Source organism: Ictidomys tridecemlineatus, unplaced genomic scaffold (genome assembly GCF_052094955.1).
Source record: "Ictidomys tridecemlineatus isolate mIctTri1 unplaced genomic scaffold, mIctTri1.hap1 Scaffold_187, whole genome shotgun sequence".
Lineage (NCBI taxonomy): Eukaryota > Metazoa > Chordata > Mammalia > Rodentia > Sciuridae > Ictidomys > Ictidomys tridecemlineatus.
Genome location: NW_027521609.1, coordinates 185,239 through 329,417, shown reverse-complemented (window position 1 = coordinate 329,417; position 144,179 = coordinate 185,239). Strand labels below are relative to the sequence as shown.

The window sequence follows — 144,179 nt, the reverse complement described above, 5'->3', positions numbered from 1 at the left end:
AAATAAACCTCTACCTCTCACCCTGCACAAAACTCAAAGTGGATCAAGACCTAGGGATTAGTCCAGAGACCCTGTGCCTAATAGAGGAAAAAGTGGGCCCCAATCTCTATCATGTAGGATTAGGCCCTGACTTCCTTAACAAGACTCCTAAAGCACAAGAAATACAATCACATGGGTTTGGTATGTTGGGTTTCCATTTCTAGTTACCTCAAGGAATTTTTAACTTTTCCTTCTGACCTCTTTAATTATAACCCATTTATTCCAAAGTGTATTTGCTCAGTCTCTAATTTTTTTCAGTCTCCATTTATCTGAATAATTTCTAAAGTTTCTCTTGCTGTTGCTTTCTAGTTTCATTCCATTTTGATATGAAAAGAAATGTGATAGAATTCTATTGCCATTTTTTTTTTTGGAAATCCTAAAGACTAGTTTTGTGGACTGCTGTTGTTCTGTTCTGGAGGAAGTTCCATGTGCTGAGGGGACTGTGTATCCCGCAGCTATTGGATGAATGTCCTGTGAGTGACTCTTATGGCCATTTGATCTATGGTCCATTTAATGGTTACTGATTTTTTATTTGGGTGATCTATTCACTGAAGAGAATGGGGTACTGAGATCCCCAACTATGATTGTATTGGGGTCTGCCTTTACCTTTAGGTCGAACAGTGGTTTTTTGTTTATAAACAATTGGATGCTCCATTATTAGGTGCCTATGGTTTATAGCCATTATATCTTCCTGATGAATAGCCTTGATCCTTACATAGTGCCACTTCTGACTCCCTGTTTGTCTTACGGCTACTTTGTCAGGTGCAGGTACAGCAGAGTACTCCTTCTTGTTCTCAGAGTGTGTTTTCCTGGAATATCATTTATATTCTTCTCTTTTAGTCTCTATGTCTTCACTGGTAAGTTTTTGCAGGCAGCATATTATTGGGTCTTGTTTTTTGGTCCATTCAGCCGGTCTGTGTCTTTTAACTGGAGAATTAGGACTCCATACACTCAGAGTTGTTCTTAATGAAAGGTCTGGGATTGACCTGTGATTCTTGTTGGTTTCTTCTAGTGTCTTGGACATCTTTGTTCACGTCCTCTTCACTTCTCTGTCTTTGTGAATTGGTGTTTTGCTGTACTGATAATGTTTTATTATTCTTTTTCATTTTTGCACCTACTCTTCTAGTGGATTTCTATATTTACATGCTATCACAATGAGAGTTATCTCTCGTTCATCTCCTAATGTAAGCCTTACTTAAGCATCTTTTGTAAAGTTGGCTTGATAGTCATGAATTCTCTTAGTGTTTGTTTATCTGGAGGGCATTTGTTTCTTTTTTGTTCCTGAGGGACAGATGCGATGGGTGTGATCATCTTGATCTGCAGTCACTTTCAGGACTTAAAACGTATCATTTCATGTTCTTCTTCCTATTTGGTTTCTGCTGAGAAACCCGGTGTCAGTCCATGGGGCTGCCCTTAAATATGACTTGGTGCTTTTCTCTTAGAGATTTTAATTTTTTCATTTGTCCTGCACTTTAACAGCTTGATTAAAGTCTTTTCTGCTTGTGTCTAATTGGGGTTGAATGGGCCTCCTATACCTGGGTGGCCATGTCTTCCCCAAGATCAGGGAAGTATTTTGCTGTTATTTCATTGAATAGGTTTTCTGTGCCATTGACCTTTATTTTTTCTCCTTTGGAGATGCTGATTATGTGGACTTTTGATTTTTTAAATGGTGTCCCAATGATCTTGTATGCTTTCTTCATTCTTTTTTTTCTTTAATTTCTGTCTGCATGTGAAATTTCAAAGGACCTGTCTGTAAGCGCTGGGATTAATTTTTCTACTTGACCTAGTCCTTACTGAGAATTTCAACTGAATTTTTATCTGATTTATAGAGTTTGAAAATGAAGACATTTCCAAGATTTCTGATTAGTTATTTTCAAAATTTCTACATCTTTATTGAGCTTTTTACTCATGTACTGCATTGTTTTCCAAATTTCATTTAACTGTTTATCTCTTGGATCTCATTGAGTTTTTGAAAAAAAATAACTTTTGAATTTTCTTAAAGAATTAATTAATTTTATCTATTCTATTTAGGTCTCTATGACAGCGGACTGCACTTTTGACTCATTGTACAGCACAACTTTTGCAGCACCACTTTTCATTTCTCTGGTTGTACACCATGTAGCTTTGTACCATATGTGCAGTCACACATGTGATAATATGTGGAGTAATATTGTCCATCTCATTCCACCTCTTTTGAATTCTTTATCAGGTATTTAGTCACTTTTATATCTTTGAAATCTGTTACTAGAGAGCTCTGAACTTTAGAAGGTGTTGTGTTACCTTCTTTTTCATATTTTTTGTATTACTATATTAAGATTTGCACATCTTGTTAAATGCATGTCTTACCACTTTTTTTCTTTCTTTCTGTTTTCTTTTCTTTCTTTCTTTTTTTTTGGTACTGGGGCACTCAAGCACTGAGCCCCTCCCCCAGCCATTTTGTGTATTTTATTTAGAGGCAGGTCTCACTGAGTTGCTTAGGGCCTCAGTAAGTTACTGAGGCTGGCTTTAAACTCATGATCCTCCTGCCTCAGCCTCCCAAGCTCCTAGGATTACAGGTATGCACCACCAGGCCTGGCCTTTACCACTTTTATGTGGTGGCCTTCTCAGTGACTTTGCTCTAAAGATGTGTCCTGAGGCAGCTGTTACATAATGTAATTTCCCGCTGAGTACCATAGTATAGTGTAAGCTCCCTGTGGGTTCTTTGGCTGTGATTAGTAATGTAGGCACAGCCTGTCACATATCAGAGTTGGAGAGACCTGGTTTCTCCATGGATAGCATTTCAGGTGGGTGGGCTGCAGATCACAGAAGGGGTTGCACCCTGTGTGGTCACTCACACAGGGGAGTGATGGCCCCTACTTGGTGAAGGGGGTTTCCTTAGTCAGTGTTGATATTTCTATGATACTTCAGTCAATCTCTGGTCCTGGGTGCTCCAGTCATGGGGAGGGGCCCAGTGTTTGTCCTCTGATTAGACGTGGGGGTAGGTCCAGGTACTTACTGGAGACCCAAGGGCAGGAATCACAGCACCTCGGTGTGGCACTGAGACACGGTCATATCACAGTGTGTGATCAGGCCAGGTGAAGGGAAGACCAGAGCAGGAAAGGTGGTCATTCCTGTCTGCTCTTCCTGTGGGTGAACTTACCAAGATGTGAGACCTGGAGACCCCCCACCAAAGCCAGGCACACCTCAGGGAAATGACCAGTGGTCTTTTCTCCTCCAGATACCTTTAGCGATAGTGCCTGCCAGGGATAAAGTACTCTGGGTTGCCCTGGAGCAGAGAAAAATTTCTCTTGCTGAGATACTTTCAGGTCAGAGAGAGTGTGGCATCTGCCCAACAGAACGCAGAAGTTTCTGACACTTAAATTATGATCCCTTCTCAAGAGGGATCTCAGAAAGAGAACCCAAGGGGTGGGGTCCCTAGGAGATGAAGTGAATTCCTTTCCAGAGCCACACTGCTCCACAGATTTCAGTACTCTTATCTGTTTAAACTGTAAGCCTGCAAGGTCCACGAGACTTCCCAAAAGCTGGGGTGGTCAGAGTTTGCTGCAACTCTCTTTCTCCTTTACCTCTGCAGAGAGGAGACGCCTCCCCACCACGGAACCTGGGTGATCAGTGTGGGGTGTTTGGGCTTTCTGGCTGGGCTTTACCAGGTCTCTGGGGTTTACTGGATGACTCTTTCTGTACTGTTGAATTTCGGTATGCTCCCATGGACACTTACCTCAATACACAGTGACCTGTTGCTTTGGTTCTTCTTGGTGGAGGAAAAGGTAAGTATTGGGTACCTCCATTCAGCTGCCTCACTTTCAGAACATTTTTAATCTGTACACTTTTCCTCCTAAAAATGTGAATCCTAGTCACATTTGGGCTTATGATTCTGAATACTATTCAAATAAGAGCTGCACGTCTTCATGTCAGTTCCTGTTCTAACGCCTGAGTTTTCTCATGATCTCACCGTCCTCACCAGTTACCTGTGGCACAGGGAGCTGGGGAGGAGCTCACACAACTCCCAGGAATGACGCATGGGAGAGTTGATAAGAAGAGGAGTATCTTGGAGGTGGGAGTCAGAAGAGATGAGAGGTATCTAGTCTACTAATTTAACTTAGAGGTGGGGAAACTGAGGTCCAGTGGTTTTCTCAGTCTAGACGGCTGGTGGTTCCACAGCCCAGAATCAGAATGTAGTCCTCTGTCCACCAGGCTCTGTCAAACATGAGATAACCATCAGGCATGTGTGGCAACATGGAGATATCTTCAAAAGTGCCCCAGAACCCACGACTCCACTGAAAAACTCTATTTAGACTTTAATGAAAATAATAATATTATTAAAATAATAAAAATATAAAATTACCTTCATCAATGAACTACTCTGTAAATGCTTAAATACCTTGTACCAACAAACTGTTTTTACTGAAGAAAAAGTCAGTAAGAGAGATTTAAAAAAACATTGAATACATGCGAGTCATCAGTAGACTTTATCAGATCCTCCTCCCAGGCCCAAGTTGCAGGTACTAAGAAGGAAGTGGGGTGGGATACAGGCCTCCCATCCATGAAGCAGTTCTTCAGCTATCTACTATACTTCAGAATTCTGCCAAAATGTCTTCAGTAAATAATTCATTGCTAGAAATAACATGTAAAGAACCACTCTGCACCACATGAAAACAAAACAATATGTCCCCCTAAAACTAAAGACACATACATAAATAAATATTTTAAAAATGAGCCACTTTGTTTTAGCGGAAGAGCCAGGCCCAGTTCTCAGTTGGGACTTTGCCGCAGAGGGTGTTCCGGAGGATTCCCTTGCAGCTCTATGCCCAGGGAGTCTCTGAGAGATTTTCCTCCCTGTTGAAAATGGGGGCTTTGTTTCAGAGGGTTTATTAGAAGTTCCCTCCTGGGTAGCTGTGCAGGTTCCCTGTACAGTTGATTCTGAGATCTCTTAGTCTTCTGGTTTTGCACTCTTGATCGATGTCGAGCCGTGGATAGCACCTGCAGTACAGTCCTCACAAGATGCCTTAGACCTCAGCCTGAAACGTGGTCAGCCTCTGTGAAGATCTTTATGGGATGTTGTTTACTGTGGTAAAACACGCACCACAAAAGGTACCATTTTAGTCACTTTAAGTGTTCAATTTAGGGTTGTGAAGCACACACATTCACAACGTAGTGCAGCCATCACCCTCATTTTTTTCTAGGACTTATAGGACTGTTCACCACCACCAACGTGAACCTGAATCATGAAACAGTACCTCCTCACCCCCTTCCTCTCAGCCCTACTTTGGTTTCTGTGAATTTGCCTCTTCTCTGTACTCATCTAAATGGAACAATACAATATTGTCCTTTGGGGTCGACGTGTTTCACTGAGCAAATCCTTTCGAGGCTGATCCTCATTGCAGTGGGTATTAGAGTTTTCCTCACCTGCACAGCTGAACAGTATTTATTTTCCAGGTTTTGCTAATCCTTTCAGTTGCTGATAGATAGTTGGATTGATTCTACGGTTCGGTTATTGTAAATAATATTATATGAATATGGGTGTACAAATATGTTTGAGTGTCTGCTTTCAATGTTTTGGGATATATATCCAGAATTTTTGGGAAATAGTAAAGGGAACTGCTGGATCATGTGTTATTGTTTGGATCTGAAATATCCCCCAATGTCCCGTGGGAAAGGCTCCATTGCTGTCTGGGGTGTTATTAGGAGTGGTACAGTCTTAGGAGGTGGGGCTCACTAGAGGAAGCAGGTCACTGGGGAGGACACGGGAGAGTCTATCTTACCTCCGCCCCTTCCCCACCCTCTGCCTGCCTGCCTCTGGCTACCCTAATATGAGCACCTTTGCTCCACCAGATGCTTCCCGCCATAGTGTTTTTCCTCACCCCAGGACCCAGAATCAATGGAGTCAAGTGACCATGGACTGAAGCTCCCCATAAGATGAGCCAAAGTAAATCTTCCACGCTTTAAGTTGGTCTTCTCAGGTATTTTTTCAAAGAGATGAAAAACTGGTAGAAAAAGTAGGGTCCCTGCTATGACTGTGCCTGACCATGTGGCTCAGGAGGCTTTACAACTAACTGGTTTGTGGGAGAGTTTTAAAAAGTTTTAAGTTTATTATACACAACACTTAAAATGCAATAAATGGAGCTTTGTAGATGATTCTGGTGGGAGCAGAAGACTAGGATGCAGACTGTAATGAGTGTGCTCCTGAGGTTTCAGCGGGGGAAATGAAGACCAAAGCCTTGATCCCCCTGACTAGCTTTCTCTACAGAAAGGAAACCTCAGTTTATACTCCCTGCAGCAAATTATGAGAATGCCTCTTTTCGCTAAAGAAAGTTCCTCTGATTTCAATGAGAGGGACTTGCAATTTCAAAATACTGAAGTGAAAATCCATAGAGTTTCAATGATTGAAGATAAGGGAGAGGGGGAGAGAGAGGGGTTGGGAGAGAGAAGGAGGAGGAAGAGGAGGAGGAGGAAGAGGAGGAGGAGGAAGAGGAGGAGGAGGACGAGGAGGAGGAGGAGAGGGGAGAGGAGAGAGAGAAGGACTTCATGGAACACAGTTTTAAGACAGACAAGAAGTGATCGAATGAAGGGCATAAGAGGAGGAATCCGCCTGACACAGAAGGAAGGCTGGAGTAGTCAGGCAGGTCACAGGCAGGGCAGGAAGACAGGGAACGTCTCATTAATAACTCTAGTTTCTCTTTGAAGTAGGAAGTAAGAGTTAGAAAGATTAATTACCCTTGAATCATGTTGTTAATGAGGGATTGAGGCAAAATTTTAGATCATCTCCAACTCATTGATACAGTAGATCAGTCTCATTAGAATTATATGTAAAATTTCACTTAAGGCACTTTTGTCTCATATAAAGATGATCGCGATTAATACACATGTATTCAGGAGAGGGGCAGTGATCCTCCAACATTTTTCTCATGAGGTAACATATAATTTTGAAAAATAACATCAATTGTATTTTTAAATAATACTTAAATTTTTCATCAGAACTTTAAAAGGGTGGAAGGCTGTAATTTCCAGAGTTATCATACCTACAGTCATGTTTAATCAAAATGGGTACATCACTCCTTTAAATATTTTTGTAGAACTGAAATAACAATTTGATTGCTACCATTGCTCAGTTTAAAAACTACATGAGCTGGGCTCAGTGGTACAGGTCTGTGATCACAGTGACTTAGGAGGCTGATACAGGAGGATTACAACTTCCAGGCCAACCTCAGCAACTCATTGAGGACCTAAGAAATTTAGTGAGGTTCAATCACAAAATAAAACATTTAAAATAGGGCCAGGGATGTAGCTCAGTGGTAAAATGTCTTTGGGTTCAATCCCCAGTACCAAAAAAAAAAAAGGGAAAACAAAAACAAAAACCTATAGGAGGGCTGGGAATACAGCTTCCTGGTAAGATACCTGCCTCGCAAGCCTGAGGCTCTAGGTCAATCACCAGTGCTGCAAAAAATGAAAACAAACAAGCATACCCAAAAAGCTATAGGAACCTGTTTTCTTTATAGTTGGGAACTACATTGTTTAGTTTTCATATTGAATTTACATTTTGTAAGAATTTTATCTAAATGTAACATGTTTTATGCTCTGATATATTGAAATTAAATATTTTAAGCTTTTCATTACCATAAAACTATAAGGATTAAATTTTCTCCTGGATTCAGTTTTTACACACACAATTACACAATTGATCAAAAACAATTCCGAACTTTTAAAAATGTTCCTTAACATAAATAAAATTTCACTGTAAATCAGCTTTAAAAAAATTTGGTTCATGTATTACATACTACTGATCGCTAGAAGAATATAGAGTTTAGCATTTATCCTACTTCAACTTTTTGTTTTCATGCCTTTCAGTGCTAAGTGGCCAAGCTCAGGTAAATAAACAGTTGGATATGAAAAGAGCTTGGCTATGCTGCTGTCACTCATGTTTTTAACTCTTTCTGAGCTATATGCAAAAATCACATAGATTTACATAATCAATAATATTAAAGTATATCACTAGCACCTACACTTTGTTGAAAGCAAAGAATTGGAAACAATCTGACATCCAAATTAGTTACCTAATCATTATAGTCCTTCATTTTCTCATTTTCTTGTAAGTATCCCTAAAAGACTTACCCAGACTCATCAAATCACTGTTAATAATGATAGTTACTGTACCTTCACTTAGAGGTACTTGCTTTACTCAGTAAACTCAGAAAGGTTCAAAAATCACTATTCATTTATATACATTTTGACAATGCAATCTTTTTATAAAATGCTTTTATTTTATTATATGCTTTCAACAGAATCTTGGATCTACAATTTGATACTCATCTTGATCAGTTTATAGTAAATATCAACTATGTAATCTAATTGACAAAGCCATATCTCACTGTCAGCCAAATCATAAAAATGTGACTTCATTTTTTATTTAAATAAACATATTACTGTGTATCCCCGTGACAGTCATCCAACTGCTGATTTTTATTCTAAGATAAGTAAATAGACAAATGCACAGTAGAGGATTTCTAACATCTAAGTAAGACTTGCCACCTCTGCTCTTTGTTTCTGGTGCCGTCCTGATTTTATTCTCACAGGATCATCCCTCAGGACAGATGTGTTTTTGGTCAAATAAATAGAAGACAGGAGATCATACTGAAGAAGAGTTGTCATTGTTTCTGTTACATCTACAGTATATCTGGATTTACAACCTTACATGGGTCAGAGTTACCCCATATAAAACATGAAACTTCTCCTGTAACAGAAACATGTGGAAGACTGGGGAACACAGTCACACAGAGGTGTGTTGATAATGAGGCTTTGGCTGAATCAATGCCACTCCTTTTGGTCCCCTGAAGAAATGAGTGAGGCATTTCACTTTGGGCGAGAGATGTGCCCCTCCCTGTAAAGTGGAAAAAGAGCAGATGTAAAAGTGGGGTAAAAAGGAAGAAACGATGGGAGGTTTCCAGCCCAGCACAGAGAAAGTCACTCCATGAAGTAGGACAGTTTGTTCTTTGGAAGAGCACATATGGTACATGATGGCTGGAGGCCGAGTTGCACTATTAATTGTCCTTTAGAACAAATTGACAGACCAAGATCTGAAACCCTGGAAAAGACCGTTCCAATAAGTACAAAAAATGGCTACCATTAACCAGATGGTTTCTGGGCTCAGTAAATACATAATCAGTGATTTCCCTAAACAAGCATTGAAATTAACTAATCAAGCAAATAAATGACAAATGAAAAAATGGCAGATGAATTTTTGATTAGTAGTTTCTGATTAGCATACTGGACTTCCCCCAAAATGTTTTAATTAAATCACTTCCAGCTCCTTAAAGGACAAATGAGAAAGAATGCAGAGAAACACTAATTATTTAGGAAAATATAATTTAAAACTCTATCACCATAAAAAGTCCAAAGAATTCCTCAAATAATGACTGTGGTGGTCATAGCTATCATCAGTTGAGCTCTTTAAATGAGTAAGAACTTAATTTTTCCCCACTTCCCCATATTCACAGGATCTGCCCATGTTCATTTATTCACTCCTGTACCTTTTTATTAGCGCATTCTGATTCTAGGTAGTGGGGGTTCCTTGTGACATACTCACATGCACAGAACATCATTTGCTCCACTTCATCCCTCAGCTCTTTCTTCCTCTCCTGATTCTCTTCCTCTACTGTTTGTCTTCCTTCTATTTATTTATTTTTTAATTGGAGCATTATAATTATACATAAAGTAGGATTCTGATACATTAACACATGCACATAAATTTTTTTTTAAAAGAAAGCAACTAAATGTTGCTAAGTTGTCAATGTGCCTTTTTATTTTATGTTTTTAACATCAGGTGCCGAGGATGAACCCAGTGCCTCACCCAGGCCAGGCAGGTGCTCTGCCTCTGAGCCCCAGCCCAGCCCCATTCAGTTGGTTCACTCTGAAGCTCTTCCTCCTCTTCCCTCCCACTTTATCCTCGTCCTCTATTCCCGTAGTCTCCCTTCAAGTTTCATGAGATCCCTCTTGTATTCCTTTTTTCCAACTTCTCCATATGGGCAAAAACAGAAGACCCCTGACCTCCTGAGCCTAGCTTACTTCACTTAGCATGACGTTCTCTGTTCCATCCATTTCCAGCACATGACACAACTTTTCTTTGTGGCTGAGCAGAACTTTGCTGTGTACACCTGCCCCATTTTCTTGGCCCATTCGCCTGTTGATGGACGCCTCATTTACTCTTGACATCTCATCTCTCTAACGTCTCCTCGATGCCGAGACATTGGAGGCTACCACTGGCTGGCTGAGGAAATGTCAGGCCCTGGGACTTTTCCCATTTATTTTCTTCTCCATTAAAATTTGCCTACAATTTCTCTAAGTCAGTTCTGACTATTAGTTTCATTTTCCACAAATATTTCAAGTGGAATGTGGATTACAGAACAATATTTTGATGTGGGGATGCAATGATTTTCATGCTCTGATGTTAGATGCTGAACCCATTAAATTTGGAAATTAGATCTCACCCTGAAATAAAAAGGTAAATTGGGGATAATGAGACTTAGAAAAGAAGAACAGGTTAAAGGATTTTTAAAATGTTTTTTAGCTGTAGTTGGACATAATACCTTACTTACTTACTTACTTACTTACTTACTTACTTACTTACTTATTTATTTATTTATTTATTTATTTGATGCTGAGATCAAACCCAGGGCCTCATACATGCGAGGCAAGCACTCTGCCACTGAGCCACAACCCCAGCCCTAGGTTAAAATTTTTAAACAATGAAGGATGTTGTCAGAATTTTGGAGGAAATTATGATATTCTTTGCTTTTCTGGTCCAGCTTTTGGATTTTTAACAGGTGTCTGAGATAAGATAAAAATAAGTCAAGCTCAATATCACAAATAGATATTGAGCCTTTAATGAAAAACGTGGGTAGGAGAAAGGTTGAGATGAAGAAATTCTGTTCTTCATATTATCTTCATCCAGTTCCATGCAGACACTTCTTTGCAAAGCCAGGCTGTGTCCCCTAACAACCTGCCTCAGGAAGCCTAAACGCTAATCAGTGGCAATTAAAAGTTTCATTGGGCACTATTAAACTTTCAAAGTCAATGAGTTGGAGTAGCAGTGGCAAATGAGTGGCAATGGGGATTGTTAAACAGTCACATTTGGAAGATACATCAGCCATAGGAGTCTGCAAATTAAAAGATTTCTCCTGCGACACCAAGTCACTGGGAAACTCATTTAATCACATCCCTAAATAATTAGAAGCTCTGTGCATTCATTAAGAACCAAAAATAAGTGCTTGCACCATGTGCAGGTAAATGACAGCAGGGACAAGCAAAAGTTGTTTTCTAGTTCAGACTCAGAAAAATGTGTCATTTTTTTGGTTGAATAAAAAAATTCCCTATAATAATTTTGTGATTATGCTCTCGTTAGGAGCCACGAGAGAGCTAAAGAAGCCCAGAGCTCTCATAAAGTATCCTGTTATTTCCATCTCCTCCTCAATAACAGTTTTATGGTAAAACTAACATAATGAGACTCAGTACTCTTTAGCCCTTTGCCTGGGGAGTCTCAGTGACATTACAGATATTAAGGTGAAGATGAGGCTCATACCAAAAATATCAGGTGGCTGGAGATCTACACAGTTTACATTGGATAGAGTTGTTCAAAGAAATTATGTTCAAATATCTTTGGAGGTTCGTTTGGAAAGAAGGAGTGCAGAGAGAATAAAGGAAATATGTCACCTTTTAGCCATCCTTGAATGAGAAGGAGTATGTTCACACAGCTACTGTGGCTGTTGTCTGGCAGCTAGGGGTCAGCTCTGTTGACTGGAACCTCTGAAACAGACGCCAGTTTGATGCCCTTGGCCACGGCTTCCTTGAGTGGAAGCAGGAAGAGGTCACTCATCCTTTTCACAGTTATATATTGAAGTCCTATTAGGCTCCAGACCCATTTAGGCACCATGGGGAATACAGTGTTGAGCCACTTGCAAACCCCAATTTCGAGAGTCTATGCCTGGATAGAAAAGAAGCAAGTTCCTTAACAGAAATAATGTAAGGTACAGAGAGGAAGACACGGGAGGGGCTTCAGAGATTTCTGGAAGACATTGTTGAAGTTGTTTGGAAAGGCAGCAGGGAACCAGCCACAGGACAGAGATTGATTTTAAAAAATAATGGTGGTTTTCATAGTTCTTACAATGCAACAGAAATCATTCCAGTATTTCATTTCTTAGTACATCTAGCTACCATATATTAGAAAATCATTTCTTCTTCTCTTAAAAATGTTTTACCCATAAATATATATATATATTTATGGGTAAAACATATATATATATATATATATATACACACATACAGAAGTGCACGGATTACAGATTAATAATCTACCATGAAGCAAACATTGTATGACCAAAATTTAGGTTAAAAATAGAACATTTCCAGACTTTCTGGGGCCCCCCTAGCTCACCACTCTCTCCTGTGGGTGCACAAGGCACTATCCAGCCTGAATTGCAGCAGCGGCTCAGCCTGTTCTCATGGCTCAGCCTGTGGGGGACGTGAACTCTGCAGTTTCCAAATATGATATACTTTCAAAAATCTGTGTCTTTGTTAATGTTCTTTCCCTCTCCCTTGAATGTCTTCTTAGCCTCTCCTTCCTACATCTTATACGTTTCTGACCTTCTAAACATCTTGAGAAGTCCAGTTCCAAAAACCATTTCTCATCTGAAGCCATTTTGCATGTACTCAATTAATAATTGCTTAATGAACAGACGTTTACAACTGATAAATATGTGTAGGACCCTTTGTTCAGTAATGACCTTATCCGGAGAAGTTAAAGAAATTTCTTCTGAGGTCACTGATGTATACTTTTGCTAGAGAGTAAGAAATAAAATGAATATTAAAAATATTTTACATGTATTTTTAATTTGGTTTTGAGTCCAAAAGATGACCTAATGAAACTCAAAAATCTATAACAACATTTCAGTTTCTAAAAGATGACACAGAACTTTCCCCTTCACATCCCAATGCGTTCCCTACTGGAACCTCGTAAGTTAGAGTAAGTAAAACTTACAGGATGCTGTTATAAATCTCCTTTAAATACGGTAACTCGAAATAGACCTGATTTTCCAACTTTACTGTTTCATATAAATTTCTCTATATGGCTACCGAGTCGTAGTGATTGACAGGAAGACACTTTCCAGTAAGTCAAGAATACCAGGGTGGACATTGGACACGAAAAACACTCCATGGGCCAAGGGCAGAGAGGAGTCGCCTGAGGCGGCGAGAGGAGAGGTCATGAAGAGAGAGAAGTAGTAGAGGAACGCGTGATGCAGAAGCTACCAGGGAATTCAGGGAGGCCCCACATGAGGAGGGGTCCATGGCCTACCTCGACGGCCTGGTGGGAGGCAGCCATGAAGAATCGCTCCACAACCCCCAGAAATGTCGGGACCTGCTCAGCTCCCACAGGAAGAAGGAAGAGATACGGGATGTGATTTGCAAAGGGCTTAGTGGTGAGGGCTGGTGCCAGAGCAGATGGTACCGAGAGGCCAGGAGTAAGCAGGGAGTGAAACAGGCCACGCTGGTCACTCAGCAAACAGACAATGACGGGGATGGACGGGGTCAAATGGGATCGAGGAAAGTGGTGGGGTCGTCGTGTTTCATTTTATTTGAAGATCTAAACAAAGGAACTATCCTATGTGATCGACATGCACATGTGTGTGTGCACACTTCATTGTCACAGAATTCTGTAAGTAAAGGAGACTGGGCAGATGAGCTCCATGTTCAGGTGTGGTGGGGAGCAAAGCTGCAGAGGGTCTGTGGTGAGTCCTGTGGTCTCCCCACCTGACACCAGGTATTGTCATTAGACCTGTTAACGGGTGACAAGGGGCTATATTACTCCTGCTAAGTGCCACGTGAAGCCAAGTAGGTCCTGCCAGCTGTAGCTGGTGCTGGCACTACCTCCATGACTGTGCTGTCCTCAAGGTTCACTGTCAATATCGTACATTTTTTTTTCCTTTTGGTGAAATGAAATTGAAAGAAAATGAAAACGTGGGAGGAGGGGGGAGAGAAAGAAAGAGATTGATTCATTCTCCCTCTTTCTGCACAACCAAAAATACCAACCTGTTTGTTCCAATGAAGAACAACTGACTTACTTTTGAATGTCATTAAAAGAAACTAAAGATGATATGAATAACTGGAAATGCAACCTGTGTTCAGGCTTAGAAAAACTAACGTTGCTAAGATGGCAGTATTCCTCAAACAATTTTAAACTTCACACAATTGCTATCAAATTTCTCAGCTTTTTGTTGTTGTTGTTGTTGCAGAAATTGACAAGCTGATACAAAAATCATATCGAAATGCAAGGAACTAACTGGAAAGATAAGAATAAATTGGAAGAGTCACACTTCTGGATTTCAGAACTTATCACAGAACTACAGGAGGCAAGACATTTAGGTCAATGGGATAGAAATGAGAATCCAGAAATAAGCATATACATTTATTATCAATTGATTTCCAAAAAGGGTAATAAGACAAGCCAACGAAAGATGGAATCGTCTTTTCAACAAATGCTGCTGGAACAACTGGATGGCCATAGTGGCTGTATGGTTCTTCTGCACCAGAACGAAATTGGATATATACCTCATGCCACTTAGAGAAACTAACGTCAAATAGAACAAAGACCAAATGTAAGAGCCAACACTAAAGCCTTAGAAAAAATATAGATTTAAATATTCATGAGTTTGGATTATGCAGTGGATTCTCATATATAACAACAATAGTGAAGCATAAGCAAAGGAAGAAAATGTATAAATCAGACTTCCTCAAAAGCAAAGCTTTGGTGTTTCAAAGGAAATTATCAAGAAAGTGAAAAGACAGCCCACAGACCTAGAGAAAATATTCACAGATCACATGTCTGATATGAATATAGATAACTCACAAAGTTCGACAATAAAAAGGTAAACCACCTTAACAGTAAGCTCAGGTAAAAATACTCAATATCATTAGCCATCAGGAAAAAGTAAATCTTGTGGACAATAGTTTGTCACGTGTCCTAGGATGGCCATATTCAAAAAGATGATAATGAGTGTAGTTGAAGATGTGGAAAAATCAGAACCTTTATATGTTATTGGTTGGAATGTGTGCGCTACTTAGAAGACATGTTGGCAGTTTCTCAAAATGTTATAGTTTTAACCCAGAAATTCTGCTCCAAAGAAAACACCCAAAGGAAGTAAACCATAAGCTCATACAAAAACTTGTACTCTAATATCTGTAGCAGAAAACAGTGCCGATGTCTGTGATATGTGGATAAATCAGATGATGTTATTTCCTTCTGAGGAGTATTATTCAGCCATAAAAATGACTAAAGTCTGAATACATGCCAAAATATGAATGAACCTTAAAAACATATTAAGTGAAAGAAGTCAGGCACAAAAAGCTATATATTTCATTATTCCATTTATATAACATGTTCAGAATAAGCAAATTTGCAAAGTGGACATTAGAGTAAATGACAAGTTTTCATTTTTTTGTGTGTATAAATACTAGATTTTCTTTATTCATGCAACAGTTTTTGGATCTTTGGGTTGATTCCATATCCTGGCTACTGAACAGTGCTACAGTAAACATGAGAGTGAGCCGTCTCCTCAGCATGTTGATTTCATTCACTCTGGAAATGTATGTACCTATCTCCAGTAGTAAGATTGTCCAAATGTACCTGAGTCCGAACATCATGTGTGCCGCATGAATAAGATTTAGCTTGGATCTGAAATGTCCCTGAAAGGCCCATGTGTAAAGGCTTGGCCCCAATTTGGTGCTCTTGGGAGCTTGGTGGTGGACGACTGTGGGCAGTGTCCAGGGTGTGGGGTCTGCTTCCTGTCCTGATCCTGGCGTAGGTACCTTTCCTTACCTAGAGCTTTCTCCATCACGGTCTGCTCTGTCGCAGGCCCAAGGCAACAGGCCAATAGATTATGAACCAGAACCTTCAAAATTCTGAGTCAAGATAAACATCTTCTCTTTGTAAGTTAATTATCTCAAGTATTTTTTACAGTGACCAAAAGCTAACTAACCCAAGTATACACAAATACTGTGCCTCAATGAAGGAAGAGACGAGTGGTCACTTGGGCTGGGAGGAAGGACAAAGGGCTGTCAATGGGTATGGGTGTCTTTAAGGTGATGAAAATGTTCTGGGATTGTACAGTGTGATGTCAACACAATCTTGTGAGTGTGCTAAAAACCACTGAATTGCACACTTTCAAGGGATAGATAGATGTTATCTGGATATGTAATGATTTTAAAAGAGAACCGTTTAGCCTTGAATTTGAATTAGGTAGAGGTCAAAAAAGTGAACCAACTGTTGGTTACACTATGTGGTGACGTGACCAGATCATGTTGCACGAGCTGGACTTTTGGTCAGTCAACCCCACAGCCCCAGTAGCTTAGTCAGGGGTAGAGAAGGACGGTCCTGTCTTGACTGCCTGTCACACTGTGTGGCATAGTGCTGGGCCGCTCTCTTTATTGCACTTGTAAATATGCACTGAGGCTCTCAAATAATGGACAGAACCAATAAACGTGATGAATAGATGAATAATAAGATGGAATCATGAAAGGAGAAGAGTGGATGACTGGCGTGCACCATTGTCAGAACAAAGTCACTAAAGTGAGAAAGAGCCTGTTGGAGTCCACTGCTAAGGAACAGCCATTTATTCAGAAAGCAGCTGCCATTCCAGGATGGATCATCTTCTGATAAAAGTAATGAATGTGTATGTAAGAGAAGGGAGGGGAGGGTTAAAGATTCATCCAGGACAGTTCAATTGCCTCCTTTCAGAGCTGTGCACCTTGGCAGGGAATCAGCAGCATCAGCAGGGCATTGGCTTGTCTGTAGCAGATGGAGCCTGGGACTTACACTTCCACCTTCCCCCCACACCACACTAGCTACCCGCAGCCTGTGAAGTAAGAGGAAAGGCTCCTCTGGGCAAATTCAGGATTGAGGCCTTTCCTTATTGCTCCTGTCACTACTAGATCTCATGAACCTACAATAACAATCGTGCTCCCGTGAACTGCTTACTGGACAAAGGGCATTCAAGAGCAAGTTCTGTGAGATGGAGAACAGCCACAAGGTCCCTAGCACACACAAAGCCCCGAGTTTGATCTCCAGCACCGCAAAAAAGCAAAACAAAACAAAACAGATTTAAGAAAGAGTTTGTGGCCTGGTATGGTGGCCTGTAGTCCCAGCCTCCTGGGAGGCTGAGGCAGGAAGATCATAAATTCAAGGCCAACCTTAGCAACTTAGTGAGACCCTGTCTCAAAATAAAAATAAAGAGCTGGAGATGTGGCCCTGTGGTTAAGCCCCCTGGGGTAGATCCTATGTTCCAAAAAGAAGAAGAAAAAAGAAGTTTGAGTGTCATAGGCCAAAGGCCAGGTAAGTCATACGAGGTCGACCTGCGGGTATCTTCTGTGTGAATCAGCTCCCAGGGCAGATCCTGCAGCTGAGGCTGGGCCCCACCTTCCTCTCTGTTTCATGGCTTCAAGGGCCTGGAAACACAGTAGGCTCTAGGGACTCACCATCGAGGGCCTCCCACGGAACCCCCTCAGCCTAGCTTCTTCCCTTCCAGTGGGTAACAAGGTGCCTCCCGTGGAGTCTGCCTCTCTGTCTTGGGTCTTCTAAGTCCTGAGCTCTGGACTCTGCCATGCTGCGGGAGGAGAGAAAAACTTTGGTTGGAGCTGCCCTGGAAGGAGGTAAAGGAGGAAGACGTGGGAGGTACGCTGACAATTCAAACCTAGTCACCTCCATACGGAGCAGCTGCTGCTTGATCCCAGGTCACCCTGAGACAGGGCAAGAGTCAGGGAAAGGCTGGATGAGGGAGGGGTGAAAAAATGGACTTCCCCTCTCCAGAGGTCAAGGCCCACCCCTAGCCCACGAGGCTCTCTCCAAGGTGTGGGTCAGTTGGTGTGTTCATCACCCAGAGCTCTGAGGAGAGGTGTGTGTGCTTTCTACGGCTTAAGAACGAACATAGTTAGAATTTGAGAAAACCAATTTTTTTAAATGTTGAGACAAGAACTGATGGAACATGAACCACAGAGAAGGCATGTCTTACCTACTGGAAATCACAAACTCGTCTCATGTAACTGTGATCTCGGGATTCTTACTAGACAACAGACATCGCACCTGCCACCCTACTTCATTCCCTCAGATCCTTCTCTTCAGCAGGGAGAGCTGTTCAGACCAGTGCTTCTGGGAGGAGTGCTCAGTCACCAGGGACGTTTCTGTCCACAGGTAGGTGAGCTATGCAGGTTTCCTGTCTGTTCTCTGCACTAGCAGGCCTTGGGTGATGCCTTCCGGCGGCTACCCGCCCAGGCTGCCGGGAGCCTTGGGGGAGTGACATAAAGCCTGGTCCTCAGGGTCTGTTCAATGCACATGCTCTCTAGATGGCTTCTCGCTGCTCTCAGTCACCTGCCTTTTGTGGAGGCACTGATTCTCTCTCAGCACCTCTTTCACTTGCTGGCATTCCTTAGGGCTCCCCAAACTACTGCTTGTTCAGGGCCACTTCGTTCTTAGCAGATGGTCATGCTACTAGAGCATTGCTCCCCCATCAACTCAACGGATCCTCCTCTGACTTCATCCCAGAGACCCAGTCATCATGGCAACCACGCGGTTTTGTTCTCTTCAGAAACCCCCACTGGCAAAGATGGCTGAATCAGGAGCTTCTGCAGGGAGATCCGGGAGCTTTTGATACTGGGGTCTGGAATCTCCAACAAACTCTAGATTTAAACAATCAGAAAGCAGCTGCTGTAGGAGCCCAGAGGAGATAAAAAGGGGTATCTAGGAGCAGCAAGGCTGTGCTGTGCTGTGCTGCCAGAGGCCTGGGAGTCTCACAGTTCTATGAAAAACAGCTATAGAGACCCTGACTTCAAAAGACATCATATCTCATTTCATTGGTTTAAATATACATTAAGTGTGTTAATTTAAAAAAAATATTGGTGAAAAGTGATTATACAGAACAGGGGGTTTCATTGTGGCATATTCATACATGCAATGATGCAATTTGATCGATTTTACTCCCAAATACCTAGTCTTTCCTTCTTCTCCTCCCTCCTCCCATCCCCTTCTATCTAACTTCTATCTCATTCCATTTTCATGAGATTTGTTTTTTCCCTATATTTCTCCCTAGCTTCCACCTGTAAGAGAAAACATACAATTCTTTACTTTCTGTGACCGGTTTATTTCACTTAACATGATGCTCTGTTTTGTTCCTTTTCCTGCAAGTGAAACAATTGCTTCTTCTTTATGGCTAATAAAACCCCATTGTGTCAACCCCATCTGTTGACAGCCACCTACGCTGGTTCCGTGATGTGGCTACTGTGAATGGTGCTGTGGTAAACAGGGATGTGCATGCATTGCCACAGTGTGACGACTTTAATTCTTTTGGATAAACACCAAGGAGTGGTGTAACCGAGTCATAGGGGGTTTCCATTCTTGTCTTTTGAGGGGCCTCCATTCTGATTTCTATAGTGGATGTACTATTCTACATTCCCACCAACAGTGGATAAAAGTTCTCCTTTCATGGCATTCTTACTAGCATTTATTATTAATGGTATTTTTGCCATTCTTACTGGAGTGAGGCAAAACCTCAGTGTAGTTTTGATTTTTATTTCTCTTATGGCTAAAGGTATTAAGCATTTTTTCATATAGTTGTTGGCATTTGTACTACTTTTGAGAATTTTCTGTTTGGCTCATCTCCCCAATCATTGATTTGTTTTCCTTGAGTTCTTTATATATTCTGAATATGAGTCCTCTGACAGAGGGCAGCTGGCGAAGATTTCCTCCCACTCTGCAGGCTCTCTTCTTGCTCTTGTTTCCTGTGTTGTGCCATCTATTTGCTATTGTTTCCTTAGTCGTAGGAGTTTTATTGAGGAAGTAATTGTCTGTGTCTACACGTTGGGGTGTTTCCCGTGTTTCCTTGTAGCAGTTGTGAGGTTTCTGGTCTTATTCTTGATCCACTTTGTGCAGGTGGGAGATAGGGTTCTAGTTTCATGCTTCTACATATGTCTGATAATCCAGCACCATTTATTTAAAAGGCTGGCTTTTCTCCAATATTTTTGTGCCTTTGTCAAGGATCGGATGACTGTATCGTGTTGGTTTTTTTTTTTTTTTAAGGAATTTTTAGTTGTAGATGGACACAATTCTTTTACTTTTTTAGGTGGTGCTGAGGATGGAACCCAGGGCCTTGCACACTGCTAGGCAAGTGCTGTACCACTGAGCCCCAGCCCCAGCATCTGTCTTCTTTTTAATTCCGTTGGTCTACATGCCTGTTTTTAATGCCATATACCACACTATTGTAGTTACAATAGCTTTCTAGTGTAATTTGAAATTGGGTATTGGGATACCTCCAGAGTATCTTTTTGCTCAGAATTGCTTTGATTGTTCTTGGTCTGTTGTCTTTCTATATGAATTTAGAATTGTTTTCTAGTTCTGTGAAGAATTTCATTGGTATTTTAATAGTATTTTACATTGAACCTGTAAATTGTTTTTTGGTAATTTGGCCATTTCAACATTAATTCTTCCCATATATGAACATGGGAGGTCTTTTGATCTTTTACTGTCTTTTCTGTTTATTTTTTCTTTTTAAATTTTTTTAGTTGTAGTTGGACATAATATCTTTATTTTTATGTGGTGCTGAGGATCTCAAACCCAGTGCCTTGCATGCGATAGATGAGAGCCCTACAGCTGAGCCATAACCCCAGCCCTTATTTTTTCAGTTTTCTATAATTTTCCTTGGTTAGATTTATTCCTAGTTTTTGTTTTGTTTTGTTTTACTTTGTTTGAGGCTGCTACCAATGGAATTGTTTTCTTGATTTCTTCCTAAGCAAGGTCATTCTGTATAGAAAAGTATTGATTTTTGTAAGTTTTGTGTCCTGTTATTTTGCCAAATTTGTTTATCTGCTCTAAAGGTCTTCTGGTGGAACCTTCTAAGTACAGGAACATATTTTCTGCAAATAGGACTAATTTGACTTCTTCCTTTCCAACTTGCAGCCCTTTTATTTCAAGTAGTATATTAAACATGAGTGGCGAGAGTGGATGTCTGTGTTAGAGAAATCGAGCTCAATTTTTCCCCATTAAGAATGTTGACTTTAGTTTTATTGTATAGTAGTCTTTATTATGCTAACCCTCATCTTTCAACTTGTTTGTATTTGCTAAGACTTACTTTGTGGCCTAAAATACATTTTTTGGAGAAGGTTCCCTGAACAGGTCTGCTAAGTCCTTTTGATCTAGAGTGAGTTTTAAATCTAATATTCATTTATTTCATGTCTGGATGAACTATCTGTTGGCAAGAGAAGTATATTGAAACACCGCACTTTTAAAAAATCGGAGCCAATCCGAGCCTTTAGTTGAATGGTGTTTCCTTTATAAAATTAGGTATGCCAATGTTCAAGGTATAAATATTGACAACTGTTATTTCTTGGATAATTTTCTTTAAGAATATGTATTGAGCTTCTTCATCTCCTATGAGTACCTTTGATTTGAAGTCTGCTTTGCTGATATAAGAGTAATTGCTACTATTTGTTTTCAGATGCACGAAATATCATTTTCCATGCTTTTATTTTCAGTCTGTGGATGTTTTTTACCAATGTTTCTCACAGGTAACATTTATTTAATAAATCCAACCTCTCATTTTATGTCTTTTAATTAGAATTGAGATCACTACATTTGGGGTTATTATAACTTGTAGTTATTTTATTTCTAATCATATTTCTAACAGTTTTTTTTAAATCCTATTTTTCATTTGTTTGTCCACTTTTCTAATGAGATTTATTATTTTTCACACTGTTTTTTTTCCCTTCTTTTTTGTGTATAGAATTCCTTTAAGTGTCTTCTGCAATCCTGGCTTACTGGTCATGAATCCATTAGTTTATGCTTTTCTTGGAAGTCTTTTTTTTTAAAAAAAAAATCTTCAATTCTGAAGGATGGCTTTTCCTTTTCTTTTTAATATAGTATATAGGGGGCAGTTATCTTACTTTCTGGGCTTGAAATATATCATACCATGTTCCCTCCTGGCATTTAGAATTTCTGATGGTAAAATTGCTGTTATTATGATAAGTTTGCCTTTATAAGGGACTTAGTATTCTCTAAACTTAAAAATTCTTCCCTTATTTTGTGTTTTTGGCACTTTCACTGTAATGTATCATGGGAGATTCTTTTCTGGTCTTGTCTATTTGGAGTTCTGAATGATTCCAGTAGCTGAATGTCCATCTCCTTCCCTGAGTTTGGAAAATTTTCTGCTATTATTTCACTAAATAGGTTATCAGTGCTATTAGCCTGAATCTGTTCATCTTCAATATCTTCAGTATAAGTAAGGTCTTTACATATTACCCAAAGTTCAATATTCCTAATTTCTAAAAAAATTGTTGAGTGTTCAAGTTCATAGAGCTGTTCTTCAAGGTCTGAAATTCTGTGTTCAACTTGATCTTATATATTAGTGAGACTTTCAACTGAGCTTTTGATTAATTGAATTTTTCATTCTAGGATTTCTGTTTGGTTCTGTTTTTCTCTTCATTAAAATGCTCTTTCACATTCTGCATTTTCTTCCTTAGATGTCCTTTAAGTTCATCGATAATTTTAACTTTCTGAATTGTTTACCTGGCATTTCCTCCACGTCAATGTCTATGGGATCAGTTGTTGGAGTGTTATAACCTTGTTTACTCATGTTTCTTGTATTTCTATGTTAATATTTGCACATCTGCTGGGATGGATACCTCTTTCACTGTTACACAAGGGACTTTCACTGAACTTTTTTCTCCTATGTGCCCATGCCTGAGGGTATATCTAATTGTCATAACTCTCACTCAATCTCAGTGCTATTTTCAGTTTCTAGCACCACTTTAAGGTAATAATAACTATTAACTGTGACCACTTCAGAGCAAAACCATATACTAATAAACCTTTAAATTCTTATTGAAATGTTTTCTACAACTCCACTAATCAAAGAGTAGAAAAGATGGGCTGGGGTTGTGGTTCAGTGGTAGAGGCTCGCCTAGCACTTGCAGGCCCTGGGTTCGAGATCCTAAGCACCACTGTGCCAGGCTAGAAGGAACTCTTGAATTAAGAAGCTCAGTAAGGGTGAAAGATCTATATAATGAAAATTACAGAACCTTAAAGAAAGAAATCAAAAAAGACCTTAGAAGATAAAGATCTACTTTGCTCTTGGATAGGCAGAATTAATATTATCAAAATGACCATACTTCCAAAAGCGCTATACAGATTTAATGCAATTCCAATCAAAATCCCAATGACATTCCTCATAGAAATAGAAAAACAATCATGAAATTCATCTGGAAAAATAAGAGACCCAGAATAGCTAAAGCAATCCTTAGCAGGAAGAGTGAAGCAGGTGGCATCACTATACCAGACCTTAAATTATACTACAGAGCAACAGTAACAAAAACAGCATGGTATTGGCACCAAAACAGACTGGTAGACCAATGGTACCCAACAGAGGATACAGAGACTAACCCACAAAACTACAATTATCTTATATTAGACAAATGTACCAAAAACATGCACTAGAGAAAAGGTAGCATCTTCAACAAATGGTGCTGGGAGAACTGGAAATCCATATGCAACAAAATGAAATTAAATCCCTATCTCTCACCATGCACAAAACTCAACTCAAAATGGATCAAGGACCTAGAAATAAAACCAGAGACTCTGTGTTTAATAGAAGAAAAAGTAGACCCTAATCTCCATCATGTGGGATTAGGCTCCAACTTCCTTAATAAGACTCTTTTGGTGTCAGAATTTTAAAATCAAGAATCAATAAATGGGATGGACTCAAAGTAAAAAGTTTCTTTCTTCTCAGCAAAATAAACAAATCTGTGAGGTGAATAGAAAGCCTACATCTTGGGAGCAAATCTTTACCCCTCACACATCAGATATAGCACTAATCTCTAGGGTACATAAAGAACCTCAAAAGCTAAACACCAAAAAAAAAAAAAAAAAAAACCCAAATAACCCAATCAATAAATGGGCCAAGGACCTGAACAGACACTTCTCAGAATATACAATCAGTCAACAAATACATGAAAAAATGTTCATCATTACTAGCAATTAGAGAAATGCAAATCAAAACCACTCTAAGATTTCAACTCACTCGTCAGAATGGCAGCTATTATGGATAAAAACCACAATAAGTGTTGGCAAGGATGTGGGAGAAAAAGGCACACTCATACACTGCTGATAGGACTGCAAATTGGTGCAGCCAATATGGAAAGCAGTATGGAGATTACTTGGAAAATTGTGAATGGAACCACCATCTGACCCAGCTGTCCCTCTCCTCAATCTATACCCAAAGGACTTAAAAACAGCATACTACAGGACACAGCTGCATCAATGTTTACAGCAACACCATTCACAATAGCTAAACTGTGGGACCAACCTAGATGCCCTTCTATAGATGAATGGATTAAAAACTGTGGTTTTGTGTGTGTGTGTGTGTGTGTGTGTGTGTGTGTGTACACACACACACATACACACATACAATGGAATATTACTCAGCAATAAAAGAAAATAAAATCATGGCATTTGCAGGTAAATGGATGAAGTTAGAAAAGATAATGCTACGTTAGCCAATCCCAAAAAACCAAATGCTGAATGTTTTCTGTGATATAAGGAGGCTGATTCATAGTGGGATAGAAAGTGGGAGATGGGAGGAACAACAAGCTCTAGATAGGGCAGAGGGGTTGGAGGGGAAGGGAGGAGGCATGAGGTTATTAATGATGGTGGAATGTGATAATTATTATCCAAAGTACAGGTATGAATACAGGAACTGGGTGTGAATATACTGTGTATATAATCAGAGATATGAAAAATTGTGCTCTATATGTATAATAAGAATTATAATGCATTCTGCTGTCATATATGAATAAAAAATTTTTAAAAAGGTCAGTAAAACCCTCTCACACCAGCCCATATTGACTCACTGTTGCTGATAAAGGAGAGCAGTCATTTTAAAAATAATCATGAGAAAAAGAAAAAACAAAAAAATAACTCTTTCAAGTCTGAAATTCAAATAGTTCAGAACAGAAAATATATAATATTATATAAAACATATAATATTATATAATATTAAATAAAATATATATAAAATATTATTTATATAAAATATAAATAAAATATATAAAATATATTAATATATATAATACATATATAATATATATTATATATATTTTATATAATATAATATATATTTTATATATATATATATATATATATATATATATATATATATATACACACACCACCCCAACCCCCCACCTCATGGGTCTTAAACGACCTAAAGCACATGACATAGTCAGTACTGTTGATGAACACAATAAATGTCCATAAATATCAGTTGCAATTTAAAAAACATTCTACTATTGAGAAGAGAAATAACTGTGCAAAGCACCATCATAAAGATAGCAGGTTTACCAAATAAACTCCAGAGAAGATGTCTGTGTCAAGGGAGAAAAGGTTCAAATTAAATCCTTGAGACTGACAGGACCATAAACATTAATATCATCACTTGGATTCAAAGTCCAGCTTCAAGGGAACAAGGATTACTCTGGCAGATCTTGGACCAGGAAGCCTTAAGAATGTCATCAGATGACTACAGGGCTGGGTAGGAAAGAGAGGTCCCAGAGCAGGACACAGGACTTCCCGTGGGGAAGCATCTCACTCACACCCTACCTTGAGGTGACACAGTCACTGGCTCACCTAACCCCAACTCACTTCCTTCCTACTGCTCTCTGATCCCTCCTCCAGCTGCAGGCAGGGCATCAGAGGCCCACTGGCTATTCTCTATCTCTCCCAGGATGGACTCCAGGTCTACCTCCTCCAGGGTGCTCCCCTCAGAGGACACCAGTTTATCCAAGCCAAATTTCAGTATGTCACTCAACTTGAATGAAGAAAACGAGAGATCCAGTGAGTTCTCATGAAAACACAGATGAGGATGTGTGACTTGCTAAGTGTCTAAATGACACCAGGTAATTCTTTCCCTGATGGGCTTTCTTCTCTTCCATCACAAATGACACCTGCCAGGCAGTTTTGGAGTTGGATGAGGAATAAGCAGAGAAGTGATAAATGATGATCATAGATGTTGACTTTGACAATTATTTACAATACCAAAAAAATTTTGTGGCCTCCAATTTTTTTGAGGATTGGGGGCAGATAAAATGATTCCAGCATCTTCTATAGCACTTCTCACCAGCATTTTTTACAGGCACTTCCAGCAGTCCCGAGAGAAGTCAGAAACCCTGTTGGCTACCTTCTTACCTCTCCCACTGCCAAACTCTTATAAAGAGAAGGTGCCACTGAATACCTCATCTCACCATGAGCTGCCACCTGTCCTTGCCAAGCCGCTTTGCTACTACAGTGCTTTATGGGACCCACTTTGGCAAAACCATAACCACCCTGATCACCAGACCCAAAAGCCCTTTCTCAATTTCAATCTCCCTGGATAGTCCCGCTCCCCATCCTGCCCTCTTGCTCCCCCTAGGGGATATACTCAGCCTACTTCCTACGGCTACAGGAACCAGAATCTTAGATAGTGTTACCTGGCTTTCATTTGCTACTTGCAACTCTCCACCTCCCTAAGTACTATCTCTTAGGAATTCTGAACCAATTGGGATCCACATCATGGGACTTCATTTTCATTTTGTCCTTTTAGATTTGGTTAGTTATCTCTAGATTGCCTATTCTGTAACTTGGAAACTTTAGCTTGAAAATACCCGAGATGAAAACTATGACTAAAACTAAGCAAAACCATACCTGTTATATTTATATTTACCCTTGGTGTGTGTATGTGTATATAAATATATAACCAAGCCAAATGGCTTTGGCATTTAGTACCCAAAACAGAAGAAAGCCGAGTATTTATCATGAGGCTCAGTCCATACTGGGACCCTTCCCTCTTCCACTCCTTGGACTATGTCTCCTGGCTTCCCTCGCTACTGCTCACTCACAACGTGTCTTTAAGGAACTACCCATTTTTTAAATGAAAACCACTTTATTATAGTAACTAAGAGCATGTAGTTGGAAGTTAAAGAGTGCTCAGATTAGAGTCATGAATCTGATGTTTGGAAAATTTCTTAAGATGGAGGTAAAGACAACGTTTATCTCATTTTTTTTGTTATTCTTCTTCTGAAACAACTGGAAAAAGTGCACGTCACACAATACTTAGCACACAGTAAGCATTCAATAAGTGTTCACCGCATCTTTATCTGTTCTCTGTTTCTGTTGTGTTCTCCTTCTAAGACAAGGAACCTGCTTTCCTTTTTCAGGACTTCACTGCTCTATACTGCTTAGATTTATCAAACCAGAACCACATCTTTTACTATTAGATACTTTTAATAACTTAAAAAATGTCCTGCTGTATTTTGAGACAAGGCAGTGAGTTATCACCCTTGTTCCTGGCAACCATAAATAACTGACAGTCTAGTGGGGAGGGAAAGAATCAAGACAGAACCAGAGTGTGATTTCTTGCCATGGCTTGGGCAGGAAGTCCCACCGAGGTCCTCTCCACCAGCCAATAGTTTGTACTGGCCCAAGGATCTGGTCCCATGGCAGAGTTTGTGCCTGTGCATCTCACAATGATGTGCTAGCAGCCAATGTCACAGGGACACCCCTGATTGAATGCCTGGAGCTCCCTCCACTGGGGAAGCGTCGAGCATCTGAGAATTCATCTCCTCTAACTCCTGATGCCCGAGCCTTCACAACAGCCCATGATGAGCTCCTCTCCCAAGGTCCTGTGGAGAAGTGTATTTAGACACCTACAGTACACACATACCTCTCTCTCAAGCTTTCACCTTCCATTTGAAATTGCCTCTTCAATAGTGTGAAAATAAAATGCACAGCCTGCCCAGCCACCATGACAGATGAGCATGCAGAAGACTCAAAACAGACAAGGCCAAAGACTCCACAGTTACTCTCTAAGATAAACAAAAATCAAGCCAACAAACAAAACCTAGGGTTCTTCTTTCAGGTTCTAGTACCCCCAAATCTGTGACCCTATCCTGCAGGTTAGTGACTCCCTAACAAAAACAGCACCTTCCCTTTCTGCAATGCTGATGTGTAAAGATACAGATGTGAGAAAACTGCCATTTTTAAACTCATGCTTGGGCTAGTTGTAAATTTGATAATTCTGCTTGTAATACTGTGTAATTTTTTCCCTTTCATATACCTCTTGAATTTTTTGTTTGATAAGCTGATTCTTTTAAAGCCTGGTTTTTCTTGTAAACTTTTCTAATTCCTTTCTTTTCTGAGTCTCCCTCTAACAATAATGTATATTGATTTTTATTACAAACTCTGTTGTCTAAAGCTTACATTATCTTCATCTTTCTAATTTCTATCCCTATCTTCCTACTTTCTACTCTCATCTTTCAGGCTTAAAGGCTTAAAGCCATCTTTGAACTTGCTCTCTCTCACTGCCTGCCTCAAAACAAGAGCCAACTCCTGTCATTTCTCTGCAATTTCCTACAGCAGACCTTCCCACAGCTACAACCTTTTGTCAGACATTTATTACTCTCTTCATGCCTGAATCATGCTAGATACTAGGGGTTGATCTCTCTGCACCTAATCCCTCAAAAGGACCTGGGGTATATTATAATATAGGTTCAATTTTATCTCAAAGGCTGCTGCTAAGGAATAACTCTAAACCTCCTACCAAAAGAGAGCTCTCTAGGATATTCTAAGCCAGCATTTGACTCCCATCTAATTTTTCCTAACTCTAGCACTAACTCTAGTGCTTTCATCCCTATATCCTATGGCATAATTTTGAATTCCTAATCTTGTTCACTCATCTCTGAGTATGGAATGAGTACTGTAAGTCACTACTCAAAGGGTCAGGGATTAAGGAGGAGGTATGGAACTAATCATCACTGATTAAAAAAAAGGAACTTAAAAAAAAAAAGAACTTAAACAAATTCTCTCTGAGGTAACTCATGGCACACTCATCTTTAGAAGCCATTAAGAGATTAGATCCATGATGTTCAGTTACATGCTCAAAGTCATACATCCAATAAGGGATAAGATGTGAATTTCAATCCAAGTTAGATGGTTCAAAGCTCATTCTCTTTATTCTATTTTCTCCACCTTTAAATGCCACCCTCATTTTTAGCTTGTATGGCACCTTGCATGTAGTTAGATACTGAGAGGGTAAGAATTAGGCCAATGAAAAAATGTGTAATTTGTAACAATGGGTGGTTAATGCTGGTCCTTTTTATTTGCATTCTCATCCACAGATAGTACGGGTCATAAATCATGAGACTCTAATAAGAACGCATTTTACCTGGAGGTCAGGATCAGCCAAAGGTTTCTGGGCTCCCAGAGTAAACTGGCCTCTTTCTATGATCGTGTTGGTGAGCTGCAGTTTGGTGGCTGCTTTCCTATAAACTATTTCTTCCACAGTGTCTCGGCCAATCAGCCGGATCACTTTCACAGCCCTGTACGGGAGTCAAATGAGAGCAGTGTTAGGAGTCTGCAAAGCTGGGGAAAAAAGCATGCCAGGAAAATACACCCAAAAGGAAGCAGAACCAAATGCCACACTCATTTGTGGAACAATGAGTGTTCAATGAAAAGGACACTGCTCATTGGAACTTGAGCATTTGTTAGATAAATCTGGCCTCAACTTCTTCCTGAACTTTTCCCCAAAAGAGGAAGAGGAAGGAAGACAAAGTGACCACTATTGGGCCTTCATCTGTAGCCAGGATAACCCCTGGCAGGCAGTTACCTCAAGTCAAAGGGCAGCTGAACACAACTTTGTTTCCTCTTTGTGGTACTGGGAACCCAGGAAGCTTTACCATGAAGTTATAATCCTAGCCTTAAAAAAAATTTTGAGACAGGGTTTAGGAAAGTTGCAAGGTTGGCTTTAAACTTGATCTTCCTGCTTGAGTCTCCCATGCTGATAATGATTACAGGCATGTGCACCCACTGGCTTTAATTTCATTTTTAAACTGAATTAGGATCTAACATGAGAAACATGAACTAAATAAATTCTAAGTTTCTTCTAATCATTTTGGAATTTAACTGTTCTTTTCAACAAAGTGAGTCTGAACTGATCATGTGACCACTGATCTCCCAACATGACTCTACAAGCCAGCAGCACAACGGGGTTCAAACCCAGGGGTCTCTAATTCCAATGTGGCACTGTTGTCAGGACTACACGGTCCACCTTCCTCCCCAATCCACAGCTGCAAGCCAACAGAGCAGAAAGGTGCCAATGTCTAACTCACTCACTTGTTCTGGCCAATTCGGTGAGCTCTGGCAGCTACCTGCAAGTCATTTTGAGGATTAAAATCACTGTCAAAAAAATAACAGTATCTGCTGCTGTTAAGTTCATGCCAACTCCACCTGAAAACCATACAAAAAAGGAGAATGATCAGCAACACACAAATAAGGAACTAGAAAACACACAAGGCAGGACTGGGTCCTACTGAAAATCTGAAATCAGTCCAACTGATTGGTTTCATGCTTCAAAAGGACATTTCTGCCCCAGACTTCAGGTTTGACCACCCTACAGTGGTCAAAAGTGCTACCTCACCTTCCATTGCATGAACTGGGAAAATTTAATTATCAAATATAACAGAATGAGAGGTAAGCAGAAGAAAAGGATGCTTAAGTTAATTGTGTGAAGACATGTAATATTTGTTTGAAAACCTTGATGGGATTTTGCTTCAAAGAGTCTGTGAATAAGGACACAAGTTCTTTCAGAAAACAGCTCCAAAAATAAGAGGTCTGGGGGCTGCAGTTGTAGCTCAGTGATAGAACACAAGTGATAGAACACGTGAGGCATTGGGTTCCTTCCTCATCACCACATAAAAATAAATAAAATAAAGGTATTGTCTGTTATGGTTTAGATGTGGTGTCCTCCAAAAGCTCACATGTGAGACCATGCAAGAAGGTTTGGAGGAGAAATGACTGGGATATGGCTTTAACCTAATCAGTTAATGGATCTCTAATGGGATTAACTGAGTGGTAACTGGGGCAGGTGGGTGTGGCTAGAGGAAGGGGTTCAGCAGGCACATGGCTAAGGGGTATATGTTTTGTATCTGGACAGTGGAGTCTCTCTCTCTTTGCTTTCTGATCATGATGTGAGCTGCTACCCTCAGTCACACACTCCTGCCAGGATGCTGCCTCCCCTGGAGCTCCAAGGAATGGAGTCGGCCTTCTATGGACTAAGACCTCTGAAACCATGAGCCCTCCAAGAAACATTCCTCCTCCACAGTTGGTTCTGGTCACAGAGGTGAAAAAGCTGACTAAAACAGTGCCCATCTACAATTAAAAATGTATCTTAAAACCACGAGAGGTCTGCAGTGGGCAGTAAGAAACACACATGACCACACTTCCAGCTTCAACAAGGTAGGAAGACCTGACGCTAGCTATGATTAGAGCAGATGATACCTGCCTCTGAGTGGAGAAAACCTGAGAGTGTCTTCCTGTACTGGTTTCCACACCTATCAAAGAAGATGGCATAAAATCAGTTCAAGACAAGAACACTCAATGCAACAACTCTCTGGTCTTTCTCCAATGGTGCAGGAAAAGGCCAAAAGAGCACTTTGGGTTCAGGAATTTAGAGTACTAAGAAGCAAACCACAGGCTTCTCTTTGATAAATGGGAAACTGTACAGAACACACTCTAGCCAGGGTCATTGGAACGCATTGCTAAAACAGGCCTAAAAGGGCTTGTTCCAAGAACTGAATGAAGGGTTCCTTTCCACAGGACTACCAACTCCCGGCTGGATGTAAGACAAGCCAGGCAGGAACATTCTCATTGAAGTCTTCCTATAAAATCAAAGTTGGAATAAAGAAATACTAATGACTGAATACGGAGAAAGGCTAAGTTATATCCAATAATAAGAGCTACACTTCTATTTTACTACTGCCAACCACTGCTCATGGCACTTTACATGTGTTGACTCTTTTAACCCTCACAACAACCCTGTGTCCTTGCTAGCACTATTCTCATTTTGCAGATGCTGAAATGGAAACAGCTAGATTAAGGGATTTATTTGAAGTTGCACCACTAGAAGATAAAACAGTCAGGATTCCATCCCATATTCCAGAATCTGAGGTCATTACTCCTGGGACAGAGACAGGGTCTCACAATGTTGCCCAGGCTGGCCTTGAACTCCTGGGCTCAAGCCATCCTCCTGCCTCAGCCTCCTGAGTAGCTGGGACTGTAGGCATGCACTACTGTGCCAGGCTCCAGAACCTTTTTATCCACTGTATGCTAATTATCGAGGCAGTCATCTCATTTGAAAATGTGTTTGTGTTCCATAAGAATTATCTTTCTTGGGCTGGGGATGTAGCTCAAGCGGTAGCATGCTCGCCTGGCATGTGTGCAGCCCGGGTTCGATCCTCAGCACCACATACAAACAAAGATGTTGTGCTCGCCGAAAACTAAAGAAATAAATAATTCTCTCTCTCTCTCTCTAAAAAAAAATAATAATAAAGTTGCTTTGTCATCATTAAAAAAGTGAAAAAAGATTATCTTTCTCTTGAGTTAATAGTGGCTAGTGCAGCCCTTCTTCACCAAAGATGATATTTTAAGCTGCATTTAATTGTTTGGGACATATTCCTAAGCTATCGCTGCCATCTGCCGGCAATATGTGGTAACAACCTCGTGGAAAGCTGTAAGGAAACATTAAATGAAAATGTGGCACAGGTATAGCTACAACATGATGGCACGTATGACAGTTAGTGCGTGGAAAAGGCTAATGTCAAGGACTGCTTCAGCTCCTAGATAATCTACTCTGAGGCCTCCAAGGAGATTAACTAATTTTAGATGTTTCAAACATTATTTGCTCTCTAAATATAAAAAATAAAATCTTAAAACGCGGGGCTGGGGATGTGGCTCAAGCGGTAGCATGCTCGCCTGGCACGCGTGTGGCCCGAGTTCGATCCTCAGCACCACATACAAACAACGATGTTGTGTCTGCTGACAACTAAAAAATAAATATTAAAAAAATTCTCTCTCTCCCTCTAAAAAAAAAAATCTTAAACACATAAATGGAATTCCTCTCCCAACACTGACCATGCCTTTGACCAGATCCTTTGAGCTTCCCCAAAGACTAATCATGAGACAATGGGACTGAATGACAGGGTGTGGTATATGACCTGGGAAGAGACTGGACCAAAGGAATCTGATTGTATCTTATTATTGGCTTTAAGACAGAGGTAAGACACACACTGGAGAAATGATCTCCTGATACTCAACGGTCATATCTAACACTTCTTTTATAGACCCATATAGTACAAAGCACTTACTAAGTGCTTTCTACATAAGGATGACCTTTTGTTCCATAAGGACATTAATCTCTTTATCATCAAGGACACAATTCCTGTTTGTGTTCCTATATCTATTCCATCAGGATTACCATCAAAAAAATAAGATCATGAAACTCAGACTATGAATTCAAAATTAATATAGGGGTTTTTGATTCAGAATGTAAGAAAAATTCCATTTCCCCAAACCGATTTCAAATTATTTAATACTATGTGAAAGCAACTGGCAAAACCACAAGTGTCATTTATTTATGATTAAGTCATATGGACAATACCATAATAATTATAAATAGCTGTCAGTTTCACTCTAGTCACATTTTAAACAACAAATCTTTATTAAACTTTATAACACTCTTTCAGAGGTACTCTTGAAGGAAGGGAAACTAGAAAAGAGATTATCTTATTTTAAAAATTCATGGCTAGGAAGGAGAATGAATGAATGTGAATAAAACTTTCCCCGAAATTAAAAACAAAACAAAACAGGTCAGTGGTCTAAGTGGATTAGAATTACTTTCCAACAGGCCCAGGTTTCAGCCTCCCTTCTCACGATCACAGCTTCACAGGTTGAACAGAAAAGAGCTCCACACGAGAAGTCCAGTACTAGGCTACGTAAGTGCTTCGATTCTCTCCTTTTTCAATACTCCTCGGTAAGAACCTCTCCTTTCAGAGAATTAGGGGAAAACGTACCAGTGGTGGGATGACTGTCTGCTTCCTCAATACCCATAGGCTTACCTGCCCTGGTGCTCAGGAGAAAAACAAAGACGGGCTGCTGTCCAAAGTTCTTGATGGCCAGGTGTCTCTCTTCACCTCTAACAGAACTGTCCACACGCTCATAGCTGTAGCCTTTACGTAGAGAAGACAACAACCACACACAGTTCCTTACTCTTTGCATCGATTCATTCCTAAGCCAATGCCTATTTGTCCTTTCCACACCCAAGCCTGCCCTACTTTCAATAAAGCCCAAGGGAAAGATCTCAATTGTTTTATAACTTGATCTTGTTTCTTATTTTATGTGGTACTGAGAATTCAAACCAGTGTCTCTCACATGCCAGGAAAGGGCTCTACCACTGAGCCACAACCCCAGTCTGAAAGATCTAAATTTAGGGGAAAAATTCATCACTTCAGTCAAGAGCTTTGTAATGTTGTGAACAACCAAAAAAAATTAATCACTTCACCAAAAAAATCACCATAACACACTATCCTGGGTTTTAAAACCACAGGCAGCCAAAGTCTTTGGCATTTGCAGAGGTAATATTTGGTTTTGACTCTTCCCAGTCCACCCTAAATATCCACACGCTGGCAGTTGGTGACTGCTAAGACACAATCCTGACTTAGGCAAGCAGCAAGACAAGCACTTGGGAGCCTGCCTGATGACCCAGCACCTGCTTTTCAGCGAAGCTCTAGGGCTCTCCACTTGTCACCACGCATCAGGTCAGGAAGGGGAATTATAATCTCAATTCATGTTTTGGCATTCGAGAATCCTCAATGTGCCAGTAGCTGAAGTGTCCAGTTACTGCAGTACTTGGGGGGCATCAAGTGGATCTGAGAGACCACTCCCAACAAAACTTTAAAACAGTTATTTCTGCGGCTGATACTCTCCCACAGGCTCAAAAATCAACCCCTTTTCAAGCTTTGTCCTATTATCCCACATCAATTTTATTATATATTAAGCAGAGTTCTCAAGTAACTGCCTACATTCCCTATTGTCACAGAAATAACTGCTCTCACCCTCCCTCTGCTTCATTTGTGGGATCTCCATGCTATCTATCTTCCCTTTCTTACTAATCCTGCATAAGTACACAACTGCTGAGCTGTTGAGGGATGCTGCAAGGGTTTGTCGCTGAGACTCGACTCACACATTTTTGAAGCCACTCAACATTTTCACAACGTCTGCTCCATACCCATCACCTGCATCACCTGGTGAGAAAGTGGGTGTTACTTCTGCCCATGCGTCTCTACCCTGCTGTCGATCTTGCTTCACACACCACTGTCCACTCTCCTCAGCCTTTTCACCTTCTTTGTCTTTAACCTTTTCCTCGGTAACCTTCCCACACCCCTTATGACTCTCAGATGATGTAGTGGCCAAGGGGAGTCACCTTTGCAGTCCATATAGTCCTGGAGAATATCCAACATCTGGGTCATCTGAGAGAAGAGTAAGACGTGATGGCCCCTGGCAAGAAGAAAAGGAGAAACTGCCAACTCTAGTAGTGTTTACGGGGAGTGACCCTCAGGCAACATGACCAAAGAGGACAACTTTACACATAAGGGAAATGCTAAAGTAGAAATATAAATGTCCTGTAACTTTCTCAGAAACTCTGAATACTTTATACAAGAAGACAAAGTGCCTCCACATGTAGCTGCATCCCTCAGAGCAGTCCCAGGGCACCTGTCAATTCACCAGGGAGTGTGGAAGCCCTGGCATAACCAAGGATCCTCTTTCCGGAATATCACTTCACTCAATGAAGACAGAAGTTTCATTTCAATAGTAAAATAAATATACATGTGAAGAGTAAAGGCAAGGTACAAATGTGTGTGCACCCGCTCCCCAAGATCCTGAAGAGCTATGGAAGGCTATCTACTGCTATTCCCACTTGGCGGTACAAGTCATTACCATCTAGAAAAGTCAAAAAGCATCATGTTAGAGAAGCAATCCCCCATGGTACACAAGAAACTTACATATAGAGAGTGAAGAAAGGAAAGGATAATTCAAAATAATGTAGAAGAAACAAAATCAGGGTGACAGCCCTTATCATCAGACATTGTTTTAAATTTGCCTGAACAAACAAGGACAATGCTGTAAAAAAAAAAATTTTTTTTAAGAAAACTAACTTACCTTAATGTTGCCAGGAGAGTAAGACCAAGAGTTAGGGAGAACATCGGCCAGACTCTAGCCCCAAATTGTTGGAAAAAGCACTGAGTTTAAAGGTAAGTACCTGGATTCTTATCTCTCTCTGCCACTTACTACCTATATGTCATTGGGCGTGACCTTTCGAGGTCATGAAAAACTTGGATGGAAGGTATCTATAGGTTCTTCTCCATCTCTAACACACACACTTATGGTAGATAGGTCAAAGGCCATAAAATACAGTAAGACGTGTAATTATGATTATTAACAATTTTTCATATTTACGTTTTAGCCATAGTTGAACACAATACCTTTATCTATTTTATTCTTTCAATTTCTTTAGTTGTAGATGGACACAATAACTTTGTTTTATTTATTTATATTTTTGTACGTGGTGCTGAAGATCGAATCTCCTGCCTCACGCATGTGAGGTGAGTGCTTAGTCACTGAGCTATTTATTTATTTTTGTGTGGTGCTGAGGATTGGACCCAGGGCCTCACATGTGCTATCTAGGCAAGCACTCGACCACTGAGCCACAACTCCAGCCCCAAGACATGCAATTATTTAATTTGCAAAAGACTGGGCAATTCTGACAAATCTGAAGTTTTAAGTTAGTTCAGGCCACACCTGGGGCAATCATCCTAAAGGCACAATTCTGAAATTCTTGAGTCTCTTGTCTTTTCCTAGACTCCCCCTTTCCTGTGGTGATGAAGATGTACATGCTGGATACCAGGCTGCTGAACACTAACCAAATGTCATCTTCTGATACCCAACTTGCATTTCTGGGAAAGAGTATTCCCCAACTATGCCTTGAGTTTAAATCAAATCCCAAAGATTAACAAGAACCAATGTTTACTCAACCTTTATTATGTGTCAGTTCAATTCAAGGAAGCAGCAGGCAATTTTAAAAGAAATGCTCAATGTTGACTCATCCTTGTGGATGCAACCAACATAGCTGGACTGATGAGGTGAACATACACTGATCAACAAGGTAGCAGAGTAAGGTAGGGCTTGCCAAGTCCTGGACTGGGATCCTAAATGCTGTAGGAATTCAGGAAACAAAGGATAAAGGTGGAGGAGTGGGGTTGGATGAGATGGAATGGGGTGGGTGTACAGTTGCAGAGAAAGTAGGCCCTGAATACCAGGCTTCTAAAAAAGGGAACTTGAATCAGTCTCAAGAATCAGTAAGTTCTTCATTACTCAGGTTTGAACCAGTCACTCCCCGAGAGCAGTACATGTCAACCTATTCCTACCTGGAATGCAGGAATGCCAGCAGCTTATCCAGCAGGTGAAGTTTCCCACTAGCCTCAATCAGGTGGTCTCCAACTTCAAAAGGCTCTGGCTCCACACCTGGAAAGCAGAGAGCCCAATCCTAATTGTGTGCCCTGAGTCAGGGCAAAATTCTTGAGTAGAAAACCAAATAGGTAGGCAACAGAGAGAGCCCAAGCTCTTTCTAATGCAGTAGGCCCTTCAGTCTCACCTATTCGAGGCATTTTCTAATTATTTGCTTAATATCAACTGCAGAGCCTGGCACATCCAAAAAGTCTAATAAATATTTATCTAAGAAGCAAACTCACTCTTTAGGAAACTGAGGGAAAGGAAGATGCCAGAGATCAAGAAGATCCACAAAGGAAATTCTAAGGCTCTCACTCTAGATAAGAAATCAAGAAATAGGCTTAGGTGTGTATAAAAGTGATTCTCAAGGTACAGGCGGCAGTCAGAATATTCTGGAAGATGTCCTTCAAAATCTATGTTCCTAATGCCCCTTCTCCCTTAAAAAAAAGTTCTAATGTGCACTTGATTAAAGTTCTGTTAAACTTTTAAACAGCTCCTAATGGTACTTGGCAGACTCCTTAAAACAAGTACAGCAGACCTTTTGCAATCTTTCTACACTAGGGAATTCCAGGGCCAGCCATCAGAGTGCATCCAAAAACCCCAATGGGAATGAAAATAAAACACTACACATAAATTTGTGGCAACAAGAGCAGTGCTTAGAGGGACATGTACAGAAGTCACTAGGATGAAAGGAGAGAGAAAAGGGCACAGAGCAGGAGCATGCAGGGAGGAAGAAAGGCAGGAAAAACTGCTACCCCAGAAGCTGAGTGAAGAGCGTCCCATGGAGGAAGCCATCTGCTGTGTCAAGGGATCTGAGAGGTTAACAAAACGTGAACTGACAATGCCTGGGCATCACAGAGAACACAGGGAACTGGGCGTAGTGACCGAGAGGGCTCAAGACGAAAGGAAATCTAATCCTGAAGAAGGGTCAGATAAATCCTCATTATGACCCATTCTGTAAAGCTGCCAGTTTTCCTCTCCACAACTGTCACTATCATGAAAGAAAGAAAAGCTCCCTGCCCTCCAAAAAAGCTTAGAAACATTTCTAGATTGCAGAAAAGTAGAGTCAAGACAAATGCAATGGATCCTGCATTAAGAGAGAAAAAGGAAAGCAGCTTAAGGAATATTATGGGACATGTGAAGAAATCTTCAGTATGATTAACACGAGATATCATTAATATAGAGAAAATGAGAAGAAGCAGAGTAGACACATAAATGCAGCAGTTCTGTTGAAGAGTCCGGCTATGATTTTGGTTACAGAACTACTAATGAAAAATAATGGGGGGAAACAGGACACTGGCTCACCATCAAACAAATACGGGTGATCCACGCACTTTCGAAGCTGGGATAAGATATTCTGAAGTTTAACTTTCCTTGCCATCTCATTTTCAAATGCATCTGAAATTTTGAAGATAGAGAGGAAAAAGGACTAACAAATCAAAACACAAACAAAACACAAACATAACCTTATTCATTTCATAGTATTTCCCTCAAATTTATACTAACCTCTCAAATGGCAATCAATTGCACTGAGAATTAAAATCATATCCATATGGGATTTTCTTACTCCTCACTTTGTTTTGAGAAGGAAGTCTACAAGGTGAACTTAGCAGTGCTTTGTTAAAACAATTGTAAACTTCTAAAATTTCTTCTTTAACTGCTGTTGTGGTTTGAAGACAGCAGAAAAAAAAAGCAAATAGAGGATAAAAATCATGAGTAGACACTTAAAAGTGTTTGCTATATTGCAGGCATAAGAAAAACCATGCAAGGGGAAAAAGAGAAATTCCATCATGCAACAACCAAGTCTGAGCTACACTTAACACTGCTATTGTTCCACATCAGGTGATTGGCATATCATTCAGAATACAAAATTCTACCTTATATTCTTGCTACACAAAGTGAGTGTAATCATAAAATATTTCCCTGCACAAAAATCACATCCCCATTTAGTTTCTTAATGGACCAAGTGCCCTCTGAATACCTAGGTGTTTCATCAAAATAGCCTTGTAGTATTTTTTCTGCAATGCTGACATGCCATGGTATATCACTACTTCTGTCTTTTTGGGAAGTTCTTTAGCTACCACTGCTTTCACTCTCCTCAGCAGAAACGGCTGCAAGAGGTTGTGAAGTTCACTTGCTGTGGAAGGAAAAACACAAAAAAAGAGTGTGGTACAAAAATACAGCAGAGGCGCTGAACTACTAGAGAACGTGGACCAACTCACTTTCCTCATTTTCATGCTAATTCTGCGTTCTAGGTCTGTACAGTAAGTTTTCAGTTACAGATGCTCCTGGACTTACAAAGGGATTACATTCCTATAAACCCATCACAAACTGAAAATATCTTAGATGTAAAAAATGCCTTGAACGGACCTAACATACCAAACACCACAGCTCAGCCCACCCTACCTCAAAAGTGCTCAGCACTTACATTAGTCCACTCAGCAAAATAATCTAACCTGAAGCCTCTTCTATGAAAAACTGTGAATACTTCATGTAATGTGCTGAATGCCTGTGACTAAACAACTGACAACACAGAGCACTGTGTGGTATCAGTTACTTACCCTCAGGGTCGCTGAGTCATTGGGGAGTGGTGCCTTGCTGCTGCCACCCCGCCTCACAGGACAGATACAACCTATCCCAAGCCTGGGAAAAGACTGAAACTCATGCCTTCTTATGGCTGAAGAGCATCCCATCCTGTATCTACACCACATTTCCTTTTTATCTGCTAATGGACATCTAGGTGAGCTCCACACTCTGGGTACTGTTAAGAGTGCTGCAATGAACACAGGAGCACAGACATCTCTTGACATGTCGATCCCCTTCTTCGACTATATGCCCAGTATGGGATTGCTGAATTGTACAGCAGTTCTATTTAGTTTTCTGAGGAAACGCCATCCTGGTTTTCACGATGGCCATACCATTTCCATTCCCACCCGGGTGTCTCAGAGTTCCCCTTCCACCACAGCCTTGCCAGCGTGTGGTGTCTGTATTAACCATTCTAACGGGGGGGGGGGGGGGTTTCCCTTGTGTTCCTGATTTCCATTTCTCTGATGATTATATTGAACATTCTAATATAACTAACAATAATGCATTTTATATCTTAACCCAGTTAGAATCCATAATTTTGAATATATTCACCATAAAGAAATGATAAAGGTTTTGCTATATGATATGCTAATGACCTAAGTAATCACTATGCAAAACATCAACAGGTACAAATAGGTACACCAATAAAAATTTGAAATTCAAAGTACAGTTTCTATTGAATGTTGCTGCTTTTGTAAAGTGGTAAAGTCAAAAAATTATAAGCTGAACCACCATAATTAGAGGACCAATCATTTCTCCCTTTCCTGGTTTCTTCCTTTTCCTTCTGGACTTGTTACTGGCTTTTAATACCCAAACTATAACACTCAAAGAACTGGATTCTTCTTAGGAATAATCTCATTTTCAAAACACTGTTTTCCAGGGTATTCTTCATTTCATCTCACTGATCAGCATACAGCATAGAAATGCAGGGTGAGCAATACTGTCTCCATGTTTATGAAAGTTAAGTGAGTCAGAGAAATCAGACCACTTATCCATGGACACACAGGTGAATGTGAAAATGGCGAGCATTAAAAGTGGATTTTTAAAAACTTCTAATCCCTTGTTCTTTTACAGGCATCTTAGACTTCAAAAGGTACACTAAGTTGGAAGTATACATCATGTAGGAAAACCAGAAACAGAAAACAAAAATACAAGCAACTTGTTAAATGTGAAATTCAGATAAACAATTCATAGCTCTTCAGTACCAGTGTGTCCCTTGTCATTTGTAATTAGATATCCCATATCTGACAACTCTAACCATGGGAGTAATCAATCAGAGCAGGTTTGCAGATCATCTTTACCCTGTGGTTTAGGAATTTTTGCTCTAAGAACCCTCTGCAACTCATATTTAACCAGCACACACATAATCACTGGGTGGCCCCCTGCCATCTGTTTTGGACAATCATCCTAGGGTATTCAGATATTATGGGAATGTTCCACAAGGCAGAGTGGCAAAAGTATAAGAAAAAGCTACGGTTATACAAATGAAGGCTTCCCTTTTCCCTTCCACATCCCAATCATCTCAAACTTCTGGTTAAAAGAAAACAGCAGTGTTGCAGAATTCTTAACAGTAGTCTGGGTCTATAGCATGCACTTACTTTTCTGCACTGGCAAGTGGCATGGAAAGTTAACAAAATCTATAATTTTTTTAAATTACAAGTTGAAGCTGCATGGTAACATGAACTTGAGGCATGAGGATGGTAAGCTGAAGGCCAGCCTATGAAACTGAGCAAGACCCTGTCTCCATTTTTTTCCAGAACGACTGGGAATGTATGCCTGTGGTAGAACACCCCTGGGTTCAATCTCCATACCACAAAGAGAAAAAAATGAAAAAAATTAGAAGTTGGTTTTTAAAAAAGCACACATATCAGTGGGTACTTTCTACTTTTTCCAAAAGTGAACCAATAAGCCCCACTGCAGAATCATGTAACAAACAAGTAAGAGCCATGGATAGCAGACAAGTGGACACCACATGAGGGACCATCATCTGCCTTATAGCTGTGGTGGTTTTTCTCCCTGGAAGGCATTCTCCAGTTATTGATTCTCTTCCTTTTCAATCTACAACTCTTATGCATTAGGGAAGTTTCTGTGTCAAGATCTCTTGGGGATAATTTGCTGAATGGGAATTAACCTGATTTGGACTCTTTTTCAATATCCCAGTAATGTTCAACAAAATCCTCCATCTGTTCCTTGGAAAACAGGTCAGGTTCCACAAAACTGAGGAGACAGTAGAGCTCTTGGAGGCTGTTCTGGATAGGAGTTCCAGTCAACAGGAGACTGAAGACCACAGAGAACTAGAATATGTAAATAAACACAATTAAAAATCTCTACCACTGGGAAGCAAAACCAAGTGACCCATCACAACATTTATTTGAACACAGAGGGACATGATATAACACAATGAACCAAGGCAAATGAAATCAGAAGGCTCAGGTACAAGTTGTACACTCTATTTAATGTGAGAAATAATACCTCTCCAGTTTCAACCATAAGGAGGGGATAATAATCTGTAAGAAGACACTCTTGTAAGCATGTAAGTGACATCACGTTGTAAACTCTTGAGTATTACATGAGTATTCACTAGGGTTACTAAATGCAATCTATGTGAGGAGTCAAATTATGTTATGACCTACATGGGGGAATTAATGGGAGTATCTGAGTAAACACATTCATTCAAAGAGTTTGAGAAGCCAAAGTTATTTATAGCATCAGGCCTCTCTGCTACAAGCAAGCAGCAAGATTTACACTGACACAATGTCTGTTCATAAACTTTGCAATATATCAGAGTCAAGATATCAAGATTTCTAGATGTTTCTGGATAGTAAGCCATGGACAGTCCAATATAAAAAGGGATTTTGTAAATTTTTGAGAAACAGGGCTGGGAATGTGGGTCACCAGCAGAACGCTTGCCTAGCATGCATGAAGCCCTGGGTCAAACCCCAGCGTTTCCAAGAGAAAAAGGAAAAACACTGAGAAACAGATAGGAACACGGAGGATAAGAGACTAATGAAGGAAGAAAAACAGTAACAACAGATATCAGGCCAAGTAAGGTCAACCTCTGAGCTGACATTAACAAGAACTTACACCAGCAGAATTAAGTAATGTGGAAAAGTCACATCCTATGCATGTGTATTATTTTAAATATAGAGTACAAACTCTTGGGAAGGACATGTAATCAAGGGTCCCTAAAAAAAGGCAAAGAGGACAGCAGAGATAGAGGATGCCCTACCAGGCAGGGGATAACAATATTTGAAACTAATAAAAATGATGATATCTTCAGTAAAAACTCTAAACACTGCAACTTTTAGGCCAATAAATATTAAATACATAATCCAGGTCTAAGATTTTCTTCTAAATGACCTCTAAATTTAAGTGATTTATTATAGGATGAGGACCAAATTTTGATTATCTCAGAAATTAACAAGTGTGGTCTCATGAATGAGCAAATTTTCAAGTCAACAAGGTACTTCACATTTCATTGGCTTCTCAGAAACAAGGGCAGCTCCAGGCCACAATGATCTTTCTCATCTACTTTGCTGAATGATACAAGAGATCAAGAGAAGGGAATGCAATCAAGTGTATCATACTAAAAATACAACAGATGAGAGACTGAAGGCAATATGCTGTAAGAAATTGGTCTCTTCATGACTCCATGTGAAGGGTAAGTTTCTAAATAGGTAAATTAGGGGAGGCGTAAGGTATTTCCAATGCATCTACAACTGCAGACAGGAGTATGAGATCTTTATTTGTAAAAAAAAAAAAGAGAGAAAAATTAAAAGCACTCAAAAGAGAGTTGAAACATCTCCAAAAATACAATGCATTTTATTGGGGTAGGGTCTGACTCATTTGATAACTAGATTTTAGTAAATGTTATCTTCTATATAAAAGAGAAAGGAATAGTAATTAGCCATATTAAATACTACTTTTGTCACTGCCCTCCCAAATAGGTTTATTTAGCTCTGCAGAAGTCTGAATACAGAAGTTTTAATTTATGAGATGGACATCATTATCCGAAGTACATGCATGAAGACACGAATGGTGTGACTCTACTTGTGTACAACCAGAGATATAAACAATTGTGCTGTATATGGGTAATGTGAATTGTAATGCATTCTGCTGTCATATATTACAAATTAGAACAAATAATAATAATAATAATAATAATAATAATAATAATAATAATAATAATAAAGTTTCAATTTAGTTGGCTCTGTGTAGACTAAACTAAGTGGTTTTAAAGGGCAGTTAGAGGGCTGGGGATGTGGCTCAAGCAGTAGCACGCTCGCCTGGCATGCGTGCGGCCCGGGTTCGATCCTCAGCACCACATACAAACAAAGATGTTGTGTCTGCCGAAAACTAAAATAAATAAATAAATAAATATTTAAAAAAAAAAAAATAAAGGGCAGTTAGAGGGGAGAAGGAACGGTGAACAGATGGGTATAGGATTTCTGAGCCAGAAAACTGCTCTGCATGATACTATAGGGTGGAAACATGCCATCACCTGTTTGTTCAAACTCACAGGACATGCAACAGCGAGTGAATCCAGCATTACGGACTCTGGTGATACTGTGGTGCCAATGTAGTTTCATTAGTTTTAACATCTCTCTTCAGGGAGAGGCTGAGATGGGGGAAGCTAGGCTTGTAAAGGGGCAGGGGATATATGGAAACTCTCTGTACCTTCTATTCAATTTTGTTGTAAACCTAACTTGCTCTAAAAAATAAAGTCTATTAAAAAAGGAAGGAGGGTATGTAAAATCTAAGACTATCCTTTGAGTTTACCTCTGAGAGTGTCTTATGCAGCAGAGAGCTTTGGCTTTTCAATCTGTGGGCTTCATCCACAACAAGAACACTCCAGGAGAAGCTGTGAGAGAAAATCCAAACTTTCAGCTTCGTGTAGCTCAAATATATTTCACAACCATATCTTACTATACAATTATGACTTGTTAGAAAAACTAACAGCCCACTCTGATAGAAGCATACCTGGCATCATGACCTTCCTATCTGGAAAGGTTACCATGTGCTTTGTTTTCCCCTCATATGAGAGAGATCTATGCAGAAAGTAAGGAGCCAGAGACAGAAATGAAAGGATACATTTATCATATTGTACTATGTAACAGACATTGTGCTTGTGGCTTTGTGTGCAATTTAATCCAAGGAATAAGACAAGTGACCATAATCATGCCAACAAGGACACTAAAACTCTGAAAGGCTAGGTAACTAGGTCAAGATCATAAGAGCAGAGCAGAGATTCAAACCCATAAGAAAAATCAAGAGACAGTGATGTCACAGCAGCTAAAGGAGTAGGACTTTAAAATGGGAGAGTGGTGAACAGGATCACGAAGATGTCCAGGATGATGCAGCCACTGGACTTGTTAACGTGGAGGTCACTGGGGGCTGCTGCCACAGCAAGTTTATAGTATAGTATGTCACGAGGGCAATTTCTCAAGAAGTTTCAGTCCTAGAATCATATTTTTAACAGATGCTACTGGTGGAAAGCTGTTAAAAAATCCAAAATATGGAAAAATATTGGATGCTATTCTAGATGCATTAACTTAAAATAGCAAAAAAATGAAAATAAACTATCTAATAATAGGTGATAAAAGGATAAATGGTAGCTGTAAAATACAATAATGAAAAGGTATAAATATTGAATATCCTTTTAAAAATGTGAAAATCATGCAAAAGATAATAAAGTGGGCGTTATAAGACTTTAAGTTTTTAATTTTATTGGTAAACATTATGGAATCCCACTGCATTATTTTTGCACTTGTAAAACTAAGTGTGTCAAACAAAAAAGTGGGTAAGGAAGGACAATACCTGAAAAATTAAAACAAACGTCTGTGTAAAGGCTGGCCTATAAAAAGGAAGCCTTCCTTCCAATACCACGACAGATACTACAGACATACGGGAAGATAATCCGAAATGATGTTGAAAACTTGTACTCCAATAAAATAGAAAACCTCAAAGGCATTGACAAATTTCTAGAGTCATGATTTGCCTAAATTCAATCAGGATGAAATATACAATTTAAACAGATCAATTTCAAATGACGATGGACTGGGGATGTGGCTCAAGCGGTAGCGCGCTCGCCTGGCTTGCATGCGGCCTGGGTTCGATCCTCAGCACCACAAAGATGTTGTGACTATCGAGAACTAAAAAATAAATATTAAAATTCTCTTTCTTTCTTTCTCTCTTAAAAAAAATTCAAATGACAGAATAGAAGATACTATCAGAAGTCTACCAACCAAGAAAAGCCAAGGACTGGATGGATACATAGCCAAGTTCTACAAGACGTTTAAAGAAGAACTAATACCAATACTCTTAATTTATTTCAGGAAATAGAAAAAGAGGGAGCACTTCCAAACTCATTTTATGAGGCCAATATCACCCTGATTCCAAAACCAGGCAAAGACATATCAAAAAAAGAAAACTTCAGACCAGTATCTCTAATGAACAAGATACAAAAATTCTCATAAAGTTCTGGCAAATGGAATAGAAAAACATCAAAAAGATTGTGCACCATGATCAAGTGGGATTCATCCCAGGGATGCAAGGTTGGTTCAACAGAAATTAATAAATGTAAGTCATCACATCAATAGAATTAAAGATAAGAATCATGTAATCATCTCAATAGATGCAGAAAAAGCATATGACGAAATACAGCACTCCTTCATGTTCAAAACACTAGAAAAACTAAAGATAACAGGAACATATCTCAACATCATAAAGGCTCTCTATACTAAGCCCCAGGCCAACATCATTCTAAATGAAGAAAAATTGAAGGCATTCCCTCTAAAAACTGGAACAAGACAGGGATGCCCTCTTTTACCACTTCTATTTAACACAGTACATGAAACACTGGCCACAACAATTAGACGAAAGAAATCAAAGGGATACATATAGGAAAAGAACTCAAATTGGCATTATTTGATGATGATACGATTCTACACCTAGAAGAACCTAAAAGTTCCACCAGATAACTTCTAGAACTAGTAAATAAATGAATGTAGCAGGATATAAAATCAACATCATAAGTCAAAAGCATTTCTGTATATCAGTGTCAAAGCCTCTGGAAAGAAATGAGAAAAACTATCTCATGCACAATAACCTCAAAACAACAATAAAAATAAAACAAAAACAAAAACAAAACAAAAACCCCAGAACACACACAAAAAACTTGGGAATCCACTTAAGGAAAGAGGTAAAAGATCTGTATAAAGAAAATTATAGAACCCTAAAAAAGAAATCAAAGAAGATGGAAAGCTCTACCTCGCTCTAGGTTAGGCAGAATTAATATTTTATCAAAATGACCACACCACCAAAAGCAGTTTACAGATTTAATGAAATTCCAATCAAAATCCCAATGGCATGCCTCATAAAAACAGAAAAAGCAATCATGAAATTCATCTGCTAAGATAAGAGACCCAGAATAGCTAAAGCAATCCTTAGCAAGAAGAGTGAAGCAGGGGGCATCACTATACCAGACCTTAAACCATACTACAGAGCAATAGTAACAAAAACATCATGGTATTGGCACCAAAACAGACTGGTAGACCAATGGTACAGAATACAGGGCACAGAGACTAACCCACAAAATTGCAATTACCTTATATTAGACAAAGGTGCCAAAAACACACACTGGAGAAAAGATAAACTCTTCAACAAATGGTGCTGGTAAAACTGAAAATCCACATGCAAAATGAAATTAAACCCCTATCTCTCACCATGCACAAAACTCGAGTCAAAATGGATCAAGGACCTGGAAATAAAACCAGAGACCCTGCAACTAATAGAAGAAAAAGTAGGCCCTGATCTCCATCATGTGGGATTATCCCCCAACTTCCTTAATAAGACTCCTTTGGTGCCAGAATTAAAATCAAGAATCAATAAATGGGACAGATTCAAACTAAAAAGTTTCTTCTCAACAAAAGAAACAATTTGTGAGAGTGTACATCTTGGGAGCAAATCTTTACCCCTCACATATCAGACAGAGCACTCATCTTTAGGGTATATAAAGAACTCAAAAAGCTAAACACTAAAATAAATAAATAAATAAATAACCAACCAACCCAATCAATAAATGGGCCAAAACCTGAACAGACACTTCTCAGAAGATGATATACAATCAGTCAACAAATATATGAAAAAAAATGTTCATCAACACTAGCAATTAGAGACATAAAAATCAAAAGTACTCTAAGATTTCATCTCACTCCAATCAGAATGGCAGCTATTATGGATACAAACAACAATAAGTGTTGGCGAGGATGTGGGAGAAAATACACTGCTGGTGGGACTGCAATCAGTGTAGCCATTATGGAAAGCAGTATGGAGATTCCTTGGAAAGCTGGGAATGGAACTACCATCTGACCCAGCTACCCCACACCTCGGTCTATACTCAAAGGACTTAAAAACAGCATACTACAGGAACACAGCCACATCAATGTTTATAGCAACACAATTCACAATAGCTAAACTGTGGAGCCAACCTAGATGCCCTTCAGTAGATGAATGGATTAAAAACCGTGGCAAACATACACAATGAAATATTACTCAGCAATAAAAGAGAATAAAATCATGGCATTTGCAGGTAAATGGATGGAGTTGGAGAATAATGCTAAGTGAAGTTAACCAATACCAAAAATCCAAATGCTGAATGTTTTCTTTGATATAAGGAGGCTGATTCTTAGTGGGGTAGGGAGGGAGAGCGTTGGAGGAACAGACAAACTCTAGATAGGGCAGAGGGGTGGGAGGGGAAGGGAGGGGGCATGGGTTTAGAAGTGATGATAGAATGTGATGGACACTATTATCCTAAGTACATGTATGAAGACATGAATGGTGTGAATATACTGTGTATAAAACCAGAGATATGAAAACAACGTGCTCTATATATGTGATATGTATTCATACATAAATAAAAAAACTAATACAAAGAAAGATAATTAACCCATAATGAATGTGTTGGTCAGCTTTCTGCTACTGTGACAAGTAGCTGAGATAATGAGTTTATAAAGTGAAAAGTTTTACTCTGGCTCACAATTCTGGAGGGTCAGTCCACCATCAACTGGACCCCTTGCTGTTAAGCACACCATAGCAGAAGGGCATGGCAGAGCAAGCCAGCTATCTCAAGGCTGGGACAGAGAGAGCAAAGAAGAGGCTGGATCCCTGCTACCCATTCCAAAGACACACCCTCAATGAATGACCAGAAGACATCCCATGAGGGCTCACCTTTCACAGGTTCCACACACTCTCACCAGTTTCATGCTGGGGACCAAGACTTTAACATATGAGCCTTTGGGAGATATATAGGATCCAAACTATAGCAGTAAATCTCAATAAGTACTAGCTGTTAATAATATCATATTCTTCCTCACTTTTACTCAACTCTTTTTTAAGCATCTCTCATTTTTCACTCTTATTTAAACCATTTAATAAATATGTTTACACAGTTCTTGTGTCCCACAAGCACTGTAAGAGGAATTTTGGAGGGAAGGAATTAAATGTGGGAAATCTGATCACAGAGGCTCACAGTATAGGCGGTGGGCAGGTTAATAAATACACTGGCACTCTACCTACTGGTGAGCACATGCCACCCTTTTGCCTTTGTTTATGTTTGTCTGCATCTTCTACAAGACTACACACCCCTGAAAGTCAAGGTCAATGTCTTAATCTTCTCTATCCCTATGGCCTCATCTGGACCATGATTCAATAAATATTTGCAGAAAAACAACAACAAAAAAAGGAAGCCTTCCTCCTCAGGCTACAGAGAAAATTGAGAGGAAGAGAGCCAGAGACAGACACTCATCTAATGAGAATGGAGTAGGAGAAGACTGAACTGAGGATCCAAAGAGAGGGCAGGAAGTCCAAGGAGAGCACTGGGCAGAATAAGCAGGGGATATATTTAGGATTATAAGGAGACAGGGTCCCCATGAGGTTGGACAGTGGTTATGACATAAGTGGTGAGCGTCCATAGTATAGTTCCACTCAAAACAGACTAGGTCTTATTCCTTTGGAAGGACTAGACACAGATATGTATATACACAAACATCTAAAAATGCTTATTTAACGCAAAAGGCTAAGTGAAGTGGATTTTGGTTCAATGAGTGAAAGTGGATTGAATCACTCATCAAAGGAAATTAAAGATTGTTTCCCAGAAACAAAAGTAGAGGGAATTCCAACACAAGAATGGAGAGTCCAACAAGGGAACTCCTGATCTTCTCGATCCAAGATTTTACAAGCCTACTGTCTGTTGTCCAAAAGATTTCAATATTTCATGGTGATAACATACAACTTTAAATGGCCTTCATAAACCTCTTGAGTGCAGATTTTATCACATTGCCTATTTTCAGAATGTAAAATATAGCAATGGAGAAATATAACATTAACAAACATACTAAAGGAAACAATTATGTTGTTGGGATTCTTGATATGAGTCAATATTATAAATGTCCCTTTATTACTAAGGCTCTTAAATCCACCCAGAAATGCATTCAGAACAGACTGAAATATAAAAATGTGTTTCTACTGAATAAGGTGACATTTCAATGCTTCTACCTACTTACAGACACTCTTAAAAACACGGTCCAGGGCCTGGGGCTGTGGCTCATCAGTAGAGCACTTGCCTAGTATGTGCGAGGCCCTGGATTTGATCCTCAGCACTACATAAAACTAAATAAATAAAATAAAGGTATTGTGTCCAACTACAACTAAAAAAATAAACATTAAAAAAAAGAGGCCCAAAGCACCAAGTGCTGGGTTTGAATGTCTGCTCTGCCTTACTTGGATTCTTAATCTCTTAATTTCCTCATTTGTAAAATGAATAATAATCCCTGCCTACTAGGATTTTCATGAAACCAAAATGGGACAATTTACATAAAGTACCCAAGAACATTTATGTCCCAATCTTATTACCTTCTGAGACCTGCCAGATAGTACCATGTTTCATGGATATCTTTGTACTCCTCATCCCTCTATTGTACAGACCATGGGGCAGCTCTATAATTTAATTTCCTGGTTATTACCAGTAACTCCCTTTCCATGGATAGACTTCAAAAAAAGACAAGTTGGATATTAAGTAGCCAAGAAGAGCTGGGGGAAGGACTGAGTGGAAGAGCAGTTGAGAGGCTTTAAGCTCAATGCCCAGAACCATAAAATGAAATGACATGAAATAACGTGACACGACATAAAATGAAATAAAGTAAAAAGAAAGAAAAAGAGGGAACACATCATATGCTCATTTAAATGTAAATTAAGTAAAACAAAATACTGGATGGAATCATAAAATCTTGGGCCCAGTCATCAAAGTAAGAGTAAAACAGAAACTCATTCACAACAATCTGGATGAGGAAAAAATATTTAAAATATTGATAAGGCCCTTTGAGAACAAAACCTTCTGAGTATGAAAGATGCACACAGGGTACAATGGGGCACACCTACAATGACAACTACTTGGGAAGCTGGAAGATTGCAAATTTGAGTCCCGTCCCAACGACTTAGTGAGACTATCTCAAAATAAACAATGAAAAGGGCTGGGCAATGCCCCTGAGTTCAATCCCCAGTACCAAGACATAGTTAAATGGACAAATTACAAGTATACTTCAAACTTCTTTTCCAAATAGTCAGTTCTACAGCACTGACTGCTGCTTGGTAATTGCCAGGAAAAGGCTCCTATACTACAGTGAAATCTCAAGCAGCAGACCTGAGAAGGTGTCTGTGCAAGTTACAGTGTAAAGAATCCTGTGTCCAGGCTGGATGCAGTGGCCCACCTGTAATCCTGGAGACTCTGGGAGCTGACGCATGAGGATTACAAATTCAAGGCCTTCCTTGGCAACTCAGAAAGACCCTGTCTCAAAATTTAAAAAATTAATAAATAAAAAGGACTGGAGATGTTGCTCAGTGGTAGAGTACTCCTGGGTTCAATCCCCAGTACCAAAATAAAACCAAAAAACAATAAAAATCTGCTAGTAATAAAAATCTCTAGTAATCTGCTAAACATCAACCATGTAGATTTAATCTCAGTTGTCACAACAGTCATCCAAAGTAAGAAAGGTAACTACCCCCAGTTTACAGATGAGGACACTGAAGTTGATGGAAATTAAGAAACCAACCCAATAACACATAGCTAATGAGTAGAGGTTAGATCACAGAATCCCCACCATGCCTGCCTATACATCAACAGGACCCAAAGAAGACAGACCAGACATATCAGGAAAGAGGCCAAGTGTCAAAAAACTGTAAGACAAGACAAGACTTCCACACATTCAGCACAGTTTCTGACAGGGTACAGCATACTCACGATTTTAGAAATGTTGCATCTTTCAAGCAAATCTGAAAAATTAAGGAAGACACATTAAAAAGACTGGTATTGCTGGGCATGGTGGCCCACACCTGAATCCCAGCAGCTTCTGTAGACCCAGGCAGGAAGGTGGCAGGCTCAAAACCAGCCTTAGCAACTTACTGAGACTCTGTCTTCAAAAATAAAAAGGGCTGAGGATTGGCTCAGTGGTAAGTACCCTTAGGTTCATTCCTTGGTACCAAAATAAAAAAAGTTAGAATTAAAAAAATAAAGACTGGTATTGATAAATTCTGATTATTAATAATCTAGTTTCTTATTTCTTGTTAACTCTCTTAAACCACAGGATCTAAGCCTTTAACTTGTTTACTAAGTTAAAAACTAAGCACAATTTCTAAGTAGCACTATCACACAAACAGATAGAAGTTATGGTTAAGTAGAGACTTCAAAACAAGACAAGTTGGATATTAAGTAGCCAAAAAGAGCTGGGGGAAGGACTTACTTAGATAAGGATTTAAAACAAGACTGAAACTAGGCATACTGCATTCCTATCCCCCGGTTATCAGACATGATGCCCCTGTACATGAAACCCTCTGCCCTGCTGCCTGCCTCATCCTGTTCATCAACAAAGAGGGTTAAAGTGCCACTTTCTGGGAAGCTTTCCCCTTAATCCACCAGTAGAGAGGGAAATATGTCTAGCTACCTTGAAGCACAGTGATCCTACACTTCGTTTGGTCACAGTCCCTCTTTGACAATGTGTTGAAGGTGGATGTCCTCCTAGAAAAATGTGTGCTCTCAAAAAAAAAAGTCAATATAATTCAGTGGGTTCTACAACTTCTAAGGACCCAGGTTAGGAGAAACGAATGAATACTTCATAGGTAGTCAGCAGCACATGAAAATGTGACTTCTGTTTTAGTCTTGCTGAAGATGGGCTCTTTCCTCCTTGTCCCCTGCATATGTTATACAAGAAAGACCTGGAGCAAATCTAAATCCAAGGAAAGAATCAGATGAACCCAAATGCCACAGCCATGAGATGGTGTGTGTATGTCATGGACTGACTGCAGTGTGCAGATGCCATTCATTAGGTGCTGGTCACAGAACTGTACCTAGAATAATGGTTAAACCCCAGGATAAGGTCTGTGTTAAGCAGGGAGAAGGATCAGGTCTAAGAGTGTCTCATGCTAACTAAAAATGCAATGATGTTTCTCACTTTAGTTACTTCCTATGTTACTATGAGAAGGGCAGTTTCTCCTTTACATCAGTAAAATTTACTGAGAATAAGTACTAGCCTTTAAATTGTAGAAGGGTAACAGTAAAACCCACTGGATCCTCCCCTATCAGATCTTGTGTCTTGCCTACACTGTTTCAGTTCAACCTTTCTGGAATAAAAATCATTGAATATGACAAGATTTTGCTTTATGATCTTTTATCCATCATCTAGAAAAATATCTTAACATAAACAATACAAGTTCAGCTACATCTACTCTGTACCTTTCCATTTCTTCTTTCCAGTTGTCCAAAACAGACAGAGGACTAAGAATCAGAAATGGTCCTTCATCATTTAACCTTCCCGTCAAGTAAATGAGGAGAGCAATCGTCTGAAACAAAGCAGGCAGTTTTGTTCACCTTTCCAGGAGACACAACCATAAAGTTCCCACAACCATAGGCAGAGAACACAAACTGTTATACATGACTTGCTTTATAAAGAAATTCCATACAATCTTCCACATATTAGGAAACTAGTACATTCTTAGAATGACATCAGGTAAGCTCAGTGACTTTGCTAAGGAAATTGATGGTGTTCAATTACTTCAAGAGTTAACGAGCAATGAGGCTCAATATTTATGTAACTGAACCAAAGGGAAAAACATCAGGAAAGAACAAAAATCAATGAAACCAATACACTTGTTGGAAAACAGCAGGAGTACTTTGAAACTATTAAGCCAGAAGTGCTAAGACCTGACAGCAAACAGTACCCGCATATCACAGCCTTGGCCCTTGGCTCAGCTGCTCTGATGAGAGTGCTTTCCTTCCTCCCCAATTTTCTCCCTCCTTCTATAACCATTTAGAGGGAGCCTTCTACTGGCTTAAGTTCTAAGCTCAAGTTATATGTGAACAAAACAGATACAACCTTTGGTCTTTCATAATGGGTGCATTATAATCATACTGTATAGCGAGATCCATATGTCATAGTTGTACATGCATATATCTATAACACACATTCAAATGCAGAAAACAGACAATAAATAATTCTCACAAGAAGTAGGAGTATGAAATGAAACTTTGCAAAGCCAAATGTGCATACTTCAGGACATGTTTGAGTACACTTATGTCTCTAAAGTTGATCTCAACAAAAAAAAACACGTGAAGAGCTTGCATCCCCAAATACTGTGCTATTTCTGAGGAAAAAATATGCCCTAAGGATCAAATTTAAAATACTGAGAAAACTATAGGCTCAAAGGTGTTCCATCAAAATTAATTTAAGTAACCCCAAAAAGGGGAAACTCATGATTCCTCATCAATAGGATGTTTAAGCAAATTATAAATTCTCAATGCCAGTTGAATGATTGTGAATATAATAAAATGCAAAACTACAGTTCCAATTTTACATTAATGAATAGAAACCATATAGGCTAGGCATGCACTGTAACTTCAATGATGTAAAACATACCTTGCTGCTTATGGCTGTGGTTAGAGTGCTGTGATGACAGAGTGGCAGTTCATTTTTTTGACACAATCATATTAATCTTATAAAGGAAATGATTTTCTCATTTAACTATCCTAGCCCAAATTGTGCCCAGAGCATCCCTCTAATAAGTGGCTTAACTGGATTAAAACCATTCTGTTGAGTGCTCCCTGAGGAAGCAATTTAGAGAAAGTTTGTCTTTTATTACCACAAATCAGAAGTGTCTACAAAATAAATTCACTAGTGAATTTTATCAAACATCTAAAATGGAAATGAGAACAATTTTACATAAACTCTTGCTGAAAATTAAAGAATTCACTTTTCAATATATTCTATGAGGCCAGCTTTACCCAAATACTAAAACCAGACAAAATTAGTATAAAAAAGGAATATCACAAAACAATATCCTTCATAATGTAGATGCAAAATTTCTAAACATTGTTTTACCAAAACAGACTTGGAGTTGGTATATTTTTAGAGAATTTAAAGTACAGGTGGAAAGGCAAAGGACAAGTGGAATTTGCTGGCTCTCTGTGAAGTCAGTAGGACAATTTCAATGACTGGGACAAAGGAGATTATAGGGAGGATACCTCCAGGAAACTGATTTTAGTTTCATATTTCTCGTTCAGGAATATACCAGGAACAGATTTGTTTGCCCAAGAGAGAGAAGTGATGAATTTCAGGGGACCTTATATAAGTGGTTGCATTGTTTCTGAATAATGCCAAGATTGATGAGGTACATCTGGCCTATGTAAAGGAGGCTTCAACATATGATCAGACTAGCCTATGTGCACCGCTGCTCCAGCTTAAAGTTTATATATATAGTGAGCGCTGGAGGGGATAGTTGAACTTCTAAAAGGATGATGAGACCCTTGCTCATTCTCTCCAGTGACCACTGGTGAAACTTTCCTGGGATTGAAAAGTTTTTATCTTCCTGATTTCTGATCAAGCTGCCTCTGACATATATCATGATTATACCAGGATATCTTTTGTATCCTTCAGATAAGTAATCCTTATGTGATTAACCCAAGAGGTGTTGTGACTGAATTTTCCATTAATCCAAGGCCATGTGTCAACCCAGGGCAGTATTGCTTATTATTCTCGCAGAAGCATCAATTTCAACACTCCACCATTAATCACTAGATCAATGCCCGAGGGGGCCACATCTCATTCTCCCCTTTTAAGGTCAGAGAGTCTAAGTTTTATTTTGGAAAGCATAGGGTACTTCCTCCATATTTCTCTATCACTGTAGAAAAATGGACAGCAGCCCAACCCCAACCCACCCCCACTGAGAAAGAGAGAATAATATTAGAAGCAATACAGTTAACTTCATATAGTGTTACTAAGGAGGACAGTCAATTTGGTCCTTGGGCAAGTATACATGCTTCACACAGAGAAAAGCCCTAAATCTGAGCCCATTAACTGCACTTGTAACTCAAGTAACTTTTCTCACAGACACATGTCAATGCTCATATAAAGGTAATGACATAGTTAATAACTGCCCCTACAACTAGAAAAATCAATCCCAAGGTTGTGATCTCTTAAAAGTTAAGCATTTCGTATTCTAGTATATATATACATATACACACACACATACACCATCACACACACACATATATAACAGCACTTAAAGATGGTATTAAGCCAGGTGTGGTGGCACATGCCTATAATCCCATTGGCTCTGGAGGCTAAGGCAGGAGGATCAAGAGTTCAAAGCCAACCTTACCAATTTAGCGAGGCACTAAGCAACTAAGTGAGACACTGTCTTCAAATAAAATACAAAAAAGGGCTGGATGTATGATTAAGTTTTTAAGTGCACCTGAGTTCAATGTGGGGTACCAAAAAAATATATATATGGGAATGAGTTGTGAGGAGGTGTTTTGGTGTAGATAAACAGTGCTTCTTCACAGTAACATACCTGGCAGGTCTTACCAAGGCCCATCTCATCTCCCAGGATGCAGCCATTTTGACAGTGGAATCCCTGGGCTAGCCAGTTGACTCCCTTCAGTTGATAAGGGTGTAAATGAATTCCTAGAAATAAAAAATAGAGCAAAACCAGAGAGTAGACATTTCAGCACATATGTGGGCTAAGCTCTAAGGCTTTGAATGAAGAACATGGCTTACATTCCCTTAATGTCAAACTTTATTGGCTCTATCTTTTATTGGGATATTCTATGTATACAAACATTAGCTGATTTCCAAATTTCTTTTTGGGCAGACTTGGGTTACCATTCAAAGCCCTGAAACAGCCAGTCACTGTTATATAATCTTCTTGATCGATGAGAAACTCAGCCTGGAATTTGTTCTATAATACCCAGTCTCAAGCCACTGTCCTTTTCTGGAAATAAGTATTCCTGGAAGTGATGTGACAAACAACACATGGACTATTCATATGCTTGCTTAATGGCACTCATCTAAATCTGCCATTCCTGCTATATTGTCCCTTAAAGAAAAGGGGGACAGTAAAACATCATAATCCTGAATGTTCCCTTTCTGTTTACAAACATCTAGCAAATTTAAGGGACCAATGAGATCAAGCCTAGGCTGGAAAGTCCAGATACATATCATCTTGAAGGACATTGGCTTTCTCTATGCACACTGGGAACTAGGGCAAGTTAGTGTTATCTGTAAAAAAGCTACTTTCTTGCATGTATGCTGGTCATACACACAAACTAATGCTGATGTCACTGCTTCCTCAGTCTAACATGTAAGCCTCCTTCCTGAATGGGGCTGGGCAGAGAACTGAGGGCTCTGTGGAAAGGATACATATCACTTGTTTGGCCAGAGCCATCAGGCAAAAACCAGGAGCAAGAGAGGTACTGCTTGGAGAAGTACCTTCAGGGACCCAGATGCTATCTGTTCAGCCTGTTGCCACGGAACTCTTCGTGGAGCCGTCATTGATCTGTTAGAAGTTTTCCTGGATAAACCATATCTCCCATGCTGTCTCCAGCACCTTATTTGGCCTCCCCACAACCTAGTACAACTGGGCTGTGGACTGCCCCTGCTAAAGGACAAAATGAAAACAGGACTACACTGTGCGCCAACAGAGAAGCAGGGTTAAGAATGGAGACACTGCTACATAAAGGGTGTTTAAAACTGAACAAGGATGGCAAGACACTATAAATATTTATATTATATACATATATATTATATATATAATATATATTATATATAAATATATAATATATATAAATATATATATTATATATATATATATATTTATAATTATATCTATAAAATAGTCAAAAGTAAAAGGTTGATGGGATGGGGATGTAGCTCAGTGGAAAGAGCACATGCGTCACACATATGAGGTCCTGGGTTCGATCCTCATAAAATAATAAGTAAAAATAAAGATATATATTTTTAAAAGTAAAAGGTTGAAGTGGTGGATAAAGAGTGACCCTCAAATAGTTCATGCACAGACCTCAGAATCAGTGAATGTTACCTTATTTGGCAAAAAGGACTCTACAGCCCTGACTAAGGTTGAGGGCGTGGAGGTGGGAAGATACTGAGTTACCCTGGATTACCCAATCTAATCACTCACACCTTTAGAAAATGGACCCTTTACCAGATATGATTAGGAGGAGGTGACTATAATGAGGCAGTCCAGGTACCCTCGCCCAGAAGACCTTGCCATGATTAACCTTCCCCTCTTGTGAGATCAGGATGCCTTGCAGTTTGAAGTTTCCTCTTGTTCTAAATGATCTGTTGGCTCTCCAGAGTCAGATCTCTGTTCTAAAACTCCAGTCAATGTCTGGGCTATGATATTCTACAGAAGTTTTGCAAGATATTATCACTGGGGAAACTGAGGAAGGTTCCATGGGATCTTTTTTTTTAAACTGCATGTGAATCTATGATTAGTATATAATAACATGTTTAATTAAAATGATATGAAACTATACAAATATAACAATATTTAATACTTAGAAGATGACTGCAAAAGTAAAAAAAAAATTATCCAAAAAGAAGTTAGACAGAAAAGGATTTAATATAGGGAATTAGGTCACTATAAAATTTTTTGTTGGAAGGGCTGGAAAAGCAGCCCCCGGTTTAGCTTCCTGGTACAACTGCTGGATAACCATCACAGAACTGGCTCATGACGGTGGTATCTACCTCCAGGACCAGGAATCCAGGAACCCACCAAAGGCATAGGCTATTTCCCCAAATGTTTTACAAAGAACACACACGACTGCTGGAATCAGGAAAAGAAAAATCTTAGCTCACAGTTTCCCAAAATATCCATTTACTTTAACAAACAGGATGACCAGTCGCTACCCTTGGGTCCAGTGTTCCCCCTCTTCCCTGCACTGCCTGGTAGTTTACACCCCGACTGCTCTTCCCAAAGCTTCCCTGGTGACCCGCCACCTCCGCAGTCCCCTGCAGTCTCTCCGGGTCACTGTGGCGGACCAGCCGCGCACAGAGGCCACTCTCCACCCGCCCACCACCCTCTGAGGGAAGCCGGCGGCGCCTAGTTTCCCGAGAGCCACTGAACCGCGGGTGGGACCCCACAGTCAGAGGCGGGCCGAGCGCTCTCCACCGAGATGGCCGCTCTCCAGGCGGGAACCTCCGGCGCGCCCCCCCCCCGTCCTGCCGTGGTCCGCGCCCCCCGCGCTCCATCAGCGCTTCCGCGAGACGACTGACGGCGACTCCGCCTCCCACGGGCGCCGCGACGGTCCCGGGCTCCCGTGAGGAACGGGGCGGGGGAGGCCGGTGAGGGTCGCAGTGGTGGCTCCCCAGGGCAGGACGGGACCCCGACTGACCGCGCAGGACGGCGCGGGCGTGAGTGACCCGAACGCCGTGGGGAGAACCACCCAGGGGCCAGCCACCTGCAGCCCGGCGCAGGCTCCGTCAGGAGAGTCAAAGGGGCGGTGCGTCTTCCAAGTCCTACCGCAGCGCCACCCGCACAGCCGGAGCCCAGGACCCGGGCTTCGCGCCCCACTGGGCACGTTTCCTCGCCCACCGCCCGGCTACCGGAAGTGCCTCGCGCCGAGCTCCACGCCCTACCGGCGGAGGGGAAGCACCGGCACCCGCGGGAAAACCTCCTTTCGCGAGACTCGGCTTGCGAAAACCTGGAGTGCACCATGTGGCGCGTCTGGGCGGCCCTTCTCCTGCAGCCCACTTACCTGTCAGGCCGCACTGCCGTAAGTCCTGCCCCTGCACCCGCGTCCTCACGGCCTCCAGTCGGCCCTTCGCCTGGAAGCCCGGCACTCGGCCCTCCATCTGTCTGCAAGAGGCTCCACCCCGCGCGCCGTGCATGCACAGCCTTTCCTGTGAGCAGCGGAGGACCCTGGGAGCGCCGCGCAGCCGCCAGGGGGCGCCCGCTGAGGACGTCTATGGCGAGCAGCTGGGAGTCCACCACAGGTCAGTCCTGGAGTTCTTGGCTGCAGCCCTGGGTGGCTACTCTGCTCTCAGGAGTCAGCTCAATTCTGTTGACTCTAGTTGTAAATTGGGGGAGACTCTGAAGCCCCCTGAGCTGTTCCCTGTTGACTATAGGCCAAGCGAAAGCCTCCAAATATTGCTGCCACCAAGGGCATTTCAAGGACGCTATGGGAGTAGGTAGATTGCCCACTGGGTTAGCTTCAGCCTTCGGTGGCAGATGCATACTGCCGAGCTGCGCCCCCAACCCAGGCTCGTACAGGAGGTCTCTGCACCAGATTTGAACCCAGATCTACCAGTCTCCAAAGCTACCCAGCCTCACTGCCTCCCTGTGTGATGAAAGAACCAACCCTGCCAATCAGGCCACTTCAGCCCCTGCTGTGGCCACCAAAGAGGAGACGGACAGCAGGAAAACACGGCCTTGGGGCTGCTGGGCCAGGACAGGCCAGCGTTGGCTCTCAGCTCTCCTGTGCGGCTGGATGACCTTGATCTGGTCGCTCTCTCAGAGCCTCAGTTTCCTCAGGGATATCTCATCCGCATCTGACGCTGGAGCAAGGGTTGAAAGACCGTGAACGTGGGTGGTGATCCTGGTGCCCAGCCTGTTCAGGAAGCAGTCCCCCCTGTGGCCTGGGTGGCTCCTGTGGGCAGGCCATGAGCCTCTGGGGACCTGCCAGATTGGTCCCTTGCAAGAGCTCATCAGACAGCCTTGACGCAGGGTCCAGCCCTTGCTCACGCCTTTGGCAAACCAGCCTCTCAGGTTGTTTCTGTTTATTTATTTATTATTTTGGTTTAGGGTTGTTCAGCCACCAACCCGCACCCCCCCCCCCAATTGGGATAAACAGCTCTCCTGCCTGGTAAGGGAATGGCTTTTCCCAGTCTTTCCCTGTCCCTGAGTCCTAGTACCATATGTCCGCATCTCCCAGTTGGCTCCTAGTCAACGTTCAGTTTAGTTTTGTAAATAAGTGGCAGTTTCTCTTGGTGTGTTTTGACTTTGCTTATGTAACATGTGTGTCCCCAACAGAAAAGGGTCGGCTCCTGAAGGGAAAGACTGCCTCCTGTCTCCCCGCCTCACACACACTCTGTACTCGGCAAAGGGCCTCAGTATTGATTTTGTGGAGTAGCTGAGTACGTGAATGAGTGGATAAGTGTGTTGAGCATCAGGGAATAATAAGAAGTTAGAGAGTCTTTGTGGAGGAAGTGTTGATTAAGGGAAAAGCACCCCTGGGTGTGCTGGTGCCCTCCTGTAATCCCAGATTATGTCGGAGGCTGAGGTAAAAGGATAGGATATTTGAAGTCACCTTCAGTTTAGCAAAACTGTCTCAAAGTAAAAAGGCTGGGGATATAGCTCTGTGGTGAAGAGCCCCTGGATTCAATCCCTAGAAAGAGAAAAAAGCACCTGGGCTCTGGGTTCTTTTAAGCCACAGAAGGGACTTTAGGCAATGGGCAGAAGTCTTATTTCACAAACCAGGAGATCATGAAGCTGCTGAACCCTTTCTTGTTCTGGGTCTAGTGACTATCCAGTTCCTAGTCTGTTCGGTCAGGGAAAGGGTGGAACTTGTGTGCTGGGGGCCCTAGGCTACCTGCGCTGCCCTCCCCAACCCTCCTCCCTGCCCATCACTGACTTTTTTCCCTTACCCCTCCAGGAACACCCCCAGTGTGCCTGAGCGAGGCCTGCGTCTCAGTGACCAGCTCCATCTTGAACTCCATGGACCCCACAGTGGACCCCTGCCAGGACTTCTTCAGCTATGCCTGTGGGGGCTGCATCAAGGCCAACCCCGTGCCTGATGGCCACTCACACTGGGGGACCTTCAGCAACCTCTGGGAACACAATCAAGCCATCATAAAGTACCTGCTGGGTAAGCACCAATGGGGACACTAAGGAATGGGCTGCAGGGAACGCCACCTACTGCACCTGCCAGCCAGGCCTGGTCAGAGGAGGGGCTTTGCCCTGTCACTCACTGTGGGGCCCTGCTGTGTGAGTTATTCATCTCTAGTCTCAGTTTCTTTGTGTAACAGCATTAATAACATCCAAACTGTAGAGTTGTTTTGTTTGAGGTGCTGGGAATCAAACTCAGGGCCTTGCATATGTTAGGCAGGTGCTTTGTCAAAGTTTTGAAACAGGGTACTTGCAAAATTAGCCAGGGTGGCTTCAAATTTGCAATCCTCCTGCCTCAGCCTCCAAAGTAGCTGAGATTACAATCATGCAGGGCTTTGAGCACTACAGAACACACTGTGATGCATCAGCTTATCTGTGACATATACCAGGCACACAGGAGCTGATAGCTGTGGTCATTTTATTTTGTGGCTTCAGGATGCAGCATTGTCCTTGGCTAGCATTGACTGAGTTTTGAAAGCTGTGAGCAAATGGAGTTGAGGCTGGACATACCACATCAGACTTTAAGGCTACGGCCCAACGAAAGTTCTAACAGCTTATCAGAGAGTTAAGCTGTCCACGTAGGCAGGGCCTTCCGTGGCCTCACAGACTCTCCAAAGTACTTTTGACTTTGGTGTTGATGGTTTCATCCTCAGATTCCAATCCCCCGCCTGCCTTGTGTGCAGCTGGATTTCTGGTTCATGTTGTTGAATTCTCATCAGTCCCATGGAACCCAGAGGGAGTTGCAGCGCCAGGCTGCACCCCAATCCTGACTCAAACCCCTTGGCAGTAGGGATCTTTTCCTGCTGCCCCTTGCTGTCCCCTGTCCTGGGACCCTAAATGCTGGGAAGGGCCAGATTATGAAAAAAACAATCCATGCAGCCATGCTGGACAGACCTTGGCTCTGACAAATACTCATTAACTCTTTGAAAACCACTCAAGACACCCAAGGTAGGTAAAATGAAGAAGCTACCTGAGAGGGGACAAATCTTCTCAAAAGGACAGTCATCTCCTTACAAGACAGGAAATGATTCTAATTTGACAATTATGAAATCAAGGCAGCTGGGGCTCTTGGTGAAGGTGGGAACATGTACACAGGTGAAGGAGTCCTTGACTCACTCGTGCCTCGTGCTGCGGCACAGCTGCCACCAGGTAAAACCTGCCTGTCCTTTCTCCTTGACCCGGGCATTTCCTGGGTGGGATGCCCCTCCCAGTGCAGCGACAGCCTCCTGCTGGCCCCCCAGGGATGGAGCAGGGTGGTACTTGAACGTGGAGTGAAGGAATCTGCAGGCCAAGATGGCCAAGCCCCAGCCTGAGATGGCCCCGGGCCATCTGAGGCCACCAAAAGTGTCTTCCAAAGGGGGTGCCGCCTTTTGTTTCAGATCTGGAAGCTCAAGTGGCAAATATGTCTGTGGTTTCAAGGCTACAACTCAGGACAGTCCCTTCCCCAGAGCCCAGTGACACAGCCAGGGCCTTGGCAGGACCATAACGAAGCAGCGGGTGGTCCAGACATGTAGCGAGGTGGGCTGGGTTCAGTGGTGACTCTCACTGTGGGGTCTGGGCCAGTCCCGGAGCCTGATTTTTCATTGACACACTGGCAACCGCGCTCCTCCAGGTTATAAAATTTAATGAGAAAATATGAGTAAAGAGCTCTCCTCAGTCTGCACGTGGTGGTTGCTCTTTGCGGTGGTAGTACTCTCATTCCTCACATTAATCCCCGCACAGGACTGTACGGTTGTCAGAACGCTTTTGAACTGTCATCCCATTTTATCCTGTAGGGTGGAAGCTGGGGAGGTATCGTTCACCTCATTTGATAGATGAAAAAACTGAGGTTCAGAGAGGTCCTCAAGATAGGCTCATAGTTGGCCTGATTTCTGGTCCTGTGCCCTTTCCCCTGTCCCATGCCCTCTCCTCAGGTATAAGGGACAGACATAGCTCCCTTGTCACTGTGTTGAAGGGAGCACAGAACACTGAGGGCTGAAGAAGTGTGGGAAGGACACTGGCAGTTTTTGAGTGTCTGTTATGTTTTAGGCTGTTTATATCTACTGCCTCTTTAATTCTCGTTAACATCCTGGAACTAGGGATTATCGTTCCCATTTTACAGATGAGGAAACTGAGGCTCAGAAATGTGAAATGATTTTGCCAAGAACAGACCTTCATTCCAGAATAGAATGGGGCTTGTGCTCTGGGGGGCAGATAGCATCGAGGGGGGGAGGAAGAAAGATGGGCAATTAGGCCCAGAACCACTCCTTTTGCTTTGTGGTCAAGGGCGCTGGCCTCCCACTGGCCTGGAGCTGATTCTTACTGGGAGGACCTTAGACCTGTGCCAAGATTGGATCCATCCTGTCCTGTTCCCTGTACGTTGGCAGGGCTCATGAGGAGTGGCCTCCAGGCTTGGACCGTAGCCTTACCTCACCGTGTCCCTGAGAGTCCTGTTGTACATGGAAAGCTGCTCTGAGCCGGGCACAGAACAGCCGGCACTAGGCCATCAAACCCTTGACCCCAGGGCCAGGGGCTGATGGTATCAGGAGGCAGACCAGAGAGCTGCGAAGTCTGGTGGCCTTGGCCTGCGAGCTTGGCCGCTGCCAAGTGACCTGCTTCTCTCCACTGTAGCTCCAGTCTCTGTGAAATGGAGGAGCCAGTGCCACCGGGAGTGAGTCTGCTGTGACACTGACTGGGACGTGTGGTTCAGAGGGCCACGCACAGGGCCTGGCACCCACCGAGGGCTCAGCAGGGCATAGGCACCCTTCTTGGTGGGGTGGGTTCCAACCGGACTTCATCCTGACAAGCTGTGTGACTGCAGAGGGCCACCAGCCTCTCAGGCCTCAGCTCTCCACCTGTGAAGTGGCGTCTAGCTCACGTGGTTAATCAGGATGCTCTAAGGGAAAGAATCTCTGCTTATTTTATTTCTCAGGGAAGCACTGACGCGGACCTGGCTCCAGAGCAGGCAGTACAGGCACGTCCCCGCCACCAAGGCCTTGGGTTACTTCATTTTTTTCCCGTGGTACATTCAAGTAGGCACCAGTATATTCCCATTTAACAGATGAGACTCACAAAGACAAAAGAAGTGTATTTCCCAGGAAAAGGTAGAGCTGGGATCAGCTAGGGGGCCTCAAAACTTCTGTCCTTTGTCTCCTGGCTCTCCTGAAGTCAGATTCCCCACCGGCAGGCCCCGAGTGATGCTGCTCAAGAGATTGGCTGAGCAGAGCCTCCGGCCTCACGGCTCCCATCTGCAGTGGCTGCTTGGCTGAGCTTTGCAGGCCAGCCAAGCCCTGGCCTAGGCCTGACTCAGTACTGGGGTCACCTTCGCATCACACTGACCAGAGGCTTGGAAGGCACATCCTGGGGTCCCGTCTCCATCAGGGTTACTCCTGGGGATTAGTCTAGAACAGCCCCTCACCTGTGGGCCTCGATACCTGGGGCCTTGATACCTGGGTGGACACTGGAAAAAGAGAGAGTGCTCAGGCTCCTCTGAGGTCACCCAGAACAGACTTCTTTCTAGATGGACAGAGGAAAAGATATTTGCAATGCCAGCAAGGATGGCGTCCACTGGTCCAGAGGACAGCAACTACCATCCATGTACCAAGTGAGCTTGGGCAAGCCGTGTGTTTCTTTCATGGGTGAATTCACCCCAGGCCCCTCAGGAAATCCAGAGACCTGGAGCAGGTGGGCTGAACTAGGCCCGGGGCCACTGTAGTGTATCCTCCTCGCAGCCTGCTTGCTGGAGGGTGCGACCTCAGCTGTTCAGAACACAGGCGCCTCACTGCACTCTGCCTCTCCCCCAAGAGACATACAAGCACTACCTTGTGGACTTAGGGGAGACAAGAGTGTGGCCTCACCAGATACAGGGGCGCAGGCCTGTAATCCCAGCCACTTGGGAAGCCAAAGCAGGAGGATCACAAGTTCGAGGCCAGCCTCAGCACTTTAGCGAGGCCCTAAGTGACTTAGTGAGCCCCTGTCTCAAAATGAAAAGTAAAAAGGGCTGTGGATGAGGCTTAGTGGTTAAGCGACTCTGGGTTCAGTCCCAGGTACCAAAAAAAAAAAAAAAGTGTGGCCTCACATCATCGAGGAAGCCAACAGACAGGCCCCTCACTCTTTAGCCTGGCCCTTGCCTGAGGCTTTCCCACTGTGCTTGGATCCAGTCTCTAGAGTGCCCCCACCCGGCCCTTCAAGACCCCTTCAACCCACTGCCTCTGTTGAATCTTCCAAGGGCTTCTTAGGGCCTGAGCAACATCGTGGTACTGCCAGGTTTATTCTACAATATCTACAATATCATATATATTTTGCATAACAAAAAAACATAATGCAAACTTGTAACAATTCAAGCAATACCGGGATCATAAGGAAAAGTTTGCAGCCTCCTTCCTTCTATCCCAAACACCAATCTACACAAGCACGCTATTCCAGCAGCATGAGATGTGTCCACGTCACTGATCTGGCAACGAATCAGGTCACCCTGTGTCATAGCTCATGGTTTTGTTTTTATGTTTCCCGCATTTGCTGTTTCATCTTCCTGCCCTCTGTGGCAGGCTGTGTCTCTGAAATGCTGGCTCCGTGCGGGGCACATTCTGGGGACAGGGCCACTCTGGGGTCCCAAGGGCATAGAAATTGTTTGGCAGCCTGAGACCAGACCACAGAGTTTCCAACTGCCTGGATACTTCCTTCTTGGGGCCCTGAGTTCCAGAAACTTCCCCAGTCACTTCCGCAAAGTCCCGGAGAGGAAGGACAGCATCCCATTTAATCGGGCCACTTCTTCCTCTGGGAATTTTTATTGGAATGCCCTTTCCCACATCACTCCTCAGGAGCCTGAACGAGCCCAGGCAGGCAGAGCGGTGACCCAGTGGGGCAGAGCGGTGACCCAGGCAGGCTGCGGGATGGGGGCTAGGAATTTCATGGTCTCCCTGGCTGCAGCAGGACTGCCTGGCCAGGGACATGTGGGGCCCCCACTTGGCAATCAGTGCAGGACCTGTGTTTGTTTTAGATAAAAACCACGGACTCAGTTCCAACAGTCACAGGCCTCCGGAGCCCCATCCTGCTGAGGAAAGCGGGAGCTGATAAAGAAGGCGCCTTGTTCTGCAGGAGAAAATACATAAGGATACCAGGTGTCCTTGCCATTCCTGGTGCCTACTACAGGCCAGACCCTGCACCGAGATCTGGTGGACAGCCCATGGGGATTCAGCATCATCCTCACATTTCAGAGACAGGGAGAAGGTTAGGCCCAGGGAGGGGAGGGGAGGCGCCTGCCTGGGAGAGCAGAGCCCACAGCGGCTTGGGCTTCCTGGAATTTGAACCCAGGCCACTTAAGCCTCTCTGGGGACCAGCCACCCTTGTGTGGGTGTGGCCGTGTGTGTACATCTCATCCTAACAGTTCCCACTTCGGCTCTTACTAGTACCACACCCAATTTATAGGTGAGAGGTTGGGTAACTTACTGGAGGTCTCACGAGTCAGTGGCTGAGGCCCAGGGCAGAGGTCCACTCTGGGGTCTGGTAGAGATCCCCAGGTGTCTGAACCTGAACTTCAGACTGACGCTCTTCACTTGCCACTGGTTCCCAGGCTCCACATCCTGGTAAAGGCAGCTGCTTGCCCAGGCTGAGGAAGCCTGGCACCATTTCTGATACTCTCACCCCTCCTCTGCTGGCCCATGCCCCCATCTTGGCCCACTTGATCTACTCCAGGGGCTTCCACCTGGCCATCTTGCTTCAGCACTTGTCCCTGGAGCCCTTGAGTGAGGAAGGAGAGGGGTGGGAGAATCCGGGGGCTCCAGGAAGCAGAGGTGGGAAGAGGAACTTGAACTTCCACCAGGGCTCCTGCCCCAGTCAGAGCTGAAGCGGGGTCCAGGCGCGGTGCCCCTGGAGGGGGCATAGCACAGCACATACCTGCATTTCCTCTCCATGCAAATCCTGGGTGACACCAGCCCCATCACCCTCCTCCCCTGAGGTGACATCCTGCCTTGTTAAACACGGACGCTGAGCTCCCTTCTTTGAGCACATGTTGCTGAAGGCCTACTTTGTGCCTGTTCAGGTTCTGGGGACACAGGGATGACTAAGACACAATGTGGGGCGAGGCAGCCCATGCAGCCCCACTCCCACTCCACATCAGCCTCCTCCTGCCCAAGCAGGGCTTCCTCTGGCCGCCTTCCCAGGCCTCTCCCATCATCCTCTCATGGCTTCCGGCACCTTCTCTTCATACTCCCCTGTGTGGAATCAAACACTCTTGTGACTTTAGTTGCCATCTGTTCACCACTGGGCTGCCAGCTTTCTCGGACAGATCCGTGCATCTCCACACCCAGCCTGGTGGCCACCAAACACCAAAACCCCACAGCTGTGGGAAAGCCAGTGAGCAGGACCCCAGGTTGCTGGAGGAACTTTGAGCTTGGTTGGGGAACCTCTCAACAAAGGAGGGAGGGAGGCCATGCTTGAAGGTGGTGTCCTTGACCTCCAGGTCTCCGGGTGGGTGGGTGGGGGTCTGGGAACCAAAGAGGATGAGGTGCTGCTGGCCTGAGTTGGGGAGGGATGGGGAAAACAGCCCTTGGAGTCGTCCGCAGGTCTGTTGACTGCGCCTGACCCCCCCGAGGAGGAAGCGGAAAGTCAATTCACAGTGAATGAGGCCTTTCAGGCTTCACTCAACCCCAGTGTTTCTCACAAGGAAGGTGAGCTGGGATCTGAAGTCGAGACATGGCTCTGTCCCAGCACCAGGCAGGGAAGTTCCTGCCACGTGTTGGCTGGCAGGGATGCCGACTGTCCTGCTGGGTGGGCCCGGGCTGCCATGCCAGGGACAGGTTCTCAGGCCTGATCAGCAGATGGGCAGAGACAGGGCATGCCCTCCTGATCTGCACCCAACTAGGATGGGGGCACTCATACCCGCTGGTGCTGGCTGCTCCCTGACAGCAGCTGCCCTTACAGCTTCACAGTGGGGAGCACCGAGGCTCCAAAACAAACTTGCCTGGGGATCCCCAGCAGGTAAAGGGGGGCTTATTCAATATCTGCTATCTCTTATCCTTCTAGAAAATTCCACAGCCAGCTCGAGTGAGGCAGAAAGGAAGGCCCAAGTATACTACCGCGCATGTATGAATGAAACCAGGATCGAGGAGCTCAGGGCCAAGCCCCTGATGGAGCTGATTGAGAAGGTGAGTCCCTGGGACACACTCTGGCCTCCCTCCTGCCGTGCCTCCTGCCAGCCCCTCTGGCTGCACCTCTCAGGCCCACTGGTGCTCATCCACCCCACACCTCCAGCCTCCGCACCCAGCTGGAACACGCAGCCTGTCTGTCTGCCACTGCGTGTGCATGCACGTCTGTGCGTGGGGGGACTGTCTGTTGTAATGTGTGGGGTTGTGTGTCAGCATCTGTTGAGGACATCTAAGTGTATAAGTGCATCTGCGTGGGCCTTGGGGACGATATTCACTGGGAATCTCTTCCTCTGGATTGCCACTTCCCTTTCCTCAGGAGGTGGGTGTGAGTGTGCGAGAGGTGTGTGTTGTTCCAGAGAAACCAACAGGGAGTCTTAGGCCAGCAACAGAGCCAGAACTGCTGGATGGAGGCCTCGCCTTGCTCCTGAGCCCAGGAGAAATCTTCCCTCTGGGCCAGGCTGCCTGGCACAGACAGAGATGGCTGCGGCTTTTCTGGCCACCCTTTGCTTGCTCAAGGGCTCGCCATCCTATCTCAGTTCGGGGAAGTTATTGCTGCAGGCATGGGGACTCTCCCAGTCCCTCCTCTCTGGCACAGGCCCCATGTGCCAGTGTGTGCCAATCCTGGAGGACCAAAGAGACTTTTTTTAAAGTCCCAACTTGGAGAGAGACCAAGGTAGACCATAGCTTATCAGCCTTTTTCAAAATACAGAGCCTTATTTCCCGTAGTCACAATTGGATTTATGTCTTAATAGTAATCACGTTCGTGTGATTAATTGTCCAACAAATGAACAACACAGGGGGCAAAGTCTCTGGGATTCACAGCTCAGTTGTTAAGGATGAGTCTTTGCTCCATCCGTGGGTCTCCAGGTCACAGGTCAGAAGCCCTTTCATTTGCTCTGGACGCTCCCAGAGGTCAGATGACTTCTCCAGGGTCACAGAGCAAGTCAGCTGCAGAACCAGAATTTGCATATAGGCTCCTTCCCCTCCCTATCTGCTCTGCCTTCTTCCAGCTCAGAGGCTGGAATATCACAAGTCCCTGGGCCAAGGACAACTTCCAGGACACCCTGCAGGTGGTCACTGCCCACTACCGAACCTCACCCTTCTTCTCTGTCTATGTCAGTGCAGACTCTAAGAACTCCAATAGCAATGTGATCCAGGTGAGCAGGCCTGGGCCAGAGAAGCAAAGGGTGTGGCCTCCTGGGGTGGAGGGAGACCTGCCCTGGGCCGTGGCAGTAGGCTCTGGTTTCTAAGCTGGGGTTATTTCTGGCAGCCCCAAGCAGTGAGATTTTTACAGGCAAGAGACTATGAGAGGGCAGACTACCCATCTCATTGGGCAGCTCATCATGGGCCACAGAAATGACAAGTGATATCAACTCCTGGGCACAGCTGTAGCCACCTCTTTGTCCCCTCCCTTAGCCTCTGGCTCTGTGGTGCTGCTTGGAATGCTTTTGGTCCATCTCTCCCACCAGAGCCTGCCCAAGGCTGAGGATCAGCACACCCAGGAGAGTCCCCAGATTAGGGGTCATAAAGGCTTAGTTCTCAGCCCAACTGTGCCACTCACTGTGTGACCTTAACAAGCATCAACCTCACTGAGCTACACTTTCCTTTTCATCCTAATGAACTATAACAGCAGCTACCCAAGTTGAGGCAAGGTGTAGCCAGAAGGTTCTAATGGTAGCCATCAGGAATTGACCCTCCTTTGCCTGCCCCACTCTCAGGAAACCCTGTACTGACACTGTCCTCTTGAATCCTCATTCCAGCTCTGAAGGTTAGGTGTTATCTCCCTAACTTTCTGGGCGAGGAACCTGGGGATCAGAAAGGTTAAGTAACTTGGGTTAAGATTAAGTCACTGTGTTGGCTCCTCGCCACTTGGGAAGGGTTTAGAGAAGTAGAGTGCATTGCTGAGACCAAGGGGTGTTTGAAGAGGAAGGAGGCTCTGTCCAGCCCTCAGAAGGGCCCAGGTCCCTGCAGCTGACCCCACAGGTGGGCAGGAACGTGTCTGTCTTATCACTGAGTGATCCCATCTGTGACTTCGGCTGCCGGCTTGTGCTCCTGCTGGGACGTGAGCTGGTCCTCAGTGCCTGGTGTGAGAAGTCCTGGGGCAGGCAGAGGCCACAGGGGACACACAAGCCTGCAGCAGGGCCTTCCTCTCACTCTGCCTCCCTCTTTAGGTGGACCAGTCTGGCCTGGGCTTGCCCTCCAGAGATTACTACCTGAACAATACTGAAAACGAGAAGGTGAGTGGAACTTTGCAGTGGTTCTCCCACTGTGTCCTCCACAGCATACCTGGGCAGGTCTTAGAAGCTGGGGGAACACAGGGGTATCACTTTCCTGATGGGCAACAGGCAGCCCAGTCAGAGGAGGGATGCCCCCAGGCTCGCTAGTTCATATGCAGGCACTGTGGGCACAAAGGGCAGGGGTTAGGTGTCATTTGTCCCCATTGTAGAGAGGTGCAGTAGCAGCCTCCACCATTTGAGGGTCTCAGACCTTTTATATACCTCACCTCTAACCCTTCCAGTCACCACAAAGTCACTCAGCTTCTCTGAACATCATTTGCTTTATCTGTCAAATGGATATTCGTTTTACCTTGCCCTATACAGAGGAAGAAATAAGTCTCAGAGACAGAAGTGACCTGTTCAAGGTCACACAGCCAGTAAGTGGGGAGATCCAGAGCCACAACCAGATCACCTCCAACCCCTCACAGCTCTCCCTTCCCCTGCCCGGCCCACCTGAGGTTCACTCTCCTGTCCACGGGGCTCGAGGTCCAGTAGGAGAGGGAGACATTACTTAACTGACCACCCAACTAGATGCCAACTGTATACATTGTGATCAGGGCAGAGGGACTTGATTCAGGACTTGATTCAGCTCTAGGGACGTGGTGGCAGAGGGTGGTTCAGAAAAGGTGCATTTCCAGAACAGGAAGATGGCTGAGGATGAGCCCTGAAGGCAGGGCCAGAGCAGCAGGGGCCAGCCTCGGGGACCTGTGTGTGCCCAGAGGCGGTGGGCTTTACCAGGAGCCCCACGGACACCAGTGAATACACACAGTGCCAGAATCCTCCCCAGAGCTGTTTTCCAGCATGTTTCCTGGGCCCTATGCACAGGGCCGCAGCTGGGCCGGCCTCACCTGGCCCACTGGGTGGCAGGTGGCAGCCATTGACAGACAGTTTTGGGGTGCTGGGTCCCACAGGTGCTGACCGAATACCTGAACTACATGGTCCAGCTGGGGAAGCTGCTGGGCCGGGGGGATGAGGACGCCATCTGGCCCTAGATGCAGCAGATCCTGGACTTTGAGACAGCGCTGGCCAATATCACCATCCCCCAGGAGAAGCGTTGGGACGAGGAGCTCATTTACCACAAAGTGACGGCCGCCAAGCTGCAGGTACCCTGTGCGCCAGCTACTGCAGGGGCAGGGCCACTGGAGTACACAGAGTCGAAAGGGCTCTTGGGGGGAGGGGTCATACCCACTTCATCATGACCTTAAAGCCACCCTTGGAAGGAGGTGTTTATGCCCAGGTTACAGATAGACTGGGGCTCAGACAAGTAAGATTACCTGCTGGTGGACACAGAGTGCGAAGGGACTCCAGAGCCAGGCTTCTTCCCTCGCTGGGCTGCTTCATGTGACAGCATTTCCCTAGCAGCTCCCAGTCATCCAGCACCGAGCACTGAGTAAAGGTGGGGTGTGGATTCCGATGTTGCTTCTCCCTTTGCGGAACAGGAGATGAAGAGACATGATCAGGGCCTGGAGGCTCCTGAGGGCAGGGGTGCTGTCCCTGGGACTCAGGCTTGGCTCAGCTTTTGACCATGTCCCTAGGCAATATCCAGAGGCGTAACTGGGAGTCAGACCTGTACTTTCTGTGAAACTGGTGTGACTCACCGGAGACCTGCTGTCCCCTCCGTAGGTCAGCCTTGCCGAGGCTGCCCCCTGGTGGCTGCTCAGGCCTCCAGGGCCTGGGGTGGACTTCCTACTGCTTCCTTCTTTCTGGCCCGTGTGCTGTTGCTGACCCGCTTGTCCTGGGCCCTGGTGGTCTCCGAGGATCCCATGGATCTCCCTGTTCCTTGCCCTCAGGCAGGAGCGCCTGGTGGCCCTTGCTGTTCTGCTGGGGCGGACCCTGCGCCTGCAGTGGGTTCCACTGCTTGTCGGTCTTCTCCCGGCTTCTCTCCCATCCTTTCCCTCTTCCTTCGAGGAGGAAGTTCCTTCTCTTTTTTCCTCCTCCATCTGACAGATGTATCAGGGGCCACTTGGGCCCCACTTTCCTGTACTTCTGGTCTGGTGGGGACACTAAGAAACAATCCCAGTCTCCCTGCTTAGTGCTGTGGGCAAGAGAAGCAGGGTGCTGAGGCCCGGTGGGGAAGGGCTGGGGAAGCTGAGTGTACACCTGCCCCACAGGGACCTTGGTGTGTGCAGGGCCTCGTGGGCTTCATTCTGGAAGTTGTGCTTCCATTGGTTTCCTGGGTGAAGTGTGTGTCCCTCTGGCTCCAGGCACAGGGCTACAGCCAGCCCTGCTCCACCCTGGCCTAATGGGCAGCAGTTTGGGAGTGTTGAGTCCCTGGCTGACTGGATACCTGCACTACATGGTCCAGCTGGGAGGCTGCTGGGCCTGGGGGTTAGGGCACCACCTGTCCCCCGATGCAGCAGATCCTGGACTTTGAGATGCACTTTATCCTGAGGGCTGTGGGGGGTGCGGTCTCCCAGGCACAGGTGCAGCCCATGCAAAGACCTGGGCTGAGGCAAGAAAGCCCAGCCTTCTGGTGGCACAGCTGTCCCTCGGGTCCCCAGGGAGGTTGGTGGTAGGGTGAGTGGTTCGCGCGGGTTGTTATGGAGATCGGCAGCCTGTGTCGGGCACCATCTGGCACTGTTTTTCAGCTCTGAGGCTGGGAGGTGGAGGGAGATGCAGTTCGCCCCCCAGCTGCAGGGGGCCTGGCCTGAGCACTCACCTCACAGCTCTGACGTGGTGCTCAGAGAATGGACATCAATCTGGCGTGGCCAGCAGGTTCTGCCCCGGAGCAGCCTCTCCCCATTGCTTTTGCTCTCTTGTTTCATGGAAGAAAGGAAAGGTCATAACTTCAGCAGGGGCTGAAGACCACACAGTGCCTGCCGGGGGCCTGGAGTCAGAGGGTCACACCTTGAGCCGTGTGGCCTTAGCAGGTGAGGAGCCCACCCTGAGCCTTGGTTTTCTTCCAGGTAAAAAGCCCTTGCTCATCTGCTCACACTTGTTCTGTGCCGGAACAGAGACAAATGAGACACCACCCCTGCCTTCACCAGGGACAGTGGCTCTTAACTCTTAAGTCATGGAGTCTTTTGAGAACAGCTCAAAAACTACGGACTGTCACCCAGGAAAAATGGGCATGTGTGCATGAAAAAAACACACAGGCTAACATTTAGAGAAGTCCTGGACGCCCCCGAAACCTGCCTGGCCTGCCCACGGGTTATGAGGACATAACGTGACGCAGAAGATGAGATTTTGTTTTGTAAACTGGCATGCGCCATGGAAAAGTAGCATCCCAGAAGTCAATATCAGTAGTGCTGTGCTTTTGTGATCGGTGATATTTCTCAGGTCCCTATCACTAAATTAACTTGAATCATTCCACCCTGGGACAGAGTGTCTTCTTCTCTGGTAGCTGGAGATTTGTTTTCTTCTCCTACTCAAGATGAATCCAGGAGAGGGACTCCAGGCTTACGTGTGGTTCAAGGCTAAACCTGCTGGAACAGAATGGTGTTCCAGGCTAGCCCCAAGTGGAGTTCGGATTCAGAGCCATGAGTCAGACCACCTTTTGCTGCTCTAGGGGTGGAGGGGGGCCTTCTCATTCTTTTCTGGACCTCCCGTCCCGCAGGCTGTTTGGGCCTCGGCCCTATCCTCTGCCATTTCTCCTGTAAAAATGAAGCCCAAAAGCACCCTCATCTTTCCCACTCCTCAGGCCTGAGTTGGTTGGTGCCCAGCGGTCCTCCTGGGCTGTGGGCATGGGAAGCAGCTCTCAGGCCTGCCTCTAGGGGATTTGAGTCAGGGCAGAGTGTCCTAGTCCATTAAAACTGCTGCATTAGCCAGGCACACCTGTAATCCCAGTGGCTCGGGAGGCTGAGGCAGGAGGATAGTGAGTTCAAAGCCAGCCTCAGCAAAAAGCAAGGTGCTAAGCAACTCAGTGAGACCCTGTCTCTAAAGAAAATACAAAATAGGGCTGGGGGTGTGGCTCAGTGGTCGAGCACCCTGAGTTTAATTCGCCAGCACCAACCAACCAAACAAACAAACAAAACTGCCACATCCATGGAGATGGATCTTGGCACCTGAGTCTCAGGAGTTCACTAAAACAAGACACTGAAATGTGGACATCCTGCTGTCAGCACAAGCCTCTTTATCTCCGAGTTGTGAGAATTGCCCTGTCAGGACTCTGCTCTCCCGGAACAAGCAGGTTTGTGATGAGTAGTAGGGTTTTCCCCACCTGATGCCTCACCCTGCACCAGGGATCTGCCACCTCAGTTCATAAAGCTCTCGTGAGCCCTGTAACTGGTGACATTCGGTAAACTAACCCACTTTCCCAGGGTCTTTGCCACCAGGCCATGCATTCAGGTGACCCTGATTGTGGGACCCAGTTTGAAGGTCTCATCACACACCTCTGAATTCTGTGGCCACAGAAATGTAGAGATTGGCCTGAGGGTCTCCTGCCAGGGAGAGGGGAGGCTCCGGGCCAGGCTGAGAGGCCTGCGGCAGTCAGCTCTGGGGGCAGGGTCACTGACCCCATCTTAGGGAAAGGATAGACAGTGCCCAGAGCTGGTTCCTGCTGGGGACTCTGATATAGGCCTCCTCACGCCCAGCTCAATGTCACCAGCTCATGTCACCCAGCTCATGTCAAGGGGCTGTGCTGTCACCTGCCGGCTCGGGGCCCACTGTGCGCTTCTCTTCCCAGCCTCATGGGGGTTTGCCATCGGTGTTGGTGGGAACATTCACCCAGGGATGACGCCAGTCAGCCCCCTAATGAGAACTGGTTGATGACTTGTACCAGCACCATACCGCCTTTGGGAGCTGCCCCCGCCCTGTCCCCAGCCTCATCTGTCCTTTGAGATGTTTGTTCCCCAATGGATTAGATGTCCACTTAAACCCAGGAGCAGGGGCTGGGGTTGTGGCTCAGTGGTAGAGCGCTTGCCTTGCATGTGTGAGGCACTGGGTTCAAGTCTCAGCACCACATATAAATAGAGGAAGGTATTATGTCCATCTACAACCCCCCAAAAAAATAAAAAATAAAAAAATAAATCCAGGAACAATGGCCTTGTGGTGGAGCCCAGTGGTAAAGCCTGTGCTTAGCCTGCTCAAGGCCCTGAGTTCAATCCCCAGCACCCCGCCAAATACACCCAGAGACGAGTGCCTTGAGTTTTATTTAACCCCCACAGTAAACCATATAACCTCAGGAAAGTCACCTTCCCTGATCAGCAAACTTAGCCTCTGTGAATTGGGGGTCTTGTGACTGACTGCCTCTCCCAGCAGGCGGGGATGGATCTTAGGTGGCTTTGTGGGTACGGTTTTTCTGTATGAAGGGAATGCATTTCTCACTTCCCGTATTTGTCTTACATTTTGCCCTTTCAAGAGAATAGAGAATGGAGTTTGAAATCTGACAGGCCCAGGGCCACTTTTAGAAGGTCTTAAGCGATGATCGTAATTTCTGGATTTGCTGGCTAATTCAGGTGCCCATCCAAGTGATTGACATGTAGAGGTATCTTTGCTAAAAGACTAGATATGCAGCCCAAAGCCTCGTGTTCTGTAAAACTACACACTAAAAATAACTGAACGTGTGGGGAATACAGGGCCAGAGCAGACACATTGCGCAGCTCTGCTTGAGGAAGTGACACCAAGGGACACACGCCAGCATTGAAGCCCGAATCTCTATGTGTTTGCACTTAAGCTGGGCCACTCGGGCCAGCGTCGGACTCAGAGACAGGTAGGGGTCGAAAGTGGAAAGCACAGTCTTGCAAAAGTCATCTGCAGCTGGGTGAGCCAAATCCCCAGCCCTTTTTATTTTTCATTTTGAGACAGGATCCTGCTAGGTTGCTGAGGCTGGCCTTGATTTGAGATCCTCCTGCCTCAGCCTCCTGGGTTTCTGGGATTACAAATGTGCAGCATATTTTACCACAATTTATTTTTAAAATGTTGTAGGACTTCATAACAAAAATCTGCAACCTCAAGAGGGATAGCTCGCATGGCTGGAGGCTGCTGCTGCAGGAGATGCTGGCCGTGATGTGGAGGTGTTGGGGGAGACACCTCTGAGCAGGGCACCTTGGGGTGCCAAAGGGAAAGTGAGATCTGTTGGGAGCTGATAGTTATGAAAAGCCAAGTGTCTCTTTGGAAAGCCCTGGGTACAGGTTCTCATTTTAGGTCCTTAAAACAGAGCTGCTGGGGCTGAGGTTGTGGTTCAGTGGTGGAGTGCTCTCCTAATGCGGGTTAGGCACTGGATTCAATCCTCAGCACCACATAAAGATAAATAAATAAAAATAAAGGCATCATGTCCACCTAAAAAAATACTTAAAAAACAGAGCTGCCGCTGGGCATGATGGTGCATGCCTACTATAATCCCAGAGGCTTGGGAGGCTGAGGCAGGAGGAACAAGAGTTCAAGGCCAGCCTCAGCAACTTAGTGAGGCCCCAAGCAACTTAGCTGCCTCAAAATAAAAAGAGCTGGGGGTGTGGCTCGGTGGTAAAGTGGCCCTGAGTTCAGACCCCAATAACTCCCCAAAACAAACAAGCACAAAGAGCCGTGGGCCTGGTGTGTGCAGGGCTGAGCTGCAGGCTTCTCCCTTCTTGCTGCAGTCATCACCGACTTTGCTGTCCCAGCTCCCCCCTCGGCAGCCTAACCTGTGGACTACAGTTTACCCCACAACACTGGCCCTCCTGAATGTTGGATCCTCTGCAGCAGACTGCTGCTGCTGACACCCTTGTTGAGTGGGACAGTGCTGGCTTCTGTGTGTGACCCTCCCAGTTACCAGATATACGGGACTCATTGTCATGATGATCCCTGTTTTTCACATGAGGTGCTGAGGCACAGATGGGCACATTAACTTATCAAAGGTTGCACAGCTCATAAGCAAGAAAGCTACACCAGGAAAGCTACCTAGCCTATCTCCTGATTCTTAATTGTTAGGGGTCTGAGGCTCCATGTCTTCCTCTATAAATGGGGATAATTGTGGCCACTGCTTGGTCAGTTAGGCAGTGGCACATGCCGCATGGGAAGGGCATAGTGATGGTGGTGGCTGATGTGCCTGCTGCTGCTGCAGCCTCTCATCCCACCCTGGTTCCGCTTCAGATGAGGTTTGCCTCTGGCTCCTGGGGACGCTATCCACAGCAGCGCTCACTAGCCAGCCAGCCTCTGCCTGGAGCTCCATCTGCACCATGGTCCCAGGGCAGAGGCACAATGACACCTTCCGAGGGACACCCGAAGACGGGGCTGAGGAGAAGCCACCCTCCAGCCTCATGCTGTCCCCTTCCCTTGCAGACCTTGGCACCGGCCATCAACTGGATGCCCTTCCTCAACGCCATCTTCCACCCCGTGGAGATCAACGCATCGGAGCCCATCGTGGTCTATGACAAGGACTACCTGGAGCAGGTCTCTGCCCTCATCAATGCCACAGTCAGATGGTGAGGCCAGCAGCCCTGCTGGGCAGGAGGGGCAGAAGGGGCAGGAGGGGCAGGGCAGCCGGACGCAGGGCGCCGCACCCTGGTGGGCTTCCCCGAGAGGCAGCAGAGGGTGCTGGTCCCCTGGGCAGCTTCAAATCCTGCTGCCCTCAGCCAGCTGTGTAGCTGTGGGCATGTCCCTTGTCCTTTGTTGGGGTCATACTGTCACCCATAAAGTGGAGATGCAGATAGCACCTGCCAAGCAGGTGATTCGTGAGAATCACACAAATTGATTCATGTTTTAACACATTCCTGGCATGGAATAGGACGCTGCCAATACCACCCATAATTTTTTGGTTAATACTTACGGGTTTTTTATTTTATTTTATTTTTTTATTTCAAACGCTTATAGAAATGTTGAAAAATACAGAAAATAGGAAAAATGTAAAATTATTCAAAATACTACTCTTGATCATTTTGGGGGGTGTTTGTGTGTGTGCATATCAGGGAGAGAAGGTGTGAGGGAAGAGAAGATTCCAATCCATAGTTCTTCTTTCTCCTTAATGTGACTAGATGGATAATCTACTTTTCCCTTGACTTTTCATTTTTATTTTAGTAGTAGGAGTACTGAGGATTAAACCCAGGGGCACTTAACCACCGAGCCATATCCCCAAACTTTTTGTATTTTATTTAGAGACAGGGTCTCACTGAGTTGCTTAGGGCCTTGCTGTTGCTGAGGCTGGCTTTGAACTCACTGTCCTCCTGCCTTAGCCTCCCGAGCCACTGGGATTACTGACATGCACCACCGCTCCAAGCCTTGCCTTGACTTTCATTATGAATATTTCCCAGTGCCATCCCAAACCCTCTGTGAGGATCATTTTTATAGTTGCATAGTATTCCATCAACTGTACATGCAATCTTTGCCATACCCTCCCCCGTAGTCAGACTTTCAGGGTGATTCCGGTTGAGGCTAGATGTTGAATATAACGAACATCTTTGTACTAAGGTAACATCTTTGCAAACTTGACTCAGCATGGTCAGTTGGTCAGTCACAGATAGGTTCCCTGTGCCCTGTGGGTGGAACATGGGAATTGTCTTCATGAAACCTGGCTGGCCAGAGTTTCCTTTCCTGCCCCTGCTGCTCTAAGGCCTCTACTTCCTGTCTGGCCTTCAGCAGGGAATGGCAGCCTCCTCCCCACTGTTGCATACACCACCAGGCAAGTCTCTAGGCAGTGGCTTCACAGCTTCAGACACAAAGCAGCTAAGCAGCAGCATGTATTGAGCACTGCTGGTATGCAAGTGATTGCACCAGACACTGGGAGCGCCAGGCGTTCCTCGGAGAGTTACATTCCATGTGCTTGGAAGGCAGCTGCCAACCGAGCCCCAGGTAGGCTAGGAAGGAGGCCGGGGTGAGGCTGTTCAGGAGCCCCAGGCATTTCTGAGCCAGCATCCTCTTCCCCAGCCTGGTGAACAACTACATGACCTGGAACCTGGTGCGGAAAATGAGCTCCTTCCTCGACCAGCGCTTTCAGGACGCTGACGAGAAGTTATGGAAGTCATGTATGGGACCAAGAAGGTGAGCGGCGACAGTGATTCCTGGGTTCATGCTGAGCACCTACTGTGTGCTCTGCCCTGAGGCTGGTAAGACCACTGTACCCTCAGGGCTGTGGCACTTATGAGGGTTGAGTCTAGGAGGAGAATGAAGAGGCCACTGAGGGTCCATCTGGGGTCATGGGAACACTGATGGGGACTTAGGCCCCCAGGGTGGGCAGAGGCTCTGGAAGGAGGTGGTTATGCCAAGCCAAAGCACAAAGAGGAGTCTTAGCAACTCAGCTGGTTTGCAGAGAAGGTAGTTTCTATTCTGTGCCTCCAGCTGCTTCCCCGTGGAAGATGAGATGTCAGCGCTCTCCTTATGTAACTGTGACTCTAAAGGTGGGGACTTCTTCCCCAGAAGCATCAAACACATCAAACACCTGCTCACGAGGGTTCCCTGATTCTTATCCTCCCTGTTTGTGGTCAGGGGAACCCAGTCCAGATCCAGGTTCTCTCAGGGAGCAGGAGTCCCAGGCCCCAGATCCAGTAGGCTCCACCCATCTTAAGTGCCCCCAAACCTCTGCGGCTCCTTTTGTAAGAGGCTTCCAGGCCTCCCTCCCTCCCTCTCGCATGGGAAGCTGATGCCAAGAATTCTGATGCCAAGAATGAGGCCTCCCATCTCATTTACGCATCCAACAAACAGTTACTCCTGCACTGTCACTGTGGGCCAGGCCCCAAGCCCAGTGTGGGAATACCAAGATGGGTGGGATGGATCTGTGCCCAGGAGCCCTGCCTGCCTGGGAGGTGCCAGGGCTGACCTGCCCTCATGTACCTAAGGCTCAGAGAATGGCTGGGAGTGCCCCGGCTGCAGAGCAGGGGACGCTGGGCAGAGATTTGAATGGGAGGTTCTGCTTCTTACCACACAGCCTTGGGCGGGTCACTTAAATGGGGCAGGGACTTGGTCTTCCCGTCTGTGAAAAGGTGATCCCTGGGCTCCGTTTCTTCAGGCCGTAAAGTCGGTTCCAAAGGCGGAAGCTTCTGCTGCACACCTGGCCGGCTGTCCTCGTGCTACCTGCCTACAATCCGCAGATCTTGGTGGGAAGGAGGGACCCCTCTCCACTCCCTGCTGGTGCTCCTCGGGTTATGGTGAAGAGGCTACACGTCGCACAGCCTCCTCAGGGGCCTATTGTCCCTCCTTTTCTGCCCGGAGGTGGCCCCCACGTCAGATGAACCTGCCTGACCCTTTCTTGTTTCAAAGAGTTTTCTCCTCATTCCAAAACCTTTGTCGTAGGCAGTCAGAGTGGCCTTTTTGCGGGAAATCACTGGAGCCAGACTCTCTGGGCTCAAGCCCACCGCAGCACTTACTCCCTGGGTGCTCCCTTTGGGCCAGTGACTTAACCTCTCTGTGCCTCGTTTCTCTCCCTTAGTCTCCCTGGAGCATTCTAGGTGTGCAGCCTGCACACCCTGGGCTCTCAGGCGCTCGGTGCTGTCACGGCTGTTGACATCATTACTGCACCTCTGTCTCCTGCTGGATATTCTGGGCATTTCCAGAGTCCTCAAGGGCAGGCCCGCCGTTGATTCAGCTCTAAATTCCTGAGACCTGGCACAGTCCCCGAGCAGGGGAGTCACTCAGGACACAAATGCGTGTGTGTAAAGTGAATGGGCTTCTCCAGAGACACCGGGCAGAAGACAATAAGAATCTGCCCGTGATCCAGCCGTCAGAGCCTCTGCCCAGCCTCAAAGTTGGAGACTCCCTAGCTGTGACCCAGTATGTGCTTGGCCTCAGCATATCCAGGCCAAGTCTGTGTCCAGCTGTGGGCTGCCCAGTGGCTGGCAGGGCGGCGGGCAGGAGGGAGAGGGGAGCAGAAAGCAGCCATTGAAACGGACACAGGTTGGGACAGCTAAGCAGAATCCAGGGGCTACACTTAGACTCGAATGGCCTTTCCTTCCTTCTTGACTAGAAAAAAAATGTTTTAAGTCATAATTTACATACAATAGAGTATTCAGTATACCTGGCCATGGTGGCACACTCTGGTAATTCCAGGGAGACCCTGTCTCAAAATAAAAATTTGAGACATAGACTAGTTTAGTGTGGTGTTAGGGTGGCCCTGGGTTCCATCCATAGCACCCCACTAAGAAAAAAAGAAAGCAAGCCCGCCTAGCATGTGTGATGCCCTGGGTTCAACCCCCAGCACTTAAAAACAATATGCACACACATGTGCATAGAGTGTGGGTGAAGGATACAGTTGGTTGATTTGTGACAATGAAGTCGTGTGTGTGACCACCAGCCTGGTCAGGACAAACAAGGTTTCCGTGGACCCAGTTACCCAGCATGCCCTCGGGCCCCTTCCTGCGTCTCCTCGAGGTGCTGCAGATGGGCAGCCGAGTCCTACGGTGTCTGCCTGGCCGCCTGGCTCAGTGAGTCTGTGGAATTCGTCATGTTGTGGCATCTCTGAGTAGCTGGTGCTCCGTGCTGCCAAGTGGTATGTCACTGTAGAAAAACACCACATTTTGTTTATCCATCTGTCTGCCGATGGGCATTTGGGTTGTTCGAAGTAGGGCTGGTGTGAAGCAGGCTGCCCCGAGCTGGTTGTCACGCCTGTTCCTGAGGGTTAAGAGGACCCTGCAGCCGGACCGGTTTCCATAAGCAGGGTCATCACACCTGGTCATACACACTGTCCATGGAGGGATGGCCGGGCAGGGGGACAGCGAGGCTGAAACCCTCCCAGTGCTCTTTATCAGCCCATGCTATGGGGAGCTGCAGCTCAAGGACCATTTCTGGTTCATACTGAGGTGTCCTGTGGGCTAGCACTGCTTGTGGGTGAGACTGAGGAAGAACCAACTTAAGCCCGGCGCAGTGACACACCTGTGATCCAAGCTGCTGGGGAGGCTGAGGCAGGAGGATTGCAAGTTCAAGGCCATTCTGGGCAATGAGCATTGAGAGACCCTATCTCAAAATAAAATATAAGGAAAGAGCTGGGGTTTGGGTGGGCATGCGGCTTAGTGGTGAGGCGCTTGCCTGGCATCCTTAGCACATTAACAAAAAAAGCCGACATTGAAGTTTTGTGATGTCACTGTGGCCTTCTCTCTCTAGGAGGCTGTAAATGGGGCTGGGCCCCTGGCCTTCTGGGAAGGTTGCCGTTGCTCAGGTGGACGGGCAGCTTCCCGAGGTTCTGCGCCTCCAAGATTCCTTGTGTCCTCCAGGAGGCAGGACCAGGTGGAGTTGGCGGGAGCCCCAGATGAAGGACCAGGCATGTCAGAGTTCCCATCCCTGTGGCACCCCTACCCACTGTCACCTACTGGACCAGTGACTGCCCTTACTGAATTTCTGCTTCCTGTCTGTCCAGTGGCCCATCCCTGCCTGCTAGGGGTGCTCAGTGGCAGACCTTCGTGAAATGCCAAGCACAGAGGCTGGTACTCAGGAGATAGTAGATGGTGGCCATGAGGGGTGTCTGTGGCCTAAAGTAACTTCTGTGGCCAGAAGAGGTTTGTCTCCCTGGAGTTCTGGGGGGAAGCACAGGCCTCCGATGGCGCCACCTCCCAGCCAGGCCTTGGGAGAAGGAGGACTGGCCCTAGTGACCCTCTGTGCTCGTGTTTTTCAGACCTGCCTTCCTCGCTGGAAGTTTTGCATGAGTGACACGGAAAACAACCTGGGCTTTGCCCCGGGCCCCATGTTTGTCAAAGTGACCTTCGCCGAGGACAGCAAGAACATAGTAAGTACCTCCCCTGTGGACAGAGTGGGCATCGCATCTGCTGGACCACCCCCCACCCTGCCGCCAGCCTGACAGCCCACACTCTGCTCTGCCCTGGGCCTTTCCTACTCCAGGCCACAGGATCCTGGGGCCTTCTTTAACTCAGAGGCCGTCTTCTCAGGCTGCAGGGTATGACTTACTAAATGACTTCCATGGTTGAGGGCCAGGCCAGTTTGTGTTATTTAATTTAATCTTCCCAGTGACCCCACAGGCTACCACAGCCATCTCCACCTCCTGGGGCTGTGAAGGACCTCACCAGGTAATGTTGACCTGGAAGTGACATTTTTCTTACTCTGAGGGTGACAGAATTATTCGGGCAGGTAGAGGATCATCATGGCTGAGTGCTGGGGAGACAGCCAGCCCCTAGCTCAGATTCTGGCTCTGTCACTTGGCTGGGTGACTTGAGCGGTATTCTCCCCTCACCTGGGACATGAAAGTAGGGCTGTCCCGTCTGCGTCTGCAGAGGGGTGTTAAATTGTTAAGGTGAGATTGCAATAAATCACCAAGTCGATCTTAAAGCAAGAGACAGGCCAAGGGCCAGGCTGCTAGTCCACACCCTTCCACCCCCTCCCAGGGTTCGAGCACACCTTTTGTAGTCCAAAACCATATTAACGCATAAGTGGCTGTTGCTATGACTCAAACCATAAACGAACATCATAAGATCTAAAATCATAAGCAATAAAGAGGGTGGGCCAAAACGTCCCTAGTCGAGGACAAGTTAAAGAATGGCTACTAATTTCTAGACAGTCCACCTCTGAAGGGTAGATTGTCCAAGAAAAATGAGAACTGAAGAGGGGACACTTTTACGTTATATAAGAATTGCCATCTGTGTTGCCTAACGTGCTATGCTAGGCAACCGCTCGCTGATGGGTGCAGAGGCGGAGCTTTTCCACGGGAGAAGCATTTCTTACATAATGTGGAGTCTCAGGGCAAAATGGAGTCTGTGTGGTCATTGCCCACACAGCCTGGCCATATCAAAATGAGATGCTACACGTAAAGAACACCTGGCCCAAAATAAGCTATAGTCAATGGCAGCAATTGTTTATCACATCTGCTGAGGCAGAATCTGAATCCAGGTCTGTCTGGCCCCAGCCCCACGGCTCTTGCCTTCCCCTTCCCCAGAATCCTTCCATCTTCTATCTTTGGCCCCTGGGTCTGCCCGTGCATCGTCACCCTCAACAGCTGCCATTTGCGCCTGAGTGTGGCCTTTCTGAGTGCTCCTCAGATCAAGTTCTCTGGGTGTTAAAGCTCTATTCCATCAAATAGGATCCCATCAGCCTGGGAGAGGCCATGTCTTCTGGATGGCTCCAAAAGAGCACTCCACCATGCTAAAGGCTCCGAAAAGTCCTGCTGCGGACCTTTCTGCTTCCCCAAGGCACATCCAAGCTCATTCGACCACAGAGACCAGTGCGCGGAAAGCCCATCTCGTCTCAAGGGATATCCATGTTAGGAACATTGTCTGGAAGCACAGCCGTGGCCACCCTCTCAGCCTGCTCTGCAGAACCCGAGGCCTTGAGCCCACCTCAGTTTGACCTTGGGTCCAGTGTCATCCTGCCTGGGGCACTGGTTGCATCTAGGGGGCCAGTGCCCAGAGCTGAGGGTGCAACATCTGTCTCCTCAGGCCAGCGAGATAATCCTGGAGATCAAGAAGGCCTTTGAGGAGAGCCTGAGCATGCTGAAGTGGATGGATGAGGACACCCAGAAGTCAGCCAAGGAGAAGGTAAGGCCGCCCAGGAGCTTGGGCACCCAGGCTTCCTGCACCGGGTAAGAGCAGCAGAGAGAGAGCAGGGCTAGGAGAGGCCAGCCTGTCCCCTGGGCACGCATGGATGCTGTCCTGCCTTGTGACCAGTCTAGCAGGCCTGGGGGACAGCCTGAAGCCCAGTGTCACACATCTCTTGGCTGAAGGTGGACAGGCAGAAGAGCACGCGCAAGAGAGGTGGACCAAGCCACTGTGGTGCCCGCTCCCTCCACAGCTCCCAGTTCCCCAGCGGTGGGGGATGGAGCCTCAGAACCTCATCACCTGCCAAAGGTTCCAACCCTTGAATTTTGGGGACACATTTGGACCATAGCAGCTTCCCTTGGGGAAGCAACATTTAATCAGAAACCCAAAAGATTAACTGGGGGCTGGGGTGGTGGCTCAGCGGTAGAGCACTCGCCTCACCTTTGTGAGGCACTGGGTTTGATCCTCAGCACCACATAAAAGTAAAAAAAAAAAGATATTGTGTCCACCTAAAAAAAAATAAATATTTTTTGTTAAAAGATAAGTTAGGCAAGGAGAGAATGTTTCCAAAAAGAGATGTGAAAGTCCTAAGTGGGGAGGTGCCTGATCCCCCGCCCCTTGACCTGACCCTGAGCCCAGAGCCCACAGAGCTGGGGCCAGCAGGCCAGCATCGCAGGTGCTCAGTTCTGTGTCCCTCCCATCTAGGCAGACGCCATCTACAACATGATAGGCTACCCCAACTTCATTATGGACCCCAAGGAACTGGACAAAGTGTTCAGCGACGTGAGTGGCTTACGCCCTGCCATCCCAAGTGCCCACTTGGGGAGGGGCCAAGGTGGGCGGGACGCCCAGGGCTTCTGGAGGCAGGGAGGCTGACCTGGCATCATGACAGCCATCAGGGGATTAGCTCAGTGGGAGAACGCTGGCCTCGCATCATGACTCCAACTGGTTCAACCCAAGCACTACATAAAACGGGGGGGCAGGGGGGCTGGGGTTGGCTCAGTGGCAGAGTGCTTGCCTGGGTTCGAGCCTCAGAACCACATTAAATAAATAAATAAATAACTAAATAAATAAATAAATAAATAAAGATATTATGTCCATCTACAACTAAAAAAAATTTTTTTTAAAAAAAGGTCTTGGGGAAGCAGATCCTAAAAGGTGCAGCACCACCTGACCCTGACTGAGCCCAGAGCCCATAGGGCTGGGGTCAGCTGGCCAGCATCATGGCCCTAAAACACCACGAGGTGGGTAGAAATGTGAAGCCCCTCATACCCCCATTCCTGCTCCAGAGCGGCCACCTGTCTTCAGGGTTGTACCCCAACCTCCTCAGAGAAAACTTGGACCTCAAATTTTGACCTTGAGATGGGGATGGGAACGAGGAGGCAGCCATCCCAAATGCACGGTGACACTCCACTGAAGCAGAGGGGGATTGCTGCCTCCCTGCTGCCAGAACCTTCGGCACATCACCCCTTTAAGTGGGTTGTGATTTTGCCCCAAATGATAGTTTCCTATCTTCTCATGAGTGAAATTTCTGAAATTCAGGCATTTTTGAAATTATAATAACCTCTCATCATAGTTCTATTTAAAACCTAAGACTATTAAAATTACTTCTGAGAATAGGAGACTCATTCCACAGCCATGTTTCTTGAGAATAATTTCAGACACCCCACGGTCATCATGGTGCGAGACCCAGAGTCTCCTGGAGATAGCTCAGGCAGGGCCCACAGCACAGGGGCCTACCTCTGAGGGCCCAGTGTTTTATCGAAGCCCTTGGGTACACCGTAAATATCTGAAGTGGACCTGGGGGAGGGCTTTGTACCTGTCAGGAGCTGAGAGGCCTTTCCCAGGGATAGGGGTGTGATAACACCTGTCCCCTGACATTTCAGAGCTAGATTCCAGCGTGGTTCATTAAATCTGTGCTGTCCAATTTGTTAGCTACCAGCCATGGGGTCTATTTAATTCATCAAAACTTAAGTTAATTAAAATTTAATTACACTAGCACATTTGAGATGCTCGGTAGCCACCTGTCACCAGAGTCTACCATATTGGCCAGGGTGGGTATAGAACACACAGAGAACACACCCATCGTCACAGTCCTGTAGGACAGTGATGGAGATACTTCTTGCCCAAGGGAACCACTGCTGGGGCATGCTGCAGCACTGTGACACTGTCAGGCGCCTGAAGGAGACAGTTGTTGCTGGGCCCAGCAGGTTAGAGGCCTCCAGAGGGGCGGAGCCTGCAGCTCCGAGCCCACACTCTGGCCCTGGGCCTGCCGACCCATCCCTTCACCTCTGAGGGGTCTGAGTTTCTGAGTTTCCTCTGGGCATGCTCCCAACCTGTGTCTCTGCTTCTTTCTTCAGTACACGGCAGTTCCAGACCTCTACTTCGAGAACGCCATGCGATTTTTCAACTTCTCATGGAGGGTCACCGCTGACCAGCTCAGGAAAGCCCCCAACAGAGACCAGTGAGTCCCCCAGGCCCAGCCAGGAAGGCCTTGGTTCCCCACCATAGGGATGCACCCTGCTGAGCTTGCCTTCTCCACCCACTGTCAGGTGCCAGGTGTGACTGTCACAGAGGCCCTCTTTTCAAATTAAGAAACCAAAAGCCGCTGGGTGTGGTGGCACATGTCTGTAATCCTAGCAGCTCTAGAGGCTGAGGCAAGGGGATCGCAAGTTCAAAGCCAGCCTCAGCAACGGAGAGGCGCTAAGCAACTCAGTGAGACCCTGTTTCTAAATAAAATACAAAAGAGGACTGGGGATGTGGCCCAGTGGTCGAGTGCCTCTGAGTTCAATCCCCAGAACCCTCTGCAAAAAAAGCCAGAGTAGAGCCCATCCTGGCCCCAGTCTGTGCCGCAGTGCCCAGCCTGTTGGCAGAGTGAAGGCCTGGCACCACATCCCAGCTTCATGGCCTCCGCATTCAGAGCCTTCATTTCATTATCTTCGAAGTAGAAGGGAAGGGAACTGATTCTGGGGTCATTGAAGCAATCCAGTGTGGGAACTGGGGAGAGCCAGGCCCTGAGAGGAGGCCCTCCGCATGGGTGAATGTCCCATAACTCCTCACAAACAGGAGCGGTGGTTTCTCCCACTGTCTCCCTGAGAGCTGGGGAAGGTTCTAGATGGGCGCTGATAACCAAGCACATGAACACACTGCAAATCCCACTGTGCATCAGTGTCCCTTAGGGAGCAGTTTCAAAAATATTCTCCTAGGATGAGGGTGTAGCTCAGTGGTAGAGTACAGCCTAGTACTTGAGACCCTGGGTTCCCTCCCCAGCACTGCCAAAAATGTGGGTGTGGGTGTGGGGGTTGCCTCCTGATGTTTTTTTTTGTTGTTGTTGTTATGGTGGTGTTTGGTTGTGGGGGCTTTTGCAGCGGGGGTAGGGAGTTCCTGGGGATTGAACCCAGGAGGGCTTCATCACTGGGCTAAATTCCCAGCCCTGTTTTATTTTTTATCTTGAGACAGGGTTTGACTAAGTTGCTGAGAGCCTCACTAGGTTGCTGAAGTTGGCCTTGAACATGTGATCCTCCTGCCTCTACCTCCCAAATTGCTGGATTACACTTAGGCACCACTGCACCTGGCCATAGCCTAACTTCTACCCCAGATCTTAAGTCAGAATAATCTGGAGAAAGACGCTTCTTTTTAAAATGGTCTCCCCAGGAAAGTTAGATGTAGTCAGCCGGGTACTAGTCCCTCCACTCCTGAAACAGGATAAATCTTACCAAAAGTCAGAACGAGTCCTCTTTGCCTCTGGCGCCCTCTTGTGGGCAATGGAGGTTCAAACATCCTTTTCCTCCAAGTTTTCCATTGTCAACCAGGGTCCCCCTAACAAACAAGAAGGTAGGTGGGCCTTCGCCTTCAGAATATGGCACAGACACTACTGCCAATTTACCTGGCTTTTTAAATTTTAGATTAAAATTTTTCACTTAAACTTGTCTTCTAGCCAGACACAGCAGTATTCATCTACAACCCAAGCTACGCAGGTGGCTGAGGCAGAAGGCCTGAATTGCCAGCCTAGGCAATTTAGCAAAGTAAAAAATAAGGGCAAGGGATGAAGCCCAGTGATAGAGCACCCCTGGGTTCAGTCCCCAAGGAAGGAAAGATTAATGCAGTGTGGAAAATCTGAACCAGTCGTGGTGGTGCACACCTGTAATCCCAGTGGCTCAGGAGGCATGGGCAAAAGTTCAAAGCCAGCCTCAGCAAAAGTGAGGTACTAAGCAACTCAGTGAGACCCTGTCTCTAAATACAATACAATATAGAGCTGGGCTGAGGCTCAGTGGTCATGTGCCCTGAGTTCAATCCCCATTAGCCTCCTTGCCCCCCCACAAAAAAATACAATATAAAAATCTGAAAACTTATCCATGAACTTTTCATACCCTGTACACTAAAATCATTGATCTGTCTTGCACTTTTTGGATTTTTTACATAATTATGGCCTCATGCATTGGTCCTTTGGAAAATAGCGTTTTGCCAGGCATGGTAGCACACGCCTGCAATCATAGCAGCTAAGGAGGCTGAGTCAGAGGGATCATGAGTTCAAAGCCAGCCTCAGCAACTTAGCAAGGCCCTAAGCAACTCAGCAAGATCCTGTCTCTAAATACTATATTAAAAATGGCTGAGGATGTGGCTCAGTGGTTACACACCCTGGGTTCAGTCCCCAGTATGAAAAAAAACAGAAAAGAAAAAAAAATTGTGGTTCCACTAAGATTTACAGATTTTTCACTCTCATATGCTGCAGCCAAAATTTTTTTTTCACATTAGTTAACATCATAGTTGACCTCCTGAGAAAAGTCTTAAAGTACTATCAAATTCATGATGGTCAATACAAGTTTTCCAAAATTATAATTTTTCTTTAAAACTTTAGTTTTTTTGAAACCTCAGATTTTTATCATTGGTAATAAATGACAAAATGTGAATTTTTCCCCTGAGGTGCTAAGCTTCCCTTTTCATTTTCAAGAACATGTCTGCCTAGTTGCCCAAGTCCAAAATTCCATGGCTGGTCAGTCATCCAAAGAGGATGAGAGAGGCCTGAAGCACCACGTGGGTATTTCCCCATTGGTCACAAGGGATATTAAAGACTGGTACTTGGGGGCCGAGATTTAATGGAATTAATAGTTAGGCTACTTTTTCCTGGGTGTTGTCAATGAAAATGACTGGCTGGTTTGTTTTGGTTGGAGCACCTTCTGGGGAAGGAGAGGTGGCCGCTAGGACTTGCCTGGCTCCCTGCCTAGGTGGCAGCAGTGTCATCCACAGTTGCTTTTGTACCATGATACACATCTCAACACGTGGCAGAGGCAAAGTGTCTCAATGTTATAATGAAGATAGTTTTGACATCATAAACCAGAGGATCTTGGGGACTGTCCACAGACCACACCTTAGAACAGTTTCTAGACACATTTCAAGCCTCAAAAATAACCTCAGTTCAATATCTGATGGTCCCTCTTGCTGTCTGTGAGCGCCTTGGTGTGGCACCCTCTGAGGTGACATCTCTGATTATAGACATTCAGGTGTTTTCTAGTTTCCCCCTCAGAAACAGTGCTGCCCGATGTCCTTGTGCTGACTTGGGCCCGGGGTCAAGGAGAACCCACTGGAGTTCCACTCCGCCCACCTCCTGGGCTCTCTCGCACCTGTTGCTTGCAGGTGGAGCATGACCCCGCCCATGGTGAATGCTTACTACTTGCCTACCAAGAATGAGATCGTGTTTCCGGTTGGGATCCTGCAGGCGCCCTTCTACACCCGCTCCTCGCCCAAGTAGGCCATCTCTGGTACTGGTGCCCCGATGGGTTCCCCGCCCCTTAGCCAGCCCTGTGTCTGCAGCTGACCCTGACAGCCATCTTACTGAGCCATCTGCGCCCCGGTGGCAAGGTGGCCTAGAATTGCAGCGTCGTGGGTGCAGAGCGCAGCATCCCCCGTCCCCTGCTTTCCCTCCAGGGGTCTCTGGGGCCGAAAGCTCCTGCAACCAGGGAACATGGCACAGTTGTGCAGTCAAGAGCCCCATGTGGGAAATACTGCTGTGACGGTGGCTTAGAGCAGTCACAGCCAAGGAGTTGGCGGGTGAGGGCACTGTCTTAGAAGCTGGACTCCTGGGATGACCGTGTGGAGCTTGGGAAGAGATGCTGGCCCATTCCCAGGCTCCGTTTGCTTTAAAGCTTAACTGCTAGTCTGTGGGAGGGGACAGTGATCCTCTAGAGTGTCCAGCACGTGCATGTCACCCACAGGGCACAGCTGGCTCCCTTAGACTGCCCAGCCTCTCACTGTCTCCAGGGCTGTGTCCCACAGAGCCCCGAGAGACTCTGCTACATCTCAGGCCCAAGAAGTGAGGGCCACATGACAGGGCAGGAGCCAGAGGCCTTGTTCTCACTTTGCGTTTCTCCCTCCAGGGCCTTAAACTTTGGTGGCATTGGTGTCGTTGTGGGCCATGAGCTGACTCACGCTTTTGATAATCAACATACAGGTTCCTTGGGGTCCCTCCAGACAGAGCCCATCAGCTTCTTAGCCCCACTGCCTCTGCTCCCTGGGACTTAGCTTTGGAGAGAAGGACCAGAGTCTAAACCCTGGCTCAGCCGCTTGCCAAATGCTCTCAACTCGGCAAGTTACATCATTCTCCAAGCCTCCTTATCTGCAAAATGGGTGCAACAGATCCAGGTGGGGGTGGAGAGGATCGTGTGAAGACTATAGCAAGCACCTTCTGCAGGGTGCTGGGTGCTCGGTGGAAAGTGGGAATCAGAGATGTGGAAGTCACACCCTCCTCAGCAGCTAATGTCCAGGGTCTTCCTCAACTGCCCCCTCTTGGGGACAAGAAGGAAGTGGCAGAGACCCTGGAGACCAGGCCTGTCATGTGCTTCTGATTCTGTCAACTCCACTGGCCCCTTGCTGGCCTCCATTCCTTGGGATCCGAGGCCCTTGGCCAGTGGAGATCCACCCCGCGCCTCAAGCCTTTGCACAGCCACTCGGCCGCCTGCCTGGCCACTTTCCCCCACCCTCTCCCACTCGGTCTGGCCCGTCCTCTGGCCAGCTGATGGGCATCCTGTCCCTGTGCAGGCTGGAGGGTGGGGGTCAGACAGAGGAACCCACTTGTCACTGGGAGGGAAGAAGAGCGATAGCAGGGACAGGTCCCACGGTGCCACTCCTGCACTCTGACCACAGGGCGGGAGTATGACAAGGACGGGAACCTCCGGCCCTGGTGGAAGAACTCCTCGGTGGAGGCCTTCAAGCAGTAGACGGAGTGCATGGTGGAGCAGTATAGCAGCTACAGCGTGAATGGGGAGCCCATGAACGGCCGCCACACCCTTGGGGAGAACATCGCAGACAACGGGGGCCTGAAGGGGGCCTATCGGGTGGGTCTGCTCCCCCTGTGCATCTGTCCAGGTCCACATCTGTCCAGATGCCTCATCAGTAGGTCAGCGTAGAGATGCCTGGCAAACTGCAGGAGTGATGTGCCTCAGTTTCCTCATCTGTCGGTGGGGGTGGGGAGGACGAGAGCAATGACTGTGGATGCAGAGCCTGAGGCGGGTGCCCAAGGCCTTCTGCTCGGAGACCACCTGCCTGAGAGACCCGGGAGAGAGCCAGGGTGGGGTCCACCTGCAGAACTGGCCCCTTCTTACCTTTGAGGGGGAACCCACTGCCAGGTAGGGCAGCAGAGTCCAGTTGGGCACTGAGCACAGAGCCAGTTCTGGGTTCTGATCCTAGTCTAGAGTAAGTGGCTACCATCTGAGCTCATTGGCTTGGCTCTGAGCCCCTGACCTGCACCCTCAGGTAGCCAGAGGTGAAAGCAAGTGACTCTCATACAGGTCCCAGCCCAAGAGGCAGCCTGGCAACTCACCAAGGAAAAAGGGCCAGGGGCAGGGGGTGGTGGAAGGAGTAGAAAGCAAGGGCCTCTGTCACTGAGAAAGAAGCTTGGTTCTATTCTGGTGACAGTGGGAGCCACTACAGGGTCAAACAGGAGACATGATATAAATCCTTCTTTAAGGCAGGTCTGCAAGCCCGCAGCCCATGGGCAAATCCAGCCCCAGCCTGTCCCTGTAGGTTTGGGGGACCTGGCCACACTGTGTCCACAGGTTGCCTGTGGCTACTTTTGCACTCTGAACGCAGAGGAGGATAGTTCAACAGGGACTGGTAGCCCCAAAGCTGAAACATCTACTCCGGCCCTCACAGAGGAGGTCTGCCAACACTCACCCTAGATGGTTTGCCACATGAGGAGGGGACCAGGCTTGTGTCCTTGGTTCCTCTGAGTCAGGGCGACCCTTTGGAAGCTGTTGTGTAGTTAACCAGGCAAGAGGCCCTGTGGAACAGGGGGAAGGGTGAGGAGGGTCAGATTTGGGGTGTTTGACTTGGCTGGAAGAGTTGGGGGGCACTCTGGGTTTTGAGCCTGAGTAACTAGGAGGGTGGTGGTGCCATCGTATGGTGGCAGGTCTGGTGAGGGTACGTGTGTGTGTGACTTATTCCTTCTTTGCCATGCTGAGTTGGATGTGACCTTGGGTGTCCTGCTAAGGCAGTTGAATATCCAGATCAGGGAAGAGGCTGGTGCCAAAGTGCACATTGGAGAGCCATCAGCATTGTATGGCGTTTTAGGCCTTGGGGTCAATTGTACTCCCCCTTAGGGAGGGAGCAGAGAAAGAGGAGGGATCCTCCAGGCTGAGCCGAGGCCCAGACCCCAGAAACCAGCCCCGGCCTGCACACTAGCCCCTCGCCCCTGTGTCTTGGCTGCCCTCAACCTTTGGCCTTCTCTCCTCCCAGGCTTACCAGAATTGGGTAAAGAAGAATGGGGAGGAGCAGACCTTGCCCATGCTGGGTCTTACCAATGACCAGCTCTTCTTCCTGGGGTTTGCACAGGTGAGTTCATTAGGGGAACAGGTATAGGTCCCCTCCGATCACCAGCTCCCTGACTCATCAGACCATCTTCAGGTCATTACCCTGTGAGGAGGTGAGCTTCCTGTCATTAGAGAGATTCAAGGAAGGGCAAAGAAAAAATACTAGTATCCTGTATGTGGTGGAGTAGGCCCCTCCTGGTTCTGGGGTTCTAGAAACTTCTTAACATAGCCAGACACGGTAATGCATGCCTATAATCCCAGCTCCTTGGGAAGCTGAGACAGGAGGATCACAAGTTCGAGGTCAGCCTCAGCAACTTGGCAAGACCCTATCTCAAAATAGAAAATGAAAAGGGTTGGGATGTAGCTCAGTGAGAGAGCAATCCTGGGTTCGGTCCCCAGAACCGGGGGAGAAAGAAATCAAGACCCATCAGGTCGGCACTTGAGTTGGCCTTCAGTTGATTCCCAGAGCTGCTTCTCGAGAGAGTGTCCTGCCCAGGAAAGAGGAGATCTGGACTAAATCCAAGATTTGTAAAGTAGAGTTTGGGCAGAATCCCAGCCTGGTACGTTGGCATCAGACAGAGACCCGGCTCTGGCTGAAGAGACACAGCTCGGTGACACCTGCGTCAGAGAGGGGCACGGGCGCACACCAGCCTCCCCTCCAACCCACCCACGGGCCTTCCTGACTTCTTGGGGTGTGAGCACCAGGCGAGGGCTCATTCCACCCCTGTACAGTGACCCCAGCTTCTCCCCCTTGTTCCCTCAAAGGTCTGGTGCTCTGTCCGTATGCCCGAGAGCTCCCACGAAGGCCTCATCACCGACCCCCACAGCCCCTCCCGCTTCAGGGTCATCAGCTCCCTCTCCAATTCCAAAGAGTTCTCAGAACACTTCCACTGCCCCCTTGGGTCACCCATGAACCCTCGTCACAAATGTGAAGTCTGGTAAAGGGCAGAGCACAGAGAGCCAAGACAGAGGAGAGAAAGGGGCTGAGGACGAGCCCCGAGGGGAGGCTGCCGAGTCCGCCCCTCCTTCCAGCCCCTTGGCCGCCCAGGGACCCTTCCCCGAACTGGAGGGTTTGCAGCCGGCACTGGGCCAGGTGGGGGTCCTTCACATACCCGAGTTGCTCCCCTGTGCAGACCGGCATCCCAGCGTGCACCAGCTCCAGCGGGCATTTGGGTATCGGGCTGGTGGCTCACCAGGCCTGGTCCCCACAGTGACAAGGGCCAGGGGACACAGCCCCCTCGCCCACATCCAGCACCACATAGACCACAATTACCACTGTGTCAAATGCTTTAAGATATATTTTTTGGGGGAACTATTTTTTAAACATTGTGGAATACACTGGAAATCTTCAGGGAAAAATGCATTTAAAACACTTTTTTTTGCATGAAGGATTGTTATATTTATTATGTTTTCTTTTTTTTTTCCTAAATAACTTGTGGACAAGAAAGCCTCACTGATTTACCCCCTCACTGCAAGGCTGGGCTGAGGCAGGGACACATACACACCTGCCCCAGGCCACTAAACAAATCCTCTGACTGTGGTGACTACTGCATGGCCACCCACAGACAGGAAATGTGGGAGCCAGGCAGAGGCCCAGTTCAGGGCCAGCTGCTCTCAGCTTGCTGCCCCTGCCCCCAGAGTTCAACCATGGAAACCCCAACAAGGAAGATCTCAGCCCCACATTCACAGCAGGGACTCATGGCTATGGCAGATGAAGCCAGGTCAGGGTCCCCAGCATAGTCTGAGGGCACCCAAGCGCCCTGAATCTGGAGCACAGGGCCCTCCAGCACCAGATGCACGCAGCTGCCCATAGACCTTCTCTTTTGGCCCTTCCTCTTCGGGTCACCCCGTGGGACGTGTTGCTTCTCTGTAGCAACCCCCCAACCCAGCCATTCTGGGCTCTGCCTTGCAGGATCCCTCTCCCCCAAGGGAAGGAGGAAAGAGACTGCCGTTCTTGTCTCCAGAAGGGTCCAGATCCTCCCCTGAGCTCCGTCCTCAGCCCCCAGCCTGGTCAGCTTCCAGACCAGTTCTCTAGTGCCTTATCTGAGGCTGCGGCCTGGGCCGTGCTGAGGAGATGACCCCTGCCCCAGCGGCTCCTGGCCTCCTCAGTGGAGCCCCCAAGTGTCCTGATTAGAACCCAAGGCCATACTCCCACTCCTGATGCTCACAGGGCCACCCCTCAGCCCCCAGGAGCTCTGGCCTGCAGGACTGTGGCCCTGGGTAGTAGAAGGTAGATGCTGCTGCCCTCACCCTGCGCTCCAGCCATCAAGGCCCCCTGGTTTAGATCAGGACGGCCCCTGCAGCTGGACAGGCTCCCCTCCTTAGACAGGAGGCTAAGGGAAGGGTTCCTCAGCGCAGTCTGGCCCATGAAGTCAAGAGACCAAGAAGGTCACCCCTTCCTAGAGGCCACAGCTCCTTCCAACAGCGGATGCTCAGGCTTCACCAGGTAGGTGGACCCAACTGCAGCCGCACAGCAGCTCCTGTGGAGAGACCAGGCCCTGCCCCATGGCGCGCCCCTTACCGAGGAAGCCTTGTCCAAGAGGCACAGACAGCTCGGGTCAGCAGGAGGCTTGTGAGTGGGCTCCAGGTGAGGCCCCTGTTCCTCACAAACAAGTTCAAGGCCTGGGAGCTCTTTGGAAGAAAGAAAAGAAGGAACCAGGGAAGGAGCTAGAGCCAGCCACCTGGGAGGTGAGCCTTTTCCGTCCCTGCGCCTCCCTTTGCCTCCGCCGCCCCACCCTCCTGCCTTCCCCAAGGAAGGGTGGTCCAGGAAACTGTCACTACTACCAGCCAGACACAAGTGTCTTGGGCTGGAGTCTAGCCAGAGGGAATGGAGATGGCACTCCCCGTCAAAATGTGCGGGGCAGGGGGAGAAGTCCAGGCCCACGCAGAGGCAGCGTCCCCACTCCCATTGCCCCTCCACAGTGTCAAGGCCAAGGGGAGATGGGCAGCTGCACTCCCAAGACCAGGGGAGCCTCGGGCTTGCTTCTCTGTGGGCACATGGGTGTGGGGTTTGGAGGTGGGAATCTATTTTTTGTATTATGTTTCGTGCTACTGTAGTTTTGTGTGGCACTATTGTAATTAAAATAAAGTACTTGTATCGAGAGCCACTTGTGTCTGAGTGTCCTTCCAGGATGCTGTGCATCCTTTGGAACCACAAGAAAGCCCCAGCCAGCCCAGAGCGGCCCACCCTAGCCTCACTAGGAAGAGGCTTTGGACCCTGAGGAACAGCTGGAGCTTCCTCCTGCCTGCACCCACCTAGCCGGCACCCCCACAGCCAGCCGGGCTTCATGGGCAGGCTTGTATGCACCCCCTACCCGTGAGAATGATGCATCTCATGGCCTGGGCCCAAGGGGCTCCCTGGTCAACGTCATCTTTTCATTATCTCAGAGCAAAAGAGTTTCTGGATCTCAGATGCTTGGGCAAGGCAGGCAGGAAATTCAAAGAGGTCCAAAAAACAGCCTCCGCTGGCTTTTACATGTGTTCTTCCTGCTGCCTGGAATGTTCTGACTTCCCCACCTGGTGAACTCCTACCATCCTTCAGTGCCCCATTCACCATCACCTCCTCTAGGAAGCTTCAGGTCTGCATGGAGGGGGGCTCACACAGGCTTTCCTCTCCTTCCAGAGGGTATTAGTTTACTAGGACTGTTGTAACTAGGTACCACAAACACGGTGGCCTACACGACAATTGAGGTGTTGGCCCCCCAAGTCTCTGGGGTTACGGGTGTGGGTCACCAAGCCCAGCCTGACTCTACCTGTCTTTAAAAGGAGTAGGTCATTTCTCTGTTTCTCTGGCTATAAGACCTACAATGTACTCTCTTCTTCTGTCTTTGTAACCGTCAGGTATGGGCGACAGTGAGGATGCCAGAGAGAGTGATATGCTTTGAGCTCAGATTGTCCCCATGAGGTGCGAAGGGGCCTGCGAGGCCCATAGGCCCCAGTGTCTCTCTCCGGGGCAGCTGGGAGAGCCCCCTCCCCTCCTCCTCTTGTCCTAAGGAGAGCAGCCTGTTAAAAGAGCAGGTCCCTCTCTGTCACTGGCTCCTACCTCTTGTGTTTGACCCTGTTGTGTCCTGTTTGTTTTGTCTGGGGCAGTGCCGGATTAACCAGGCCTCAGGCTGCAAGCGCCCCACTGAGCCACACCCCAGGCCTCCAGCTTCTTTCTGGAGCCCAAACAGGCCAAGCCCTTTCCCACTGAGGCTCTGGGTCCCTTTTATCCTTCAGGCTGGAATGTTCTCTGCACAGAGGGCACACCCCTCCCCAGCAGGATGGATGCATGAATTCTGTTTAGACCTGCCATGAGTCACGTGCCTATTGGAGTGCAGCCATGTGCAAGAGTTCTCACCCACCTCCCCTGGAGCTCACAGTCTGTGGGACAGAGAATTTCTCAGCCCTGATGCTCAGAGGAGGTGTCATTTGGGGACACTGGGTTGCAGGGCAGGAAGTGGCTGAGTTGGGTTCTGAGCCCAGGCCACTCTCTTGGAAAACATGAGAAGCCGCTAGAAACAGAATGCCCCAGGGATGCCACGTGTGCAGAACACGCATGCGCGTACACACACACACACACACACACACACACACACACACACACACACATGAAGGCACAGGATGGAGGAGCTGGCTGCTGCCCACCCTTTTCCCAAGAAGGGAGCTTTTAGCCACCCTTCCCCCAGCCCTGGGCCTTCAGATGCCCTCCCTCCAGACAGGCCACCTCCCAGGGACTAAGGACAGGCTCCTTCCTCCCCCGGCTGGGGTCCCAGCGCCCCTTGCCGTTCCCATCTTCCTAGATCCTCGCCCAACCTTGTTCTCCCCCCCAAGCAGGACTTGAAACCCCAGCCTGGCCCTTCAGACTTCACCCGACACATGTGGAAACATACAGGATGTAACTTGGGAACAGCTGGAAAAAGTAAGCAATCTGTAACAATTGTGTAAGCAGAAGGGCCTGCAGAGGCCTCTGAAAGGGTGTGGGAGCAGGGGGTTAGGACAGACTTTAAACTTGTAAAGAGTTTGGTCCACTGAAGAGCCCAACCAGAACTTGGAAAACCTCAGAAGAGAAAACTGACAAACTTTACCAAAGACCGTCAGAGAATACCCTTGAGCACCCTGCCGGTGGGCAGAAAATTCCAATGTAATATTCAATGCCAGCTCTCCCAAAATTAATGTGTGATTTCAGCGTACTCTCAGCCAAAACCCCAAGATCATTTTGCATAGAATTTGACGAGCTGCTTCACATGAAAGGGAAAAAGCACAATCAGGACAATTCTGAAAAAAAAAATTTGAAACAACAAAGGAGCTATATTCCATATGTAAATATTTATAAAGCAATGGTAAATGAGAGCTGCTGTAGGTTAGGAACAGGTACCAAACTGGAATAGACCAGAAGCCAGAGACAACCCTGCACATATATAGGAATTAGTGTAAGATAGAGGAAGCTCTTCGTGAGTGGAGAAATGAACCATTTAATAAATGGTGTTGGGGGATTCATTTGAGAAAAAATGAATTTAGATGGAATTCCTTCCTACTGTGTACATCAGTAAGTTCTCTATGCATTAGAAACCTAAACAGACTAAAATTATAAATGTATTAGATAAAATATAACAATCTGTTTATAACTTTGGATTAGCAAAGCCACCTTTATTTAGCATTTATTGTTACTGTAATTGGACACACAATACCTGTATTTCTTTTTCTTTTTTTAAATAAAATACCTTTATTTTTAATTTTTTTATTTTTATATGGTGCTGAGAATTGAACCCGGGCCTTGCACATGCTAGGCGAGTGCTCCACCCCTGAGCCACAACCCCAGTTCCTCTTTATTTCTTTCATGTGGTGCTGAGGATGGAACCCAGAGCCTCACATGAGCTAGGCAAGCGCTGTACCACTGAGCCACAACCTCATACCAGCAAAGCCACCTTTTAAAAACCACAAAAAGAAAAACATAAAGAAGATAAACACATTTGGCAATACCGAAATTTCGTTCTTTTATAAACCAAGGTACCACAGGGCACGGGATGCAGCTCAGCGGTAGAGCGCCTGCCTAGCATACTGAAGGTGCTGGATTCAACCCCCAGAATCACCAAAAAAAGAAAGAAAAAGAGATATCCAGAAATAAATGAGAAATAAAAAAAAAATTCCCCTATCCTCTGACCACCATTCACAAAGGAGGGAAGCTTAAAATGGGAATTCTCCTCAAGAAATGGGCTGGGAGAGGGCCAATCACAGTCCCCAAAACACAGGTACAGACAGGGAGGTGGACCCGGGGTGTGGCTCAGTTCTAGAATGCTTGCCTAGCATTCTGGAAGAACGCAAGTTCAAAGCCAGCCTCAGCAATTTAGCACTAAACAACTCAGTAAGACCCTGTCTCTAATAAAATACAAAACAGGACTGGGGATGTGGCTCAGTGGTCGAGTGCCCCTGAGCTCAATCCTTAGTATCCAAAAGAAAAAAAAAATTAAACTTAATAATAATTTAATTATTTACATGCTCATTTAAATGTGTTCCATATACATATGTTCAATTTTTTATGATTCTAAACAGACTGATTTTTCAGAAATTCTTTTAAATTTTAAATTATTTTTACATCTAGAATCAAGTGAAACATATTTTAAATACTGGACTTAGTTTTCTTCCATCCTATGGAGCTTCATGAAGCAAGAAGTTAATCTAGTTAAAATAAGTAAATAGTAAAAAATAGTAAAAAGAGTAGTTTGCTGGTCTGGCACAGTGGCACAAGCCTATAATCCCAGCAATTTGGGAGGCTGAGGCAGGAGGATAGCAGGTTCAAGGCCAGCCTGGGAAAATTAGTGAGACCCTGTCTCAAAATAAAAAATAAAAAGAGGGCTGGGGATGTGGCTCAAGCGGTAGCACGCTCCCCTGGCATGGGTGCGGCCCGGGTTCGATCCTCAGCACCACATACAAACAAAGATGTTGTGTCCGCTGAAAAACTAAAAAATAAATATTAAAAAAAAGACTCAGGTGGCACAAAGCCTGTGTCATTTATTTTAATAAATAAATAAATAAATTATAAATAAAAAGAGCTGGGTATGTGGCTCAGTGGTAAAGCACTGCTGGGATCCATCTACAGTACACATTTTTAAAAAATAGTATTTTTTTAGTAATTTTTCTTTTTTAAGCAGGGATTGAACCCACGGTTTCATGCATGCCAGGCAAGCACTGTTCCACAAAGCAACATCCACATCCCTCTCATTAAATTTTTGATTGCACAAAAAAGATAAGGATTAAAACTTGTCATGTGGGGCTAGAATTGTGTCTCAGAGGTAGAGCGCCCGCTTTGCACCCAGCAGGACCCGGGTTCGATTCTCAGCACCACATAAAATAAATAAATAAATAAATAAAGGCATTGTGTTGTGTCCATCTTTAAAAAAAAAAAAAAAAAAACTTGTCATGCCATTGAAATGGACTCTTTGGGAATTCAAGTTTTGTCTTCTTTCTATCCTGATTCCTACAAAGATCCTATATCAGCTTAATTTTTGTTTGAGTATAGTATGGGTTACTACATTTTGATTTTCAGTCTAGTGTGTTAGGGCCTAGAGCATAAATTAGTCCAAAAGAGCCACCACTGAAAACTGTTATCTGACCCACTTTTATTTGTATGAAGGATTTAACCCAGAGGCCCTTTACCACTGAGCTTTATCCCCAGTCATTTTTATTTTTTATTTTTAAACAAGGTCTTAACACATTGCTGTGGTCTTGCTCAATTCAAGTGTTGAGGCCGGCCTCCAACCTGCAATCCTCCTGCTTCACCCTCCCCAGTTTCTAGGATTACAGGCATGTACCACCATGCCTGACTGTTATCTAACATTCTTTAAAATGTCACTGTTCCTTAGACGATGCTTTTTTAGGATAAAGGGCCCTGGTGCTGTCTGGGGCTCAGCGTTGCCTGGGAAATGCCCCTGTAGGAAGAACCCTGACACTGAAAGACTCTAGGTGATGGCAGCCATGATGATAGGGATCCATGCTTTTACCCCCATTTCTTGCTCCCAAATCTCCTTTCACCCTCTGCGGCTTCAGACATGAAAAATCGGCCTTCCGAGGGCTGGTGGTCAAAGCTGCTCTCTGGCTTCAGGCCCCAGCTTATATTTGTTAATAATCTTCTTAAGCCAGTTTGCTGAGCGGATGCCCTGGAAATACCCTTTACCTTGTCTCCCCTCCACCCACACCAGCCCCTGCCTCTCAGGAGCACACTGAGAGTCCCTATCAGCGCAGCTGCATTCTCTCAGTGAGCATCTGCTGAGGCCCAGGCACCTGGATTTCGGCACCTGCTGTGTTCCCAGAGCTGGGGCCAGAGGTGGTCATAACCGGCTCAGGAACTAGGACAGAAAAAAGAAAAGCCCAGGGTCAGGCAGGAGGTTCTAGTGGACCTAGGAAGTCATCTCAACCTGGTAATTGACCCACCCTCTCCAGGCAAGGCTGGCGGGAAGGAGAAGAGCCCCGGGCAAGAAAGGCCTGGCATATTCTGGAGCTACTTTTGTCCCTGGGCGGTGCATTGAGAGGTGACAGGTCTCTCTGCAAGGCCTCAGAGGCCATGGGAAAGGGCTCGGATTTGTTCCAAGAGTAACGGAAACACCTAGAGGGATTGGAGGCTTCTCAGCAGGAAGTGTGGGATCCAGTTGTTAAGATCCACCTGGCGCCTGGTTTTGTTTTATGGATTTTTGTAGAACTGGGACCAAAGCCCAGGGCCTCGCAGGGCTGGGTGAGCACTCTGCATCTGTACCTCCTAGACACCGCCCCAGCCCCACCAGTTCTTTGAGGCCAAGATGGGACTTTGGCTTAGATTACGACTTGGGATGTTCCAGCTGTCCAGGGCCGTAGGACACACCTGAGCTGGGCCATGTAGATCTGGAACCGTTGCTCAGTGTTCCTGGCTCGGGAATTTGAGAGGCACATCAGGAACAACGTCTCTGCTCCCATGAGTAGGACCTCCCCTCAGGAGGTCTCTTTTTGGTATGAGGTGAACCCAGGGGTGCTTTATGGCTGAGCTGCTTCCCCAGTCCTTGTTTATTTATTTATTTTTTGAGACAGGGTTTTGCTAAGTTGCTAAGGCTGACCTCCAACCTGTGTTCCTCCTGCCTCAGCCTCCTGAGTGGCTGGTATGTACCTCAGCGCCCTCTGGTCCTCTTCTGTGTGTGGCCTGATGCCCTTCAGGGCCTCCTTCTCAGCCTGGTGGTCTCAGGAGGGCTGAGCTTCCTACATGACAGTGGCTCCCAAGGGGCAGGAAGCCCAGCCTGCCAGGTGTGTTAGGCTCCTCCCCAGGGCCCAGGGTGACATCCTCCTGCGTATTCTATTCCTCGGAGCAGGGCTGTAGCTCAGTGGTAAAGTGCCCGGCTCAGTCCCTTATACCAGGCTCAACCTCTTATATCAGGCTCAAAATTAAAAGATAAAGGGAGGGCTGAGTGTGGTGGCACACGCCTGTAATCCCAGTGACCCAGGAGGCCGACACAGGAGTATCTCAAGTTCAAGGACAGCCTCAGCAATTAGGCAGACCCAGTCTCCCAATAAAAGCAAAAGGGCTAGGGGTGTGGCTCTGTGGTAGAGACTCCCTGGGTTCAATCCCCAGTACCAAAAAAGAAAAAAAAAATTAATATCCTGTGGATACCAGGGGACCGCTGAAAATCTTCCTGCCCATCCCACCCAGAGCTCTTAGTCTGGGTCTCACTGGGCACATGGCTTCTCTTGTGAACACCAGTGTCTCTGAGCCAAGAATGACCAGTCGGTCCAGTCTGGCATGGAGATTTGAAAACTGTATGGAAAGTACTTGGCACGTGCTAGGAGCTCACTGGGTCACCGGGTCATCAGGAGCCTGACTCTCCATCCTCTCCAAGGCTGGGAACACCCCAGAACACATCTGTAGTCAATTTCTCTGAAGAAGCCCAGGGTTCAAAGCAATCTGGGTGACCCGAGTGCAGAGTCCAGGACTCTGCCCCCAGTCCAGGTGGACTTCTAACTCTGGGCCCAGGGACCCTGATGCCTTGCCACCCAAGGCTAAGGGTGCTCTTACAGAACGCAAGCTCATTGCTGATCATTGGAGGCCAGTCCCTCCCTCCCCCACTCACTTCCAATGGTTAGAAATACTCAGACCCTGCACCACCTTGTGGGCCAGCAGGGGGAGGTGCTGGAGATGGATCCCGCCCTCCTGCATGCTAGGCAGGTCTGGACCTGAGCTAAACCTGCAGCCCAGAGCCCTCCTCTGCTATTTGCTGGTTCTATTCTAATTTGTCTGTGCCAATGTTGGTTTCCTTTTGAAGGGCTGGGGCTCAAATCCAAGGCCTCACACCTGCTGGGTGGGAACTCTGCCCCTAGGCCACACCCCTGGTCCTAGTTTCCATTTCCAGGCTGAACAATGCAAGCTCCTTGGCATTTGCTCTCTTCTGCTTTTATTTATTTTTAAACTGGGGGGGCTGGAATAACCCCAGGGTCTTGCGAGTGGAGCTACATCTGTCTGCTGTTTTCGTGTTTCCCAGTAGTGAACATCTGCCCGTTCGTTCTGTTGGGACCTGCTTGGGAACGGACACACTGGGCAGTGCCTGGGGCCGGGCTGGGCCTGGTCTTGGCTGCTGGTTCTGTGAAAAATGAAGGATCGCAGGGATGGCATGAGGCAGCAGGAGCCTGGACGGCAGCGCCAATCTGTCTTTGGTTATACATAGCTGTCCAGCAGAAGGTTATGTCATTGACTAATCAGGAGTGAGATGGGACACAGATGGGCCTCTCCACGGCAGGAAGCACATCTTCTCACTATTAGAAGTGCTCTAGTCTGATGTGGCACACGCCTGTAATCCCAGCCACTCAGGAGGCTGAGGCAGGAGGATCGCAAGTTCCAGGCTAGCCTCAGCAACTTGGTGAGCCCCTGTCTCAAAAATATAAAAGTAAAAAGGATTGGGGATGTGGCTTAATGGTAAAGCACCCCAGGATTTAGTCCTCAGTACGTCTCCAAAAGGAAAAAAGAATTGAAATGTTCTAGGGAATCAGCACATGGGCTCTAGAGACGGAAGTCCTCGGTTCAGAAGTCCTGGGTTCAGGTCTTGCCTCTGCCCTCATTTACTGCATAACTGCTGATGGCTGTTTTAACTGGAATGGATTTGTTGGAGAGAGAAGCTTCAGAAAAAATGCAGTTGAAGTGGTAAATCACAGTCCCTGTAACCTTCAAAATAAATTTTCGCCATTACGGGAGAGGTTTTCCCCTTTGGGTGAATAGGGTACACAGAATGGAGTAAACCTGAACTTAACACTCACATTAAGTGGTAATGGGAATGCACAAACTTGCAGATTTTTTTCCAACAAATGTAAATTGTGAACCAAGTGATCGGCATCCTCAAGATGGTCCCAAATTGTAGTTTATATTAAGGTCAAATTCAGGATCCAGGGAGTGACCACATTTTAATTCTAAAACACAAGGAGACAAACTGATTTTTATGAGTGTAGGCAAATGACTATTTGAGGCAGTCTGCATGGTTGAGAGTGGATCAATGAGTGGTGGCTGGATGCAGGAGTCTAGCGGTCGGTCAAAACCAAAGCTTGCAGAGAGAGACTTGAAAGGGTTGAGCAAAGAGGAAGACCCTTGGGTTTCCTGGATCTCTGCAAAGCCTCTTGTGGAGGTCATGGGTTTCCTCTTTGGGGTGCTCCTCTGCTCAAAGCACCTGGTGAGTGCAGAGCCCCCTGGCCGCTCTCCAGTCTGCATTAGGCAACATCAATCAAGACCAGCAAGACGCAGGGCTCTAGTGTCAGATGTCATATCAGCTGTGGTCCGCTTCTAAACAGAAGGAAAAGAAGCCACCAACAGCACACACCTGTCACCCAGGGCAGCTGATGGCCAGGGTGGCCCAGGCATGGTCACATCCCAGATGTGACATCCGCCCCAGGATGAGGCGTGGCTTTCTGCAAGAGTCACAGAAGCAGTCCTGCAGGAGGGCTTACCTCTGGGGCTTGCTGGACTCAGAGAAGGTGCCTCCAAAACACTGTGGGGTTTGGGGTGTGTCGGGCTCATGACCTAGGAGAAAGCTGGTGGCTTCTGCCCACCCAAGCACTGGGATTTCCCTGATCTATGCGAAGAGGAGGCTGCAAAAGGGATTGGGGCCTCCTCCACCCCCACCTTAAAATCCCCTTATCTATCTCAGGAAAGAAGGCTGGAGGTCGCTGCCCCTGGACAGATGTCCCTTACAAGATAGTGTTTGTCCCTGGGGCTCATTCAGATTCTAAAGAGGATGTAGCCCAGTGGTCAGACCTACTGGGTTCCATCCCCAGCACATGTACATACACACACACACACACACACACACACACACACACACACACAATTCTGTAACTATTCATTACCCAAATAATCACTTATATGCCCTCAAAATTGCCAACATTCTACATTCTCTTCCTGCTATATAGAAAAAGTGAGATATAAGTTTGGCCAGGCACAGGGGTACACGCCAATAATCCCAGTATCATGGGAGGCTGAGGCAGGAGGATTGAGTTCAAAGCCAACCTCAGCAAAAGCAAGGCACTAAGCCACTCAGTGAGACCCTGTCTCTAAATAAAATATAAAATACGGCTGGGGATGGGGCCCGGCGGTTGAGTGCCCCTGAGTTTAATCCTCAGTACTAAAAAAAAAAAAAAAAAAAAAAAAAAAAGCTAGCAGTTTTTCAACAAGGCCTGATGGTACACACCTGAAGAGGCTGAGGCAGAAGCATCACAAGTTCATGGCCAGCTTTAATAATTTAGCAAGAGTCTGTCTACACAGGCATGCAGAATCCATCCCTTCCCCCCCTTCTCTCTCTCTCTCTCTCTCTCTCTCTCTCTCTCTCTCTCACACACACACACACACACACACACACACACACACACACACACGCAGCTGCAGAGCCCTGGGTCATACTCCAGTGCAGGCGCCAGGCAGGAGACAAAGGTCGCCAAGACTCCTGCGCCCGGCACCGGACACCACACAGCCTCTCCCCGACTCCTCCTGCCCTCAAAGCCAGTCTCGGCGGGTCTGGACTCTGCACCCCGAAGCCCAAGGCTGGAGCCCGCGCCGGCCCCTCCTAGGTCCCCAGGCAGCCCTGGCCTCGAGCTCCCGGCGTGCCAAGGTTTAAGGGGCTCGCGGGGGGCGGGAGGGGCAGTCCGGCCTCCGCGTGTGATTGGCTGCGCCGCCCGGGCCGGGCTCCCGCGCCCCGCCATTGGCCCGCGGCGGGCCCCGCCTTCCTGGGAGTGGGTGCCAGAGCCGCGCACTCGCCCTCAAGGAGCTAGGCGCGTGGCTGGGACCAACTAGCCGTGCCGTCCGAGCTGCGCAGCGCGCTGGGAGCCAGAGCCGGAGTCGGAGCCGGAGCCACCAGCCGGAGCCGCCAGCTGGAAGCCGCGAGCCGCGAGCCCAAGCCGGGCCGGAGCCGAGCCCGCGGGCTATGGTGAGTGCGGTTCCAGCCTGCGCACTGTTCTGGTCCAGCCTCGAGGGTCTCCGCCGTCCGCCGCGGATGGCACCTGGGCCCGCCCTACTCGCGGGGGCTGGGCGCCCGCTGCAGTGCAACCCCCGCTCGGCCCTTGGGAGCGTGGAGCAGAGGGGCTCCCGGGCAGGGCTCGGCTTGCCCCGGTCCCCACGCCCCCGCGCTGGATTCATGGCCTGAGGCCTGTCGCGCGGAGCTTGGTTCTGGGCAGCTGGCCCGGGCTGGGTGGGGAGGAGCGGTGGCCGGTTCGGCTTGGGGACCGTTGGTGCGGTCTGATTTGGGGCATCCGGAAGTCCTTTCACCCTGCTTGGCGTGCAGACCCTTGGCAGCGGGCTGGGTCAGGTTTGAGGGTGGTGGTGATTCCGAGGCTCTGAATCCACCTGGACCTGAGTGTCCGGAAAGCTGGGGGCGTTCTGGGGCTCCATTGGGAAGTGGTGTGTGGCTGCACCGTGAGCATTCGCAGGGCTAGACTGGGACACTCCGAGACTGCTGATCCCGCTGTGGCATAAGGGTTGGTGATTGGGGCCAGGCCAGGTTGGAGGCTGTCAGAGACCAGGGGCACTTGGAGGCTCCACGACCAGAGGTCTGGTCTCCCCAGCGTCTCCCAGCAAGTCTTCAGAGGAGGGGCCAGGTGCTGGCAGGGATGGGCAGAGGCACCAGAGAAAAGTGGGACCAAGGGGAGGAAGTTTCATGGGGGTCTCTGAAGCCCTCAGGGAAATCCTTTTGGTCCAGGCTGATCCAACATGGTCCTTGTCTGGAGGGAGTTGGCTCCGCCCAGAGCCAAGGCCTCTGGTCACCTCTCCAGGGCCTGGAGATTTCCTCTCCATCACCAGGAAGAGGCCACCTGCTTCTCTTTGGCCCTTTTCCAAGGGACAAGTACCTCTGATTCTGTCACCTACCAGTCAGGTTCTGTGCCCTCTGCAGTAGGCACAAGGCATCAGGTCAGGCCCCAGGAGAGCACGTGCCAGTGATGGTGGATGCCAGTCCCTGGGATGCAGCTCTTCTATTTCTCTTGTGATGCTGCTGCCAAGACTGAGGGGCACATTGGGAACAGCTGAAGAGCCCCCAGTGACTACCCAGGACCACTCCCTGCTCTGCTCAGCTCCAAGAGACTCCTTGCAAACTCCCTTTCCCTGTCAGTCACTTCTAGAATTTTCTTCCTTATGCACCAACTAGAGTCTTCCTCCTGTGTACCACCACCTACCTCTTTAGAGAACTGTGGCTTTATTCTACCTGCCAGAGCACCCACACACGGTCTTGGACTCCACGTACCTCTGATTTAAGAATCCCACAGGAATGCTCTGCTTGGTCAGTTTCACTGTTAGGGTGCATTACCCGGGGACCATCACTTGATTCAAAGTCTTAAAATATGAGTCATAAAAGAGGGTAAGTCTGTGAGATCATGTCACCCATTGTGCCTTCAAGCCCACTCTGACCTAAGTTACATGGAAGGAAGTCTTTTTTCCTCCTTAAAAACCATCATAAAGAGGAAGAGGGAGAGGTCCCCACCTTGCCTTGGTGACACTTTCCAGAACCTCACATCTGAGAAGCCTCCCAGCCCATCAGGAAGATTCCAGATTCTGGCATCAAACAGTTCTGGGTTCGAGTTCCAGCTCCTCTACTTCCCCACAGGGACTTTGGTCAAGTTGCACCATTTTCCCTGGGTTACAACTTGGCTCATCAATGACAGGAGATGATAAGTCTTATCTTCTAGGGATGACTTGGAAATTGGTTGAGATAACCCAAGTGAGAATGTTTTGCTTGGATATAGCTTAGTTTCCTTACTTTTACAACCTTGAGCTCAGGTTGGGAAGTTCTACCTAATGTCTGACTTGTTTGAAAGTCTGGAAGAAGGATTAATGTTTATCATGATATGAGGAGAAGAGGACAATGATATGTAGATAATATTTTGTGTGTCATTCAACAGATATTTATTGAACACTTATTATATACCAAACCTTGTGCAGGGGAAGAAAAAACTGAAATACCATGTTAGGAGAGCAGTCCTTCAATGTCTACCTGGTCCTCAGGCTATGTGGCATGTCCTTAGGAGAGGTGGCAGTATCACACCAGGAGAGGGCTGACTTCTGGCTGGAGAGATGAGAGAAGGCATCACTGAGCAGGTGGCATGTGAATTGGAAAATTCATCCCAGTTCGGGGACCTGGGTGACATAGGAGCTGAGTGACATGGAACTCTGAAAGCCCAGGATGGAGCTGGCCTGGCAAGTGTGTGAGGGAGCTGGGAAGAGAGGGGGGAACAGGTAGAGGGGGCAGGGGCAGAGAGCAGGCTGCAGCAGGCTGAGTGGAGGCCCCAGGGTGGGTCTTGACACACCACCTGTGACAGGCTTCCTTGGCCCCTGTCATTTAGCTCTCCCCCAAACAGGGGTCCCTGGGCCGTCATTCCTGAGGTGGGGGTGATTCAGGACTGCCACAGCGTTTGCCCCTGATCTCCTGCTCTGTGGACACTGAAGTCTAGTGCCCTTCCCCTCCAGCGTGGCCAAGGTTCCCCTGGGTCCTGATGGGGCTCCTTGGCAGACCGTGTGGGCTGCTTCCTGCTCTGCTGCCCGACTCCCCCAAGCTCCGCTCCCCACCAGGTCTCTCCCCCGTGGCAGGGAGTCAGCACTGATCTTAAAAATCAGTGGAGGGGCTGGGCTGGGGCTCCTGGGGGAGCGCTCCCCAGGTTCCAGCCTCAGCACCACCTAAAAATAAATAAAATAAAGGCATAAAAATATAATAACATTATTAAAAAGGAAAAAAAACCTCAGTGGACCCACCCCACCTCCGTGCAGGCTGGGGATGAGGTGGCTTTTTGTACCCCCTGCCTCTGGCTGTGCTCAGACCACCCAACATCAGGCACAGAGAGGTGTGTGAGGTTGCCAGGGCACAGTGCCAGGACAGGCACCCATCGCCTGGATGTTTGAGACGTGAGCCAGACAGGCAGGCTCCGGGGAAGGAGACCAGCCTAGCTTCCCCTCTGCCCATTCCCAGCGGGGGCCTGAGAGCTGCGGGTCATCTTTACTCCCAGTGGTGGAGCTGAGGACAGGTCCTGGGCCCAAGTTTGAATCCTGTTGAACTACCAACTTGCTGTGTGACCTTGGGTCAGCCACCCTCCCTGTTTGTGCACCTTCCCTACCAAGGGGGGCAGATTGCTCCGCTTCTTGGGGTACCATTGTGAGGACACAATGGGTGCGGACACCATTAAAAACACGAGGGGCAAGGTTATCATTTGCAGGTAGGAGGATGGCCGCATGCCAGGCCACTGTCGTGCCTCAGCCACTTGGACGGCCAGCACCTGTCTGGTAACCGGGTTAATCATGTTTCCTTGCATTGCTAGGTTTGGGGTAAGTAAGGATGTTGTTGCTTTGTGTTGAGGGGTGAGCCCTCGTTTCCTGCCAGCAGCTGCCCCTGGCAGACGAGGAGCACCAATCACCTCTACAGACAGCAGAAGGCAGCAAAGACTTGAGGTGGGCTGTGTAGCTCTAGCTAGGGCCCTTCCAGAACGCTCGATGCTTGGCTGGTCTACCTGTCAATGAGGGCTATTTCTCTGGGTACAGATCTTTAAGTTATGACAAATGCAGAAAAGTGAAAAGTCACAACCCTGGCTCTCAGGAGCCCAGAGTCCAGGAAAGCCATGAATGTCAGGAAGAAACTTTATAAAGCTTTACAAAGCTCCAGGAATTAAAGGAAATGGGCCAAAAGTCCAGGGAGAACCTAAAGGAGCCTTTTCAAAATTAGGGGCATGATGGATAGAAGGGAGAACGAAGAGGGGGCTGGCCTGAGGGCAAAGCTGATACCTGAGTATATTTGCAAGGGCCTGGTAGGTCTGTTAAGTGACCTGGAGGAATCTAGTACAGAGGGAAGTGATGGTTGGAAGGGCTGTCACATGTGGGCTCTGGGCCTGAATTCGAGTCCTGACAGTTAGTGATGGCTGCCCAGCCATGGATACAGCTCAGCCTCTGTCTCCTGTCCTTGGCAGTGAGATACCTACCATGAGGGCCGTAGTGAGAAAGGGAGTCTGCTTCAGGACAACACCTGCCATTGCTGAAGCTGGGGATCTGATCGGGTTTGTTTTTTCTCTCCCGTGGCCTGACCCCGTTCTATGAAGAAGTATGTAGATTTCTTCTGGAGAAAAAAAAAACACAATAAGCTAACTTTATATTCCTTTCCTTTATTGAAAAAATCTAAACAATCCTTTTCAAGTGGGCACCTCACATTTCTCATGGTAAACTGAGGCTCAGAGAAGCCCATCAGCTTGCTCCCATCCCATGTCCACTAGAAGTTGAGCCTCTGGAGGCTGCAATGCAGCAGTAGACCTGGGGTTTGCCCCTGAATATGCCTGAGAAGCACCTGCACTCCATGAGGGCAGCGTCTCTGGACCCGCCCAGAGGAAGTCAGGTGGAACAGGGCCTGGATGGGGGCTAGCACTTCAAGGTGCTGGAATTCTCCAGGTCTTCTGACACAAGTGGCCCGAGTCCATGCTGAGATCCTTGGCCCTAAACCCCACAGGTTCCTTTCCCTCTCATGACACAGAGCATCCTTCACAATGCTGTCTTTATCTGCCCTGTTTAAGCCTCTGACCCAGATGCATCCTAGGGACACTCTGCTCTGGCCACTAGACTGTGCTAGACTGTCCACTAGACAGTCACTGCCGTGGGCAGCCCATAGAGGAGGCCTGAGCACATGAACATCCTGCAGAGCGAGAGATGACCACTTGGAGGGCTGGAAACGATCCAGGTGTCCTGGGCCTTGCCCTCATCTTCTCTCCCTCCCCTGGGGCGGGGTGCATGAGGCCATGCTGAGCCTGTGTCCCCTGCTGCCCTGGAACTTCTCTGCTGAGTCTGACTTTCTCTGTGCTTTCAGCTCTGGGGCCCTAATCTCCCTTCCTCTCCTTTGGGTCTCCCAGTCTCTTCCCCCCGGAGCTCTCTCACTCTTTCTCCCAACATCCTGTCTGATCTCACCCCACTAAGCTCCCCAGCATCCCGCCTGCCAGAATGGAGCTGGGAGGCAGTGACTAATGAGCTTGGAGGTGAGTCATCCGCTAAATATAAAATCCCACTCACGTCCCTGGATGCAAAAGATTCCAAGCTCTGCATCCTTCCCCCAACTCCATCCTTCCTCAGGGGGCTGAGAATTTACTCGCGAACAGAAAATAGATAAATACCACGGAGCAGCGACAGCAGCAGCATCCTTGCCCTTCAGCTCTCCCCCTTGCGGGTCTCCCGAGGCAGCAAATTCCCCAGTCCCTCGTTTCTCCAGCTGTCCTGGGAGAAAGCAGCTAATGGAGGAAGACAGTGACCCCTAAGCCCTGCAGAGTAAGTAAGGAGGCGAGATTCATCTTCAGGATCTCCCCTTCTCCCCTTCTTGATCAGGTGACCCCCAAACTGCCCATTCTCCTGTGGAGGGAACCAACCCTTTAAACACGCTTATATAAGCAGGCACCAGGCAGCACTTGAACACGGATGGTGGAATGATGGGTTTCAGGTGTGTACCCTACTCGTGGACAGGTGTCTCTTTTAGTATCACTGATTCCTCCCACATAGCTGGCGTCTTTATGGGGGCCGACTGCTGGGGTCTTTTATTTCCCTTGGATTTTGGATCCTTTATATGCATGTGTAGATACATTCCCTACACCTACCCCTATGTTCACACCTACCTGGACATCCCATGTCTATGCCCACATGCACATCTACACCAGCCTGTGTGTATTTAATAGTTGGCATTTACAGTGTCACAATGTCATGGTGTCCTGAACTGGATTCACACCTTACATGGATTGTGTCTGTCCACTTCCTGCATCTTGTTAGATAGACTCTATCACTATCCTCAATTTATAGAAAGCCAAATTTCAGAAAGGTAAAATCAATTGTCCAAAAGTTTACTGAGAACCAGGACTATATACTTTACCTCCAGGCTAAACTAGTAGCCTTCAAATGTTTTGTGATGCAGATCCATTGACGCAGAGGGCACACACCTGTGTACATGTGAGTGAATATACATGTGTGTCCATGTGCCCACATGGGCATACATGTGAAACACATGCTTTGGGAAATAACACTTATCCTGCCTTCTAATTTCATCTACCTCATTCTATTCTATTCTATTCTATTCTACTCTGTCTTTTCCATTCTGTTTTCATTTTATTTTAAAGATTTTGGTGCCCACCAGTGGAAAACACGGGAAAAATCATACCTAAACTGTACTAATCACTCCATTGGACAGTACATGGAGAGCAGATTTCTATCCTAGGATTTGGAACTAACTTCCTCTGATGGCTTTAGGCAAGTGTCTTCACTTCTCTGGGCTTTGTCTTCCTAAAATCTGTTTATAATGGAGTTTTATTATGTGACCCTGGAGGCTGGGCTTATACCTTCCTGCAACAGTTATAAGTCCTTTGCTTCCATGAGTGATACTCTGAAGGTCTCTCTCTGGGGAAGACATAGGTCAATTGACTTCCCCCAGCCTCGTGCTTCATGAGTATATATCTGCACACACATGTGATGCAGGAGACAAACAGTGGCGGAGGGTCTGGAACGTCTTCACTCTTCCTTCCACAGCGCCCTCAATCATTTCATGCAGAACACAAAGGCAATACATTTTCCATCTTTTAGGGATTTGCTCTGATGTGGAATGGCACATTTTATCATATAAAATGTTAATTTGATTCCTCTCCCCATCTTTTTATTTGTCTGCTTCTTTATGTCCTTCCGTTCTCATGCTTTTTGGAAGGAAGAGGAAAGACCACTTCAGTGGAGGTCAGGAGGTAGAGGTGGCAGTAAAGGGAGACAGAAAAGGAAAGATGGGAATTGACAGGTCAGAAGAGTGTGTCTGGGGAGAGCAGGATTATGCTCCCGTCTCTTCTCCGCCTCTGAGTCCTGTGTGAACTTGAGCGTGGCCCCTGCCCTGTCTGGGTGTGCATGGGATATGAGGGAATTAAACAAGGCCTCCTCCCACCTGAACATTCTAGGGTGAGGAGGGTTATGCACCTGAGGCAGGGAGGAGAGAGAACAAGACGTTGGGTGAGCTCACACAATGGCCACTCTAAGAAATCCCTGAGGATGAGACTCACTTAAGTTTTCATGACTCAAGGAACCTGCCATTCTCTCCTTGGATACATTCAAAGTGTGCTTGTCAAGTGTTGATGAGTTTCAGACTTCCAAAGTAGCCTATCATAGTTGGGGTCATTTTGTGGACAACTTACATACCAGTGCTAAATGTCATAGAATCACTTGAGCAGGTCACCCATGGGCATTTCCTATTGCTATAGATGAGGCTCCTTAGGAGAAATGGTTTGCTTAGGTCTGGAGATTGGTTGGACCTCTTTCTCTCTGACTTTGGGGTGAAGAAGTGTAGAGCTTGTATGCTTCATCAAAACTCCATGCATCCCAGGTACACTCTGGGCCAGGCAAATAAGTTTCACCTCTAGAATTTGGTTGTATTGGTCAGCTTTTCATTGCCAGAATAAAATACCTGAGGAAGGATAATTTTATAAAGAAGAGAGGTTTACTAAGTCCACAGTTTTAGAGTTGAAAGTCCAAGCAGCACAAAGCAGACTCTGGTGAAGTCCCCTTGGCAGGCCATGGGAGCATATGTGGGGTGGGAGCAGGGGAGGATCACATCTCAAAACGAGCCAGACAGAGGTAGGATGGGGGTCATGCTCAGATTTTATAACAATCCTCTCACAAGTTCTAATCAGACAGTGAGTACATCCATAAGAAATTAATTAAAAACAAACTATGGGTAAATGGCAGAAAGATCAATATAGGGAAGGGAGCCAGGGGTGGAGAGAGGGAAGGAAAAGAAGAGGTACTGGGTTTGGAATTAGAACAAGATATATCCCATGCTTTTATAATCATGTCAAAGTGGATTCTATTGTCATGTATAATTAAAAAGAATCAATGGGGGAAAAACAAAGTAATCAGAATTCCATGGGAGATCCCTTAATCACTTTTGACCCTGGACCTCCCACCAGACCCCTCTCAATACTGTCACCTGGGGTCTGAGTTTTCAACACAGGAGCCCTTGGAGGAACAACATCCACCTCTCAGCCCTGGCTCTCCACAGCACAGCCCCAGGGCCGCCTGCTGAGGCAGCTGATGCCCAGCACCAGGGGCACCATCCACAGAGCCCCTGGGAAGATGCCCAGGTTCTGCTGTGAGCTCCCTTCCCCTGTCTGGAACCCCTCTCATGGTATCAGGCCTGGTGCTCTTGCCCTCCATGACCTCTGGGGTAGACAGAGTTCTGGTGGTAGTGGTCTGGAGCTTCGGGTCACAAAGTGTTTTAGTCAGTTTTTTTTTTCCTGCTGTGACTAAAAGATCCTGACCAGAACAATTGTAGAGGAGGAAAAGTTTACTTGGAGGCTCACCGTTATAGAGGTCTCAGTCCATAGACACCAGGTTCCATTCCATTCGGGGCTCCAGGCGAGGTTGACCACCAAGGCACAAGAGTAGGGCAGAGGAAGGCAGCTCCCATGATGACCAGGAAGCAGAGAGAGCAAGGTCTCCACTCTCCAGATACAAATATATACCAAAGCCACGCCCTCCAATTTCCACCTCCTCTAGACACCCCCGCCTGCCTCTAGTTCCCACTCGGTGAATCCCACCAGGGGATTAACACACTGACTGGGTTAAGGCTCTCACAACCCCGTAATTTCCCTCTGAACCCTCTCACACTGCCTCGCCTGGGAGCCTTTGGGGGACCCCTCACACCCAAGCCATAACACACAGGAAGCAGAGTACCTATCATCTGTGTCCAGCCCCATCAGAAGCCACCTGAAGCTTAGTTTTCTAATTGGCTACTGATTTCATATGCTGAAGGGCCTTCAAGGGGTCACCCTGATGGCTCTACCCTGTTCCCATCTGCATTCTTTTCCCCTCTTCCCCACATCAGGGGCTGGCGCTGCCTCTGTCAGGGTCAGAGAATCCTCTGGCAAGAGAAGGAGGATCACAGATCATCACACTTGGGAGCAACAACAGCCTGCACCTGTGGAGGTTCCTGAGCGCTGCTGTGTCGGGGGCACCCACTACGTGTCAGCAACTTTTGGGAGACACCTCCCATCTGAGCCATTACACAAAGGAAAATTTTGTGTTAAAGTTTAAAATGAAAACCCATCCTTAAAATGCAGTAACCTCTGTCTCAGGAGCAAGACCCGGATCCGAGAAGTGGGATACCTGTGTGCTCCTGACCATCTGATCCGTAATGACCTGATCTTCCCTTTTCCAGTTAATTAGGGAGAATAGGGCTGGGGGCTGCTGACCTCTGTGATCAGGAGGACTCTTGGAGACCTCTGAGAGCCTTAGAGAAGGAGAATCAGCTGAAGAAAGCTTTCTTGCAGGTGCAGTAGGAGAAGCAATGGTGCTGGCTTGAGCAGGCAGGGGTCCGAGCATGTGCTTCAGATAAAGAAATCCATGTTTTCTTATCCAGGAGAGATGCTTGTCAGTTAATGGGGCAGGAGGACACGGTCCCTTGCCACCTGTCCCTTCCCCATGTGAGCCCACAGGAAGGGAACTGGCACAGGGAGATGGAGCCCCATCGCCATCTCATCACCTGGAAACATAAACCTGGCCCTAAGAAAGTGAGGACTCTGTGGCTCCAGGTGCCCTGTCACTTTCTCCGACCAGGAGCCCATGGTGGACATGGGAGACTTTTCCTCAGACAGCCTCGTCCCAATATTGAGGTCACTCATAGCTACCAAGTGGAAAGAACGTGTCCCAGCATGACCCTCACTCTCACCTAACCTGTGTGCTGCTGCTCTTCCCATCCAGGGGCCCAGCTTCCCCACCCCTGGCCTCACCCCTGCCTAGCATGGGGCCAGCGCTCGGCTGATTCTGTTTGTTTCCTGGAATCAAAATGAGTAGGGGTTGAGGAGGAAAGAAGAAAAAAGGAAAATACTTAGCATTTGTTCTATGAAAACTCATTGTTCACCGGGTGCAGTGCTGCACTCCTGTAATCCCAGAAGCTCAGGAGGCTGAGGATCATGAGTTCAAAGCCAGACTCAGCAAAAGTGAGGTGCTAAGCAACACAGTGAGACCCTGTCTTTAAATAAAATACAAAATAGGGGGGCTGGGGTTGTGGCTCAGTGATAGAGCACTCACCTAGAATGTGTGAGGCCCTGGGTTCAGTGCTCAGCACCACATAAAAATAAATAAATAAAATAAAGATATTATGCCCAACTACAACTAAAAAATAAATATTAAAAAAATTTTAAAAAATTTTTAAAAATACAAAATAGGGCTGGGGATGTGGTTTAGTGGTCAAGTGCCCCTGAGTTCAATCCCCGGTACCCTGCGCCTCCCCACTGCAAAAAACAAAACAAAACAAACAAACAAAAAAAACCCCACCACCAAAAAGCCCTTATGTTCTATCAAAATCCTTGAAAAAAAAAAACTCAGAATTTACACCCTTCTTTTTTTTAGGCCCACAGTTTGGTTTTCTTTATGTCTCTAACCTTTTCATTCGAGGCCTGAGTGGAGCAGGCTAATTGGCATCTTGAAGACCGGGTGAAGGGTAGTGGAGGTGACTGCCTCCCACCATACACAGGAGGAACCAGAGTAAGAAACAGAGAAGTCCTGAGCATGTCTAGTGCCCCTGGGACTCAGGAGATGGATGGCATGTGTTCTCCTCCATTGCTTGACCCCCAGTAAAAAAAGTCACTAGATTTTATTGCTTATGAGTGGTCAGCCCTGGGCAGTGCACTTTACCTGACCACTCCTGTTTCCTTGACTTTCCTTATTTCCTTGATTAAGTTGCCCACCTCTGCTGACTGTCTATGAGAATTACATGAGATTTGAGGGATGTTTAGCAGTGAACCAGGATCTCCCCTGGGGGTTCCACTACCTTCCCCCAGACCACCAGAGTTTGCTCATTTCCAAAGCCTTGGTCTCCTCTTGATTGGCAGACCTACGGGGAGCAGGGCAGAAACTGTGAAACCAGCCTACCCTGTGCTGGAGGCCTGGCTTGGTCCCATGTCAGCTGTGAGACTCTGGACTAGTTTCCTAACCAGTCTGACCCTCAGTTTCCTGATGTGAAAATTTGGACTAATGATTCTCACCTCCCAGAGGTGCCTGGAGGATCAGCTGAGATGGGACAAGGATTCACACACAAGCTCAGCTTGGCCCTGGCCCTGCCTATCCTGACCCCTACCCACTCATGGGCCCCCAAAGGGGTCCTTTTCCTTCTGTTCCACTGCTCAGGCCTGTTGCTACTTTTTGGCAATTTTCTAGTAAGGAATCCTTGCCTCTTTCACTTTGGGGAGTGAAATGGAGGAAGCAGATCCCAAGACTATCTTCCCCAAAGGTGACATGACTTGGGATCCCCACTATAGGGGCAACAGAGAAAGGGAGCCCACTCTAGTTTCACCCTTCGCACTCAGCATGAGCATACAGGACTTGCATTTTATGCCCTTTCTGCACCTCGTACCTCTATGGTGACCTGTGAGGTAGACGGATCCTGACAGAGCCATTTAGTATTCTGTTCTGCCCAGACACCCAAGGTGACTTTATAGGCGGCGCCAAACCAACTGGTGTTGTCTGAACACATGACACATCTGACCCCCTAGTGGCCATAGAGGGAAAGGCATTGGCTGCTCCCAGCTAAGCTTGCTGAACGCCCAGCAGCATGACCCAGTACAAATCCAAGGTAAGACAATAAATAGAGTCATCACCTGGATTCATTCAATCAGCAAGCTTTACTGGAGTGTCTACCAAGTATGTGTGGTTCTAGGTAGTGGGATCATGTGGGTGATCATGCCAGGCAACAAGGAATGGTCTCAGCAAGATGGTGATGATGACTTTGCAGCACTCTTTCCATCACTGAAACTTGAATTTGAACAACCATCCAGACACAGAAATTCCTTCACAAGAGCTAAGAATCCAGGTGAGGGATTACAAGGCCTGGATAGGAAGAGACACATTAGAGAGGAAGGGAAGGTGGATTCACATTATCCTTGTAACCTCTCCATAGCTTGTGCCATTCACTATGGAGAGAGGTGCCCTGCATGGGGGTGAAGGAGAGCCCCAGTCAGTCTCAGTGCTGGACAGTTCCTACTGATCTAGCCTCAGAAGTTTGACAGAAGGGCTGAGTGGATATTTAAAAAACAGGATCCAACAGTATGATTCCTACAAGAGACTCACTTCAGTCTTGAGGATACACAACTGGCTGAAAGTGAAGAAATGGAAAAGGATATTCCACGAAATAGTAACCAAAAGAGAACAGAAGTGAGTGCACTTACATCAGAGAAAACAGATTTTAAGACAAAAACTGTTGCAAGAGAAAAAAAAAGTCATTATAGAATGATAAAGTCATAAATATATGTGCCCAACATTGGAGTCACTAAATATATAAAGAATATATTAGCAGAATAGAAGAAAGAGATAGATAGCAATGCAATAATAATAGGAGACTTCAACTCTCCAGTTTCAATAATGGATAGAATATCCAGACAGAAAATCAATAAAGAAAGCATGGAGTTAACATTATAGATCAAATGGACCTAGCAAACTCAGAGCGTTCTATTCAACCACAGCAGAACACATATTCTTTTCTAGTGCACACAGAACATTCTCCAGGATAGATCATATATGAGACCACAAAACAATTCTTAACCCATTTAGGAAGATTGAAATCCTATCAAGTATTTTTCCCAACCACATTGGAATGAAACTAGAAGTCAATAATGGCAGAAAAGTTAAAGTCCACAAACGTGGAAATCAAAAGATGTCCTTCTGGACTACCAGTGGGGCAAAGAAGAAATCAAAAGGAGGTCTGGGGGTGTGGATCAGGGGTGGTGCTTGCCTAGTGAGGACCAGGTTTGATTCTAAGCACTGCACATCCAAAAAAAAAATAAGTAAATAATTTAAAAAGGGAAATCAAAAGGGGAATAAAAAATGACATTTTAAGACAAAGAAAATAAAAACAGAACACACCAAAACTTATGAGATGCAACAAAAGCATCACTAACAAGCAACTTAATCATACACCTACAGAAACAAGGAAAAAGAGAAAAACCCAGCCCTAAGTTAGCCAAGGGAAGGAAATAATAAATATCAGAAAAGAGATCATTGAAAAAAGTAGAAAACAATGGGAAAGAACAATGAAGCTAAGATTTGGTTGTTTGAAAAGATAAAGGAAGTAGATGAACCTTTACCTAGCCCAAGAATAAAAGGGAGAAGACCTGAGTAAATAAAATACTTAGGAATAAATTTAACCAAGGAAGTGAAGGATCTGTATACTGAAAATTATTATAAAACACAAATGGGAAAGTGTCCTGTGTCATTGGAAGTAATAATACTGTGAAAAATGTCTCCATCACCCAAAGTGATCTACAGATCCAATGGGATTGCATCAAACTAAAAAAAATTCTGCACAGAAAAAAATAAATAAATAAACAATAAAACAAAATTTAAAAAAAGCAACCAACAGAGTGAAAGAGACAACCTGAAAAATAAAGGAAAATATTTCTAAAGCGGACGTTTAATAATGGATTAGTATCTAAAATATAAAAGGAATTGAACAACTCAATAGTAAGAAAACATAATCTGATTAAAAAATGAGCACAGAACCTTATTAGATATTTCTCAAAAGAAGACTTACAGTAGCCAAGAGATCAATGAACTACAACAACAAAACAGTCAACATCACTAATCATCAGAGATCTGCAAATCAAAACCACATGAGTTGTCACCTTCCATCTACGAGAATGACCATCATCAAAGACAGAAACTAACAAAAATTGGAGTGGACACAGAAGGTAACCCTTGGGTTCTGTTGGTGGGAATGCAAATTGGTACAACTATCATGGAGAACACTATGGAGTCTCTTCAAAAGATTAAAGCCAGAACTATCATATGATCCAACAATCCAATTTTGGGTAATAGCCAAAGGAAATGATGACAAAGAGAGATGTCCACTCCTATGTCCTTTGCAGCTTTATTCATATTAGTGAAGATATGGAATCAACCGAATATCCATCAATAGATGAAAGGATTAAGAAAGTGTTGTGTACATGGTGTGTGTGTGTGTGTGTGTGTGTGTGTGTGTGTGTGTGTGTGTGTACATACAATGGAATATTTTTCAGTCTTAAAAAGAAGGGACATACTGACACTCTATACAACATGGATGGACTTTGAGGATATTTGCTAAGTTAAATAAGCCAGGTATTAAAGGGTAAGCACCATGTGGTTCCAGCTAGGTGAAGTACCTGGAGTCATCAAGCTCATAGAGCAGAAAGCAGAATGGTGGGAGGCTGGGGGAGGAGGACACAGAGGATTGCATTTTAATGGGTACTTTTAGGGAGGGAGAGAAAGTTCTGGTGCTAAGCAGCCCTGGCTTGACCATTGGAAGAAGATGGCCATACAGCTCAGAAGGACCCTGTGATGCTACTCGCCCTATAGCCCTGGCAGAGGTCCTCTGTGAACCTGGGTTTTCTGGGTTGTCCTAGGCAACCTGACTAAGCCCCCAGCATCCCTGGGCCACATGCACCCATGTCCCCACCCAGCTTGCCCTCCTCAGACATGTGTAGATAGTGTTATCCACCAAAGCAACTGGGACCTCGGTGAAGATGAGATCCTCACACCTCTTCTGTACGTACCCAACAGATCTCAGCAGTAAGCCTGCTGCTGCCTCTACATACAGGTGACACACGAGAGGACAGCCACTCAGTGCTCTCAAACTTTGTCCTCTTGGTTGGTAGGTGTGGAGTCAACAAATGCTTCCCTGATGCAAGACAGCCTGGAGCCTAGAGCAGGTCACCTGTTCTAGATACTTCCTTTCATCGGTAGAGAACGGAGGCCCTGAACAGGATCTCCCCAGGACTGCTGGGTACATGAGTGACAAACCTGGGGCCAAGTCCTTCTGACCCATGCTCCCTTCACACCATGGGCCTGCTCCTGTCCCACCAGCCAGGGTTGTAGGGACCCAAGTCCACAGACGACCCCAAACTTTGTTCTTGATGCTGAACTCCTTTCTTCCCCAGATTGGTCTTTAGAAATACTCAAAATTGATAAAGTGACTTTATTGGTAGTTTTCCTTCTGTTCCCAATTCAGTTCAATAAACAGCCAAATAAAATAAGAATAAATAAAATAAATAGGCAGAAGAAAATCATAATAATCAGAACATTTCTCAACGGTAAAGTTTCAGTGATGGAAGAAGTGAGTCATGTTCTAGAGAATTCTGCCAGAGAGTATTTTCCCTCACTCTTCAGATGGAGCAACGGAGCCAGAGAGGCACTCGAGGGGTGGCTGTGAGGAACGAGAACCAATCATTTAGCACATTTATCTAAAACCACACACACCAGTCCACATTATCCTATTCACCAGAGCCACCAATGTATGCTTCATCCCTCTGTAAATGTCTGTTCCCTGCAGCACAGACCAACAGTTCCTGGAATTGCATCCAACGTGCCTTGAGGATAATCATAGTTGTGGTTTCAGAGATGCTCCAATAGCATTTATATAATACTGTGAAATTTACAGGTAAGCATGGAATCTATGCTTAAGAAAATATTCGTTTTGGACAAGTGATTTATCAGACAGTGACAGGATTTGGAGATGTGGGAGTGAGTTCAAATAATAAAGAAACATCTCATTGGGCATTTTCTTGGCCCAGCCCTTAGGGGAAACTTGCCAGTCTGTGTGGCAATACACTGAGAGCCCCAGGACCTTCACTCATGAGTGATTGAGGACAGGCCTGGGGAGAAGGGCCATTCAGGATTCTGAGCTAATCTGATTATCCAACGCATGGGAGGAGTGTTAGAGAGAATGAGTGCTTTCTCTCTCCTTCCAACTTGCAATAAGTGCTAGTTTTGTGTGCTGACTGGCTCCACAATCCTCTGGAAGGGACCCCGAGACTTGAGCTTCATTGGGGTCTGTTGAGTCCTATTTTGGGGACAGTGCTGCGAGCCTGTGCCCAGGAACAGAGAGCTCTCCCTGCTCTGCTAAGTGCAGCCCTCACCGTGCCCTGTGCCTTGGGTTCAGAGAAGACATTTTTAATTCATAAACCATAAAGATCATCTTTTATAGTATGTAATTCAGTGGCTTTTTGTATATTCGGATTGATGTGACCATCATCACTAACCAATACTAGAACATCTTCATCACTTCAAAAACAAACCTCATGCCCACTAGCAGTCACACCCAATTTCCTCCCTTCTTCTTCCCTCCAGTTCCTGGCAACCACTAATCTACTTTCTGTCTCTTTAGATCTGTTCATTCTGGACACTTTGTATAAATGGAATCATATAATATGTGATTTTTGTGGTTGACTTCTTTCATTTAGCAGAGTATTTTCCAAGTTCATCCACATGGTAGCATGTATCAGCTCTTCATTCCTTTTTAATGACTGAGTAGTCTTCCAGTGTACGAATATACTGCATTTTATTTATCCCATTATATGTTGATGTAATCAAGGAGAATTTGGGCACTGTTCTGTGCTGCACTTGAAGCCTACAGACAATTAACATGTTTTTCCATTCCCTCATCAAATCAGTGTTTTAGGAAGATGGCTAAGGCAGGCCTGTGAAAGCCACAGGGGCAGAGATGAAGGATGATGGGTTTTGGTTGTTGGTTATTCTTCTAGACAGGAAAGAAATATCAAGGTCACCTGGGAACGTTTGTGCCAGAAGCAAGCCTGATCTCCTCTCTCTCCCTCTCTCTCTCTCTCTCTCTCTCTCTGCATCTCTCAGCTTTCCTGTCTGTCACTCTTCCTCTCTCAGCTCAAAGCCATAAAGCCACAAGCTTTGAAGAGCAGCTCATCTTGGGGTGAGAGCCCCACGGTGGTTTCAGCCATGTCTCATATTTCCCCTGGCAGCTCTGTTGAAAATCAGCCAATCACACTCCTTCCTGGAATGTGCATGACTGATAATTGCCTCTTGCACAATTATCTGCAAAACTCTGTTGCTAATGAAATGAATGATTTAGTTATCCTGGTTAGTAATAGCCCACCTCACACAAAGACCACTGTGGCATCTGTGAGGCTGGCTGGGATGCTGGGGGAGGCACTTATCTGCAGTCCTTACAGTCACTCTCTCATCTTGGCTAACTGGGTGGGGGGGGAGGGTGCCCGCAGCCTGCTCCCTGCACCTTCCCCACGCTGCATCAAGAGCTGGGAGCATCTAGGGGCAAAACAGGAACAGACCCAAGATGAGCTTTCTGCTCGCGGATTGTGACCCACTAAAGTCTGAGGCTGCTTCCTCCCCGCACCTGGTGAAGGAGGCCTGTGATGATGTGCAATCTGCCAGGTTTACTGCGGTCCAGGGAGAAAGCGGCTGACTGGCAGACTGGGGCTGCATCGGGGCAGAGAGGAGATCAGGCTTGCTTCTTGCATCCTGAAACACCCTTCCCGGGACCCCACAGTGGGTGGCTCCCACCCTGGCACCCAAGGAGCACCCTTTCCTTTTCCCACAGCGCCAGACCTCCACTCCCCTGCTTCCCAGCAGGACCCTCCAGGACCCTCAGGTTCTAGCTCTATTGCCCATTTTCACTGATTTCTAAAGAAAGACATCACCATCAAGAAATGGAGAGAAGAGGGTACAGCTGGGGGATTGGAACTGATCAAGGTACATAGAGAGAAATAAGCATAGTTATTTGAAGAAAATTTTGTTGCAAACATAAATGCGCACACACACGCGCGCGCATGCGTGCACACACATACACACACACACAGTTCTCCTCCTCTGGTCTTCTGGAAGATTCTACTCAGGGGTAACTTCCTCAGTCTGGGAAATAGCTGTCCAGAGTTGTGATTGGAAATTTGCTTAAGGGACTTTTATGAAATGAGCAGAACCGTTCAGCAGACTATTCACAAGAGAGCTGGGTACTGGGGGCTGTTGGAGGAGCTGGTGTCTGTACATGACCTGACCTCACCCCTCTTACTGGTTTGGCTCTGGATAAGCCACTTGATCCACAGCAAAATTTAGTAGGTGCTCAAAATATACTTGTAGAGCTACGTGTTTATTTATTTTGACAGCTACCCACATGTCCCTTTCTAAATATTTTGATGCAGCTTACAACAATAATAATGAAACAAAGGAAGAACTAAATTATGTGAGAGGAATACATTGAGTGAAGAATATAGTGAAGTTAAAGATGAGATCAATACCTGAAAATTATGAGACCATAGAGGCTGCACCTTTAACCCTGAGAGGCACAGCCCTTCCTGATTTTGATAGACACTTCCCTGGGTTCTGATCAAGAGGATCTGTGGGGGCAGAGGGTGGTGCCCTGGTGGCACTCCTGGGTGGAGAAAGAGAAGGGCCTGGTGAGGACTACTTTCCTCCTTGTTGGCACTTATCAATGCGAGCCAGATACCGCCCAGCTCATTTTCATTATCAAGAGTGGCTGTTTTCAACATTGTTTACAGAGTAGCGATGCTCTTCTAAAATCCAATGGAGAGTAGGGACTTTGTTTAAAGTTCCTATGGGGCTGGGTACTGGCCAATTTTCTAGGCCTCTCATTCCCTACATAAGAACTGCTCGATCCCAAGGGTCTGAAAACCCCTCTCTGTTCTAGGTGAATGGATGGACGTCAGGAAAGAAAGAGGGAGAGAGGGAGGAGCTGGGGGGGTGGGCAGAAGGAAGGAAGGATTTTTATTGCTACTTTATAACATTGTAGTAAGAACCAGCAAGAATATTTTTACTTTGATCTGGTAAATTGGGACTTCCTTTTCATGTGCATCGAACTGCCCTTTGATTCTTTAAATCCAAATAAAACAAATTATGATGTCAAGAGATTGAAGAGAGAGTTCAGTGGGTACTATCCTTGTTAAGCATATGGGCTCTGGAACCAGACTGCCTCAGTTTGAACCCTGGCCCTTACTTATTAGCTGCGTGATACTGAACAAGCTACTTACCCTTTCTGTACCTCGGTTTCTTCATTAGTAGAAGGGAGTGTCAATAGTACCTACCTTGCAGGGTTGTTGTGAGCATAAAATACACTAGTGTGTATGTGGGTTTAGAATCATGTATGACACAGGGTGATGATGTAATCAACACTGGCTGTTGTTATGGGTGTGGAAGTGTGTGATTCCTTGCAGTACCAGTTTTTGCACATATAATTCCTGGCCCTCCGGTAGGTATCCTATTTAACTTCAGGACCCTACAGGGGGCTTGTTCACTCAGCAGATGGCCAGGGATTTGTGCTGCAGTGAGTTCTGTGAATGTGGTTGGTTGGGCAAGGACGGGGTGGGGCGGCTTCTGTGCCTTTTGCTGTTTTGCTGGGGAAGACGAACTCTGGAGGCATCCAGGTCCAATCTTAATTTATGGTTGTGGGATGTTTATAGCAAACTCCTTCCTAGTCTATATGATCTGTAAGTCCAGAGGGTGTCTGCTGGATGAGAGGGTGGTCAGCGAATGCTTTCTTCCTAAGAGTTTCCCAGGCTGGGCTGGAGCAGAGAACCCTGAACTGCTGTGGGTTTCACCTAAAGTTCCCGGTCCTGTTCTCTGACCTGCTTCTTACGGACAAAATGGCATTGCAGGGACTTCCCAGGGTCTCTTATAAGAATCCTAAGGGGCCACATGCATGTCAAGGTTGTTGTTAGTGGCCCCTGAGAGCTGGCAGGGGCCACAGCCAGAACCTGGAGCTGGACAGTTCACACCTCCCCAACCTCCTTCTAGTCATGCTAGAAGGTTCCTGTGGTTCCACCTGTCTGTCCAGGTGGCAAGCTATCATTACCTGAAAGGACTTGCAATTTGCTTTGCAAGACCAAACTCTCAGGCTGAAGTCGGTGGTAACAGACAGTGCACACCATGGAGGGCGAAGAGGAAAGGAGGAGAGGGAGACTTGGTGTCAGAAGTGGGACTTCTGTTTGAGCAGGAAGTGAAGGAAGAAGCTAGGAATATCAGGGATGCAGGAATGGGTATATGAGGGTGTGCTGGGCCGGGAGAGAGGAGACCAGGATGATGGGAGTAGTAAATGGCGTGTGGATCTTGGATGAGGAGGGTCTGCCTGGAGCATGGATAACCCGGAAGCCCCATTGGAATAGATTTGGCTTGATACTCTAGGAAACAGGACAGACATATTGGGAGAGGAGTTCACAAGGAAGGCCTTGTCTTCTGCCTGATCCTGGCTGGGAATCTTCCCTGACACTGTCAAGGGCAGTTGGAGTGAGGTCTGTCTCAGCACGTGTATAGGCACACACATATAGCTTACAGGTGTGACCAGGTGTGCTTGCACACAACCATTATCTCTGCTGAGTTTTCCAGTCTCTTAATCCTTCTGACTCTGAGCTTGTGATCTGGGGCTTACATACAAATGACTTTATAAGTCTTAGCAGGACCACAGGGTGCCATCATGTCAGAAGGGGAAACCAAGGGGCTGGGGTTGTAGCTCAGTGGTACAGCACTTGCCTAACATGTGTGAGGCTCTGGGGTCCATCCTCAGCACCAAATAAAAAATAAATAACTAAAATAAAGGTATTGTGTCCATCTACTAAAAATAAATAAACAAAACAAAGGTATCGTGTCCATCTACAACTGAGAAAAAAATTTAAAAGAAGGTGAAAACAAGGCACTGTATTCTAAAGAAGCTGGTTCTAGGAGCTGCCCTTGAATTATTGTGGAGTCCGATTTCACGTGGGGGCTGCTGGGACTCCTTTATTCAGCAGTCTGGCTTCTAAAATGGTTTCTTTCCCTCATCTCTTATAAAGCCAGGGAAGGGTGTTACCTGAGAGAGGCTATTTGGACAAATCATTTTAATCATTTCTCAGTGGTGCAATTTGGTGGAGGGAGCGGGGAGGGAGAGGGTTGCTCCTGGGGTTTCCAGTCACCCCAGTACTCCTTTAGACCATCAACGAGTGGAGAGTGCGGTGGGGAGGGGGCTTGTAGAGGACTCAGAAGGCTCAGAAAGGTGATAACACTTCACCATATGGAAAAGGGTGACAGAAAAAGGAGGAAGACTTAAACTTTAGGTGATAGGGGGTGGCCAAACCTGGGGATGCAGGTGACGTCCCAGTGCATAGTGTTCCTCGGATAGAAGTGTCTTTGGTAAGAGGGAGGAGTGTGAGGCCATGTGTTCTGAGGTCACCTCCCCATAGTACTGACCACCTGAGTTCCTCCTGTCCCCTCTTGAGAGCTGCCGCCATCATCCCTTGCCCTATTAGTGGCTACCTCCCACTCCTGAGTGCCTTTTATTCTCTTTCTCCCTTGGGCTGTGAGAAGGGCAGAGTGCCCAGCCAGGGAATGGACATGGATGTGTGTGGTTGTGCATGTGTGTGTGTGTGTGTGTGTGTGTGTGTGTGTGTGTGTGTGTGTGTGTTTGTGTGTGTGTGTGTAGGGGCTGGGGCTGACAGCAGGTCAGAGCACAGGAGTAGAGAGCTTCTGGCAAGTGAGGCTGCCCTTAGGTCAGCTCTGTACCCTGGAGCCCAGAGGACTCTTCACTCAGACGGCAACAGCCTGCAAGACCCCGAGAAGCCAGAGCAGCTTCAGTCACTGACCAGAGGAGACCCCGAGGAGCCCGGGAGGAGCCTCAGGAGTAAGTTAGGCTCTGAAGGGCTGGGTGTGGCTGGGCTCAGTGAGAGGTGGGAGAAGCCAGGGATGCTCAGAAAGATCTGGACCCACAGAGCAAGAGAGAAGAGGAAAAGGGAAACTAGGAGACCTTCGTGCCCTCGGTCTGTGGCTTGATGCACAGTATCTTCATCTCTGTCCCTTGGGCCCTGCAATTCAGAGGTCACAGCCGGGGGCCAGAAATTCCAAGTAAAGGAGGGAAGGGTGTGAGGTGTGATACCAGTGTGGCCCATGGGGTCTCCCCAGTGGTGAATGGTGGGTGGTCATAGTCAACATTTGAAGGCAAGAATGGAGGGGTGACCCTGAGGCTGGTGGTCAGGCTGGGGAGACTGAGGAACCAGGTTCTACAGGCCCTCAGTGGGTAATAGTAAGTAGAAGGGGTGGTGGTTTTGGACAAGACCCAGATTTTGCTTCTACTTACAGGTGTTCACAATGACAGTACCCTGGAAAGCTCTGGAATAAAAATACCTGGGCTTTAGGTCGTGGAGGTAGGAGATGGTATCGTGTAATGAAAGGTTTCATTTTTCTCACCTGCCACAGCCTTAATGTCAGATGCTTGGGAAACAAGAGGTGGGGATGAATGGGCCTTGGAGCTGGCTGATGGGAGGGCTCGGGGCAGGTGGGTGGCCAGTCTGCCTGTGACCTCTCCCCTTTGCTTCTTGAGATTCACAAACAAATTCCTGGTTCCTGGTGCCCAGGCTGCTCCCTGTCACCCTCTTTGTTGTTCTCTGCCTCCTTCAGGTGATGGTGGGCTCCTGCTCCACATCCTGATGGGACTCTCTGGAGCTGACAGAACCCTTTACTGCCTACAACTTGGGCCTGGTGCTTCTTTCAAGGTATATGTTTTATGAGGTAAGCCTGATCAGCGCTTTCTGCAGAGTTCCAGCATCTGTTACTCCTTGGGGAGCCCAAAGGATAAATAAAGCCATGAGCTTCTGACACAAAAAGTTCCAAAGCCTAGGCGGGGACATAGGCAGGGGCTGGGATTCTGTTGGTCTTTGACTTCTCCATCCCTGTTACCAACTTCTGTCCTCCATTTTCTTAAATAGAGGAGCAGAGGTCCTCACCGGCCTCCCTCCTCATACAGGGGTGTGGTCAGGCCCCCAGAGCTGGGCTCATCACTGTCTTTCTACCAGTCTTTCAACCCCGGCTGCCCTTCTCCCCTGGCCTCCTGACAAATGCCCACACAGCCTTTAAACTCAGGTCAGTGGTCTCCTCTCTGCAAGCCTTTCCTCTCTCTCCCAGGCCTGGCTATTAGCTTCCTGCTGGGTTTCCACACTCTTGCTACAGGCCTCTAACCTCAGCAGCAGGCCGCTGGAGCCCACTCCACCAGCTGCGGAGCGCTGGTTGGTGGGTCTCTTCCCAAGTCCATGTTCAGGGATGTCTTGCTAAATAGCTTGAAGTCATCCCCGGCAGTATTTACACCACACAAATTCACAACACCACAGATCAGTGCTTCTTCTCCCACCCTGAGAGCCTGGCTGGCATGTTTGTCTCCTCCCCAATGGCAAGTCCATCAAAGGAAAGGGCTGGGTCCTACTCCTGTTTGTAAAGGCAGGCCCAGCCGAATGTCTGGTATTAAGTGAGAAATAACTTGCCAGACAGGAGACTTGTCCTGGGAAACTTGTCAATTGTGATGACAGTATATTCTGCTGCCCCCCACCCCCATACTTCAAACACTGCCACACCCTTATCAACTTCCTTCTTAAAGCACTTAGGAGCTGCCTTTGCCTGTAAGACCAGAATTTAAAGCCTGGAGGCAGGGGATTTTTTATCTGCCTTGTTTTGTCCCTGTGAATGGTGTGGAGAAGTGATTAGTACAACACTACCAAATGAGTCAATAAGTAATCAAATCTAAGCTCCTTAACACAACTCTCAGGCCCTTCACTAGACCACACGACTCTCCCTCAGTCGCTGTAGTTGCTTCCTCTGGGTAGGAATCCTCCCACTGATCCTCTCACCAGCACACAGGGTTAGGACCCAAGGCCAAGCACCACCATAAAACCATCTCTCCTTCCCCTCCATTTGCCAAAGGCCTCTTCACTCTTGCATCTCTGCTGACTTCCAGAACACCCTCTGCCTTTCTGTAGTAACAACCTTAAAGATTAGGATTATTTCCTCCATTCTTTGTGGGGCTCTGAGCTCCTTGGAGGCAGGGCACATGTGTGGATGGCCTTGGGTTCACCCTGGCCCTTCACTGCCTAACTTAGTATCTCACATGTGGGGAGTCATATCTGTGGTCTATGGTTTACTCACATAAAAAAAAATAGAGACTAATGAGATGTGTGCAAATGCTGTCTCTGATCTATCCACTTCAGGGAATAGTATGGGTTAGCAAAATCTAACCCAGTATCACTAGGGGTTGGAGGGGGACAGTGCTGTGGGGAACATGACCAAATCCAGAATCAGCCTCATGGGCCCTGGTGTCTGATCTCATGGTGGAGTGGCCTTATGACTCGATAATTTGCTTTTTCCCTTTCCCTTCCAGTTCATGGCCACCTTGCTTCTGGATGACTGTAACTACTTCTGCCAGCCAGTGGACTACAACCGAGCAAGCTCAGGGTGAGGGTACAGCAGGAAGTGGGACAATTAAGGCTGAAGAGGGAGGGTTGGTGGAAAGACCCTCATATAACAAGCAGAACTGGATCAAGACAAAGTCACCAAGCTCTCTGATGGGAGGCTGGGGACTGGCTGGTTAGGCACAGGCTTTGGAATCAGAGGAGCTCAGACCTCAGTTTGGACATGAGATCTGCCAGTTACTGGCCATGTGACATACCTTTTTTGGATCTCAATTTTCTTATCTATGTAATGGGGATAGGAACACTTACTTTATAAAAGGAAACTTTGGGGAAAGATTGAATTAGACAATGTCTGAGTGTTTAGCTCTGAGACAGGTGCATATTACTGGTATCTAAGTGGTAGTTATTTCATTATTGCCAGCTGTTCTCAGTTTCAACTGGAAGTAGAACAAAAGGCTTCCCAGCAGCAAGAAAGCTAAGCTTTGACAGGTCACCGAGTAGTGATAGGCATGTTGAGTCACTGGGGTTCCAACAAGGAGCTAAAAGTCTTGCGACTCAAAATATGGTCCACAGACCAGCAGCATCAGCATTGCTGGGAGCTTGTTCAACAAGCAAAATCTGTGCCCCACCTCACACAGCAAGCACATGGATTAAGAATCTGCTTTTCAATAAACAAGATCTGCATGTGCTTAGGATTGAGCTGAGCATGTTTGGAAAGTCCTCCTTTGACCACTCGAAAGCTGTGCCACCTTATTCCTGGGCTAACAAGCAGACAGGTAGGCAGGCACTTTGGGAACACAAAGTGTGCAGGAACAGAGAGGGCTGAATCCTGCCCTGCTGGGCAAGCTGTGCCACCAGCAGGACCAGAGTCTGATGGAACTTCCCCTTCATGCCCAGCAGATGGCGAGCGTGTGCTGGTGGTGCTACTCAAAGGCTGCTGAGTCTCTAGGCAAGGTGAGACTCCCCAAGCACTGGCTCCTTTACAGTTCTATCAGCCAGGTCTCAGGCGGTGTTTTACCTGCCCAGTGTGAATGCTTTCCTCCAGCATCCCTGTTGGATGTAAAGCCTTGGTTCTAGGATCTGACTGAGGAAGGATGCTCAGGGACTGATGTAGCATCTCACTGCTACAGGCTTCCACCGAGTCCCCATTGTTCATCTATTCACCTGCATAAAAGTAGTCATTTTCCCCCAATAGCAAATCCAGAGGGTTTGCAGCACCTAGTGGGTCAAGATCATGATGTGGGGTGGTGGTGATGAGAAGGTGCTGAATCCTCCCTCCGTCCACTGCCCTGCTTACTTGTGAATTTACGTAATTGTATGATTCTGTGTGTATGTATGTAAATTGTGTCAGGGAAAGGGCCATGTGCATATATCTGAACACACATCTTGAAATAAACATGATGCCATTTGTGTTTCTCTTCATTGGTGTTATTTGTCTCTTCTGTAAGTCTCTGGAAGTGCCATGCTGGCAGATAAAAGCCACTGTGATTCTCCTGTCTCACTGGGGGACTTGGAATTCCATTAAGAAATCTTTGAACACATGCTAAGAACCTTCAAAGGGAGACAGGGATGAAGAAGAAATGAGATCAAAATGGGCATAACCATACTCTTACAAAGTGGAATATAGGACCAAGATCACATGGTATGACAGAAGTGAACATTTACTGAGCTCTTTAAACCTAGAGCTGGATGGGACCTGGAAAGCAGTTGGCCTGAGAATGGTCTCTGTACCTCCAGTATTGTTATTTTTCTTTATAATCAGTTCCCTTGGCTCTTTTTAGGTAAGTTCTTATTTTTTGATGCCTCAACAATTAAGAAAGTTTTAAAACCTGTCAAAGGCCACACAGTGCTATTTGGGGACTATTTATTCATCAGGCATTCCAGGTAATCAGCTCAAGGCCACCCAGGGCTACATCCTGTAGACAGAATACTAACAGAAAATTCCCCATAAGTTACACAGGATGTGAGCACAGCCCACACACTTTTCCAGCCCAGGTTGAGTGCCTCCAAAGGTGGCTGCCTGTTTCAAGGAAAACTTTATTTTTGTCAATTTATAGGAACAAGTTCTGTTCATTGGCATGGCAGCCAGGATAAGGGGGAAATTAGTCATTCCAGAGTTCAGAGCTAATATTGTTCAGTGCTTGTGGCTACCTCTGCCTCATGGGGCAGCACAAACGGAAGTGACCTCTGCTGGGTGACACTGAAATATGACTCTGGGGGGACAGTGTGGTAGATGGATTTGGGTTGTAAAGACTATACCTCAGGTTATCAGGATAATAGTGTGCACATTATAAATCAGAAAGCTAATTGCATTTGGCAAAACAGTCAAATTCCTCCCCAAAGTAGAAGTTCATCTCTATGGACTACTGTAGATAATGATAAGGAAAGGTGCTGGCTGGAGTTTTAAAGATACACTATAACAGGGCTCAGCTAAATTGCCTGACAGTGCCCATTTGTCAAGGCAGGGGGGCCCAGAGTAACAGGTGGGACAGGAGAGGTCCCTCTGATGGAAGAGGACTTGCCCCTTTACCTCCATCTCCCAGAAGGATCCAATAGCTGATGTCCTAGCTATCGCCTCATAGATCAGGGTGCATCTAATTGATGGACTTTTCAGTTCACCTTAAATGGAACAGTTTCACGGGGCCCTTCCAGCTCAGTATTCTGTAAGGATATTCCCTCCCTGCCTTCCCTCCCCACCCTGCTTTCTCTCTTTCTTGCAGTTTCCTTATAAGTGGAAACACCCACTTATAACAAAGGTAACTTCTGTCTTTTGTCCTCCGTCCTTGAATAGTTGTGTTAGTTAGCTTTGGTTTTCTATGACCAATGTACTTGATGACAGTAATTGGAGGAAGAAAAGTTCATTTGGCCTCATGAATTCAGAGGTTCAGTTCGTGGTTGGCTGTTTCCATTGCTCTGGGCTTGAATTAGGCAGACCTTCATGGTGGGAGGGCATGGTAGAGGACATCTGCTTAGCTTTCGGCAGCCAGGAAGCAGAGAGGTGGGGGGAGAAAGGGTCTGAGGAGAAGATAAACACTTTTAGGGCATGCCCCTAGTGACCTGCTTTCTCTGACTAGGTCTCATGTCCCCATAGTCCATTCAGCCATTAAGAGATGGATGGACAAATCCACTAATGACATCAGAGCCCTCATGATCTAAACGTTTCCCCAAAGCACCACCTCTGGGCACATGAAATTTTGGAGGACATTCCAGATCCAAAACAGAACAGTAGTCATTGGGTAAAATATAAATTACAAAAGAAATGGAGGGTATAATTATTGTTTTAGAAATTTAAACCCTCACTATCAGGATCTGGTGTCTTGTGGGTGTGAGAGCTTCAGGTGGTCAGCCAGATGCATCATGGATGTATGGTGGGAAGAGGAGGAATAGGGGACCAAAGGGATACATTTTAGTAGCTGTAGAGAGATCAAGGGCTCATGAATAAAATCAGGGAATATTTATTTAAAGCATACCACACCAACCCATCTTCAAATCAGAGATCCCTGGAGTCTCAGAACCCCTGAGTTCAGAATCCTTCCTCTTCCTGGATAAAGGAGTGGGGTGCTGCTAACATCATCTGCTGGAGACTTTTTCACTGGCAGAATTCAGAAACAAGAGGTGCTTTCAGCTCTAACAAATTCTGACAGAGTTGGAACATTGACACATGGTCAGTACAAATCCTTTCTTTAAAAAAACACAATTTAGCAAATATAATATTAAACAAAAAGGTAGAAAATGCCCATTTTGAAAATAATTATAAATAAAACTGTAAACACGGATATGGTAGCTGGTGAAATTATGGATATTTTGAAATTTTCTTTGTAGTTTTCCTTTTTTTCTATAATGCCTATTCTTTTTTTAGTCATAAAATTTTAATATTAAAATTTGATGAATTCAGAATACCTAGGCAGCTTTTTTTCCTCCTGAGAATTACTGAAGGATTTATTTGATCTGCTCATTAGGTCTTCATCTTTGACATAGAGAACATACTTGACCCTACTGTTAACCTTTCGTTCATTCAGCATAGAAATATTAAGGACTTACTCTGAGTCTGGTGTTAGAGACCTAGATACAGGCCCAACCTGGCTTCCTTTGTAAGGTCCCTAAATGCTTAGAAAGTCAGATATTTAACAATATCTACTGCTCTGGGGAAAGTTAGGAAGAAGGCCAGTCTTGTCCCAGTGTGGGAGTGAAATCTTTGAACAAAGATTTAAACAAAATACCAAATGTGATTATGGGGCTGCTTACCACTGGTCCAGTGGACCTGATTCAGAATGGAATGGTGACTCCATTCTGGGAGCTCCCAGGACACCAGAACATTAGCACACAGCCAAGTACAAGTCTAAAACTCCCTCTTAAAGGCCACTGAAATGTTAGGCAATTTTAAAATTATCCACATGTAAAAACTAACTTGCACAGATCATGGGCCCATTTTGGCTTCATAGGAAGGATTTCTTGGAGTAAGAATCCAAGGGATATTAGAGAAAAAATATTCAATGATACTTATTGAAACCTGGCGAGGAAGATTACTCAGGACATCAAGGTAAGTGTAGGGACCCCTGCAGTGGGGTCCTGCAATGGGGGAAACTTTAACTCCAAATACCACATGGGAGTTTATAGCCAAGGAGCTGGTGTGTCAGTGGATGGAAAATGACTAGGAGGAAACATCTGGGGTAAGGGGAATTCTGGCTAAACTGACCTAATAGGAGGATTCTTGTAGATGGGCCAGGGTGATCACTTGGGAGATGGTAGAGGACTAAAAACCTGATCAGATAGGGAGGAGGGTGAGATAGTGAGGACTGGCATTTTATTTTATATTTTTGTTTGCTAAAACTGTATTTTATATGAGGACGTGCACAGATGGACCTAGGAGAAGGGTCAGGAGCTTAACCAAAGTTTGGCCAAGCAAAGAACTTTTACCAGGGGAAGCCTTGACAACTATATTCATATATATTACAACAGATCCTCAACAGTAGTGAAGGGTGGCAATCTTTGAACTAGCTTTTTCAAGTTAAAAATGACCTTTGTATCTACAAACTTTTCTGAGAAATGAAGAAAATGTTTTTCATAGATGAGAAGAGACTTGGCCAGAATCCATGGCGTGACAGACTAGAACTGGGGCCTCAACACATAACTCTCTTACCAGTGCTCTGTGTCCTCTAGAACTGGGTCAAGGTGAAAAGAATATCTACACACAGGGTCATTTAGATATCCTGGATCTGAATCTCAGCTTCTGATATAGCTCATCCATCTGGAAAACTTGATAATAGACATCTATTTTCTATTACCTCCCACCCTCATGTATCTCTTTCCTTTCAAATATATACATGAAAAGAGAGAGAGAGAGGCGGGGGGCACCTTCTATGCTGATTAAATTTACCATTTAACTCTGTTGTGAAATATCAAGATAGGATCAGGATGGGGAAAAGTAGAAAAGAGAAAGACACAAAGGAAAGAAATTTAAATAGTCTATTTTTAAAAGGAAGAGAGGGGAAACAGTCTGTATCAGTGTCCACCTTCTCAGGGAGTAACAAAAGAAACACAGGGTGTCTCCCAGACCTGCCGCATCAGATCTGAGAACAACAGCCTTACAGAGACAGGTTCAGCCAGCCCCCGCAGTGGCACAGCCACATCCCTGTAACGAATTCCATATTGCACATGCCTCCTAGCACTTCTTCTCTCCTGAAAGCTGGTTTCTGCAACTGGTCTCAAGGCCATAGATGTCCTGTAGAAACCTCCTCCAGTCACTTGTGAATTCCTATGCCCTTTATGCTCAGCCTAGTGGAAAAACACATTTCCTCCAAGTTCCCTAAAATTAATTAATCATCTCACTGTTGCATTCTAATTAAACACCCACAAGTGTATGAGAGGTCCCTCCATATACACTATATAGATGTTGCCTTCCAGAAGAATTTGTGGGGCTCCAATGCAGCATAAATAAGGAGAAACCTTTAGTTAGAAAAAAAAATTGCTCTGTATATTTTAATTGCAAACCTTGTGGCTCACTGTACAGGGCTCATCTATGGTTTCAAACAGTTGCTGTGGCATCTTTGTCAGGCATTGAGTCATCCAGGGTCACATAAATTTCCCAGAGTTCCTTTTCCTGAGTGTTTCCAGTTAGAGTGGGGGAGGGGAGTCATTTTGCTTGAGACCTAAGGGCACAGGTGAAGCCTCAGCCCTGTTATTCTTCACTCTTAAAGGGTTGCAGCAGGTGCTTTTGCAGCTCAGCCCATTGTCGCTAACCTCTTTCCCCTGAAAACTTCTTCAGCCTGTGTGTCCCAGGCCAGGCCTGTGCTTAGTTCTGAGACAGGACACCAGCTCCTCCTGCAGGACAGAGAGAACAGAGCTGGGCTCCATTCTTCCAGAGGGTCCCAAGGGTTCCGCTTGTCCTTGCCTCCTCCCACTTGACATCCATCCTCCCCTCTCTGCTGCCTTCCCAGGAGACCTTGAGCTCTAGCACCAGAGGCCAAGATAGCCTCACAGAGACCATTCGACCAGCCCCCACGATGGCAGAGTCAAGTCTCTGAAACTAATTCCGCACTTCCCACTGGTTCTGCTTCTCTGATTGAACCCTGCTGATACAATGTCCTTGTGGCACATCCCAGTGCCACAAACTCCCCCAAAATCTCTGGAGAAAAAAAGGAAGAGAAGTTGTTTTGTAAGGAGAGATTAGAATGTGTAGGGGATCAGGGCTTTCCATTTTCTTCCTATCCCTTCCTACCTCCACCCTATAAAGCTGTAGGAAGACAGAAGAGCTGGAGATTAGGCAACTATGCTTCATTTTGTTTGGAATCTAAGTGGGGAGAGAATTTAGGGAAGGCTAGGGAGGTAACAAATCTTTGTAGCTGAGGGACTGAATATACAAATCAATAATAGCCAGATCATGAGTGAAAATACAACTCTGGCCCACAATTGGCAGCAACCCATCCAGAAAACAAACCCATTATCTATAGGAGCCATCCCAGGAAATCAGCCTGCTATCTGCAGTCTCGCAGGAGATCAGACTACTATTTCTAGCAATTGGGACCAGAAACAAAAATAATAACTCCTCTAAGATAGCCAACTTTCTGTTACTATAACAAAATACCTGAGATAATTGTCCTATAGAGAAAGGATTATTTTGGCTTTCAGGTTTGGAGGTCCCAGTTCATGATCTATCTATTGACCCCATTAGTTTTGGGCCTATGATGAGGTAGCAGGTAGCACATGGCAGAAAATAACTGCTTATTTCATGTTCAGGAAGCAAAGGAGAGTGCTGGGGGACCAGAGTCTCACCATCCTCTTCAAGGACACATCCTCAATAACCTAAAGACCTCCCATTAGGTCCCACCTCGTAAAGCTTCCACTACTTTCTAAAAAGCACCTTCTCGGGGACTAAGCCTTTAATATATGGGGCCTTTGGGTTATATTGAAGATCCAAACTACAGTATCATGTAACAACTGACCTCAAGTGGCCAGGACTTAATTATTAATTGACCTCTTTCCTAATTTTTGTCTCTGCTTCTATTTTTGGACCAACCAAATGAGTCAAATATGAACCCTTCACGGATGGCATAGGATGCCTACTTCTAGTTACACCACCTACAGCTTCCCATGCGAATAGCCTCCCAGGGTACACCTGCAGTCTTCCTTTTTTTTCCAATAAGGCTTTTCCCACTCTTGTTTCTGCTTTTGAGTTTCTGCAAAAACACAAATGACACTGACTGGCTCCCTTGCTTTGGTGAGCTCTAAATACGCAGCCTTTCCTGTTCCCATGTGGCTGGTCTCCACTGAGGTCTATATAAGGGAGGCCTCTGGCACCATGTAGCAGCCTTAAGATTAGGTGTTGGGAGGGTGTGCCTACGCTGAGGAGTGCTGGAAATAGTTCCCTGGTGTCCCATGGCTTTGTCATAGTTCCAGGAGGTGGAGATGCAAGATGACAATGCAGGATGACTCTTTTGTTTGAATTTGAGGTAAACAATGAATAATTTCAAGCATGAACATGTCACAGGCAGTATTTGGGACATACTAATGCCAAAAAAAGTACTTATTATTTCTGTGGAATTGGATTGTAGCTAAGCCTCTTTATTTTTATTGGTAAAGGCTGGTCATCCTACAAAGAGGGCAATTAAAAGTTCTCGTGTCCCATTCCCATACTGGAAACAAATAGTGAAGAGGGGGAGAAGGAATGTAGGGGGACTACCAGGGGATTCAGAGAGAGGAAGGGACACCATATCAGAGGTGACATGGATAGCCCTCCCAGGGATTGGTTGAGGACATAGATGTATCAACAGATTGCCAGGGTAGAAGGAACCTGTCAAAGAACCACTGGAGAAATGACGATCTCTTTAGACAGCAGTCTAAGGCCCAAGCTTATGTGGGTCTACATGCCTGTTCCTCATGAATGCTACATCTACCTTAGCATTAGCACCGTTTGCCACCCTGTTCAAGATTGGCATCAACTTCAGAAGGAAGGAAAGCGAATGGGAGAAATGTACTGAAAACCACTGAGCAGTCAACCTGTAATGAAATTTTAAAACTTCTAGGGGGATCATGTCAACACTGCTGAATTTGACTAGTTTTACCTACCAATGACTGGGTTCATTTTCTGCCTCTGTAAATGAACACTCAATATTTAAATATATATAATGATCAGAAATTAATATTTTTACATATAAATTTATTGAGGATTTCAATTTGGAAAGCAGTATGGAGATTCCTTGGAAAACTTGGAATGAAACCACCATTTCACCCAACTATCTCATTCCTCAGTTTATACCCAAAGGACTTAAAAACAGCATACTACAGTAACACAGCCACATCAATTTTTATAGCAGCACAATTCACAATAGCTAAATTGAGGAGCCAACCTAGATGTCCTTCAACAGATGAATAGATAAAGAAACTGGTATATATACACAATAGAATATTACTCAGCATTAAAAGAGAATAAAATTATTGCATTTTCAGGTATATTATGCTAATATTATGCTAAGTGAATATTATGCTAAGTGAAGCAAGCCAATCCCCAGAAACCAAAGGCTGAATGTTTTCTCTGATGCATAATGCTGATCCATGATGGGGGGTGGGGTGCGGAGCATGGGAGGAATGGAGGAACTTTGGATTGGGCAAAAGGGAGGGAGTGGAAGGGAAGGGAAGGAGGGGGTACAGGGGTAGGAAAGATGGTGGAGTGAGATGGACATCATTACCTTAAGTACATGTATGGCTGTGACTCTCATTAGTGTACAACCAGAGATGTGAAAAATTGTCCTCTATATGTGTAATATGAACTTAAATGCATTCTTCTGTCATGTATAACAAATTAGAATGAATGAATGAATGAATAAATAAATAAATAAATAAAACTGATCCTATTCATTTTTTTTCATGTATTCTACATTGAATCAGAAAATGTCCCTCTTTAATCCATTAAATACTTTGGCCTTAAAAAATTTATTGAGATTTAAAACAAAATCATAGCCACCATATGCCTTAGTTTTTGATCTTTTTAAGTGCCTGCTTCAGAGAGATATGACACCTTTTGAAAATTAAACTCTTCCCAGCCCGTCCCCTCACCTTGACTTTCCTATCTGGCAATTTTCCAAGGAGTCATTTTCTGCAGAGAGATAAGTTGAACATCACTTTATTTGGTCTATTTTTTAAAAATAATAGTGATTTTTTTCTCTTTCTAACTATTAATCTATATTATGATATTGAATGCAGTTTTCAACCTTCAAGTTCACCCCCAGCCCTTTCATGTTGATGTGCTACCTGGAGTCTTTGCTTACACTCACACTCTTAATTCTTACTGTGTTTTTCTTCTTATTTCTAGGCAGAAAAGATGAGGACAGTGGTGACAACAGCACCCCCTGATTGAGGGCTGGCTGGTTCATAGTTACTTTCATACATATATCACCATCTGGGGGATAACCCTGTTATCCTCATCTCCTCTTACAAATGAGAGAAGTGACACTCAGAGAGGTAAAAGTAACTTGCTCAAAGTAACACAGACAGTAAGTGGTGAAGTGTGATTTAAACTCAGACTTATCTTATCCTAGAGTATATATATTTACATTCTGACTTACTGCTTAGCTACCATGGTTCCCTAATTCACAGGAAATTTTTGTGTCTTTGGTTGGCTCTAATTATAGCCTTCCTAAGGAGGAATGTGTTGGGTTCTTCTCCTGGTATGGAAGGTACCTCCACCCTAAAGTGTCATTATTAATAAACTTATACATAGTGCCTGCTGTGTGTCAGACACTGGTCTAAGAAATTTACAAATATTAACTTATTTAATATTTCCCAAAACCCCACAGGTTAAGAAGCCATCATAATTCCTCTCATTTTACAGATACAGAAAATTAAAGCACAGAGAAGTTAAGTGACTCACCCAAGATCACACAACCATTACATTCTGCAAAGTCAGGTTTCACACTTATAGCCATGCACACAGGTCTCTTTCCTTCAAAGATTTGAACTTCCCATCCTAGCCCATCTCCTACTTCCTGTTCAATGATGAGAGGGTGATGGGGTCAAGGATCCAGAGTTTCCCCAAAGGAAGGTCCTGAAAAACAATAAGTCTTTTTAAAGTTCATCATGAGGGGAAAGCTAACATGGTCCATCTATAGCTCCTGGCCACTGAGTTTTTTCTCTAAAACAATGATCACAGCCTCTAGGAGGATCCTTCTTTTGAGATTGAAAACCAAATTCATGAGAGTCTTTTTTTTTCTTGTATTAGGATTGAACTCAGGTGCAACTCACCACAGAGTGATGGCCCCACTCACCCCTTTTGTTTTTTACTTTGAAAGAGGGTCTCATTAAATTGCTGAGGTTGGCCTTCAACTTGCAATCCTGCTCAACCTCTAGAGTCACTGGGGTTACAGGCACGTGCCACCATGCCCACCATGATTCCTGATAGCTTCCTTCTCACCTCACTTCCTCTGATCTCAGCCATGTGCATGGATCTGACTGTGCGAGAGAGAAGCCATCAGGTGGGAAGAATTCTGTCCTGGAGAAGCAATGTGGCTGCCCCAACATCAGAAGTCACAGAAAACCAGATAAAAGATCTCCACCTCTTTGAGTCACTTCGTTTTGACAAGATGCTGGACCTCCCTCCTTTTAGAGGTTGTTGTGTGATAAAAAGCAGAGACCTGGAGCTGTCCTTCACACCTTGCCCTGGTTTTTCTCCAACTGTGTCAGGGACTTGAGGAAACCAAGGGCATATTGGAAGACCACGGAGGGACAGGAAGGGAAACCCAGTGGAAAAGGTCCTCTCCCCTACAGCTCTTCAAAGGGATGTCCCAATAATGCACAGTAATCTGCAGTTAGAAGAGCTCTGCCATTACTGCTCAATAGATCTTCAACAATCTCCTTAACTTAATGAGCTGTCAGTTTCTATATCTAAAGATGAGGATTGATAATGGCAACTATCATCCAGTATTGTTTGGGGGGATTAAATGTCACCGTGTATGTAAAAGTTCGGGCATACGATAACAGCTCAAGAAATGTTAACCAATATACAGCAAGATCTGCCTGTGCCTGCAAAGCTGAATTGACCATTGGGGTCTGCAACCACCAACCATCAGTTCTTAATCTTGTCTGAGGAATTTTGAGCAAGTTGTACATAATAGTAGGCAGGAGTTTATTTGAAGGGAAAGGAAAAGGGATAAAGGGACACTCAAGGGTGAAAGGGAGAGAGCATTTCCTCTCAAAGAGAGGGAGAGTGTGTCTCTCTGATAGGTCAGTTTTATTGGGGGTCTCAGGGAAGTTTCCAGAGACTCCCTCCCAGGAGTACCATGTAATTTTTGACTGACAGCAGGATCGAGTCAGAACTTCAAGTTCCCATTGCATAGGGTCTCATCCCATGAAGGGGAGATTTTGATATTATAAGATCTGCTGAAAACTCAAGGCAACTCTGAGTCAGCTGGGCCCAT

The 144,179-nt window shown here is 46.0% G+C and overlaps 2 long non-coding RNA genes and 2 pseudogenes across 5 annotated transcripts; 2 read left to right on the top strand and 2 right to left on the bottom strand.

Moving 5' to 3' along the window:
* Window positions 1-8,272: 8,272 nt before the first annotated feature.
* Window positions 8,273-12,254, bottom strand: LOC144372912 (uncharacterized). The gene is made up of 2 exons (XR_013432733.1): window positions 11,740-12,254; window positions 8,273-8,911 (listed from the first exon to the last, which is right to left on the bottom strand). It is a non-coding gene; the product is annotated as an uncharacterized LOC144372912 (long non-coding RNA).
* A 13,083-nt stretch (window positions 12,255-25,337) lies between these two features.
* Window positions 25,338-60,298, bottom strand: LOC144372911 (chromodomain-helicase-DNA-binding protein 1-like; annotated as a pseudogene).
* On the top strand, window positions 59,872-97,930 carry LOC101957810 (endothelin-converting enzyme 1-like; annotated as a pseudogene).
* Window positions 97,931-108,046: 10,116 nt separating this feature from the next.
* Window positions 108,047-133,692, top strand: LOC144372910 (uncharacterized). 4 transcript variants are annotated; one of them, XR_013432730.1, is made up of 6 exons: window positions 117,176-123,074; window positions 123,621-123,728; window positions 129,609-129,719; window positions 130,175-130,239; window positions 130,493-130,603; window positions 132,240-133,223. It is a non-coding gene; the product is annotated as an uncharacterized LOC144372910 (long non-coding RNA). The 4 variants fall into 4 exon arrangements; XR_013432731.1 differs by lacking the exons at window positions 117,176-123,074; window positions 123,621-123,728 and adding an exon at window positions 108,047-108,224 and having other exon boundaries at window positions 129,589-129,719; XR_013432732.1 differs by lacking the exons at window positions 117,176-123,074; window positions 123,621-123,728; window positions 129,609-129,719; window positions 130,175-130,239 and having other exon boundaries at window positions 130,246-130,603; window positions 132,240-132,313; window positions 133,171-133,692.
* Window positions 133,693-144,179: the final 10,487 nt, after the last annotated feature.